This window comes from Lontra canadensis, unplaced genomic scaffold (genome assembly GCF_010015895.1).
Source record: "Lontra canadensis isolate GAN:19392208 unplaced genomic scaffold, GSC_riverotter_1.0 scaffold210, whole genome shotgun sequence".
NCBI lineage: Eukaryota > Metazoa > Chordata > Mammalia > Carnivora > Mustelidae > Lontra > Lontra canadensis.
This window is the reverse complement of record NW_022631204.1, coordinates 586,948-729,209: the sequence shown is the minus strand read 5'-3', so window position 1 is coordinate 729,209 and position 142,262 is coordinate 586,948. Positions and strand designations below refer to the sequence as shown.

General features: G+C 49.3%; 2 protein-coding genes across 7 annotated transcripts; one reads left to right on the top strand and one right to left on the bottom strand.

Annotated features, from left to right (window-relative positions):
* The first annotated feature begins 55,331 nt into the window (after positions 1-55,331).
* On the top strand, positions 55,332-136,360 carry NHSL2 (NHS like 2). Of its 6 annotated transcripts, XM_032848817.1 has the most exons (8): positions 67,803-68,262; positions 123,370-123,525; positions 126,593-126,720; positions 127,026-127,221; positions 128,925-129,056; positions 130,304-132,631; positions 134,328-134,460; positions 135,420-136,360. In XM_032848817.1, exons 1-8 carry the CDS (start codon positions 68,220-68,222, stop codon positions 135,742-135,744), a joined length of 3,441 nt encoding a protein of 1,146 aa, XP_032704708.1. In that variant the 5' UTR covers positions 67,803-68,219; the 3' UTR covers positions 135,745-136,360. The 6 variants fall into 6 exon arrangements, with proteins under 6 accessions (XP_032704711.1, XP_032704709.1, XP_032704710.1 ...); XM_032848818.1 differs by lacking the exons at positions 67,803-68,262; positions 123,370-123,525 and adding an exon at positions 55,365-56,075; XM_032848820.1 differs by lacking the exons at positions 67,803-68,262; positions 134,328-134,460; positions 135,420-136,360 and adding an exon at positions 55,332-56,075 and having other exon boundaries at positions 130,304-132,636.
* RTL5 (retrotransposon Gag like 5) lies at positions 118,420-123,020 on the bottom strand. The gene is made up of 2 exons (XM_032848823.1): positions 119,475-123,020; positions 118,420-119,022 (listed from the first exon to the last, which is right to left on the bottom strand). Exon 1 carries the CDS (start codon positions 122,814-122,816, stop codon positions 121,125-121,127), a length of 1,692 nt encoding a protein of 563 aa, XP_032704714.1. The 5' UTR covers positions 122,817-123,020; the 3' UTR covers positions 118,420-119,022; positions 119,475-121,124.
* Positions 136,361-142,262: the final 5,902 nt, after the last annotated feature.

The following is a 142,262-nucleotide window of genomic DNA, read 5'->3' as shown; positions in this document are numbered from 1 at the left end:
ACACTTAACAACTGAGCCACCCAGGCGCCCCCTGTGTGATTCATTTTAAGGTGATTTTTTTTTTTTTTTTGAGAGCAAGAGTGAGAGAGCGTGAGCGCACATGCACGTGTGAGCGTGGATGGAGGTGGGGGGGGAGGGGCTGAGGGAGAAGGAAAGAGAGGATCTTCCCAGGGCTCCATGCCCCGCACAGAGCCAGAGACAGGGCCAGATTGATCTCACAACCCTGAGATCATGACCTGAGCTGCAATGAAGAGTGGGAAGCTAGACTGACCCAGGCGTCCCTTAAGTTGATTTTTTAGAGGTATGAAACAGGTTGCATTAGTTTCCTGAGACCGCCATAACAAATTCCCACGAACTTAGTAGCTTAAAACAAGACAAATGTATTCTCTCATGGTTGTGGAGCCTAGAAGTCTGAAAGCAAAGCATCAGCAGGGCCATGCCCTCTTTAGAGGCTCTAGGAGGAAATCCTTCCTTGCCTCTTCCAGCTTCTGCCAACAATCCTTGGCTTCCTTATCCTGTGGCCACATCACTCTGACCTCTGCCCCCATCTTCACATCAATGTCTCTGTGTCTCTTTCATAAGGATATTTGCCGTTGGATTAGGGCCCACTTGAACAATCCAAAATAATCTTCTCATCTCAAGATCCTGGACTTCATGACATCTGCAAAGACCCGTTTTCCAGATAACGTAACCTTCACAAGTTCTGGGGATAAGGATGTGGACATAGGTTTTCAGAGGCTACCCTTCAGCCCACTACATGTTTTGCCTACGTGTAGTAGCTCCAGCACCATCTGAAAAGACCATCTTTCTTCCATTGAATCACTTTTGCACCTTTGCTGAGAATGAGTTGAGCATGTTTGTGGAGGTATATTTCTGGGTCTCTACTCTGCTCCGTTGAACTATGTATCTATCCCCCCACCGGGACCATACAGTCTTTGTTATTGTAGCTACATAAGTCTTACAGTTGGGTAGAGCAATGCCTCCCCGTTTTTCTCCTTCTTTTGAAAAATCATTTGGCTGTTCTAGTTCCTTTGATTTTCCATATAAATTTTAGAATAAGCTTGTCTGTGTCTAAAACACCCTCCTGAACTTTTGATAGGCATTTCTCTAAATCTGTATATAAATCTAAGGGAGGATTGACATCTTTACTATGTCAAGTCCTCTAATCCATGAACAACTTGTATTTCTTTTTTTTAAATTTTTAAATTTTTTTATAAACATATAATGTATTAGCCCCAGGGGTACAGGTCTGTGAATCGCCAGGTTTACACACTTCACAGCACTCACCATAGCACATATCTTCCCCAATGTCCATAACCCCACCACCCTCTCCCTAGCCCCCTCCCCTCAGCAACCCTCAGTTTGTTTGTGAGATTGAGAGTCTCTTATCGTTTGTCTCCCTCCCGATCCCATCTTGTTCCATTTATTCTTTTCCTAACCCCCAAAACCCCCCACGTTGCAACATCCTGTATTTCTCAATTTATTTAGATCTTCCTTGAATTTTTTCATGAGCATTTTGTAGTTTCTATAGCATACAAGTCCTGTACGTGTCTTGTTGTATTTGCACTTAAAGTATTTCATTTTGAGAAATTGTAAATGGTATTGTATTTTTAATTTTGGCATCCATTTGTTCATTGCTAGCATATAGAAATACAATTTATTTGTCTCTGCTTATCTTGTATCCTACAACCTCACTGAACTCGCTTATTAGTGCTGGGAATTGTTTTGTAGCTCCTTGGGATTTTCTTCATACACCATCATGTCATCTCCAAATAGGGACAGTTTTATTTCTTCCTTTTTGCTTTGTCTGCCTTTCATTTCCTTTTCTTGCCTGATTATACTGGCTAGATCTTCCAGCACTATGTTGAATTACAGTAGGGAAGGCGGACATCTGTTAGAGAACAAAAACTCAGCTGAGTAAATTTGAAAATCTAATTGGCTTTCTCAGGTGATTCATGAATCTGGCAGTATCTCATCTAGCAGAGGGGAGCTCTGAGGAGTTGTACAAAATGGAAGGTTTTTGTAGGAAGGAACATGGGACAAGAAGTCATTATCAAAAGAAAGGAAAAGATTGTTTGGGCAAGTTCGCTGTACCTTAAGGGGAAGGGCGGGGAGTCTTATTAGGTGGATTACCTTATCTTCCCTTGAGGAATGGAGAACCCATGTGACCGATTATCCCCTTGGTGCAGATCGGAAAATTCCTGACTGACCGGTTAAGACTATGTTTCTAGGGGAGGTGGAATGTACAGTTCAGTTAGATTCTGTATTAAACTCTGGTTTGGTGACTTGGCCTAAGTGCCGCCATTTTGGGCCTGTGGTTTTCTTTTTAGTACATTCTTGCTTTGTTCCTAATCTGAGGAGGAAAGCATTCAGTCTTTCACCATTAAGTTTAGAGTTTTCTGTAAGTTTTTTATAGTCGCTCTTTTTCACATTGAGGATATTCCTTTCTTTTTCTATTTCTGAAAAGCTCTTTTTTTTTAATCATAATGGGTGCTGGGTTTTGTTAAGTGCTTTTTCTGCACTGATATAATTATGTGACTGCTCTTCTTTAGTCTGTTAATATGGTGAAATACACTGACTTATTTTGAGTTATTGAAACTGTCTTGCCTCCCTGGAATGGACCCCACTTCTTCTTACATATTACTGAATGCTATTTGCTAATGTTGTGTTGGGAAGTTTTGCTTCTTTATTCATGAGGGATATTGGCTTATAGTTTTCTTTTTTGTGTGTGACTGTCATCTGGTTTTGGCACCAAGATAATAGTGGTTTCAGAGGCGCCTGGGTGGCTCAGTTGGTTAAGAGTCTGACTCTTGATTTCAGCTCAAGTCACAATCTCAGGATCATGAGATGGAGCCCTGCATTGGGCTCCTCACTGAGCATGGAGCCTGCTTAAGATTCTCTCTCTCCCTCTCCCTCTGCACCTCTCCCTAACCCTGCTCACACTCTCTTGCTCTCAAAAAAAAAAAAGGGTAACAGTAGTTTCATAAAATAATTTGGGAAGCATTTCCTCCTCTCCTATTTTCTGGAAGAGATGGTACAGGACTGGTATTAACATTTGGTAGAATTCTCCAGTGAAACTGGAAGTTTCTTTTTGGAGGAAGTTAAAATTATGAATTCAATTTTCTTAATGGTTATAGGGTTATTCAAATCATCTATTTCCTATTGAGTGAGTTTTGGGAGTTTGTGAAACTAATCAAGGACTTGGTTAGTTTCATCAAAATTCTCAAAGTATATAGAGTTGTTAGTATTTCTTCACTACCCTTTTGATTTCTGAAGGGTCTGCAATGATATTCATTTGGTTCCTGATATTAGTAACTTGTATTTTGTCTCTTTCTTCTTTGTAAGTGTTACTAGAGTTTGTCAATTTCACTGACCTTTTCAAAGACCCAGCTCTTTGTTTCATTGATTTTTCTCTGTTTTCCTGTTTTCAATTTTATTGATTTCTCCTCTTATTTTAATTTCCTGTCTTCTGTTTGCTTTGGCTCTGATTTACTTCTTTATTCCCTAGTTCTTAAGCTAGGAAATTAGATTATTGATTTGAGACCTCTTCTCTCCTAGTATAAGCATTTGGTGCTATAGATTTCCATTGAATGACTACTGCTTTAGTTGCATCCCACAAGTTTTGTGATGATGTACATTCATTTTCATTCAATTCAGTGTATTTTTAAAATTTCCCTTGAGACTTCATCTCTGACCCATGGGTTATTTGGAACTGCACCCTTTAGTTTCTGAGTGTTTAGATATTTTCCTGCAATCCCTCTGTCATTATTGATTTCTAGTTGGATTCCATTGTAGTTAGAGAATACATTCCATTTTCTTTTCATTGTTTAATTTATCGAGGTTTGTTTCACGGCACAGGATGCTGTCTAACTTGGTCTGTACTCATGGGCACTTTTGAAAAGAATGGGTATTATTCTCTTGTTGGATGGTGTGCTCTATAAATGTCACATTGGATCCTGTTGGGTGAGGGTGTTGCTGAGTTCTTCTATATCCTTGTTGATTTTCCACCAGGGAGGTCCAGCTCCCCATTCAGCCTTCTCTAATGTCACCTTGGTGGGGAGGTTTGGGGTGCCTAGCTACAACTTAGTAAGGGTAGAAGTCTATGTTTTCAACCTTTCCTTTGCAGATGGGGTTGGAGATGGGGTCCCATTTTTTTTTTCTGGCTGAAGTAAAGTAGTCATTGCCTAGAATTCTCTGCCGGGCTAGTACCTCCTTTTCTGGTCCTTTGATTAGAGGCACAGGCTTTTTGGTTCGGCTTCGGGTTTTGTTTGTCCCCGTTGGTGCTTCCAAGTTTCCGACTTTCTGAGCTTCAACTCTGGGATATATGAAGCAAAACAGAGATCCAGGGAACATACCCCCATGTCATTCCTGTAGTCGGGAGGTCTCTTACTGGTGTACCTTCTTCCCTCCATCTTTCAGAGTCTTCTGTGTTGTTTTATTTATAATGTCGAGGGGTTTGGGCTATACTTACTTAGTTGTTAGTTTGTAGTTTTACTTAGTGGAAGGAATAAGGAAATGTATATCTACATTGTCTTCCCAAAAGCAGAAGTCCTGACTTAATCTTTTAAACTGTTACATAAGGGATGTCTGGGTGGCTCAGTCGGTTAAGTTGCTGCATTCGGCAGAGGTTATGATCTCAGGGTCCTGGGATCGGTCTTCCTGCTCAGTGGGGAGCCTGCTTCTCCTTCTATCTGTTGCTACCCCTCCTTGTGCTCGCTCTCCCTCACTCTCTCTCTCAAATATAGTCTTTTAAATAAATAAATAATAAAAATAAAAAAATAAGATGTTACATTTGCAGAGTATGACTTTCAGCAGTTTATTTGACTATTTACTTGTTTTATGAGCTAAGATCGTCTCTAAACTTTGATGGCTGGTATTTCCACAAGCAGCCATCCAATAAATATTTGTGTACATGCGCAAGAGTTTCTTTAGGATGGATGCTAAGAAGTGGAGTTGCTGTGTAATAGGGGCTGTGCGTTTTACATACTGGCAGATGCTTCCAGATCCCCTCCAGCGATCCTGCACTCCACCCAGTAGTGTATGAGAGTAGACTTTTGCTCACCTCCGAGCCAGCACTTGATATAATCAAACATTTAATTACCAGTGTGATGGGTGAAAGATGGTATCTGGTAGTTGTTTTCATTTGCTTTTCCTTGATTACTAGAGGTCAAGCATTTTTTCAAATGTCAATTGGCTATTTGTAACTTTCCTTCTGAATTGACTGACCATATATTTTGCCATACTTCTTTTGGGTTGTTTGCCTTTTTTATTGACTTACAGAGTCAATATAGATAGATATAGATCAATATCATGGATATGTATATCAATATATATGTAAGAGAGATTAATTTTTGTGACATATTATGTATGTTGCAAATCATATACTTCTCCCAGTTTATCATTTGTCCTTTGCCTTTATTGATGGTGTCTTTAGTCTAAGAAATGTTTTTTGATGGCAATTCATATTTATCAGCCATGCTTTTATGCCTTTTGAGTTGTGTATGTGTGCTGTTTAAAAGGGATTTCTCTGCACCAGTCACAAATATATGCATCTACATATTTTTATTGTAGTTATAGGTATGTTTTATATTTTATATTTAGTTGTTTGAGCTATCTGAAGTCATGTGTGCATGTGCATGTGCGTGTGTGCGTGTGTTTAGTATGTGGTAGGGATCTAATTTAGGTTTTTTTTCAAATGAAAAGCCAGTTGTTCCAATACTTTGTATTGAATAATCCATCCTTTTGGCACTGGCTTATAAATGCCACTAATATCATTTATTTAACATCTTTACATGTGTGATTTGGGGGCTTTCTATTCTCTTTCACTCTTTCTTTGTCTATTTCTGAGCCAGCCATACCTTACTAATTATGATAGATTTGATACTTTGTATAATAAATTATCCTTCATTGTCATCCCCCCCCACAAATTGTTTGAGATTTTCTTATGCCTGTTCTTTTTCATATGCTTGTCTAAATCAGTGTGTCAGGTTCCACAAAAAAAAAATTCCTGTGGAGATTTGCTTGGGATGGTAATGAGTTCACAGATTAATTTAGGGAGAATTGAAACCTTTTCTTCTTTTTTTCCACTCAACTTTTCCTCCTTCACAAAGAACACTGGGGCCCACGTGTTTGGGGCTAAATAACCCACATATACCCTCCCCCACGTACACACACATTTGTTTCTGTGTATTTGTAAAAGCCTGTACTTCAGATTCCCAGGGTAAATATTGATTAGAAACATGGACATTTTTTTAAGATTTTATTTATTTATTTGACAGATGGAGACACAGCAAGAGAGGGAACACAAGCAGAGGGAGAAGGAGAGGGAGAAACAGGTTTCCTGCTGAGCAGGGATCCCGGTGCGGGCCTCAATCCCAGGACCCTGAGATCATGACCCGAGCTGAAGGCAGAAGCCCAACTGACTGAGCCACCCAAGCGTTCCATTGGGGTCATAGTTCTCCATCCAGGAAAGCCCAGGATGAAAGCAAGTGTGAGTGGTGGAGGATGGGAAGAACCAGGAATTGGGGGTGGCCCCCTATCCCAAGCTGCTGGGATCCAAGCGTCAGGTCCTAAGGAAATATGGAACCACCCATTCCCAGCAGGGTGCTCTCCTTCGCGTCCATCTATATAGGGTTAACGGGGAAGGTGAGCTGAGTTAGTAGATGGGCCTATCGGGCCTAATGTTTCGGACAGACTACAGTGTGGGTATGAAGGCGGTTCTGAGTCCCTTTGGGTCCACTGCTGACATAACACTCCCCAGTTCTGTGGAATTTCTGTCTTGGCGGGGGTGCTGATGCCTAGAAAATTTACCCTCGAGTAAAAATGCCCCATTCTACCACAGCAGAGCCATGCTGCCTGCCCAGTGGTGTGTTCATGGAGTGTCACCAGCCGGCAACAGGCACTCACAGCCGGTTGGAAGGTCTTGATCCTTGGCTTTGGGATGGAGTTGCCCCCTCAGTTGCTCTGGCAAACAGTAGGCCTAGAAGGATATTCAGTAGCATAAGGCAGGCTTGGAGTTTCATTGAAGCCCTCCATACTTCTCCCAGGGATCCTGTAGGGGCTGGTTTAGAGGTTCCTGGGGATGTGCAGATGCTGTCTGGGCAGGGAATTCTCCCCTCCCCATGTTCCATCTGGCTGAGAGGATGGACACTTCCCCAGGACATGTGTAGTCCCCCCTACACACACACACACACACACACACACACACACACACACACACACACGGTCATGGTCTCCAAGGCAGTAGTGGGGCCTAAGCCACCACCCTATGGATTTTGACACCTAACAAGGCCAACAAACAATCGCTCTAGTCAAGAAGGCAAATCAATGGCAATAAATACCTTATGAGAGGTACAGAGTTCCTATGTGGATCTTATTTACCTCGCTTTTTTTTTTTTAAGATTCTGTTTTTAAAAAAAAAAAAAGATTCTGTTTATTGGCCACACCTGGGTGGCTCAGTCAGTTAAGCATCTGCCTTCCGCTCAGGTCATGATCCCAACGGTCCTGGGATCGAGCTCCATGTTGGGCTCCCTGCTTAGTGGGAAGCCTGCTTCTGCCTCTCCCCTCTGTTCATGCTCTCTCTCTCTCTTAAAATCTTTTAAAAATATTCTATTTATTTAATTGAGAGAGGGAGAGAGAGAACAAGCAGGGAGGAGGGGCAGAGGGAAAGAGAGAGAAAGAGAAGCAGACTCCCTGCTCAGTAGGGAGCTGAACGTGGGGCTTGATCCCAGGACCCTGAGATCATGACCTGAGCCAAAGGCAGACCCTAAACCGACTGAGCCACCCAGTCGCCGCTACTTACCTCACTTTTTTTTTAATTTTATTTTTTATAAACATATAATATATTTTTATCTCCAGGGGTACAGGTCTGTGAATCGCCAGGTTTACACACTTCACAGCACTCACCATAGCACATACCCTCCCCAATGTCCATAACCCCACCCCCCTCTCCCAACCCCCCTCTCCCCACCAACCCTCAGTTTGTTTTGTGAGATTAAGAGTCACTTACGGTTTGTCTTACTTACCTCACTTTTAAAATCCAATCTATCATTAACTCTTCTCCCACTCTTGGATCTGTTTCTTCCCCCTCCCCCATTTTCATGCCTCCGATTTAGACCCTACGGAGTGCTACTGGACGACCACACGTCCATTTCTCTGATCTGTTTTCCTTTAGTGCATCTTCCCAGCTCAAAGTTCTGATCATGTCTTCTGCTCCATAGTAAGACATGTTTACAGAGTCAAGCCCAGCCCCCCCCACTTTCTTCCCAACTGCCATTTATACCTTTCCTTTTATTTCCCAAATCATCAGTGTTTCTTATAGTGCTGATTTTGAAGGTCCCCTAAGATGTGGTCCGCCGTTCCCTTTCTGCCTGTGTGTGTTGAGCGGGTGCTTAGGAGGACGCTGCAGTTTGATGCTGTGAGCAGCGCACCTTGAACTCTGGGGAGTTGGGCAACTGGTTCATGTAGTGGCCCCTCTGCTTCTTAGCTTTTTGAAGCTGGCCCTCACCTCGTCTTTCTCTCACCCTCACTTTCCCATTCTGTTAGGGCCCTGTAAGAAAACGACCCCTAGCTGAGATGAGTGGTAAACACTCAGCGAGGGTGGCGGTGAGCGGGGCTTCCGGCTGCGGAAGCGGCCACGACGCGGGGCTGGGGCGGGCTTAGGCCCCGGCTGGCCGAGCAGGTGCTGGCGCCCAGCTGCCGTCGGGGGCCGCCGCGGGCCGCCGCGGGGCTGCTTTCCTTTCGTGCGCAGAGCAGCTCTGCGCGTCTTGGTGCGTCACCGCGCGCGTGCAGAGGCGGCGAGTGGCGTGGGCGCAGCCGGCGCGATGAGTCACGGTCCCTCGGCACCTCCGGAAGGAGAGGCTCCTTGGAAGCGGCCCCGCTCCCGCCCGCGTTCCTCCTCCGCCCCACTGATCGGCCGAGGCGGCCTCGCAACCGGCAGAGGGCGCTGCAATGCAGCCGCTCCGGTGGCCGCACGGGCAGGTGCAGCCTCTGGCTCAGAGGGAAAGGGAATTGGCGGCCCAGGCGGTGAGCTAGGTGGGGAATGTCTCTGCAGCCCCGGCGGTGGCTTTGTTTTTGACACAGATGTGAAATGTACCTGAAAATGATCAGTCCCTGTGCAGAGGGATGGCGCCAATGGGGTGCTACTGGAGAGAGCTTCTTTCTTTTTCTTTTTCTTTTTAAAAAAATTTTTAATAAACATATAATGTATTATTAGTCCCAAGGGTACAGGTCTGTGAATCGTCAGGCTTACACACTTCAGAGCACTCACCATAGCACATACCCTCCCCAATGTCCATAACCCAGCCACCCTCTCCATACCTCCCTCCCCCGCAACCCTCAGTTTGTTTTATGAGATTGAGTCTCTTAGGGTCTGTCTCCCTCCCAGAGGAGAGCCTCTTCTTGCTTTCTGCAAGCTTTGGAGTATAGTCCATGGAAGCGGGCGACTTCCCCCACCTGTCCCCAGAAAGGGTCCCTGATTGGGCTGGTCTCCCCTTCCCAAAATCGTTCTCCATAGGTGTCGCAGCCCTTGATCTTCTCCCCTCGGACCTTTCCCACCAATGATGAGGGAGGTTACAGAGATTTGGGCTGACCATTACGCAGGGCAGGAGAAAGCACTTTGGCTAACAGGGTGCCAGGGTTTCAGTGCCAGACCCATCTCGAGGCTGCTGTGTGACCTTGGCCATGCCATCATTCATAGATTCAGGAAACATTCACAGTGACAACAAGGTACTAAGGATAGGGGAGCTGGAAGAGGCCAAATTTATGAACAGACAGTTACCCTGAGGGCCTCACACATAGGTGATTTGTTAATGTTTGCTGAAGAAATAAGTGATATGACTTCATCATGGCACACTAGGGCAGGAGTTTTTTGTCACTAATGTGTCCCAGGTGTCTACAACAGTGCCAGACACACAGTGGGTGCTGAGTGTTTTGTCAAATGCACAATAGAGAAATGCACGGAGTTTTCTAGGAGTACGGAGGGTGCCTATCCCACAAGAGTATGTGAGGCTTGAATCAAATCTTGAGGAAGAGTAGGTATTAGCTGGGCATGCAGGCCTGGAGGGGAGGGTGATACAGGCAGAGAAAAGAGCCTGTGCCAAGGTACAGAGCCCTCAGTGTCCTCACCTGTCTGCATCTCCCATTCCATCCCATAAGAAGAAAAGGGCAAGGTTGGCCCTGTAGACGCTCAGATTCTTCTAGTTCTAAGAATCTCTGATCCAAGAAATGAATACATTTACCCATGTTAGGGCCTGATCAGTGTTGAGCAGCTTTGCATTCCAGGAGATCTGGGTTTTGACTTTGGTTCAGCCCAACTTCAGAATAAAGGCTTAGCGATCTTAGGCACCTCTTTTCCATCCCATCACTCTCTCTTTCACTTTGGAAATCTCTCTCCGAATCCCATACAATCAATTACACCACAAAAGTCAGCACTTCTTTGTATATTGCCATGATTTTCCTTTGTATTAACTTAGTTGTTGAAATAAAGCCTTTGTTAATTACGGATTTTTAAACTAACACAGGTTAATTGTGGTCAACATAGAGAAGTATCATAGAAAAAAAAGAAAAATCACCCATACTTTCACTACCTGATGTAGTTACTTGAAGATTTGTTATTAAAATCCACATGCATGGGGCACCTGGGTAGCTCAGTAGGTCAAGCATCAGACGCTTGATTTCAGCTCAGGTCACGATCTCGTGGGTCCTGAGATTGAGCCCCACACTGGGCTCCATGCTCAGTGAGGAATCTGCTTGGGGAGTCTGCTCCTCACCCCCCACTTGCACACTCTCTTTGTCTCTCTTTCTTTCTAAAATAAATACATAAATCTTTTTTAAAAATTCCACATGCATGTGAACTTATAAAACCCACTGTCACAGATGGCTTCCCTATGAGTTTTATGTTTCCAACAAAGCATGAGCTGGGGGGCAATCCTCTCTTACCCTCCATTAGTTGTATCTCTGATGGGAAGAGATGTTGGCTGGTCCCCTGAAACTTCAACTCTTTTTTTTTTTTAAGATTTTATTAGGGACGTCTGGGTGGCTCAGTCAGTTAAGCATCTGCCTTGGGCTCTGGTCAAGGTCCCGGGATCCTGGGATTGAGTCCTGCATCTGGGCTTCCTGCTCAGTGGAGAGTCTGCTTGTCCCTCTCCTTCTGCCTCTCCCCCTATTTGTGTGAGGTCTCTCTCTCTCTGATGAATCAAAAAATGGATAAAGTCTTTTTTGAAAATAAAGATTTTATTTATTTGAGAGAGAGAGAGAGAGAAAGAAAACACGAGTGAAGGGGAGAGACAGAGGGAGAGAAACAGACTCCCCCCTGAGCAGGGAGCCTGACTTGGGGTTCGATCCCAGGACCTTGAGATCATGACCTGAGAGCTGAAGGCAGACACTTAACTGACAGAACCACCCAGGTGTCCCAAAACTTCTGTTCTTTAGCCGGCTGTAGACCGTGCGAAGTCCTCAAAGAACATACTGCTGAGAGGACTTTTACTGGGAGGCAGGGCTCTGGACCCAAACCACTATACAGCTTCTTCACCCCATCTAGAGTTGGCCTAGATTATGTGGGAGCCACTAGGCTTTGTTCCAAACCAGAGACAGCACTGAGCAGCTTTTTGGGGGGTGGGGAGCTGGGAGAGAGGCTGCTTAGGAATTTACTTCCCTACCTGCCTGCAGGAGCCCCCACAAGCAAACCCATAACCCTAGCTTGCTCAGACACAGGGTTGAGGGCTGTATCGTGGGTGTTGCATATGTGTTTGGTGAATGAATACATGAAGTTGAGGAGTAAGAAGCCCTGAGTCTGCACTCACACCCCTCCAGCGACTTGCCCATTTCAGCGTCAAAATTAGCTTCTCCGTCACCAGATGGAATTGGTTCCTGGGCCATTTTTTGCCCTGGCTCCATCTCTCCTTTCTCACTGCTTCTGTTCTCATTCAGATACGTCTCCTGTAGCCCCTGCCTTCCCCCCTCTGGTCCCTTTCCCCTCCAGTTTTACTAAGAAGACTCTGCAGCTATGATCTAGGCCTTGGCAACATAGTTCCAGAATCTTCTCCACTCTGACCCTGCTTTTGCTACCTTGGTTCTCTGGTTTCTGGAAACCACATCTGGTTTTCCCAACTCCCCTAGTCCTGTTACAGCCTGGCACTTAATGCCCCCTTTCATCCAAGCTGCTGCCTCTATGACCTGCCCTGCCCTGCCCTTGGACTTGACAGCTCTCACATTCCAGACTGTTGACAGTGCCCCAGGCCTCTGGATAGTCCACAGGGGAAATCTAACATGGAGGCCTCATTCTCTCTTGCTATATTTCTGTGACTTTATATATCCTGCCTTCGTAGGTAACTTCTAAGTTCCTTGAGGGCGGGGTGATCTGTGTCTAGTCCTCTTTATCCCTTGCAACACTGGCATCTTCTTTCATTCATTCACTCATTTCTGAAGGACCGAATGTCCTTTCTGTGCCAGGCGCGGTATCAGGTGTTAGGGAGGCAGAAGGAAGGCAGCTGCAGTCTATTATGTCCTGGGAGATTCCAGGCAACGGGGAAGTCTAGTAACATGAAATTGGCAAACCAGTTGTGGGCCCAGGCCGCTAGAAATACCTGTGAACATGCTGGTGAACAGGCAGGTGCTGCCCAGGCCTGGAACAGCTAAGGAAGAAATTTGGGCTGCCAGATGCTGGAGGACTACCTTTAGGAGCCTGGGGGAGCAGTGGGAGAAGGAGATGGAGCATTGTCTGCTCTTTCCACAGTAAGCGCACAGAAAAGGAAGTAGCCATTATGGTTCTGACAAAAACAGTATTTCCAGTTGTTACCTGAAACAATAGGGTTTGGGGGTGTAATTCTGAGAGGTGGGTGATGTAATGGGAATGGCACTAAACTAAACTTCTTTCTAGAACTCAGATTTTGTGACCTCTTGACCCGAGTCCCAGTGCCAGCTCTCCCTCTTTCGCTGGCTCTCAGACCTTGGCCAGGCCCGTTCCCCTACCGCAGCCTCCAGTTTCTTCCTTTTTGCCTTGGCAGGATGTGGAGCGGGGTGGTGTTCAAGGAACTTGGAGTCTTGCACAGTAAGCTTCCTCCGGGCTGTTGACATTCCTGGCATGCATCAGGAACAGAAACATGGATCAGGAAGGCTGAAGCAGCAGAGCAGACTAAAGTCAGGGAGGTGGGTGCGGAGGGGAAGGAGAGAGGACCCGACAAATTTGCCACATCCACACGGTGCAAGGATAGCTTGGTTCCTTCCCAACCCCGTCCCTGACCCGTGGCAACCACAGTAGGTCAGAGAGGCTGCGGGGTTTCCACATCCCCGTTTAGCTTGTTAGAAGTTTGTGGGCACACTCCAGACTCTTAAGAGGGGAGCCCAGAACCGTGGCAGAGCCAGTGACTACTGTGCCTTGGGCAGATGGAAGAGGGGGCAGCGAGTGAGAGGGAGGCTACAGGGAGAGGCCTTGAAGGACTCTCCCCAAGGAAAGGCAAGTCCCTGAAAAGGAGCTCACTTCTTGGCCTCAAGAGCTGGCCTTGGCAAGTGTTCTAAAGGACACGTTTAAAGATCCCAGGTTTCCAATGAATACAAATGGCGTGGTGTTAGGCAAGGTGTTGGAGTCGTCTTTGCAGAGTTGGGGAACTTCTCTGGGGGTAGGGCTTTGACCCAGGGGGTTGGATCTGTACCCTAATCTATAGAAGCCCATTTGTGGCAAACAATAAGAGCCAACACTGACAAAGCGTCCGTGTGGTCCTGGGCGAGGATCTAAACGATTTGCGCATGCTCATTAACTCAGTGCATGCTCACAGCCACCCCCGTTTCACGTAGGAGACCCGCACAGGGAGGCTACATAGGTTGGCCTAGAGCACACAGCTAATGAGCAGAGGAGCAGGCAGATCTGCCTCCGGAGCAATAAACCACAGTACCATTAGCAGCATCCGTGACTGCCACCTGTGGAATTATAGCTCTTCATATCCCCTTCCGCTGGCTGCCGGCATCTCAGAACATCATTAATGCTCATCACTACCTCAAAACGAAGGTAGTCAACCTCTTGATGCTTCAGTTTCCTCAGCTATAAAAGGAGAATGATAATGGTACCTCCGAAGATGAGAATGGTCCTATGGAAGCAGTGAGGTAACACACGAAGCCCTTGGTGTGAGCCATTGCCATTATTTTCTCCTGAGAGTGTTGTATGGAGGGAGCCCAAGGCTTCTGGAAGAACATTGGGAGAGGCCCACCCTTTGTCCTTCCCCACATCTGTGGACCCGCTCACCCTTGCCCGCATTCCCGGAGGTAACAAGCAGCAGAAACCCTGGAATCTGTGGCTCGCACCCTAGACCATGCATTAAACTCACCTGCAGAACCCTCTGGATGGCAGGCACCCAGTGCCCACACCCACCCCCAGACGAGCAGGATCTGCGTCCAGGGCTGAGGCTCGACTAGGAGCATTTTTTCCAAAGCCCTTCAGGGTAGTCTACTGTGGAAACAGCTCAGAACCATGCCCTCAAAAGGAAATGGGGCTGTGTGCTGCTCTCGGGGGACAGCAAGGAAGGAGGGGGAAACTCGGAGACCACACCCTGCTCTGCAGCTGGGATGAAAACGAACAGAAGCCCAGGCGTGGAGACGAGATGAGCAGCCTCAGGGAAAAAGAGGAGTGGGAGCCTGCAGTAAGAAAGGGCCACCGTGGAGCCACCAGGGCCAGAGCCCGGCTCCAGGCCCTCCCAGGCCAAGGGCCTAGGAAGTTTTTCTGCAGAAGGAAATGGGACATACGGGGGCGAAGGGAAGAGGGGAATGTGCTCACAACCTCTTTCCGTGTCCTCTGATGGTAGAGCCTGACAGGTTGTTAACACCTTGCAAGGAACACGAAAGACAGTCTGTTCCTCCTCCTACACACACACACACACACACACACACACACACACACACAATGGTTCCCCATCCGCCCACTCACATGCTCACACCCAGATTCCACCTCCACCCAACCCAGCAGAAAGTTCCAGCTCTGATCCATGCAAATATCTGGCAGCCAGAGCAGAACAGCATGTGCTGGGGGGGGGGGTCAGATCCCAGATCCCCAAGGGTGCTGTCTTCTGCTTTAATGGGAGACTGCGGCAAGCCCTCAGCTCAGCAGGGGTGTGATAATTATGTTTTCACATGTCAAGAAAGGAAACACAGGCAGAGAGGAGGAAAGTGACTTGCTGTCGGTGACATAGAGAGTAGTGGTAGAGGCAGGACTCCAAGTCCGGTGCTCCTTTTCCCACACTCACCTGCAGACTTCGGCTGCAGCCCCTAATCTGCCAGTCCCGGGGACCTGACCCACTTCCCGCCATGGCCCCGTGTTCCTGACAGGGTCTCTTGAGTCACCCAGTAGAGGTCTTGAGTGGGCTAAGCTGAGGGAATCTCAAGTAAACTCCGGCTCTGAGTCTGAATCAAGAGTGGATGTGTGGGACATTTGGGACTTGGCACTCGTGTTGCCTTCTCCCCACTCCCCAATCTTTTGTTCTGGGATGTATTTTGGCCAGGTGAGGTTTTCCTCTCTGCCCTCCCCGCACCACCCCAAAGTGGAGACTATGTCTTTAAGAAAGGACGAGTCAGAGCCGCGGGGATCAGTTTCAAGCAGCCCTCAGAAGGCGAATCTGGATTGAGTTTAGGAAGAAAAAAGAAGGGGTTAGCTTTGGTCCTGCCTCCTTTCCTTTCTCTCCTTTGCTCGTCCCTCCTCCGGCCTTAGTCTGGAAACTCTGTTAACTTGGCCAGGAGGTTACGGATCCCAGGGCTTTCCCCAGCAGCCTTGTCCTCTCACCTTGTCCCTCCTCCAGCTCCCAAGCACGCGATCTGGAGGACTGCTGGGCAAGTTGCTGGAATGACTAGGTACGTGGTGGGGACATTTTAACCTTCGCCCTGTCAGTGAGGTCTGGGGAGTCCAAGACGGACCTGGTGGGAAATGGGAGGGGGACACCCAGGATATCCAAGAACCTAGATAACCAAGGCAGGGAGAAGATGGATGGGTTTTGGCCATACTCCTCTCGGTGACTCCACTAGGGGCTCTGTGTTCAGGTGTCTGTAGGCTCAGAGAGAGGCTTGGTCCGAGCAGCCTGACCCCCCACCATGCCTGTGAGTTGCCTACTTAACCACTGATGGGTGGGAGTTTGGGACTGGGGAGTGTTGGGTTTCCTAGGAACAGATGCCAGAGGGGTGCTGGGAACCCCATGAGAAAGGCAGATGGGACTGTCCAAACCCAGCCATCTGTCTGTCCATGAACCTCTGGTGGCATGTAACCTTTCAGAGGAGGTCAGTGGGATTCGGTCTGCTCAAGTTGCGTTTGCAGGGGTCAGGAGCCATGCAAGTTCTCCCTGGGCTTGTTTTCAACTTTCTGGGATGCCTACAAGCAAGGCTCCTAATTTTTAAGGACTCAGTTTACACTTCAGAGAAAGGGACCTAATGATACTTAGTTGAAAGCTGGAAACCCAAAGAAGGGGTAGAGAAAGCCATCTGGACAGGTTAGATAGAGATTTCTGTGAGCGCTGGAGTGTTCTCCCCGCATATTTTAGGATTCATCCACGCATTTATTTATATATGTATTCAACACACATCTGTTAAATGCTTATTGGCACCCATCGCTGATGTGGGGAAACCAGCAACACAACATGGCAGCAGATCCTCCCACCTGACCTCCTTTTCCAGGTCTCCATTCCTCCCTTCCCTCGCCCACATCCCAGCCCATTTGAGAGGGGGAAGAGGCGCCAGCTTCTGGAGCACTCAGGTGACCTGATGAGGGCATGATAAATGCTGACGTTGTTGGCAGTAGAGTGGGTACTTCTCACCTGACAACAGTCCCTATTGAAAGAGACTTGGGCCTGAGCCCCAAACATGACCTCAAGCACTGGGAAGGACTTTGAAGGTCAGGAACCAGCAGGGATGCAGAAGGTTAGCCTAGCCCCTCCCAGGCAGGAGGGGACAGGCCAGGCCTATCTTTGGACATTAGGGATAGAGCTGGGGCTCTGGCTGGGCCTTCAGCATCAAGTGTGGTCCAAGCAGTGATTGGCTTTGCCAAGAGCATCTGAGGACTGTTCTTTGAGACTGTCAGTGAGTTGTCATAACTTGGGCCGCAGGCATGCTGGGATGTCAGCCACCTAGGCTGTGGAGGAAGGGGTGGGGTTGGGAATACTGGGTCTTGGGTGATCATTTGGGTGTGGAGGGCTTAGGCATGGCATACGCAGGCTCGCATGTGTGTGTGTGTGTGTGTGTGTGTGTGTATCTGTGTGTGTTATAGAAAGTAGCCCCTATGGAAAAAAAAAAAAACCTGTAAAAAACCAAGTGGGAAATACAACCCCATCCTAGTAGGCTTGGGATTCAGGCCTGGACTCATAACTGGCAGGTTGCACGAGGGCCAATGAAAACAGTGAAGGAACCCTGAGACCAAAGCCAGGACCTGCTCACCCTGCCTGGGAGGGGGCTGAGTGGATGGGTGAGCTTCGAGACTCTAGTGGAGGGGGGTTGAGTGGGACTGCCAGGAGCTACCACCACCCTACTTACAAACAAAGCCTCACACGGTTATCTGTCCACACTGCACCCTGGGAACTTGGGGCTTGAGCTGGGCTTAGCTGAAAGGGGTTTCTGAGCCTGGAGGGGAGATGGGGAATAGACTGTGTGGTTTCTCCAGGCTGTGATGTTGACACTCTGCAAACGTACCCTCGTTCACCCTTCTAATCCCATCGAGGCTGCTCCTGCGTCCCCATGAAGGGCTGGCACAGAGCCAGACCTCCTGTTCCTGCAGGTGCCCTGTCACGTGTCCTGCCCACTTCCTGGATCACAGGCTCTGCCTGCAAGCTCCCATCATTCCTTCCCAGAATAAAGCAGCTGCCCCAAGCAAGTTGTTCCTCTGGGTTGCTGGGGGAGGGGGGTGGGACAGGGAAAGCTCAGTTTAGAGCTTTTTGTGTTAGAAAAGTTAAATGCCAGCCAGGATTCTGGAGATCGAATAGGGAGCTGGGCCTTCCCATCTAGGGTCACTTCATGGAAGAAACTCAGGAAAGGTGGTTTCCTCTCCCTGGTGAGGGTGCATTTTTTGAGAAATGCCTAGCTTCCTCTCCATTTTCTCTACAAGTCTGATCATCTGAGGAGAGCAGGTTTTGTGTACTATATTCTGTTAAAGTGGAGAAAACGTCCCCTGAAATAAAAAGCTGAGGGATTCCAGTCAAAAGATCCAAGCGAATGAGGCTTCTCTGCCCAAGTATGGGAAAATATCCATCCATCTCTCCACTTAATTAGAAAAATGATCTGCCGAGTAGTGAGTCAGGCTGCCCGTCAGCAAACAGCACCATCTCTAGCCACAGAGCCAGGAATAACGTAGGTGAGAGATGACAGCAGCAGTGACAGAGAAAAGACGAAGAGGGATTCGGATGCCTGATGCCAGACGCGTTTGGACCACCTTTGCCCCCTCCCACGTAATAGATAATGCACTGAGCAGAGCCGAGTCATCTCTGACGCAGATTGGTATGGCGGGGGCTCGTCACGCATCTTGATAAGTGGGGTCTCCGCAGGGGGCATCCAGGATCGATCCACAGCTCTTTGCATAGTCCAGGAGTTCATTTTTATTGAGGGAAACATATATACTGTAAATTGCATAAAGCATGCTAGTAAACGTACAGATCAATGGATTTTTTCATGTGTCTACATCTGTGTGTAACCACCACCCAGCTCAAGGTATAGAATGTTTGAGGCACCACAGAAGGCTCACTTTTGCCCCTCCCGCTCGGGGCTTCTTTATTTACATGGACCAAAGTGCTGCCACCCAATGTTTGTCATCAGGGGTGTGCTGGTAAATGTTTAACAACCAGTTCTGGTGTGTGTGTGTGTGTGTGTGTGTGTGTGTGTGTGTGTGTTGGGAGTGGGAGAGGTGCTCCGCTTTGTAGCCTTTGCCAAGTTTTGTGGCATAAATATTCCCACCATGGCTGATTTCAAGCTACAAACGGTTTAACAACTGGCTTGCAAAGTTCTGGCTCTGGTGAGGCAGGACAGGCTGGGGGTTGCAATGGGGCATCAGAGAGAACCGGGTCCACAGTCCACCCAGCCCAGCCCAGCCCAGTGAGTTGCAGATAAGGGTGCGCTCTTGAGTAGTCCCAGGTCCAGCCCCCTTAGTGAGGAGAGAATTGTTCATAGGATGGAAAGTGATCTCTAATTTCTTTTGTCCCTGCACCAGACATCATTTGTGCCCCTACGTCTTGGCAAGCTCTAGGGTCACAAACGCGAGTAAGCCATGGTTCTGTCTCTCAAGGAGTTTCTGTAACATAAGGCTTGGAGGAAGAGGCAGACGTGGAAATACAAACGCAATCGAGGGTTCTAGGGGCTGGGACAGGACAGTACATAGGACTTATTGAGGGCACCAGAGAGGGCTCATTTCTGCCTTGGAATCTAAAATGCATTTCCTTTTCATTACGAAGTTTTAAATTTTTAATTCCAGTATTTACTTTGGGAAGTGCCTGGGGGTTGAAGAAAAGAGCGTCAGGCTCATACTTGCCTGTCTTGGATCCTGATTCCACATCTTCAGTGCTGTGTGATCTTGGGCAGGTCGCTTTACCTCTCTAAGCCTTGGGACCCTCATCTGTACAATGGGGGTAATACTAGTAGTACCTGCCTTCCATAGCTATTTTGAAGATTAAATGAGATAATCCATGCATAGCGTTTAGCACTCATAAGCACTTTCTAATTATTAGCTCCAATCAGGAATTATTAGCTACTAACTCGGACAAACCCAGAACCTAAGTCTGATAGTCTTCGTCATGAAATGAGAATAAGAGGGGCACCTGGGTGGTTCAGTCAGTTAAGTGTCTGCTTCAGCTCAGATCATGATTGGGGGGAGCTGGAATTGAGCCACACATTTGACTCCCTGCACAGTGGGAAGTCTGCTTCTGCCCCTCCCCCTGCTCCTTTTCTCTCACACTCATTCTCTCTCTCTCTAATAAATAAAAAAAAAAATCTTTGAAAAAAAAGAGATGCCAACCTTGTCGGGGTTGTCTTGAGAAGTAAATATGATCACGTATGTGAGCTGACTGGCCCAGAGCACGTTCTCAGCAGATACTGGGTTTCCTCCCTTCCCTGCTTCCCCATATAGTGACTTACGACCTCTCCTGAAAAAGCCCAGCTCAGACATCTTAGGAAATAAATACATCAAATACATAAGCCAACCTGATTACAAAAAAAGAAAAGAAAAGAAAAGAAAAACTCTTTATTTTGAAAGAATTACAGATTCAGAGGAAGTTGAAAAAAAATGTACAAAGGGGTCTGTGATCCTTCACCCAGTGTTCCCCAATGTTGACATCTCAATTAGAGAGTATCAATACCAGGAGATTGATCTTGGTACAACCCACACAGCTGCTTCAGATTTCACCAGTGTTACACGCACTCGGTATGTGAGCGTGTGTATGTGTCATGTGTATGCAATTTTATCACATGTAGATTTGGGTGCCCATCCCCACAGTCGAGATGCAAACTGTTGGCTCACTGCAAAGACCTCCCTGGTGCTATCTCTTGGCATTCACACCCACCCACTACCACTCCCTACCCCCACCCCTGTAGCTAGACCCCAGCAACCAAGAGGCTATTTTTCAAGAGTACGTATTGTTTTTGTTATTTCAATAATGTTATATGGAGGAATTCATATCCTATGTAACCTTTCGGTACTGGCTTTTCTCATTGAGCAGAGTTTTCTTGAGATCCTTGCAAGCTTTTCTTTTAAAGATTTTATTTATTTATTTGAGAGCGAAGGTGAGCGAGAGCAAGGGCACAAGTGGTGGGTGGAGTGGCAGAAGGAGAGGGAGCAGCAGACTCCCCGCTGAGCAGGGAGCCCAACATGGGGCTCGATTTCAGGGCTCTGGGATCATGACCTGAGCCAAAGGCAGATGCTTAACCGACTGAGCCACCCAGGTGCCCCGAGATCCTTGCAAGTTGTTGCATCTATCAGTAGTTTACTCCTCCTTTTTGCTGAATAGTATTCCATGGTATGGATACACTACTAGTTCGTTTAACACTTCATCGGGCTTTTTTTTTTTTTTTGAGATTTTATTTATTTATTTGACAGAGATCACCAGTAGGCAGAGAGGCAGGCAGGGCTGGGGGGAGGAGCAGGCTCCCCACTGAGCAGAGAGCCCGATGCGGGGCTCAATTCCAGGGCTCTGGGATCATCACCTCATCCGAAGGCAGAGGCTTTAACCCACTGAACCACCCAGGTGCCCCGACCCTTTATCTGTTGAAGGACCTCTGGGCTGTTTCCAGTTTGGGGATGTCAAGAGTAAAGCTGCTGTGAACATTTATGTAACGGATTTGTCTGTGAACGTAAGTTTTCATTTGTCTGGGATAAATGCCTGAGAGTGCAATTGCCAAGTTGTATGGTAATCGCATGCTTAATTTTTAAAGAAATTGTCAAACTCTTTTCCAGAGTGGCTATACCATTTCACATTCCCACCAGCAACGCATGAGTGATCCTGTTTCTCAGCAACCTCATCAGCATTTGGTGTCGTCGCTATGGGTTGTTTTTCTTTCTCTTTTCTTTTCTCTTTCTCTACATTTAGCCATTCTGATGGGTGTCGTGATATTGCACTGTGGTTTTAACTTACATTTCCCTAATGGCTACTGATGTCGACCATCTTTTCATGTGCTTATTTGCCAACTGTATATCCTCCTCAGTGAAATGTCTGTCCATGGCCTTTGTTTTCTAACTGGATTGCTCGTTTTTTACTGTTGAATTTTGAAAGCGCTTTATGTATTCTAGTTACTAGTCCTTTGTTGATTATGTGCTTTGCAAATACTTAAACACTCTGCAGTTTGTGTTTTCATGGGCTTTTGCCCAGAAAAACGTTTTAACTTTAATGAAGTTGAGTTTATCAGTTTTTCCTTTTATGGCTTGTCCTTCCAGCAGCAAATCCAAGAACTCTTTGTCTCCCCCTTGGATCTTCTCTAACCCATTTTGAGTTAATTCATTCTTTTGTAAGAATGTGAGGTTTAGGCTGAAGTGTTTTGTTTTTTTATTTGTTTGGGTTTTGTTTTGTTTTATTTGGAGCTTTTTTGTTTTGTTTTGTTTTTTGTTTTGTTTGTTTTGTTTTGTTTTGCCTGTAGCCATCAATTACTTTAGTACCGTTTGTTGAAAGGGCTGTCCTTCCCCCGTTGAATTACTTCTGCACCTTTGTCAAAATCAGTCAGGTGTAGTTTGTGAGTCTATTTCTGGGTTCTCTATTTTGTGCCATTGATTTGTATACTGACCTCATAAATGAATTGGGAGAGTGTTCCCTCGTTTTCTATTTTCTGTAAAAGGCTGTGTAAAATTGGTATTAATTTTTCTTTAAGTGTTTGGTAGAATTCTCTAGTGAAACCACGTTGGCCTGGAGACTTGTTTTTTGGAAGCTTTTCAAACTTTGAATTCAGTTTTTTAAATCATAGGACTATTCAGATGATCCATTTCTTGACGGGCTTTGGTTGTTTGTGGTTTTGAGCTATTGGTCCATTTCTTCTAGGTTGTTGAATTTATGAGTGTAAAGTTGTTCATAATATTTTCTTATTCTCTCTTTTTAGGGTTTCAGGATTTGTACTGATATCCCTGTTTTATTCGTAATATTGGTGATTTGTATCTTCTCTCTTTTTGACCTTTGTTCATCTTGCTCGAGGTTTATCAGTTCTGTTGATTTTTTTTGAGAGCCAGCTTTTTGTTTCATTGATTTTGCTCAGTTGCGTTTTTCATTTTCAGTTTTATTGATTTCTGCTCTTATCTTTATTCTTTCCTTAATCTTCTTGCTTTGGGTCTATTTTTCTCTGCTTCTTTTTCTTGGGGGAAGGAACTTTCTAAGGCCTTTCCCCTTTTCTGATATATGCATTAAGTGCCATATGTTTCCCTCCGAGCACTGTTTTAGATCCCACAAGTTTTGATATGTTGTATTTTAATTTTTATGCAGTTTGGTATATTTTAAATTTTTCTTTGAGACTTCCTTTTTGACCCATGATTGTTTAGAAGTGTATGGTTTAATTTCCATGTGTTTGGAGATGTTCCTGCTGTCTTTTTTTTTTAATTGATTTTTAGTTCGATTCCGTTGTAGTCAGAGAATACACTCAATATGCTTTCAAATATTTTTAACGTATTGAGGTTTGTTTATAGTTGAGGATACAGTTTAGCTTAATGAATGTTCCATGAATGCTTGAGAAAAATATGTTCTCTGCTCTTGCTGGGTTGAGTGTTCTATGTATGTCAGTTAGAGCCTATGGGTTGACTGTGTTGTTGAGTTCTTCTGATTTTCTGTCTAGTAGGTCTCTCATTTATTGCAAGTGGAATATGTAGGTTCCCAGCTGTAACTGTGGATTCACCTATCATAAAGGAACGTGTACAAAAGGGTGAGGCAGGGGCAGCCTGAGGCCCTTTGTTGTCCTGAGTTTTCAAAATTATAAAGTCTTTCAAACATGTAGCAAAGTAGAGAGAAAAATGTCACAATCTTAACATCATGCCACAGATTTGCCTTCAGGTTTTTGCTACGAAACAGCTCATTATGATCTAGCTGTGAGCTCCATCCCATCCTGGCCTAGAAGAAGCCAGAATCTCTGTTTCTAATTCCCATGCATGTATTTATACTTTGACCACATACATATGTGTCCATAAACCATGTATATTATTTTGCATGTTTTTGAATTTTATATAATTGGCATCATGTTGCCCACATATTCTTCTTTTTGCTCTTGAGATTTATCCATGCTGATACACAAGTTGTGATTTATTCATTTTATTGCTGTATACTATTCCACATAATGGCCGGACCACCATTTATTCATCCATTCACCGGTTGTTAGACATTTAGATTTCTTGTCATTTTCCACTTTTTTATGAACAATGCATCTCTGAGATAGCTTTCGAAGCATTCAAGAAAGCCTACAGCTGCGATTTCAGTCCAGTTCCATGGCAGGTGCACTTCCAATCAATAATCCCTGTGTGGTGTCTGTGGGAAATCTCAGGAAGCTTGGTGAACCACAGTCTGGCCCTCTTTGATTAGGTGGGAGCTGGTTGCATCAGGTCAGCTGGGTCCTGTGTGAAGTCATTGTGGGTATTCAGAACCCAGTCAGAAGCGCCACCCCCAAAACATTTTGGACCCACACATGCGTCTTCTGCACCCATTGTCAATCCTTTGGCTTCCTCTCATTAGGATCCTAGTAAAATTCCTCCTGTCGCTGTCACTTTCATGCCCATCTCCCTTCACTGTGCAACATGCTCCATGCCCCTCCCTCTGCCATTCTTCCTTTGTTAGCCTACAGTCTCCTATGGCCCCAGGAAAGGGAAAGAACTCTAATATTTATTGAGCATCTGCTCTGTACAGTAATACAAAGTGGTTTTATTTTTTAATTTTTTAAAAGATTTTATTTATTTATTTGGGAGAGAGAGAGTGAGAGAGAGCAAGAGCATGAGAGGGAAGAAGGTCAGAGGGAGAAACAGACTCTCCACAGAGCTGGGAGCCCGATGCAGGACTTAATCTCGGGACTCCGGGATCATGACCTGAGCTGAAGGCAGTCGCTTAACCGACTGAGCCACCCAGGCACCCAAGGGAAGTGCTTTTAGATGACCCACCCAGCCTTCCAAGCAGTTGTTGCTGTTTCCCTTACATGGATGAGGAAACCACAACCCCAAAGTGGTTTAAGAGAGTACAGCGATCATACCTATGGGCGGGCGTTGTGGGCACTATGGGATGGGGGCTGGGGTGGGACAGCGCTCAGCCGTGCCTGTGAGCAGCCTCTGATGGAGGGACTAGGCTTAGCTCTCTTTGGAGGTTTTGCTGAGCATCCTGGAGTGGGCTTCTTCCTTTTAGGGGATGCACCCTAATCTTCCCTTGAGAGGGTATCTCAAGGAATCAGTGCTGGATAGGAACACAGATCCTACCTACGGAATTCCACGTTTCACTGAACATACCCACTCATGCTCTCACATACACACACGTGCACACATGTGCACACACACACTCACTCTTGCTAACCCAGACTAACAAAGGGCCCAAGCAAACGTATTAACTGACTGCAGCATGTCACTTGGTCCAGAAGCACCTTATTTACCTTCTCATACTTACTCTGTTGAAGTATTATGAGTCCCATTATTTTCTGGTTTACTTTTTTAAAGATTTTATTTATTTATTTGAGAGCAAGCGCATGCATGAGAGAGAGAGAAAGAGAGAGAGAGAAAGAGAGAGAGAGAAAGAGAGAGAGAGAAAGAGAGCATGAGCAGCGGGGAGAGGCAGTTAGAGACGGAGAAGCAGCAGATACCCTGCAGAGTAGGAAGCCCAAAGCAGGGATTGATCCCAGGACCCCAGGACCATGACCTGAGCCGAAGACAGACGCTTAACCGACTGAGCCCCCCAGGTGCCCCTTTTTTTTCTGGTTTAGACACTGAGCCTCTGAGAGTTCAAGTCACTTGCCCAGGGTCCCAGAGCATGGATGTGCTGGAGCCAAAATTCTAAACTAGAGTGATGCCGGGGGGCGGGTAGCATAGCACTCAAACCCCAAATGAAGAGCAAGTGTCCTGCTCCTTGGCCAGACGGACTCAAATCTTTTAGCCCGGGAGCACCTGGAGTGTGCTGGGCTCTGCACCAAGCCCTCGGTGCCATATGAGACTGACTTCACATAGCTGTCACTTCAAGGCAATCGGAACTGCTCTGGTGCCACCCAACTTGCCCCTGGTCCCATCAAGGGACAGTCATTATACTGAGTGAACGTTTTACAACTCTCTTTTTACCTCTTGGGCCAGTCGTCATTTATTTAACAAGACTTTGAGCATTTCCTCTGTGCCAGACCCACACTCGGAGCTGGTGATTCAAGAAGGAAAACCCATTCCCCGCCCTTGAGGGACACACGGTTCAGCAGTGGAAACAGACACGGAGACATATAATTATAAGCCATTGGGCACATGCCAGTGAGGGATCACTGGGCTGGATGCAGCGAGAATCTAGAGGAGGAAATCCCCAGATCTGCTTACATGAGGCTTCTTCATGGGGAAGACAAAGCTTCAGTTGGATCTTAAAGGATGGGTAACCATTTGTAGGTAGGCTGTGGATGGCATAACCCACAGAGCGTAGGATGAAGGTGAACATGGAGGTGTGTTTTAGAAATAGGAAATAGCTGGATGTAGATCAGGGATCTCAATTGAAAATGCTGAGAGGGCCTGGGAAGTTACTATAAGTGAGGGAAACAGGCCACATAGCCTGAAACTCCATAAGGAGATGTGTGGGGTGTGGGAAATGGGACAGTTTGCACCCCATCTACGGGGACAGTGGCTTCTAAGCCATGCCTTTCAGTCTCATCTAGAATTACTGACCCGGCTTGCTATGTTTTCCCATTTTTCAAGATGCCAGAAATTCAGATTTGGTTTCATTATAAAATAGTATCTCTTTAGGGGTGCATGGGCAGCTCAGTTGGCTAAGCATCCGACTCTGGGTTTTGGCTCAGGTCATGATAGCAGGGTCGTGGGACTCAGCCCCGTGTTGGGCTCTGCACTCCAGGTAGAGTCTGCTTGAGATTCTCTCTCCTTCTTCCTCTGCCCTCCCCCCAGCTTGCACATGTTCTCTCTCTCAAATTTATTTATTTATTTATTTGTGGGGGGCACAGGTAGGGGGAGTGGCAGGCTGAAGGAGAAGCAGACTCCCCGCTGAGCAAGGAGCCTGACACGGGACTTGATCCCGGGACCCTGGGATCATGACCTGAGCTGAAGGCAGACCCTTAACTGACCGAGCCACCCAGGCATCCCCCAAATAAATAAATAAATCTTTAAAAATAATAAAATACTGTTATTTTTCAACACTGTGACAATGATTTTAAATTTGTGAGCTACAGCATCCTGGCTCGTCTCCCCGCCACTCCTTTGTGGCCTCTGGCCTCTGGAGTGGCTGTAACCTGAAGAGCGGAGGGAGCAAGAAAGAAACGCCGGGGCCGGATGCCCTGACCTTCCCTTCCACAAGGGGCCCAACTCCTGGGTGATGCAGAAATATATCCACCTGACTTTCAGAATCCTCTTTAAAGCAGAAGCCAGCACAAAGTGGTCCCAGGGCACTGGAGAAGAAAACAGCGGCGGCAAGATTTCATGTCACCTCCCTTCTTCCCTTTCTGGGCTGAAACATTTCCCGTCTGGCTTGTGTGCGCGTCCGATTCTGGCCCTCAGCTCTGGATTCTCAGCAGGCTAGTGGTGGGAATGGGATGAAAAAACAAAAGGAGTACAAGAAGGGCGAGGCGAGGACGGTCTCTCAGAAGCTGCCCACGCACGATGCTGCTTGTCTTCTCTTTGTGCCTCTCCCCTTAGCTCTGGGCTTTTCCCCACGAGGCCTGCCAGCCCTGACAGAAACCAGATCCCAAGTGCTTTCTTTCGGGTAAGAGGGGGTAGACTGGCCTGGGGCGGAGCCTGGCGGACTTCCGAGGCCCTGCTTGGAAGACAGATGCCTTGCAGGCGTCTTGGCTAAAGCCACCCCTCCAGCCCCTGCCCCTGTGCCTTCTGCTCTCTCCTCCAAGCTCTCGGGTCCCCAGTCCCTGTGATTTCAGCAGGAAAACATCTAGAGTGTGTTCAAACCACACGGTCTGGCAGAGCGAGCTGGTCGTTTTAAACAAAAGCCTGAAGCTTCACTGGCTGGGCTCCAAGCCCGTGTGGGGAGGCGGTGGCAGGCAGCCCAGGCTGCTGCTTCCATGGGAGGCTGGGGGCTCCAGGTCCCCCCCAGTAGGGGTCCAGGGGAGGACGGTCACCAGCTGACTTCCTGGCCTCACTGCTTCTCCGTGCCCTCCTCTGCCCCTCACCAACTTCCTGAGAGTGGGTCTCAGTCGCTCTGTTTTCTTTCTGTATGTGAGTCGGTCCTCACTCCCGACAGTTCTTCAGGCCAGTAGGGACCTGGAGTGTGAGGGCCAGGTTGGGGCAGGGTGTCCTGGAGCCGGCAGCGTTAGGAACTGGAGCACAGCTCTTTGAGAGCAGTAGTGGGAGGAGCCGGGTGGGGAGGATTGAAGGGGCCGGATCTTGGGAAGAGGCTGAACCTCCAAGCGGAGCAGTGTCTGACCCAGAAGCCGGTCCCTGAGTGAAAAGGAGATGCTGTGAGAACCCGTGGGGTGAACAGGGAGCCTGGGGCCTAGGTCGAAGGTGTGGACCTTCTGGGAGCCCAGTGCGTCGCAGGTGCTTTATGGAGTGCACGGGTGGATGAATGAAACAGGTGTAGACATGTAATGCAGGCCTGTCGCAGACCCCCACTGGGGGGGCTCCTGGTCAGAACTCTTGGCTTACCCTCTCCGCCCATGCATATACTCTGTTCCAGGCCTGGGCTACGTATGCAGAGTGGGGGGCCTGGGAGAGAGGAGAGCCGGGCTTCTTGCCACCACCGGGGTGCCCACGGTTGACCTGGGGGAGATGGGTGATGCACACACACAACCACAACAGACGTTTCCCTACCGCAGTAGTTCCCGATGCCAACGGACCAAACACCTCCTTATTGCTAGCCAGCGCACTGTCACTTTACTTGCTCTGCTAAAATGAACTTCCTAGGGGCACCTGGGTGGCTTAGGGGGTTAAGCCTCTGCCTTTGGCTCAGGTCATGATCCCGCATCGGGCTTTCTGCTCAGCGGGGAGCCTGCTTCCTCCTCTCTCTCTGCCTGCCTCTCTACCTACTTGTGATCTCTTTCTCTATAAAATAAATAAATAAAATCTTAAAAAAGATAAAATGAACTTCCCAGAAAATATCCCCCTCCTACACACACCCCTACTACTGTCCTACTATGACACCCCAAAGGCCCTCCTGGGGGCCTCTGCACATTTAACCAGGTTACATTTTGTGCATGAATATCAATCATGTCCCAAGTGTTTTAATGATATTAATAGATGCCATTCATTGAGAATGATCTCTGTTACAGGGTAATTGGTACGTGTTATCGTGTTGTCATCCCTGTGCTGACTCAGTGGGGCAGACAGTTACTGGCCTCCATTTTACACCTGAGGGAACTGGGCAATGAGAAGTTTCCTTGGGAAATTGCCCGAAGTCACCCAATAAGTGGCAAGGCTGGGATTTGACTCTAGGCACCCGGGCCTCAAGGCTATCCTCTTTCTGTGCTCCCTCAGAAACAACTTCTTCAACATGCCATGCCCGGTTCAGCATGCTTTCCCCTCTGGCTGTCCCTTTTGTCAGAAGCTGCTAGGTGTCAGACTCCCTGAGGCCCCCTTCTTGACCAGTGTGGTCTCCCTGCCTCTTGGGACACACACAGTCGATGATTTTGACAAAGGTTGACTCCATCTCATCTGGGGCCTGTATTCCCAAGCCCTCATCCTTCCCCACTTCAGGCGAATGGAACCCCAGGTTTTAGGGAGGATCTTTCCTAGAAAGGAGTGAAGATTCTGCAAGCACAAAATAAACCGGCCAGACTGTGAGGAGACCGGGTTAGTCCTGCCCTTGAAGCTGAGTGCACATATTTGCCCTGCCAAGACTTACTGCCCTGATGTCACGCACTCCTTGTGTGGTGACGGGGATACAGAGATGAATGAGGCTGAGGCAGTGTCCACTTAAGGAGCTACCAGGTGAACTGGGAGGGATACAGGGAGTTCTAGGGGAGCATGGCTAATCCTGTGGTCATGGAAGGGAGAGGTATGGAGCTGAGGGGACACAGGTCAATCTTTGGCCCAACAGACTGGCACTCCAGGCAGGGCTTCTGGAACAGTGCGGGAAGCGAGTGCAAATCAAGAGTCGAAATAATTGGAAGCAGGTGTCCGCAGCCTACATGGTCACAATGGAGGACACTGTGGCTTTCTGGGTTCTCACCCACACACTTGGGGCTCATCTGACACAACCAGAGACCAGTCTTTAGGGAAGCCGCATGACTTCAGATTCCTGCTAGTTTGGGAACGCTTCCCCAGGCGAGGGGAAGGGAAGGTGCTGCTCGCAGAACAAGAACTCAAGCTCCCGGCAGCATGAACATCAACCTGCAGCCTTCTCAGGGTGTCCCTCCCACTCACCCCTTGGCATTGTTTGGGGCCCCACGGAACTCGAGGGACTGCATAAAGAGAGTGGCTCGTGGAAATTTCCTAAATAACATGGCCTTGGCTGCAGAACATTCTGGAAGCTCCCACATCAGGTACGGGGCCTTTGGGGTCCAAGCTGCCACTGAGCAGCAGGGCCTGGGACAACTAAGACCCAGCAACCTTCCCAGCTTCTAACACACAATAGGCGCTGAAATTCAAGCACGGCTCTGCCACAGCATGAGAAGCAGCCTGAGTACAGTGTCTAAGGGGTATGGGGAAAACTCAAGGCCAGTCTGGTACAGATGGCACCATCTGGGAAATGCAAGGAGCAGGGTGCACTAGCGGTCCTTGGTGTGCAGTGGGACTCGAGTTGCCCATCCTGCAGGCCTGTGAAGGCCAGGGAGTTTATGCAGAGATCCAGCGTGAAGGGAAGGGAGGGCCTGGCAGGAGCCATACCTGCCAGCTGGCTCCCCCGCAGCCAGCTGAGCCTCAGAACTGGAGGCCATGTCCCTTGTGGGGTAGGGCTGTTGGAGAGACCAAGGACAGTGGCCCCATGCATGATGGACGGTGAGGAAAACCAGCCCCTCCTGGTGGGGTGCAGTGGCAATGGTGGGCGCGGTGGGGGGGAGGGAGGCCCTCATGGCCTCTGGGGCTCAGCTCATGCCCAGTCTCAGATGCACTGCCCAGGGCAGCACACGCTCTTTGCGGTGTCCTCTCAGACCGCTCGCCTAGAGTGCCCTGTCAGGCTGGGTTCCCACAAATTCTAAAGCAGGCCAGGTTGAGCGGGCAGAATGTCTTTGACCATCCTTGCTGATTGAGACAGGCCTCGGACTGGCAGGGATTGACCTGTAAATAGCTTGCTCTTTCCTTGGGGTTTTAAGATGACTGTGTGTGTCCTCTCATAGTGTGTATAGACCACAGTTTGCACGCAGGCAGACCTGGCAAACATGAAAGTCTGCTTTTATTTTGGGGTTTTGTCTTGTTTTGTTTTGTTTTGGGATGGCTGAGAACTTACCAGTGGTAAAGGCCTGAGTGGGAACTCCCCCAGTTTTCTCAAGGCCCCTCCGTGGACAGGTATGAGCACCTAAACAAAGCTGCAGATCCTCCCCTTCCCAAGGTCAGGGAGACAGTTTCACAGCCAAAGCCAATGAAAATCAAGGCTGCCTCCTGGAAACAGAGGGGCTCACTCCCCATTGGTCCTTGGATGTTGCTAAGCGCTTTCATTGGTCCATTTTCCCTAACTCCCTGGCCCTGCATTCCTAACCTTTTAAGGTTTGGAGTTTCTTTGCTCTTAGGCCTGCCCACAGCCCCGTCTGCTAGGTAAAAGACAGCGTCTTCTAGACAACACCAAGCAGGCTATCTTCCTGGAAGAGTACTGAATGGTCCTTGACCCTAAGAAGCCATCCCTAAGATTCTAACAGCAATAGGGCAGCTCCATATACCTAGAAGAGGCTTTGGGCCAGGCCGAATGTTGGAAATGGCCGAAAGCTTGTGCTTCCCAATTCCTACATCTTTAAACAAAGAGAAAAAGACGCCTGTGCCTCCCGAAGGCTGCTGTGAGAAAGAACTAATCAGAGTGATCACGATGCACTTTGCCAATATAAAAGTGGGCTGGTGGTGCTCATTATCACCAAGGAATCTGGCCCATTTCCTCCTCTTCCTGTGGTTACGAATGCAGAAAGCTTATTAAAGTTGAGAGTCTGGTGGCACTGATAAATGGGCTGTGCCATCTGGATTCCGGGTCCCAAATCCTGGGCTGAGGATTATGCTGTCTTCTCTGGGCACGTTCCAAGAACAGACCCTGCAGAAGGCTCTCAGGACCCACCTTTGTCCTGTGTTCCTGCTTCTTAATGTCTTTACAGCGTTGGCAAAGCCCCTCTTGTTGGCTCAGAGCAAAATTCAGATGGAACAAACGAGCTCCCCTGAGTCAGGCCCTGGGTTAGTGTCCCTTGTGCTTCTTTTTTCATCTAAGCACCCCCCGCCACAAACGACGTTACCAATCTGACATTGTTGTTATCATTGTCATCAGATTGTACAGATGGGAAGACTAAGGTTCAGAGAGGTGAAGTGGCTTCTCCAAAGTCACACAGCTGATAACGAGGCGGCGCTGGGATGAAAGTCCCAGGTCTGTTGAAATCAAAATGCAGTGTGACGTACTCCCTTCCCTGTGTTTGAGTCTGTATTTCTCAGTAGGTATTGGCAGGTCCCGCGGGGAGGACAAGGGAGCTCGCCCTTCCGTTTTGCAGAGACTTTGCTGATAAACTGTTCTGCCAAATCCATCAACATCAGAGATGGTTCCCTGTTCCCCTTCTCGGGGCCTTCACGTTTTCACTGGAACAATGGCTCTGGCTAGAAAATGAAGCATTTGGATGGTGGCATTTTAGGCAACAGCCACTGAATGACAGAGGAGACACTTTTGGGTCTTTCTCTTACTCTCTTTCTCTTTGCTCTCAAAGAGGATTCTTTGCCCACATTGAGCCTGGTCCTGACTGCAAGCCTTTTTGGCTCAGTCGGTGTTTCTCCAAATTGGGTTCCACGGAGCTCCATGAGTCGGGATGAGAACCACTAGTGGATGTCTCCCAACCACTCTGAGGCCCAGTGTGCCGGGCAGGGTAAGGAGAAGCTGTGCCTTGAGTCTTGGAACCACCAAGCCCCTGATCCCGGCTCCTGGTGCTGCCAGCCCTCGGGTTGCCCCGTCAGTTCAGAGGAAGAGAACAAGTCTAAATAGGACAGAGAAGACAAGATGGGAAGCCAAGGGTTTCAAGAGGAAAGAGGAGCTGATTCTGCTTTGCAGAAGAATGCATGCTGACAGCTCCAGGGTCCAGCCTGGTGGCGGCCAGAGCCTTCTTCATGGGGCCTCCCTCCTGAAGCCAGCTCTCATCCCAGAGCGGTCCATCCCGGTCTTGGCTGTCCACGCTGGTTCCGTGCCCTTAATACTTCACCTCCTTTAACTGTGCCCTTCACATTCATGATGGTAATCATCATAATCATTGTCATAATCGACAACATTTGGTGAGTGCCTACCCTCTGGCAAGCACGGAGCTAAACGCTATACGTGAATTAACGCACTCAGTCCTCACAACCCGACCAGGTCCATGCTGTTTTCTCCCCACATCGTGCAGATGAGGAAGTGGAGACACAAAGAGACAAAGTGACTCTCCCACCCTTGGATTCAGTGAAAGGTAGTTAGTTAATAGGGTGGGATGAGATCCTGATCAGGGGTGGGCAGGCGTTGCCCTGAGGAAAAAAAAAAATGAAGGGCCTGGCCTCCTGGGGAGAAGAGAGCTCGTGAAAGGCAGAGGCAGGTAACTTTGTTGGTGGGAGGGGCAGAGAGACAGCGGCCATCTGATGGGCACTACCTTCTCAGAATGAGGAGGCTGGATTCTCCTGCTTGACAAGGAGTGACATGATCCTCCCAGGGCCTCGGGGCAGTTTCTAATGTTCTGTCCCTGCTGTTTACAATGCAGATGTTCTGGTGGACCCCACAATTCCCTGGGGATGGAGATGGGGGAGGGCTTTCATTTCTCCTCCAGAATGACTGGAGAAATTCATCAGCATGTCCTTTAGCCAACACCAGGGGGTGCAACAGCTTGTTCCTGGCCTCTAGTTTCTTGGAATTTGCTTGACCTCTGTCAGGAGGATACAGAAGCATGTACCACCCTAACTGAGGCAGTCGACACGTTCCTGAGAATAGAATGGAATCCTTGCACGTAGGATGATATTCAGAATTCACCCTAGGACTGAGTTTTGTGTCTTGACTCAATAGACCTTCCTGCCTGCGGTGCAGGGTAAGGAGGCCTGGCAGGGGCTGCAAAGCACAGATAGCAGCCAAAGATAGTGGCAGTGCCTTCAGCAGGCTGCAGAATAATGGGAGACTATGAAGAACCTGGTTGTCAGGAATGCTAATCTGATGTGTACGGTTGTGTAAGTTGTGCACTGTGCCAGGGTGCCCTGTGAGTGGGGCCTGAAATCCATCCTGAGCTCCAATAACCAAGCCCTATGTGCTGAGGCCACTTTTCCCCATTTCTCCCAGAGGCACTGCAGGTCTCCAAAGTGTCCATCCAGCAGGAGGAGGAGCCTTTCTCAAATTTGTGCAAAGGAGCCCCTCCTGAGCTAGCAGTGCCCGATAGAAGTGAGACCCCTCCGCTCTTGTTTATGCTCTCTGGTGTCTGTTTGGCTTTCACAAACACCATCCCCATAACTGTCCCTAGTCGTGCAGATTTTCAGTTATCCAGGGATGTTTTCTGCCCGAGCCTCCTGCTCTTGACTCCTCCCGGAACTTCGCTTCTCTATAGCTACATCATCCTTTCTTCTCCAGGACACCTCAGTCCCAGTCCCCGGGTTCCTGCCATCGGCAGCAGTGTGAAGGCACTAGGAACACTGCAAGAGCCTGCTTTGGCACATCTGAAATCTGGTCACTTGAGCAATCAAGATGCCAGAGAGCTGGGGGCGCTTGAGGCTCTTCCCTTCCACCCCAAGCCATTCACCATTTCCTTTCGCTCACTCAGCACAGAGTTACTGAGTATCTGCTATATGCCAGACACTCTAGGGGCTGGCGGCACGGCAGGGATCAAGACAGAACCCAACAAATCCTCCTGGAGCTCACGTTCCATTTCTAGTGAGATTGCCTTCCCTTTGATTTCATGTCCTTCTTTGTCACTCTGATGCCCTGAAAGACCTCCTCCTCTGCCGCCGCTGCCACCACCGCCTCCACTCCTGGCCCCTGGCAAAGGCTGGACGTGCCACTCTGGCTCTGGTGCCTTGGACACCCTGCAGGGATGAGCTGTTTCGCATGTGGGGAACATATGTGTCAATTGTGCTCTCCCGAGTGCCTTTGCGTCCGGTCCGGCCAAAACTCGACATCATTGTTCTCCACCTTGGGTCGATTTGGTGTACTATTTATTTATTATTTTCTTGCCTGAAAGCCGGGGAAGCTGGATATGGGCAAGAGTGGCACTGAGCCCAGGCTCTGTGATGTGGCATTTATTGGTAATTGTGGGGTCATTTTTCCTGGGTTCTTCTTCTTTTTTTAAAATTTTATTAATTTATTTGAGAGAGAGAGTGTGTGAGCTGGTGGGGAGAGGCAGAGGGAGAGGGAGAAGCAGACTCCCCCGCTGAGCGGGGAGCTGGACGTGGGATTCGATCCCTGGACCCTGAGATCATGACCCTAGCCGAAGGCAGGTGCTTAACTGAATGAGCCACCCAGGCGTCCCTCTCCTGTTGTTGTTGTTGTTGTTGTTGTTGTTGTTATACCTGTGGTATCCTTCAGTGTGGATCTGTGGGATTCTAATTGCTGGATGTGGTAATGGCCAGGCCTCTCTCTTCCATCCCTCACCTCTCCCTTTCTCCTCTTTTTCTTTCTTTTTTTTAAATATTTTATTTATTTATTTGAGAGAGAGCATGAGCGAAGAGAAGGTCAGAGGGAGAAAGAGACTCCCTGCAGAGCTGGGAGCCCGATGCAGGACTCGATGCCGGGACTCCAGGATCATGACTTGAGCTGGAGGCAGTCGCTTAACCAACTGAGCCACCCAGGCGCCCTCTCCTCTTTTTCTTAAAAAAAAAAAAAAAGTTGTTTTTTTTTTTTTAAGCCAGGATAGTGCAGCAAATGTTCATGTACCCTCCACCCAGAATGAACAAATGTTAACATTTGCTTTGTCTTTGCCTGAGATTTGTGTTACGGCGAAACGATACATTACATGTAATACCATTGAAATCCCTTGATATGCTGTCCTCCCCTGTCCTGTCCTTCATTATTTTGACCGTGATACATATCCAGGCCACATTTATGTGTCTGTACATGGTGTGTAGTATTGGGTTTTGCCCACTTAAAATCTGCCATAAGTGATATTCCATATGAAAGAGCTGTGTACAATTTGTTTTTTATAATTCAGCTTTAATCTTTTTGGTCTCTATTCCTTTTACACATGTAGATGTAGGCTGTTCGTGTTAACTATTATATAATAAGCCATCACGTGAGTGATAAAATCACTTTTTAAAAATCCTCTGCTGATAGAAACAGGTTGTTTCGGGAGCGCCTGTGTGGCTCAGTCAGTGAAATGTCTGCCTTCGGCTCAGGTCGTTGATCCCAGGGTCCTGGGATGGAGCCCTGCATTGGGCTCCCTGCTCAGTGGGGAGCCTCTGCTTCTCCCTCTCCCCACCCTGGCTCATGCTCTCTCTCTCTCTTTGTCTCTCAAATAAATAAATAAATAAAATCTTAGGAAAAAAAGAAACTTAGGTTGTTTCTTTTTTTTTTTTTTTTTACCATTACCAGTTATGCTGCGGGGAACATTCTTGTGCATATTTTCCCTTGTACGTGGAGAAATCTTGTACCTAGAAGTCAGACTGCTGGGTTGAGGGTTATGAGCAGTTGTCACAAAACTGCCCTTTGAGATGGCTACGCCTCTTTACGGTTCCCCCAGGAGTAGATGAGAGACCTTGTTTCCCTAAGTCATCATCAACGTTTTGCACTTTGCCCTCCCCATCCGTCCTTGCTGTGACCACAAGTTGTGTCATGTGGCCACCCCCCACCCAACCCTCCTCTCTTGCTTCTCCCATATCAGTGCCAGCTCCGTCTCAGTGAAGATTTTCTTCTTCATGACATGTTCCTGAAACTATTCCTCCAGCTGGATCTGAAGGCCCTCCACAGCATGGGGTCCAGGCAACCTTGCCAGCATCATCTCCTACCACCTGCTTCGAGCCAAGTTTTCTGCTCGAGGGCCTCCTACCACGCATCCCAATCTGTTACCTTTGGTCATGCTTCCTTTCCGTATGCTTAGCTAGAATGTTCATTTCCACCTTGGAAAATCTCATTGACTCCTCAAAGCTTGCCTCAATGACACCTTTTCTGGAAGCCTTCCCAGATGCCCCCAGGCAAAGCCCCCTATTGGGTTTCTACCACGCTCAATACGGTATTCATCCCAGCAGATTGGAAACAAATCAGACAATGCTTCTTGACTCTCCAGCTTGGAAAGTAGAGTTTGGCCAACATAGACTTTGTTTTCTCTCGTGGCTTAGAATTCCTTCAGCAACTCCAACAAATACGTTATCACATGCCAACTCTGGGCCGGGCACTGAGTGCTGGCTGAGCCCAACCAGGTCCCTGCCTTGGGACAAGGAGTTACATGAATGTGTGTCATCCTCTGAGAAAGCTGGCCCCTCGAGACTCTGAGGCATGCCTGACTGGATGCCCGGTTCCTAGTTTGTGTCCCCAGTGCCCAGCACAGAGTAAGGGTGAGGGCGAGCTTGCTTATTTGAAAAGTCAGGCACTGAAAGGCTTCGAGAACTGTGGGGGTAGAAGCACATTTCAGTCAGGTCACAGAGATGCTTCCAGGCCTTCAAGCCAACTGTCCTGGGCAGTGCGTGAGTGGCCACGTGACTTCTGGGACAAGGTGGGGGTGCGGGGGCAGTCTCAGCTGAGGGAGGTGGGCTTGGCGGGGATGGGAAAGGGAGCTGGCTACTCTGATCCTCCCCCACTTCTTCCTCTCCCAGTCCACCTTCCCCTGTGTCACTTTCCTATTCCTCGGGGAGCACAGGACACTCTCCCCACCTCTCCAACTTAGGCTGGCAGTCCTGGTACTTTCCAAACTTGTCACTTTCTTGTGCATGGAAAAGGAAGGCCCCCTCCAGGTTGCAAATGGAAAAGGCACGCAGGTAGGTGGTGGTGTCCCTAGAGGCACCCATCTCCTTGGGCTTTCACTTCACGCTGCTCTGCTCAGATGGCAGAGCTGGGCACATGTCACTTGTACCCTCCCCCACCCTCCCAACACCTCTGCAAATCCTCCGTTCCTGGGCTGCTAAGCAAAAGGAACATCCCCTTCTTTCCTTCTTTACTTCCTTCCTTCCTTCCTTCCTAGATTTTTAAAATTTATTTATTTTAGAGAGGGAGGTAAGGTGCGCACAGTGGAGGGAGGGGGCAAATGGAGGGAGAGAGAGGGAGAGAATCTCAAGCAGAGTCCTCCCTGAGTATGGAGCCTGATGTGGGGCTCCATCCCAAGACCCCGAGATTGTGACCGGAGCTGAAATCGAGAGTCAGACGCTCAACTGCCTGAGCCATCCAGGAGCCCCAAGGACATTTTCTTTCTTCTTGACACCTGTTGAAGGGGCCACTGTGGTCTGGACCTCCTGTCCTCTGGGGCAGGAGGCCTGATTTCCACTTGTGAAAGGCAGCAGGGATCTGATGTGAGCCTTTCCTGTGGGGAAACATTTCCTGCTATTGCCCAGTCGGATTGGCACCTTGTTTAAACAACCATAACAATGTGTTCCAACTTGGGGAAGGGAAATGTAAAACAATGCCCCTCCATGTTGCAAAGAACATAATGGCCAGAACTGAATGTAAGCCCTGCCTCATTCGGATTTGTGTGCAGCAAACTAGGACTTAGGAACCCTGGCTGTAGTCTAATCAATCACGTCTCCCCGTACACCCCAGGTTCTGGGCTGTTTCTTCGAGTCAAGGGACCCATCCCCTTTCACCGGATTCTTGCAAGAACCTCTGACCAGTTTGCCTGCCTCCATCCTCTCCCCCTCCAGTCTTCTCAGTTCTGGAGATAGGGCCCCCAGTGTCTCCTTACTACTTTTGGCATAGTTTCCCCAAACATGGAACCCCCGCCACTGGCATTAAGTGAAACGCCCTCCAGAGGTATGGATGGAGGTTTCCTTTTATTCGAATGCTTATGTATTTGTTTTTCTGTCTATCAGAGGACACTGAACAGCATGTCAAATCCAAGATTTCACAAAGGTAATGTTAATGAGGAGAAGGCTGAAGTTCAGAATCATAGACTGGGAGAACTGAAAAGGGCCTCGGAGATTATCTCACCCACTTGCATATCTTTGCCTTCACTTCCAATTCTGATACCCACCCTGACTATATCTCTGCCTATCAAACTCCTACTCAACCTTCAAAGCACCTCTCAAAAGCTGCTTCTTTCACAAGTTGCATATTATCTCCCCCCATGGACTGAGAAGGCTTTGTAATAAGCTCCTCATTTGAGGGTCCGCTTCTCCACTCCCATCTCATGCCCAACAGATAATAGGTCTCAAGCAACACTTGATGCTGCAATGTGTCCCCTGCCATACTCCTCTCTCTGCTCTGTATGTGAAGCAGAGTCTTTCTGCTTGTAAATGTCAGTGATAGTTTCCAGTACCATTTTGATAGTTGTTCTAAATTGGTTACTTCTAAATAAGCTTTAGGAGACCCCCCCACCCCCATCTCCCCAATGCAATAAACAAGACATTTTCCAACTCTCTCTTCCTGAGCCACTTCTGCACTTGTCTGAGTTGATCTACATTCTGTGATTCTTAATAGCTTCCCTTTCAGAGAATGACATGTTCTTCTGCTGTCCTCTTTTTTCCAAAGAGAGAGAGAGAGAGAGGGAGTTGGTTTTTCTGATTAGAAAATTGAAACATGTATCTTTCTCCTTATTTGTAAAGAGCTTATTACTTAAAGCTCTTCGTGTGATAAAGTTATTAACCTTTTTTTAAAAATTTTGCCCTGAGCTGCAAATAGCTTTTTATTTCCCACTTTTCTGTTTTGTCTTTGATTTCTGGTTTATTGTGCTTTAGGATGTGCTAACATTTTTTTTAACGACTGCTGTCAAATACGTTGCAGTTCTTCTGTGTGGTTTTTGTTTTTGTTTTTGTTTTTGTTTTTGTTTTCGCTGAGAAAGTCTTCCCACCTTCCAAATCAGATGAATACTCATCTGTATTCTCACCTGGTGTTGAGGGGGACATTCGCTGCTGACCTTGCCCCATTCTACTTCTGGGCTTCTCTCTCTGGGTAACACCACCTTTCTTCCTCAGAGGCCAAAGCAATCAATTAGGCTGAGGCTCTAAAAATGCTAATGAGGGCAGCCCTTCCCCGGCCTCTACTCCAGTCACACTTTCAGCCCCTTTGAGAAGGGGCAGCTTTCTGTGGATCTCTCCCACTGATGATTTTCTAGCTCCTGCTTCATAACCTTCTTAGCCACCAGGGAGGAGAGGGAGGAAAAGAAAAGTGGGAACGAGGTGGAGGGCTACCTTGCTGCCCCTGCATCTCCAGGATATACTTTTCACCTCTCCTCAGCAACTGCATTTTCCATTAGGCCCAACTCTAGAAACTCCCGTTAATGCAAAGTCCCTGGGCATCTAAACGCCCAGGCCTGAGCTGAGTCACGCGGCCAGCAGCTAGAGCCCCCACCCCCAGCAACTGCCAGGCCGGGGCTCCTGTATCTTCCCTGGCAAGCCCCACCCCCATGGTTGCCATGGGAACTCGAGGGCTAAATTGCTTTGCGTGTTTGGAAGCTGAAGACCTCAGCTTTGACGCACGTAAGTAGCCCGGCAATTGGTTGACCTCCAATTAGGTTTTTGTTGTTTTCTCCAGACATCGACTGCTTGTGACTTGCCCATCTCTCCCGAGGATCGCGTCCGCGAGAGAACTGAACATTTATCTCAATTTTTGTAAAATAAAAAATATATATATGTAATATATACATACATAGTATATATGTATATATATAATATATATTATACACACACACACATATATATATACACACACACATATCTTTGTACCTTAATTTATTCTAGAAAGGATTTAGGTGGCTTGCAAAGTTACACCCAGTACTTGGAGAGAGCCTAAATTAGATGTATGAGAGAAAGATGAGGCAAGAGGAGAGCAAGGATTACTGGTGAAGAAGACGTGACTTAAAGTGAATGTCAGGAAGTCTGTTCTTGATAAATGTGAGTCCCAGAATTTGGCTGTAAGCTTTCATGATAAGTAACAGCAAGGGGAGGCATGATAAGTCATGGGATTCACAGATAAAAGTAAATCAATTGTTTATTAAAAGCACAGGTGTTCCAAACCTTGAGACTAAAAAAAATAATTCTGTGCTTTTTTCCTGCCCTGGAGACTCGACATTTCTTGTCTTTTTATTCCTGCCACCCAGCATGCTATCTGAACAAATGGAGGCATATTTTAACCTCTGTAGATGGTCTTTTTTCTTCTTTTCTCACCTTTGCTATTATATTGTGAAATAAGTAATACACATTTTTTTTTTTGTATTGGAAACAGCCCAAATAGGCTTTAAAAAATGTGGTGGCTCTTTGTGTTAAATGAAAAGTGTAAGGTACAAGAGATGTGTATAATCTGAGGCCATTATCTAATTTTTGTATATTATGCACCGAACATTTCTGGCAGGATGCCTAAGAAACTAGCTAAGGGTCAAGGCGACTCCCTTTTCTCTGAATTCTCTTTGTAGTCCCTGAATATTTATGGTGTGTGTGTGTGTGTGTGTGTGTGTGTACATTAATTACTCAAAAATATTTTTAAGTGAGTAATACACATACAGGCAGGAGTGGTTAGAAGGTGGGGAAATGGGAAATTGAGATGCAGACAATTTAGAAAAGAAAGAAATCTGGGCCAGTTTTTTACCACCTGGATCTGACTACTGTTAAGCGTCCCCCGCCTTTTTTTAAAGCGGGCTTTTTCCTGTGTACAACCTTTCTGCGGCCGGTACGGCGATAGGTTTCAAAAGCCTTAAAAAGTATGTATGCCCTTTAACCTGGCCATTCCACTTTTAGACATGCATGCTGAGGAGATGATGAAAGGAGTGCCCATCCAAGGATGCATGCGCGAGGACAGACATCAGAATGTTGGTTATGATGTGGGAAGAACAGGGGCAGGAGGAACCTAGTAAGGGACTGGCTAGGTAAGTCCCGGAGCGTGCCTGCATTAAGCCTCACCAGTATACTATACTCTCTCAGCACCCCATACCTTCTTTCCTTGAAGTCATTATGGTGTAATGATACTTGTTCCTGTACGCTTACCTAACATTCCTCCCCCAAAGCCCCACCCGCCATGAGACTGGCAAGTCCATAAGGATAAGGACTATGTCTATTTTATTTTATTTTGTTTTAAAGATTTATTTTGCAGAGAGAGACACAGCAAGAGAGGGAACATAAGCAGGGGGAGTGGGAGAGGGAGAAGCAGGCTTCCCGCTGAGCAGGGAGCCCGGTGCAGGGCTAGATCCCAGGACCCTAGGATCATGACCTGAGCCAAAGGCAGATGCTTAACGACTGAACCACCCAGGTGCCCCAGTACTATGCCCATTTTAGTCCTTATGGTATCCCAAGTATCTTACAAGGTTGTTTTTTTTTTTAACATTTTATTTATTTATTTGAGAGAGAGAGTGAGCAAGAGACAGAAGCAGAAGGGGAAGGGACAGATGGAGAGGGAGAAGCAGAACCCCGACTCCCCACTCCTGCTCAGCCAACTCAGGGCCCGATCCTGGGACTCTGGAATCATGACCTGAGTCGAAGGCAGATACATAACCAACTGAGCCACCCAGGCGCCTGGAAGCTTCTTGGCATATAACAGACACCCAATAAATATTTGTTGAAGTTGATTGATCAAACACACAGATGAAAAATCAAGGCAATTTTCCTGCCACCCATCTCAAATGGCTCTTAGTCTCCAGACGGGATGGGCCGTCAGTGCTGCCCAGAAATACTTTTACTTTTTTTTTTTAAGATTTTATTTATTTATTTGACAAGTAGACAGGCAGGCAGAAAGAGAGAGGAAGAGAAGCAGGCTCCCTGCCGAGCGGACAGCCCGATGCGGGGCTCGATTCCAGGACCCTGGAATCATGACCTGAGCCGAAGGCAGAGGCTTTAACCCACTGAGCCGCCCAGGCGCCCCTACTTTTACTTTTCTCTAGGCTCTAGGGCAGCTGCTTCACATAGTCCCCGGATCTTCATGCCCTAACTGCATACCATCTACTTCGAGGCAATGATCTCATCTTCCACTTCCCAGGAAAAAAAAAAAAAAATAGGAACCAGCAAGTGGGACCTCCTTCTATGCCCTCCCTACCTTTCGGAACCTTAGTCTGTGACCTTCAGAAACCAGGTGGCCAGTGGTAAACCCAGGCTAGCTCCTATTTGGGTACACTGATAGGAGGCAAAAAGCACATACCCCACCCACTTCTTTCTCTGGAACTCTCTCCAGCAGTCCCCCTTCTTTTCACCATCAGTGCTCTTGAAAGAGTAGACTATTTTCTGCCTCCCATTCACTCTGTCCTTATTTGCACTCAAGGGCACAGTAAAATATACAGGTCTGCACACTACCATCTATCTGTGCAAGGTCCTGCACATTCTTTTTTGGTCTGACATGATTTTTCCTTTTTGTCTTTAATCCCTACTCCCACCCTCTCTCTAGGGGGTTGGTATGTGTCTTGGAAATACAGGTGTCCTTGACAATATATTTATGTGTGCTTTTAATTTACAGAAATGCTGTTGATTCACAGATGATATTCTATTTCTTTTTTCCCCCCTCAACGCTCTGTTTTTGTGCCCATCTATTTGATCACTTCTAGCAACTGCACATACCTATCGCAGTTTACCTCTGTGTTCCTCTAAGACTGGACGTCTTGGTCCCATAGACTCCCTATGACCCCAAAGAATGCTACAGTAAACCTTCCTAAACTTACCCCTATGGGTCTGGGCAGGAATTTCTCTAAACCAGCAGTTCTTTTTTTTTTTTTTTGAGATTTTATTTATTTATTTGAGAGAGAGCGCACATGCAGGGACAGAGGGAGAAGCAGACTCCCCACCGAGCAGGGAGGCCGATGCTGGGCTCCATCCCAGGACTCCAGGATCATGACCTGAGCAGAAGGCAGACGCTTAACAACTGAGCCACCCAGGTGCCCCTCTAAACCAGCAGTTCTTAAAGTATGGTCCACAGAGTCTTTCCAGGGGTGTACAAGGTCAGAGCGATTTTCAGGATAATATGAAGACATTTTTTGTCTTTGTCTTTTTTTTTTAAAGATTTTTATTTATTTATTTGATAGATCACAAGCAGGCAGAGAGGCAGGCAGAGAGAGAGAGGGGAGGAAGCAGGTTCCCCGCTGAGCAGAGAGCCCGACGTGGGGCTCAATCCCAGGACCTGAGTCGAAGGCAGAGGCTTTAACCCACTGAACCACCCAGGTGCCCCTTATATGTCTTTTTCACGAGGTTATGTTTGCACTGGGCAAAACTGCTGGCACCTTAGTGAATAAAATTGGTGGCCCCGCCCGTACTGCTGGTCATTGTCTACCTCACCAGTGCACACTCCGGTGGAGGGAAGGAAGGGGGAGCCAGTTTTACCTAAGAATGGCTTTGATAACTCAGTAAAAAATGCTATTTTTTTAAAAAATGCTATTCTTATTAAATCTTGACTGTTGAATTCAAATCTTTTTAATAATCTGTGAGACGGAACGGGAAAAGCATGCACTTGTGCTGTGGCCGAAGTCTGAGGATTGTCTGGGAGGAAAAAGCACTTGTGCGATTGTTGGAGGTGTGAGCTCAATAGGCCTCTTTTCCTCATGGAACATCCGTTGTATTCGAAAGAAGCACTGATGAACTATGGTATTCAGGCTTGAGTACTTGGCAGGCATTTTCTCAAAAGTGAACGGAGTGAGCCTGTCGCTTCCAGGAAAACAGCTGACAGCGTTTGTTACCAAAGATAAAATTTGAACTTTCTTTCTTTTTTTTTAATATTTTCTTTATCTGAAAGAGAGAGAGAGACTGAGACAGGGAGAAAAGCAGGTTCCCCGCCGAGCAGGGAGCCCGGCACAGGGCTCCATCCCAGGACTCTGGGGTCACGACCTGAGCCAAAGGCAGACACTTAACCACCTGAGCCACTCGGACGCCCCAAAATGTGTACTTTCAAGCGAAAGTCAGAATTTTAGAAAACTTGTTTCTGCCACCCTGAGCTTGATAGCTCCCCAATACGTACAGGCTTTCTCTGCCTGCTCCCTAATTTTGTGTGACCTCTTGGGATTATCGAGTCCCTTTCCCAGAAGATCTTCATGTCAGGGGTGCCAGCTGCCTGCCTGGATTGCTAAGGCCCCATTGATGGGGCCTGTGGCATCTTGGCTCACCGGGTTGCAGGACCTCCTAGGTCTGCATATGAGGGGGCTTCATAATTGTTGAGCAGTGCATCGCAAGGCCTGCCCCTGCAGAGCCGGGCAGAGATACAAACGATCCCGACACGGAGCTGAAGCATCAGCGCTCCCTCCTCTCGCCGTTCTACCCACTCAAGCCCGATTGTCCCCTTCAAGTTGACCCTTGAACAGCCTGAGGGTTAGCGATACCTACCCCTCCACATAGGTTAATGTCCACAGAGAGCTTTTGACTTCCCCCAAAATGTAACTAATAGCGTACTGGTGACCAAAAGGCTTCCTGATAACCTAAAGTTGATTCTCGCGTATTTTGTATGTTGTATGTATTATACGCTGTATCCTTGCAGTAAAGAGAAGAAAATATTATTAAGAAAGCCATAAGGAAGAGGAAAATACGCTGCACCTCTCGACCGTATTTATCAAAAATAATGCGCATGTAAGCGGACCCATGCCGTTTGAGCAAGTGTTGTCAAGGGTCAGCAGGACTCCCCCAAGAACTAATGACTGTTCCATATCTATCTCAGCCCTGACCTCGTGGACAATGTACCCAGAGGCACCGCACACCCACAGTGGCCAGGCTGAGCTCTCTCCTCCCCTCCCGCCTCCTAGGCCTCTCCCAGGGCTCCCTAATTTGGAGACCAGCACTACCCCGTTCTCTCCAGGTCACCTCCTCTACTGTTCCTTGTTCCCCTTCACCCTGTCGCTCACCCTCAACCCTCAACCCTTCTCACCTGCACCCTTGCACAGCCTCTGACTGGTCTTTTCGCCTCTCTCCAATCAGCCTTCCACCTTGTAACCCGATGCTCATCCTCACCTAAAAACTTCCATGGCTCCTTGTTACCTTCAAGATAAAAGCCGTTACCCCTTCTCCTGACACTCAAGGTCCCCGTGGTCTGCTCCCGACTACCTCGTCTTCAGCTTCAGCCTCGCTGTGCTAAATCACTCTCCCCGCCCCCCGACCCCGAACACAGGTACATTCATATCTTTACGCTCTTGCTGTAAATGTCCTCTGCCTGGAATGTCCTCTCTCCAACCCTCATCTTACTGGCAAATGTCGCTTCATTCTTTGATGACTGGCTCGGTACCACCTTGCCTTGATGCCTTGCTTTTCTTCTGGCAGAAGGAATTCGACTCCGGGTGCTGGCAGTTGGCAATTAGTGGATGACCAGGGAATGAAACTGAAATTGCATCAAAGGAAGGCTGGTGTCATTGAGGCAGGACCGGAACTGTTCCCTAAAGGGAATACTCTTAGCAGTAACATTTACTGAGGGTTTACTGGGCACCAGACCTTGCCCTGCCCACTTCTTAAAAAATATTTTATTTATTTATTTGAGGGGTGGGGGGAGAGAAGAGGCGGGGTGGGGCGGGGCGGGGGAGAGGCATCAGACGTGTGGAGCCAGGCGATGAAATGCAAAGACCCGTGTGAAGTCCAGTGCCACTCCATGTAGCTGTGTGTCCTGCATCCCATTCCTTAACCTCTCTGAGCTCCAGTTCCCTAACATGTGAAATGGGGATAACAATAGCTCTCTTGCTAGTCTGGGGTGCAGATGAGCTATGAGGAATACAAAAGAATCTAGCACAGCATTAGGTAGGTACTCAGAGGGGCTCCATCAATATTGAAAGGCTTTCCTTCCTCCCCAGTGCCCAGGGAAAAAAGAACACTGTGCTGAAACTCATATTCGGAGTCAGGGCACCTGTGCTCTGACTCTGGCGTCACTCAGGATGTGCAACCTTTGGCCGGTCACTTTCCCTCTCTGGGCTAGAGTTTCTTCTTGTACTTGTAACACAAGAGAGTTTTGTTTGACAGCATGTGGATGTTTCCATCTTCTTTCCTTCTCCCAGCCACACACACACACACACACACACACACACACACAAAAGTGGCAGGGGGGTGGGCAGGAAGAGCCATGAGAAGAGAACCCGGGGAAAGGGTCAAAGTTATGCCGACCTGGGGTCCTGTGTTTTGTGGAAGTTCAGCAGTTCCGGCAACAGGAAAGATTTCCTGAAGACACAGGCTTTGCTTTGCGCCCTGGTAACCTGGAAAGGGAGCTCAGGGCTCTTCATCAGCATACACAAAACACACACACACACCCTCTCTTTCTGGGAGCTGCCCCCACAGGCTTGGGCCTCTGCAGAGGTAGGCCTTGAGCTGATTCTGGCGCCCAGCTGCCTGTTGCCACGGCAACGTCCCAGCGTGCTTTGCATAGTGACAGGGCTGCGTGGCTTTGCTAGCAAAGTGCTCTGTGAAGGACTTGGTGTCTTTGGCAGGAACAGTTCTGCCTTCTTTTTCACGCGAATAACTTTGGGGGATGTGGGGGATTTGGCAAGTCACTTCCCCTGTCTTGGCCTGTGCCCCTGGGCTTTCCTTGAAGGCACAAGTTGGCAGCCTTCGTTTTGCTATTTCCAAATACACCATCACCGCCCTCCTCCTGCCCACTCCCCCTCCGAAGGAAAGAATGGTTTTTCCCTCACTTAGAGCTCTGGTGAACTGAACGTGTTTAGGAAAACGGGACGAATGGACTGTTTTAATCACTTACATCCCCTTGGCTGATTGCCAGGTCAAACAGTCTTCAATCCCCTTTTCTTTGTTCAGAATGCCCAGTGGTTTTCAGGATTGAAGTCGGAAGACCCTGTATGGTCCCTGTGAATGATTCCCTGGAGCAGGAAACATAATTAGAATCTAAAGTAGAATGGGAAGGAAGCCAGGCAGACTGAAGTGAATCCTGCTTTCATCACTTACGAGCTGTGTGACCTTGGACAAGTTATTTAACCTCACTTGGCCTCAGTTTCCTCAAATGTGCAGTGGGGAAGCTAATAGCGGGCTCACAAGGGCATTATTGTAGGGTCGTTCCAAGGTTGAAATACATCTTAGGCTCGCTGGCTCTCGCTGTTTCCGTTGCCTGATGCTGGTCTGTCGTCTCTTGCCCTGACCAGTACCATAGCCTCCTGACCTCCCCCTTTCTTCTCCAACGCCTCCGGTCCATTATCCACAGAGTAGGCATGGTGGTCTTTGAAAATGTTAAACCAGATCCGATCACTCCCTTGCTTGAAACCGTCTAGTGGTTTTCCATCGCACTTCAAACAAAATTGGCCCCTCTCCCCCTTACCTCCTCCACCCTAGACAGACTGGTCTTCTTTCGGCTTCTCAAAATCATTTCTCCTCCCCTCGTGGACTTGGCACCTCCCCTTCCTTCCTCTGGGCCCTTGTCATCCTCAGTTCTTAGCTCTGGGAGTCCTGCCCTGACCGCTATCCAGACTGAGCTCCCCACCCCCATCCCCATCCCTCACCGTCATTTCACCATGTTGACGTCCCTTGTAGCATTCCCACCAAGCCAGCCATACATCGATTATTTATGCCTTTAGGTATTGTCTCTCTCCTCTGACTGGCTTGTCAACTGCTTCCGTTGTCGAGTGAATGACGAAGGCATGAAGGGTCTGAAAGGTCGTGGAGCACAGCACGTGCTTCTGTCCTCCTTGCATTAGCTAGCCGTAAGACCTGCAGCCCCCTGAAATGGGTGCACGATCCATCAGGGCGCTGGGTGACAATATTAGAATTCCTGACGACATTTGTTGTCATGCATGTCTTTGTGTTTTATCATTTATAGCATCGATGAGCACAAAATTGCATGTATATCATTTATACAGAAGTAGACACCTGTTGGGGTAGAGTCTCAAATATATTTGGAAGCCAACTGGCCAGCTCTTGGCCATAGATGGGTTAAGCTGGGCCAGCATAGAGGTTTCCCTGACTGGAGGATGAATGACTTGGGGGATCCCGGGAGTGGGGGAACCAGCATGCCCCCTCCAGTTTGCTTCCCCCAGCCTACTTCACAAATGTCCCCACCCTTCCTGACCTTTGGAGGTATGTGTATTTCCAACCCTTGGCTACAGTTTCCTTTGAAAGTCTCTTATAGACCCTTCTACTCTGAACCGTGGTGCTTGTCTCTCCCCAGGGGGAAGTATAGAAAGAAAAACTGAGGCCTGGGAGTCCCCTGAAAGCATTCGTGTGTCCTCTGTGACCAGAAGAGCATTTAGAACAGGATGGGTGTTCAAATTATCTGAGAAGAGACTTGTTGACCAATGTCAACGCATAGGACAACCCTTTGAGTGTCTGAGGCGAGAGGACCCTCAAAGGAACAATTAGGTCCATGTGTTTTACTGTCCAGGTGGAAAAGAAATGGGGCTCAGAGAGGCCCAGGGCCTGCCCAAGGTCATGAAGCACCCAGCCCGAACCCTCTCATCCCCTGTGCCGGCCTGGCTGCTTACCTTCTGGGCTGTATGCTTATTTATGATCCAAGTCTTGGCTGGTTCCATCCTCTTGGCCTTGGCCTGCTACTCATCAGCACAGGCTCTCAGAAGGTGCTCTGACTTTCTTAGTGGGACAGGGACCAGAGAAGGAAACTTGCTTCAGATCACAATTCTGGAGCCTACTGCCCTCCTTGAACCCACTTTCTGTATACCTGCACCCCCCCTTCCTTGAATGTCAGTGACATCAACACCCTTCCAGTGGGTCTTTGGGCCCAAAATACAAAGCGTGCAACTCACCTTGAGTGAGGGCCTGCTCTGTGTCAGCTTTTTTTTTAAATAAACTCTATATAGGGAATTAACACACACACACACACACACACACACACACACATGAGCACATATCAAAAAGTCCACAGGGGCACCTGGGTAGCTCAGTCGGTTAAGCTTCTCCCCTCAGCTCAGGTCATGATCCCAGGGTCCTGGGATGGAGTCCCACGTCGAGCTCTCCGCTCAGCAGGGAGTCTGCTTCTCCCTCTCCCTGTGCCCCTCCCCCACCTTGTGCTCACTCACTCTCTCTCTCTCTCTCTCAAGTAAATATATAAAATCTCTTTTTAAAAGAAGTTCACACATCAGTGAATGATAATAAAGTGAACACAACCATGTACCCATGACCCAGGTCAAGAAGGGGAGCCTGACCATAGACCCCCCCCCGACAAGGCAATTCTTGGTCATCTTCGCAGATCTCCTCACCACAGCCCACGAGGAAGGGATAAGTAATTCAATCCACTTTACAGATACCAAATTATTTTTCTTGAACTCATTTAATTCAGCCCCAAATACTCAAGAAATTATGCTAATTTTTTCCTCCAAATATTATTGGAGTCTAGTATGCATTAGAATACATCCATGATTATTAGATTTAAAAAGATGATCTGCATATATGTGAAATTGCCTGTCGTACCACTGTTTCATGTACCACTAGCAAAACATGTGTCATACTTCAGGGATCATCGCGTTGTACTGTGGGAATAAACACAGGGAAACGGTTGTTTACAGCTGGGAAGATCAGAAAAGGCTTGAAGCAGGACTGGGAGGCATAGGCAATGGCCCCACCAGTCTCAAAAAGGTTGTGGCCACAGGGAGTGAGTGTGTTCCTGGCTGCAGGGCTGAGAAAGCTTTATGGAGGAGGAGGCAGGGTCTTGAGGGATGAGTACGGCTTTAAACAATCAGAGATGGAGGTGGGAAGAAAACTATTCCAAGCACATGGAATAGAAGGGAGAGAGCATTTGGGGGGCATGGGAGAGAAGTTGGTACTTAAGGCTTGAGGGGGCCTGGAAAGTGTCTCCAGAGCAGCACGCTGAATGAATGGCCCAGGACCGGCTTCTGGGCCAGGACCTACTGGAGTCAGAGTTGGGGCCGTGTATCCGAATTCACTTCTCCTTCTGGAACTTGTACTCAGAGCTTCCCCATACCAGGACAGGGTGTGTGCTGATCACGGCAGCCAGGCCAGCAGAGTGAGGAAGAGACAGACTTGGAGCCAGCCTCGCGTGCATTCTTGCCCCGACCCTGCCACTTACCAGCACCACCTTCTTCCCTAAGCTCCCTTTTCTCATCCACGGAGTGCAGACCGATCATCGGCCCCTCACACTTGGTGGGGAGAAGTAAGTGAGAGCACGATTCAAGTGACAAACTGGCTCTCTTCCCAGCTCTTGGGTTCCATCGGGGGAAAATCTGGAACCCGCCTCGTTCCCATTCCCCCCACCTCCCATCCTCCAGCCCTGTGTACAGCTGGACACGGTTGATGAGGTGACAACAATGAGCCTTAAACCCCTTCACTTTGGGGAGATGGACCCCAGAGTTGCTGATTTTGGGCCTCAGACTTCTCTGTCCCCTCTTATGGTGTGTCTAAAGGCACTAAGTCAGGTGAGGAGCCTGGTCCTCTTTCCTGGATAGACATGGCTGCTTCTGGCCTGGCTTGGCTTATGCACGAGCCGGAAAGATGCCCTTCCCCTGCCCCCAGAGTCCATTGAAGACACTGCAGGGGACCAAGTCCCCTCCTGAAGCCTTAATGACACACCTCCTGCCCCCCACCTGAGCACAGTGCTCAGCACAAAGGATTGCAGAATTCCTAGCCCCTTTCTGAGGGCGGTGATCTCGTATCAGTAAACCCATTAGAACCGACCACCCGCACCATGCACAGCCCGGATGTCTACCCTGATAAGTCAGAAGGGGTGAGAATATTTTGAAAAGACTCTTGAATTGCTGGCGGTGGGAGGACCAAGCTTCGGAGGGGTTGTTAGGGAGCAAAGGAGAGGTAGGAGGAAGAAGAGGAGGGAAGGTCTGCGTGGGCAGAGTAACGTGGCCCATACTAATGGGTCAGCGAACACTAACCGAGATGTCCTCTGTGCCAGGCCCAGCAGGGCGCATACTCGGGGGCCCCAGCTCTGACACAGCCCTCCAGCAGCTCACAAGCTGCCAAGATCAGAGAAGGTTCCGGAGCCCATAGAAGATTTCTAACAATCCCGGGACTTCTGTGTTTAGGGACAAGTTGAGTGGCTCAGACAGCCCAGGCTGAAGGTGTTCAGAGGGAGTCCTGCAGACTGGGAGTGGACAGGGAGAAGACTTTAATGGAGTGGTGGGGTTAGGGCTGAAGCTGGAGGACCAGGAGGATTTGGGAACAGTAGGGAGAGACAATGAGAAAGGGATGAGAAGCACTTTTTTTTTTTTTTAAGATTTATTTATTTTAGAGAGAGAGAGAGCAGTGGGGAAAAATAGAGGGAAAGGGAATCTTAAGTAGACTCCGCACGGAGCACAGAGCCCAACATGGGGCTTGATCTCACGACCCTGTGATCGACACCTGAGCAGAAACCAAGGGCCCAGTTTAACAGACTTCACCACCCAGGCACCCCGGGGAGCACTTTTTATCAAGTGCTGACTATATGCCTCGTGGCATTTGGCTAACGGAAGTCTCAAGTTAGAGGTTTTCATTCCATTATACAGATGAGGAAAACTGAGGCTGGGGAGGTTAAGAGACTTTGTGAGTCTGCACAGGTGGAAACAGCAGAGTGAGAATTTGAATCCAGATTGCTCTGACTACAGAGCCTTTCCTGGGTTGCTTTACCCATTAGGTGATAAATCTCAAGGGCAAGGTAGAGAATAGAACAAGTAGCCCATGGATTGAATGGGCAGAGAGATTTATTTCAGGAAATAGAGAAGCGGAAGAGGTCAGATGGGGCAAGTTCCGAGTACAGCCTAAAGAGGGTGGACTTGACACTTCATTTATTTTTAAAGATTTCATTTACTTATTTGCTTGTTTATCAGAGAGAGAGAGAGAGAGAGAGAGAGAGTGTGAGCACGAACAAGCAGCAGGAGCAGCAGGAAGAGGGAGAAGCAGACTCCCCACTGAGCAAAGAGCCTGATGTGGGACTCCATCCCAGGACCCTGGGATCATGACCTGAGCCAAAGGCAGATGCTTAACTGACTGAGTCACCCAGGTGCACCTGGGCTTGACGCTTAAGACAGCAGGTCACTGGGGTGGGGTCCAAGCAGTAGAGTGATAGGATTTGGGTTACACTTTGTCAACGCTTGCTCTGGCTACTGTGTAAAGAACAGATTTGAGGGCGTAAGGTGCAGACAGGGAGCCCGGTGAAGAGGGTGTTCAGTGCAGTGGCTCAGGGGAGAGGTATTGGTAGCTGGGAGCACAAAGATTGAGGTAGAGGTGATACTGCAAAGTGCTTGGATGCGAGACAGTTCTGAGGTGTTGAATGTCGGAGACGCCTGAAAACACACCCCATCCAGTTGAGGTGATAAAGAGTTAGACAGTGGGGAAAGTACCAAATATGGAGACAGACAGGGGCTCAAATCCTGTCTACCCCACGTACTAGTTGGGTTCATTTAGTCAAGAAGGAGTAGGGGCACCTGGGTGGCTCAGTTGGTTAAGCGTCTACCTTTGGCTCAAGTCATGATCCCAGGGTCCTGGGATCGAGCCCCACATCAGGCTCCCCACTCAGCGGGTAGCCTGCTTCTCCCTCTCCCACTCCCCCTGTTCATGTAGACTTGCGGGGTGTAGACTCTTTCTGAGAAGCTCAGATGAGAAGAGGAGAGAGAGGAATGATGAGGCGGGGAGAAAGGAGTTCTGTGTCCGTTGTTCTCTTTTGTTGGTTTTTCTCCTGTGGGAGCAACTTGAGCACATGTTGAGGCCCAGTGGAAGAAGCCATTGGGGACCTTGGCCAAGCTGCCTCCCCTCTCTTAGCCTCCATTTAGGTACCTGTAAAGCAGATCAAACTCAGGATATCTACCTCACAGGGCTATGTGAGAAGATCTACAATGACCTTCTAAAAAGTGCTGAGAGGAACGCTTTTGTAGTCCTGGCCAAGCTCAACTTCTTGACCTGGGGAGCCGGTACATGGGTGTGTTCAGATTACGATCATTCACTCATTCCTCAGCCCCACCCTCCATCCCCTTACTCTTCAGACGTTCCAAAACCCACCCCTTCCTGTTTGAGCTTCCTTGGCTGGCCCCTGGGAATATAATCTGGGGTCTCAAGTGCACAACACCATTGAGTTCATATCTGGTTTGACTCCCAGTGTGTCTTTTGCCTTTTAGAACCATCTCCAGATCTCATGGTTCTGTCTCCTCCAGCCTCTCTTCAGGCCATGTTTACAACCTTGAACTGCCAAGACTCACATCGAGGACCTACTGCAAGTAGATAAGGGGGCAGGGACCAGATGTTCCCCAAACCTTACCTTCAGGGTCTTTGCCACGTTCATAAACCTTTCATGATTTTTACTAGGTTCATACATCCAGTTTTCCCAAGATTCTTCCCTCTTGGCCTCTTATACTTGCTCTGGGACCTCTATTTCCCAAGGCCTATCTTTCTGGCCTCTGGGGGATCTCCTTAGAGGCCTCCTGCCACATTCCGCAGTGAGCTGCAAAGCCCAAGCAAAGATCATACCATCCTGTGACTTTTCTGTATGATTGTGTCTCTCCTGCAGGGCTGGGGAGCCTGGAAGGCAGCATCTGCCTCCCTCTGTCGCCTTAGTCTGGCACAAAGGTGAGGCTTAAGTGATGTGTGTGGAATTGTTGAAGAAAACTGAGGAGGCCCTTGGCTGTTGGGGGCCTGGCAGGAGAGGTTCCTAGCGGGGATGGTATTCCAAATATTGAAGAGTGTGCCCTTTCTCTCTCCGGGTCTAGCCAGCTCTTCCTCATCCTTCGTGACCCTGTCCAAGTGTCTCCTCCTCTGGGAGGCGGCTCCTCTAACTCTTCCAGACCAAAGAAGTTTCTCTTGGGTGCTCCTACAACATGTGGATCCTTCCCCTGGTATATCGGTGATCCCGTTGTACTGTTATGCTCTGTGGGTGTGTTGGTCACCCCTCCTAGATGGTGACTTAACTACATCTGGGTCCCCAACACCTAGAAGAACACCTGCCCGGCCAGAGTAGATCCCCGAGAACTATTGAAAGAATGCAATGATCGGGTGGGTGAAGGAACGGATGGACGGACGGTTGGATGGATCCCACTTTAGACCTCTTGCCCCAAAGTCAGAAGGCTCCGCTGTCTGGGGGGCACAGTGCTCCAAGTCTGCCAGGTGGAGGCGCTAGCCAGCTCCATACACACAGTGCTTGGTGGCCATGACTTTGACAGGACAGGCCCCCTGTCTCTGAGCAGGAATCTGATGACATCAGGTTGGACGGTACCCCAACTCCACTAAGTAAGTGAAGTCACTCAAGGCTGTCTAGCTCCGGGGGTTGATTCTAGAAGCCATGGCCCTTTTCTCACCGCCAGGCTGTTAGGGCTGGATTGAGCTGCTGAGCCAGCACAACCTGCCCCATGTCACTTGTCCCACAGGGCTGCAACACTTGCAGTGAGCAGCTGCATGCGTGTGGGGAGGGGGAGGGAGAGGGAGAGAGAGACAGAGAGTGAGGGAATTACAGTGGGACTCATGGAAGGAGCCCTCTTATTGGCTGCCCAGGGTCCCAGTTCTAGGCGCTGAATCTCTGGGCTGCCAACTCAACCCTCCCCCTGGGAAGGCGAAGCAGGCAGGGGAGGGGAGAATGGAGCGAGGCTTCAGGTGTGCCTGACAAGGCGGCAGGTACGCCCGATGGCCACATTGGGCATGCGAGAGGCATCTGGCTGTGTTAGCTCCGAGCCCGCAGCCTGGCAGCCTCGCGCTCTGCCAGAATTTCCCCAGGTCTCCATCAGGACTGGAGCCCGGAGTCCGTTGGCAGCTGTCACTTACAGAACCGGATCCATCCCCCAGTGGAGCAGGGAGCTATATCACTTAGAATTCCTGGGTAGCACATTCCTTCACTGGTCCCTGTCACACTCCCGGATTAGGCTCTGTTATTGGCCCCTCGATCCTGCAAGCTTCTGCAGACGGAGCGAGGAGCGGCAGCAGAAATGACAGCGCTGAGAGCAGAGGCAGCCAGGGACGGTGAGGGCGGACGAGTCGGGTCCCCGCGGGTGCCCGTGCTGGCCCCGGCTGCAGAGGCAGATGAGGTGGGGGCCGCCCTCAGGGCTCGCTAGGGTTCTCCTGGAACCTGGGCTGCTCAACCTGTGTAGAGCACTAAGCAAGGGAGAGGGGGAGGGAAAGAGAGACAGAGGAAGAAGGGAGGAGGGAGGGAGGGAGAGAGAGAGAGAGAGGCTGAGAGAAGCTCCTAGCAGGCTATAGTCCAAGTGAGAGGGTCAGGTCTGGACAATTGTGTGCCAGGGGCACAAGTGGAATTTGGATGAGCCATGTGTGTGAGAAGCGAAGCCGAGGTGATGTAAGCACCTGGGGAGGAGCACAAGCAGAGGAGGAAGAGGAGGAGGAGGAGGAGGAGGGTGGGGGGAGGAGGAGGAGGCAAAGAAGGAGGAGGAGGAGGAGGCGGCGGCAGCCACGGGGCGGCTGCCAGTCCAGAACAGAATGATGGGCAACTCTCACCACAAGCAACCGAGGAGTAAGAGCCAAAGCTGGATGCATTCAGCAACAGGTACTCTCTTCCCTTCCCTCCTTTTCTGGGGCTCCTCCAGCCAGGGCCTCCCCAGCTGCAGCCGCGCGGGGCCCCTGACCCTTGGCATGACTCGAAGGGGCTGGCAGGGGGCGGGGAGAGAGCCTGAGGGAGATGTGGGTGAACTCCCAGCTCCGCTGCTCCCACGCCAGCCCGAATTGCATAAGTCAGAGCTCCCTGAGCTGGTGGGGGCCAGCCTCTTGCCAGCAACCCCATGTAGCCTCTGGAGGGTGGCTGGACCGTCTGGGAAGTGAGCAACGTGCCTTGGACTGAAGTTTATTGCTAGGACTGTGCTTTCTGTCTGGATCCTGTAGGCAGAGACCTGGAACCCTGCATGGCTTATCCTTTAAGAGGCTCCTTTGTTATTCGAACCTTCGCCTCCCCCAGAGTCCCCCCCACCCCCGCCCAACGTCGCACCGTACACCTACACCTCTCCTGGCTCTGCCTCTCATGCTGCATGCACAAAACGATCCAGACAAATCTGTTTCTTGCTGTGTAATGCCCCGCCCCCACCTCCTGCCCCAGCCCGAGGGGAGCTCTCCTCACTGCAGGGGTGAGAGGAGCATGTGCGGGCCTTGAGCTTGGTGCCCTCCTACCCTGGGCGTGCCCTGTGTCGTCACTTGGCCTTCTCCAGACGTGGACTCAAGGGTGTTGGCATAGTTTCTCCCCTCAACAGCCTCTTCCTGGATGCTGACAGTACGGAAATCAGGGAGACAGAATCTGGAGACAACTTTTCCTAGCTTGCCTTCCCCAGCCAAGCAAGAGCAATGTGGATGAAATTTCTCTTGTCCCGTTCACCCCCGCCCCCCCCCAACAGTTTTCCCTTCTGCCTGATCCTTGGTCACTTGGGAAGCACCTTCCGCTGCTGCCTCAGCTCAGGCCACATGCACGAGAGCCAGGGGTCCCCTCCCTCCATCTTGCTAGTGCCCCCCTCGTCTTCCTACTCAGCGCCCCTCCTCCCAGAAGAAGCCCCTGGTTTTCTCAGTACCCATTTGGGAGGCCCACATCTATGCTTCAGGCCAGTGGGAAGGAAAGGAAAGTTTTTGCCAAGTTTAACTCAAGTTTAGCATAAGAAAGCAACACATAGATCAGTGTCTTACCAAAAGCCTGGCACGTTCAGGACCAGAGGGCTGCCTCTGTCTTTTCCGAGGAATTTGGCCGGCCCAGGGGCTACAGGGAGTTGTCCGGGGCCAGCCAGTCCTAGGGGCAGCCCAGGAATGGGGGTCTTGCAGGGTGTCAGGGCGAGGGAAGCTACCAGAAAGCAACCTGGATTGTGCTCCAGGGAGGGTAGCTGCCACTGGGGTCCACCTGTCAGAGCTGAGCCAGATTTGCCCTCCTAGGTGGGCTTAATTTGGGCCCCTGTGGGGCACTGAGCCAACAGCAAAGGTTCTGGGCACTGAAGTTTGTTTGGAATCTTCTGGGGACATACTCTTCCAAGGCCACCTTTGGGTGAATGGCCCCACCATCACCTCATAGTGTCCTGCATCCCTGGCACAGACCTGGAGGCTCAGGCCCCACGGGTTTTAAAAGGAGATACTCGGCCGCCCAGTACAGGAGCTTGAGGAGCACTTTCCACAAATAGGTGGAAACTTGGGACGCTTACTGGCTGCTATTTCATTTCTTAGACATTGTTCTGCATCTTCAAGGCCAGCTCCAATCCAGGGTCATCCTGGAAGCAGTAGCTGCTGGACCAGCTTCTGGAGGCATGAGGAGGTGGCCTCAGGACTCCTTCCTCCCCCGCTTCACCTCCTGGCCCTCGCCTTTCCCCAGCACTGTACTTGCTCGCTCACCATCCCTAGGCAGTCCCCGAAGCCTCGGTGGAACGCTCAGTCCTGCTGAGCCAACAGCCGATTAGCCTCTCGGCCCCAGGCTGCACACTGACTGGTCAAGGAGAGGCGATAGGCACAGGAAACAGCTACACGGTCTAAGGGAGGAGATGAGGCCAACCTACAGGAGGTAGGTCTGTCCTGAGGTCCCCACAGGAGCCTCAGGGAGGAAGAAAGCACCTCTTGCATTGCCGACCCTTAGATGCAAATGTCCTTTCTTCAGAGCTCCCACTCCGGCTTGCATCTGCTCTCCCTCTACTCCCTCTCCCCGCATAAAGGTAAAGCCACACCTGGAGACCACCTCCAGAGGCTTTGCCTCCACATCTCTAGTCCCCCCTCAAACTAACAGTCAGCTGCTCCATGTTCACCTGCATGTCCCACAAGGACTTCACGGTCAGCAAAGCACATCTTGCTCTCCCCTCTGCCCCTGCAGAGAGGCTCCCCTTTCTCTCATCCGTTTTCTTTAGGTGACGTTTTCTTTAGGTGACACCGCTATCTCCCCAGGAACCCAAACTCGAAACTGGAGTCACAGTCTGCTCTCCCCACTTCCTCCCGTCACGATGAAAATTTTCACTCAACCATCTGTCCATCCGTCCATCCATCCATCCATCCATCCGACAAGTATTTATCGTTGAGTCTTCCTCTGAGAACTGGCAGCCCCTCCTCTTATCCCACTGTCAGTGTGAGTCCAGACCTTCGTTACCTCTGGCCTGTTCCAGAACTCGGCTTCCGGCCTCCACCTTTGCCCTTCTCCTGGCCACGCCTAGTGCAGCTGGCCACCAGAGGGATCCAACCTTGCACTCTCAGGCTATGAACCCAAGCCTTGCTAATCTGGGGCAGGTAGGTTAGGGTTGCTCCCAGTGTGTGCCCCACTTGTCCCAGGTCGCCCTGGGGATCATTTGTACATGAGCCAGAGAAAACTTTTTTTTTTTTTACCTTCCAGAGTTCTGTATATATTTTAATGTGTATTGGAAAAAAATATTACTAGCAAATCTAACCCATGGTTTCTCATATATTTTTTATTAGGGCAACATTAAGTGTTTTAAAGTGAGCCTTTTAAAATAGTTAAGTAAATGGTATTACAGGTGGTGCAGGGAAATGGAAAAAGTTGAAAATGTGAGACACAATTGCCTTAGGTTTGGGAAGCAGCGGTTTCTAGGGTAAAGTATATGTTCCTTAACACGCTGTAGAGACTTTCCATGATGAGACCCACCTAGTTCTCCAGCCTTACCGCCTGTTACGTCCTTGTGAACTTGATGATCTACCCACCTTGAATGACTGGTAGTTTTCCAAATACACCATATGCCCATTCGGCACTTGTGCACTCACAAATGCACTTTCTTTTGCCTGGAATGCCTCCTCTAGCCCCCCATCTTCTCTTGGCAATTTCCTATTCATCCTTCAAAGCGCTGACTGGGTGTCTCCTCTTCGCTGAAGCCTTCCCTGATTGATCTCCTTCCTCCATGCAAAATTTATTAATGGAGTTCTTCATTCCATCCTCTGTGCTAATTTGGTACTTTGTATGTAATTTTATCATTGCTGGGCAAAGTCTTTTCAATGGGTTTTTCATCTGGCTTTCTTGTTTTTTTTTTTAATGAAGACTTTCGTTTTTAAGAGCAGTTTAGGTTCACAAAATTGAGGAGAAGGCATAGAGGTTTCCTGTATACCCCCAGCCTCCCCTCTCAGACTGCCTCCCCCATGATCAACATCCCCCTCCAGAGTGGGACATTTGTTACAATTGATAAGCCTACTTACCAATTACATGTCATTATCACCCAAAGTCCGTAGTTCACATTACAGTTCATTCGTGGTGTTGCGTATTCTGTGGGTTTGGACAAGTGTATGATGACATGTACCCATCATTAGAGTTTCACAGAGAGTATTTTCACCACCCTAAATGTCTCCTGTGCTCGAGGTATATTCATCCTTCCCCTACCCACCCCCAACCTCCAGCAACCGCTGGTCTTTTTACTGTCTCCTGGGTTTTGCTTTTCCCACAACGTTGGAATCACACAGTATGTAGCCTTTTCAGATTGGCTTCTTTGTCATTTTTATGGTCGTTGTGACATGCTTATCTCCCCTAGTAAAATGTGGGCTTCTCGAAGGCGACGGCTAAAACTGGTCTACCAAAGGGTGGGAAAGAACTGTTGACCAAACCTTGGAAGGCCTGAGTTCTGATCTCTCTTGCTTGGGAACCAGAAGGGTGATCTTGAGCAATTCATTCCCCTCTGCTACCTTCATCCTTCTTGTATAAAAAGCTATTAATTAGGGGCACCGGGGTGGATCAGTCAGTTAAGTGTCCAACTCTTGTTTTCACCTCAGGTCATGATCTCAGGGTCACGAGATTGAGCCCCACATGGAAGGTTCTCCTCTCCCTCTTGCCCCCTCCCCCCGCTCACACACTCTCTCTCCCTCTCTTTCTTTCTCTCTCAAATAAATAAATCTTTTTTTAAAAGCTATTAATTCTTAAAGGGGATCCTTGACACACACAACCCCCACTCCCCACCCTCCTGCTAGGGGTGGTTGGGAAGATGTGGTGTGAGATAGCTGGAAAAACTTTGAGGAGGTTGAAATCACTTCTCAAGTGAAAGAAGAGTGATTATGATTGCAGATGGGGGAACACCATGAGTCTACCCTGAGAATGGAACCAGTTGTGAGTCCGGCATGTTTGGGGGACCGTGGCCAGACTGAGAGATGCAGCTGCAAAGCAGGTGCAAGTGGGGGGCTGGCACTGGGAAGGTCCTAGAATGTGGGAGGCATAGGTTGCTTTGACACTGGAAAACCTTGTTTGCCAAGCTCATGAGTTGGAATTGACTTCCCACCAACTTTTATGCCCCTTTCTACCCCCTGAGTGAGCTGTAGCCCTCCTGCCCTATGACTCTGGATGGCATATGGGCAGGTATGTGCTACTGCATCCTCACTACCCAGCACGTGCAGAGCTGTGCACATATTAACTGTCTATTCGGATCCCTAGACCACACAGGAGGGCAAAGGAACCAATAGCGCACACCTGTGGTACACATACCAGCACTTTCCGTCCGCAACATTACTTACTTAACCCTTGTAATGACCTCCAGGCAGGAGTGGTGGATGCCATTTTATGGATGAGAAAACTGAGGCTTGGGAGAAGAGCTGCCCCAGGGTCTGACGACCAGGAAGTTGCAAAGCCTAGATTGGAGCCCAGGGCTGTCTGACTGTCAAACTTGTCCCTGTCGTGCCACACCACGGGCCTTTCCGCATCTTTGCAAGTGTGGCAGGAGTTAGTAACCCTGGAGACAGGGTGTGGTGAAAGGAAGGTTCTATGGCTCTGTTACGGTAGGGCGAGCCCATCTCTATAGCAACAGGAGCTGCAATTCTCAGCCCGGTAGAAGGCCCACCATATGTCTAGTTGATGGCACGTTTGTGTTGTGGGAATAATTAAACTCACTGGAGGCTCCGTGTTGGGTCCAGAAACTGGAGCTGAGCCTGAGCTAGCAAGAAAGTGGGGTGTCCTTGAGTGTCAGCCTAACCCGGGTGTTGAGATGGGTTTAGGATACAGAGATAACTGGTATCACACTGCTCTCCGACCCCCACTCCCAACCCAAGCAGCCATCCCTGTGCTGTGGGCAAGGTAACCTGTGCTCCAAGACGAAAAGGAGTCCACTGTTCTCTTCTCTATACTAAACAACATGCAGAAGTCGTCTCATTGCATTTGCGAGGCATTTTCGTAGTTGACCCGGCCCTTTCATATTCATTAACTTCTAGAAGTCTCATAATCCTTGATTTTGGTATATTGGGTGCTTGAGTGGCAGGGATGACTGAGGGGGCCAGGTGGCCCCTATCCCCCTGGGGGCCTTTTTCCTAAAGACCTATTTCCTAACCTGACCTAAGGAGCCCATTGGAAGGTGGAATGGGAGAAGCTGAAACTCCAGGGCACCAAACAAAAGATTTCCTGGTGCTCCTCACCTCCCACAACCGCAAGACATGTTGGAGGTAGAGGCATGAGCCCTGGGGCTTGAGGCTGATCACCACAGTCACACACTTCCTGGGCTGGAACTAGAAGGAAGCACCAAGTGTATAAAAAGTACAATGGCCAACCTAAGGGCAAATAACAGGGAGATGGCTACGTAAATCTGATGCATCCCACCTCACTGAGGTATGCTAGCACCATAAAGAGCTAATTCTGAGGACAGCTGGGCAACATGGACAATGCTTACAATGAGAATCCCATACAGAAGGCACACTATCAAATTGTATCTGTGGCGAGCTTTGCGAACCCTGTAAAAAAAGTATGTCTGCACACGAGCAAGGACTGGAAGGGAATGGTGGAAAAAGCAAACCTCGATTTATTGTGAGTGGCAGGCCGGTTGGTGAATTATTCTTTCCCTCAGATTTCCATTAGTGTTGTTATAATGTCATTTGTGCAAAGAAAAATAAAAACCACTAACATATAGAACAATTGCACTGGCAAATCATCCTGTCAGGCTGAGAAACCAAATCGTGTCGTTTCTCCGAGCCAGCATACGCTCAAAAGGCATCAGGGCAAGAGTAAAGGCCTCTTCTTACAGAAAGAAGCAGCCGCGGGAAATGGGGGAAACATGTGGATTGAGTGTGGGCAGCGCCAGGTTTGAATCCCAGCTCTGAGCCTTACTTTGAGTTCTGGGGGAAGTGACTGCAGCCCTTGTACCCTTGTCTTCTTCAATTGGAATGTAAGGATGCTAATTATATAGCCACTGTGACTCCCTTACAGGGCTGTGGTGCAGAATAAATGATGTAGGGTGTTTCCCAGGGCTTTGTGAGTTGGGAGATGCTGCGCTGTGTAAAGCCTTATCCTGGTATATATGCAAATAACTTGAGACGAAAGCATTAAGCACCATTCGCCACTGTCCCACCTCAGCTGACAGCAAAGCGAGACTGGCCTGTGCGGCTCGGTCTAGTCTTCTCTGGGCGCTGGGTGCCACTGAGATTTGATACTGCGAGTGAGGCTGTCCAGTTTTAGCCAGGGTTAAGGAACACTTGGGAAAATGTGGGCTTTGATCGTCCTCTGAAATGCTTAAACAGGGTGGGGAGCCGATGAGAGTAATTGATAGAGAACATGGCAAAGACTTCTTCAGCTTCTTGGACTCTCGGACACACATGGCCACTTACTAGCCTGTCTGCCTTTCAGGCAAGTGACCTAGGGTCTTGGAGGGCCCGTTACCTCCTTGGTCTGGTGGAATTAGTCCTACCTGCCTCGGCACAATCGTGAGGATGAGATGCAGAGCCGGCGAGGAGTGTGGGTGTGGTGCCTTTCACTCCTTGAAACTGTCAGCATAGAGGGGCTCCTGGGTGGCCCTGTTGGCCAAGCGTCCAACTCTTGGTTTCGGCTCAGGTCATGGTCTCCTGGGTCATGAGATGGAGCCCCACATCGTGCTCCATGCTCAGTGTAGAGTCTGTGTGAGATTTTCTCTCTCCCTCTGCCTCTCCTCTCCTCTTCTCTCCGCTCCTCTTCTCTCTCTCTCTCATCAATCAATCCATCAATCTTTTAAAAAAACCTGTCAGAGTAGAAAGGATCTTTAGGAATCACTTAACCTAGGGCTCCTCAACGAGTGCTGAGAGGGGTGTGGAGGGAGGCTTGGGGGAGCATAGTGTGTATATATTATTTTTGCCTGTCCGTGTTGAAAAATCCTCTGTGGGAAAAAGAGACTTTTTGTCTAGCATGGTGGGGCCCGGGTGTTTCAATAGAGGTGAGGTAGGAGTTTGGAAACCACTCACCTCCCACAAAATTTTCATTTTATAGACCCACAGAAATAAGGTGATGTGCCCAAGGTCACCCAACTACAGAGATTAATGCAGGCCCTAGTCCAGCGGCCGCCCTCCCCCCCCTCCCCCGCCACACCGCTGTCACCACTGCCCAGGAGCGGTCCCCATGCCCTCTGGGATCTCCCCAAGCTACCATGTGCCACCGTGTCCATATGACCATTATCAAGCTGGGAGAAGCCAGACAAGGCTCGGACATTGAGAGGAGGCAAAAAATGATGTTTGAGATAACAAGGGAAGATGGCCCCGGTGGGGGGTCCCGCACACTGACAGGTCAGCTCCACATCACCCCCCCACCCCTGGGGCAGTCCTTCCAAACAATTTGAGCTAATGCAGAGTGCCATCTGCATCCCCGTGGAGTAAATGGTCTTTGATGAAACCTTCATCTCTCTCAATAGCAGATTTTCTATTTAAAAAGTCAATCTCCTGTCAGATTCTCCAAGAGCACAGATGGAGGGTTGTGGGGTCCTGGGAGCGGGATGAGGCTCTCAATCGCTCCCAGTCATCCGGGTGGAGTGTGTTCTTTGAGCCTGCTTTCCGGCATTGGAGACAGTGGCACAGAGCCACCTCTGTGAATTCCTTTTGTAAACTTTATAGACGCTGGGGGTCAGGCAGGTGCTGTGTAGGCCCCTCGGGCTTGCCTCAGAGAAGACGAGCCCTTCTCTTGTGCTCCATGAGGGATTAAAGGCACATCCCAGCTCCAGCATACGGCTCCTTCAAGATATTCGGGCCTGCCCAGCAGCCTGGGGCCTTGCTCCTGCTTCAGGGACCCAACTTCTGGGATTTCTGGCTTCTGTGACTTAGCTCCTCACACTTCTGCCCTGGTTTTTCTCCCCAAACACTGATGCGGAATTCTACCCTCCCCCTTGCCATACTCTTGAGTGCCTCTGCCCCTGCACCATGATTATCTTCCTGGACATCTGCCCCAGCCTTTGGTTCTGTCACCAGCTCCCTCCTGTTGTCTGGGTGCTGTGGGGCCTGGCTTGGGGGATGGGAGAGAGCTGTCTGCTCGGAGTAAAAAGCAAAATTAAAAAGGGAGAGATCTCTTTGGATGGCCACAGAGCCCAAGGTCACAGCACTGGTTTTTAGGATGAAGGCAGCCCCTGTTGCTACCATTGCCGGGCCTCCAGCCACCCCCCACCCCCGACATGAGATCTGCGTGATGGGAACTGACACATGCCAACTGTCTCCCCCCCTGGGGGGGCAATCGTTTGCCTTGACTCCAGCTGAAAGAGTTCAAAAACAAGAGTTGGGGGAACAAAAGACAGATACTGGCCAAGGCTCTAATTTGTAGACTCTTCCCATCCTGAACAAACAACACGGTCCTGATCCCACATGATGGCAGCCCCTGCCACAGCCCCACCAGTCAGCTCCAGCCCAGAACAGGCCAGAGGAGAAGGGGCTGCTGAGGTTGACGACACATTCAGACCTGTGCGAGGTGACCCAGGGATGATAGCCATTGGGAGACCAAGCTGAGGATAAGACAAATGACGTTTCTTGGGAGCCTGGGTGGCTCCGCTTAGGTCATGATCTCAGGGTCCTGGGATCAAGTCCTGTGTCGAGCTCCTTGCTCAGTGGGGAGCCTGCTATTCTCTCTCCCTCTGCCTGTCATTCTCCCTGCTTGTGCTCTCTCTCTCTGTGTCAAATAAATGAGTAAAATCTTTTAAGTAAATAAAATAAAATAAAATAAAATACCAACAACGTTCCTGAAGGGGTGCCCCCTGAGCCTTGGGTGGAGGTCTAGCATGTTCAGGAAGGTGCTAGGAGACACAGGCCAGCTCCAACATAGCTTTTTCCAAATCAGGCAACACCCTGAGTGCTTTGCCAATATTCGGTCATCCGACCCACGTGGCATAGGTACTCTCATTATCTCCTGAAGGGGTTATACAGGTTAGAAACCACAGATTACATAACAAATATACTGATTAGAAATTGAGGCTCTGAGGCGGTTGGTGATTTGCCCAAGGCACGTAGGTGAGACTGAGACTGGAGCCCAGTGAGTGGAGCTTCCAAGTCTGTCTTCCTAGCCGCTGTGCAAAGCTGCCCACATGAGGGAGCTAAGACAGTCAGGCCCCCTTTGCCCTCCACCCACTAGCTGGGCTAAGATTGCACATCAGTGTCTATGACAAATTAGCGGCTATGGTTCTCAACCTGGAGAGACTTGCAAATACTATCAGTGCCCGGGCTTCACACCTGAGAAAGTCTGGCTCGGTCGGCCTGAGATAAAGTCCAGCCTGTGGTGAATGCAGAGGGCAGGGTGAGCAGGAGTTTGGGGGAAGCTCCCCAATTTAGAAACACGCAGCATCTCTCCCATCCTGACAAACAGCTACCTCCCTGCTCGGCCACGCCCTCCAGTTGTGGCCCTATCTCCTTCCTCTTTAACTACAACCAGACTTCCTGAGAGGTGTCTGCACTCCCCTCCCATTTCCCTCCTTAACCTGCTGTGGGTTGGCGTCCAGGAAGCCAGCCTTGCCAAGGTTACCCTTTTGGTGTTGACACAGTGAACATTCCCCGCTTGGGCCTCAGCCTACTGAAATCCTTGAATGCAGACGATGACATCAACTGTCCCGGCTTCTAGAAACTAACCCTCTCCTGACTCCAGTAACACAATGCATTCTCCTTGTCTGGGAGTTTCACCCATCATTTTAGATGGCTTTTTGTAACAAGCTATACAAATATTTTCTGAGGATGGGTCTCAGGCCTGCCCTGCCCTTGAGGAGCTGAGAGTCTTTTTTTTTTTTAAGATTTTTATTTATTTATTTGACAGACAGAGATCACAAGTAGGCAGAGAAGCAGGCAGAGAGAGAGGAAGGGAAGCAGGCTCCCTGCCGAGTGGAGAGCCCAACGTGGGGCTCGATCCCAGGACCCTGAGACCATGACCTGAGCCTAAGGCAGAGGCTTTAACCCACTGAGCCACCCAGGCGCCCCGAGGAGCTGAGAGTCTTAGTAGCAGAGGTGCTCAGCGCCCTGGGGGCAACAAGGTGGTTCCTCCAAGGAGAAGCCCTGACTCCTTCCCTCGAGCTGCTTCTCCCGTCTCTTTGCATCTCTGACAAAAACAAGGAGGAGATCCGAGCTTCGGCTAGGTCTCTTTTCACCCTCTGAGCAAGAACCCAGGATGGCTCCCTTCCGATTAGAAGACAGCTGGTTACTGGGACAAGGTGTGGTTTGTCTGCCTCTGTTCGTTTTGCCAGTTTGGACATGGAGTCCCTTTGTAATGAGCTTCCGGCACAGGTGACTTATTTCCCGGGTCCTGGTCCGTCTAAACACACAGAAACAACTTTGAGCCAGATATATTTTAAGGTTTTGGGGGGTTTCTGTTTTGTTTTTTGAGGAAGAGAAAGAGTGAACATAGCGGGCGAAGGGCAAAGGGAGAAGGGAGACACAGAGCCCCAAGTGGGCTCTCACAACACTGAGATCATGACCCGACCAAAATCGAGAGTTGGACCCTCAACTGACTAAGCCACCCAGGTGCCCCTGAACAAGACAGGTTTTAAATATTTTAAAGCCAACGATTCTCTCATGCCTCGTGCCCTGGGAGCTAGGCTTTGCTAGAATCTGCAATAGGCTGGAAGGGTGGAGGTGGGGGAAGCGGTGAAGAAGGCCAACGGGATTCTCCACCTGATGCCATGGAGAGCAAGGCTGGACACGAATCTCATGATTCTCTGCTGTTGGACGTCGGAAGAGCCTCTTTCCCCCTCTGAGCTTTGGCTTTCTCCCCTGTTCTTGGGATGCTCCATGATTAGCTCCTGTGCCTCTAGTGAGGATGCTGGGAGATGACCTCTCCGTGCCGTGGGCGTGATCCTCGGCCAGAAGAGACACTCACTAAGGGCTGGGGAAACCGAAATGAATGGCATTCAGCTGTGGTACAAGGCTCACTCTGGGCCAAGAGAGAAAGTGTGTGTGTGCAAGAGAAACTTGCAAAAAACAAGGCCTATCTCTGTGCACGTCTCTCCTCTGGGAAGGAAGGGGCCCACACAGTGACAATAGACCACGGGCGCTGACTCAGACAGCCAGTTCCTGCTCACTTCCCCTCGTTGCAGGACAGCGGCTGGGCCAAACGGGAGGTCAGCCCTCTGTGGGGCTCCGACTCGGGCATCTGGCTGAGAACCTTGCCTAGAGAAAGACAAAGACCAGTTCGCAGACAGCACCCATCACTGGTCTGCCGTGACGGGACCCACTGGACCAGTGTGGCCGTGGGTAGACGGTGGGGGCAGAAGGAAGCGGGAAAGTAGAGAGAGGAACCTCACTTGTCGAATCCAGCCTTGCTCTCCCCGGGCTGTGCAGCCCAGGGACCACTTCACAGGCAGCAGAGCATGTGACCATTGGGGCCAAACTGACCCAGCCGGGGTGCAGGGAAACGGGGTTCGGGAAGAGTCCCTGGGTACCACACTGAGGAGCCTGGGGACGGGCTTGGAACAGCGTGGAGCTCCTCGGCCCCCTGCCCGCGGTGCGGGCCCACACACACTTCTCCCTCTCATGACGATTTGCTGGATGCGGCGTCTTGGTCATCCACACCGCTAGGATGGAGAGAGCCGAGTCTGTCACCCTCTTCTGGAGCCGGGGAGGTGAGTCGTTGGGGGAGGAGGGTCGCATGCTTGGCAGAGGGGAAAAGGGAAGGAATGAGGGCCCATGGAGGAGGAGGGGCTTCCTGCACTGGGAGCTGTCCTGAGGCAGCCTGCGCCATCTTGGGGTAAAGTGGGTTCCCTTAGGACTAGAGGTATGCCAGGAGGGGCTGCGCGACCACCTGGCCGAGGTGGTGTAAAAGGAATTCAAATTTGGGTGGCCCTGGAGGAGGAGAGGGTGGATGTGATCACATCCCAACCCTGACCATCTGGGATTCTAAAGGGATATAAGAGCGACCGAGGAGTCTTTAGGGTATGTGTATGTGAGAAATCCTGTATCACTTATTTCTACAAATCGACTTCCTGTACTTTCTGCTCATTTGGGCGGGGGGCGGGGTGTGTGTGTGGAATGCCGTCTTGGTCAGTCTTGGGGCTTGACCCACCTCCTGGACTCCTGCTGAAGTGTGTGTGTGTGTGTGTGTGTGTGCGCGCGCTCAGTACCAAAGCATGGTGGGGGCAGGGAGGGGCTGGAAAGGGATGCCTAGCACTAGTCATCCATTCACCCAGGTTACCAGTGCTTCCTAATCCCAGTACCAGCCAGATCTCCTGGCAGTAGGGCAGACTAGAGTTCAGAGTCCCAAGGCACACCAGCCTCCCCCTCTCTGGCTTGGGTGAAGAGGATAAGCCCAGTTAGGGGAGGTGACGCTGTAGTTGCCTGCCCTTGGCCATGGCCTGGGGGCTCCGGTCACAGCTGCAGAAGTAGGCTGTGGATAAGGAGAGACTTTCTAGCAGCCTCTCCATGCGCTGTCTTGGAAAGGAGTGAGGGGTCTAGGGGTCTTTGGACAGGCTGCATTTCCTGCAGTCACCAGGCAGGCCCTAGGGAAGACAAGGGCAAGCGAGAGCTGGCTTTCCTCTTCTGGGGAGGAGGAGGGGGAAAGAGCCCCGCCACCCCCACCATGGCCCCTGGATGCAGGCCTGGCCCCACCCTGCAGTGTGCTCCCTCCTCCCACCTCCACAGCTACCTCCCTGGCATCCCGTCTCTCTCCCTCCTGCTGGGGTCCCTGCTTCCCCTCCTGCCCCTCTCCAGCCATTGTCCACCCTCTGTGGCCAGAGTGCAACTTTATAAAACGGACCCTGCCACTTCAGGTTCTCCCATGGCTGCCCACTATCCACTGGTGAAAGTGCACATTTCTCTCTCTTCTCTTTTGCTTCCTTGCTACTCTAAAAACAGAGCAGAGATAACATCGTTTCTCGCTAACGCAGCTCTGACATTTCATAAATCTCTGTCCCAGACAACCGGAAAGGGCTATATTTAACCTTCTGTCTTGTAGCTTTTAATGGAGGGACTTGCTTCAGACGCTGCCTTCTAATGCCACAGGAGACCAGAACCTTTTCTTTGTTCTCTGCAGGCCAGAACGGGCCTCTGCCTACAGCTGGGTAATACGGGCTGCTTGGCCCGCCAGCCACCTCAGAACACCCGCCCTCCTCTCTCTCTTTCTCTCTCCAGGTGAAGGAGCTCCCTGTCCTACCCCCTGGAGTGTGCCCCTCACCTTCCTTATCTGCAAATACTTGAAAGTCTCCTTAGGAACCCCATAGATGGAGAAGTGGGACGGCAGGTGAGCACAAGAATAGGACGGAGGACAGGGCCTGGAGGTGTGGGCCAGGCCTGGGGAGAGAGCCAGGAGAGAAGAAGAGGTACTGTCAGGGGTTTTAGTTGTGACCGTAGAGGGGGAGAGGAAGTCCTGCTAAGTAATGTGCCAGGCCCTATACACAAAGCTTTGCGCGTCTTGCCTCATGTGACCCTCACCACAAACCTAGAGAGGCAGGTGCTCTCATTACCCGCGTCGTACTCCATCGAGGACACTGGCGCCTGGAGCAGTTCGGCGTCTTACCCAAAGTCACACATGGCTTGACACCGACAGAACTCTCCGCTCTGCCCTGGGCTGTGGAGCCCAGCCCAGTAGACGAGGTGTTCTAATGGCCCTCGGGGATTACTCCCCACCTCTTCCCTAGTCTGCTCTGCGGACCGCAGCTCCTGGGGCCAGTCACCTTAAACAAGGAGCCATAGCATTCTTTTCCCTCCCTCTGTCCCCTGGACACCCAGGGTCCTGCTGCTGCCGCAGCCCCACCCTTGCCGCTCACTCTCCCACAATGTGGGGAAGGAGGAAGCCTTCACTGGGGCCGACAAAAGGGCAGCTCCATCTAAGGGACGGCCCCAGAGCCAACGAGTGGTAATAGAGTGGTAATGACAGTCCCAATTTGTAGGGCACTTTATTGTTTGCCAACCGCTTTCCTAGTCAGCAGAATTGTAGGGAAGGGAACTCCAAGGTGATCTTACTGGTACACAGTACAGCTTTAAAGGACACTGAATTACAAGGGGAGAAAATTATTCACGGCCCTTCTCTTTCTAGCTTTCTGATTACATCAAAGAGAAGGTCTCAGCGTGGTGCTATTCTTCCATCTTTATAATGCATGCTAATCTTCTTTAGGAACCGAGCTAGAGCAGGCCTCAGGCTCAAAACCACTGACAGGCAGTGATATCTACATAGGAATTAATTACTCCAGTCGGTTTCCACTATATTTACTTTTACAGTGACTTTCTCTTTGGGGCAAGTGAAACTCCTGTGTTGGTGTTTGGCTGCTAGAGACCATTTCCTTTCGTAGAAATTTTCTTAGGCAAAAGACGTTGCTGTCGAGAAAAAGATGAAATGAATCATGAACAGAACTGGTGGTGCCCAGACAGGGCAGAGCTCGTCCAAGTGGTACCTGCATGGCGGAAGCTTGGGCACCACTGGAACGTGCCAGTCAATCAGCACCAAGTTCCTCAGCCTGGCCTCGAAGGCCCTGCACGTCTGCCCCTACTAGTGTCCAGGACGTCGTTGTCCCTTACTCCCTGACCCTCCCCACAAGCCTGCCGGCCTTTGAGCGCCCTGTGCCCTTTGCAGTCTCTCTCCCACATCCCTTGACCGCCCATCAAACACAAACTCATTCTTCAAGTCTCTGTAAATGGTACCTCCTCTAGGAAGCTGTCCTTTAAGCCAAGCACTAGGTTCGTTTCTTCCTCTATTAGAGTGTCTCTCCATGGCTATAATTATTTGATTATAGGTCGATCTCTTCTACCCTACTGATTCCAAATGCATTTTATAAGAAAAACTTAGGCAGGGTGGGAGAGTGGGGTGGAAGAGGGAATACAGATCTGACTCAAAGTGAGGCCTGTGCACAGTGATTAGGCCCTGGGGACAGTCACAGCTCCTGGGATCACTTGGAATTGAGGCTTTCCAGATGCAAAACCAGAGCCTTCATAGGCTAGAAAGCCTGTCTGGGGACTGCTGCTGGGGGACTGCTGCGGGTCCCATGTATTGGGGTGCCTTTGGTATTAACACCTAGGATTTAGGGGCACCTGGGTGGCTCAGTCAGTTAAGGGTCTGCTTTCGGCTCAGGTCATGATCCTGGGGTCCTGGGATTGAGCCCCTTGTCAGGCTCCCTGCTCAGTGGGAAGGTCTGCTTCTCCTTCTCCCTCTGCCCCTCCCCCCACTCATCCCCTCTCTCTCTCTTTCTCTCTCTCTTTCTTTCTATCAAATAAATAAATAAATAAATAAATAAATAAATAAAATCCTTAAAAAAAAAGGCAAACCCACCCACCTAGTATCTAAACGAAGGAGGCAGTACTGGCTCAAGGGAAAAGTTGGGCTGTGACACTGTCCTGATGACAGCCTCAGCTGACCCCACGAGAAGCTCTGGAACTGGACTGGTCCCTTCAGAGTTGTTCTGAGTCAGGGCGAGGAGACCTGGCATTGGATGCAGGCCACCTCCGGGAAGGACCACAGCCTTGGGCAAGTCAGCACTCCTCTGAGGAGACAGCTGGGCAGGGCCCAAAGAGGACTGTCAGCCAGAAGCCCTTGGTCCTGAGGGGACCTGGAGGGCCACCACTGTGTCTACCGCAGGAGCCTTGTCAGCGCCCCTACTCTGAGGTTCAGTGTTGGCAAGGTGGGGAGAAGAGATCAGTGGTTTGGAGGGCAGAGTGTGGTGGCCAAGAGTTGGTGACTGGAAGAGCCTGCTAAACATTTATTAGCAAGAATAAATGGCTGAGGGGCGCCTGGGTGGTGCAGACGGTGAAGCTTTCAGCTCAGGTCATGATCTCAGGGTCACGAGATCGAGCCCTGTGTCGGGCTCCGTGCTCAGTACAGAGTCCGCTTCAGATTCTCTCTCTCCCTCTCCCTCTGACCTTCCCACTTGTACTCTCTCTTTCCCTCACTCTCTCTCTCTCTCTCTCTCTCTCTCAAATAAGTAAATAATTTTTTTAAAAAAGGAATAAATGGCTAAGCATGATGTTTTAAGCACTGTGCTTAGAGGCAGAGAGCCAGAGACAAACAAGTCACAGGGAACTTCTGGTATAACTGGGATAACAGATACATAAAGAGACTCTTCCAGAACATTGTGGTAAGTGCTGTAATGTCGACTACAGACCATGCATCCCCAGCACTTTGTTCTTGCTTCTCTTGGAGGCCCTATCATAGGACCCTTCCAACAACTCTCTAGGGCGTGATTTATTGTCCTCACTCTACACATATGACAACTGAGATCCAGCGATTTACCTTAGATGTTATGGCTGATCAGATTCCTCCGAGCCGGGCCGGCCCCTGAACAGTCAAGCTTCACAGCCCATTCCCTCTCTCCCCTACGCTGAGCAGCCCCTCTCAAAGCCACGTGCAGTCCTTTGCGCTTGGCAAAGTGCTTATTACATGTATTTCGCCTTGTCATAGCCCTATGAGGGAGCAACATTAAGATGTCAGAAAAAAGTAGGCTTTTACCTACTTAACCTGCCTGCTATGCTTTCAGAAATAGATATATTCTGATCGTATTTAAAACAGTGACATTCTTTTTTATTCTGTATTTCTTTTTTTTTCCCTACACATTCTTAACCACCTGTGAAATTCTGCCATTACACTCATCTGTTCTTCCATATCTTGTCTCAAACGTGAGAAAATTATGATAAAGACCCAGTTAGTTCCTTTTGAGCTGTGAAGGGGGGGAGATGGTTTTGTTTGTTTGTTTGTTTGTTTTTAATTTCAGCCTCACTCAAAAAGGCAAAACTTTCTTGATTTGAAACATTAAAAATATGAAACCAAGAAAATCTCTGATTTTATGTGTGATTAATACTCTAGGAGAGGTTTTGACTTGTTTGTTTGGCGGGAGGGATTGTGTAGGCTGAATAACGGGGCATCTAGAGGCAACTAAAAATTACCCTTGAGGAGCTGGGTCTTGAGAAGGGCAGCTGCTCCTTGTTTCCTCTCCACCCTGAGGCCGCACCCTCTTCCCACCTTTGTGTCCACCCTCCTCCTCAAACTCTAGGCCCAGTCTCTTTCTTCTCTTCTTTCCCCACCTAAAAGATTTCCTGTTAACTGTCATTGGTGGCCCCATTTGAGCCTATACCAAAAGAATTCTAGCATCTCTCCCAGTGAGTTCCACTGTGGTCCATCTGTCTCCAGAGTTCTCCTAAAGCAAGGCTTTTCTCTAGAGTTTCCCCAGCAGAAGCTATCACACTGTAGAAACCCAACAATGGCTCTATGTTACAGAGGACAAAAGTCTCCATATGTTCCTAGAGAGAATAAAGATGTCCATGCCCAGTGTGCCTTCGTTTGTCATCACTATCACAGGACTATAATTAAAATTTCCTCTCTCTTTACAACTACCAAAATACCGTGCTGCTCTCATGGATTAAACAAGGGAGCCCTCATTTCTACCCATTTCCTTGACTTCCTCATAGAGAGCTTACAATAAGTGATGGCAGCCAAAGTGGGGTTCAGGGGTCAACTTTATGCTTTAAAGATTAGCAAGATAAATAAATCACCCTTATGAGTGTATAATTTTCAAAGAGTTAAAAACATGGCCCTCATTGAACTATATAATGATCACATTATCAAAGACTGATTTAACTCAGTGATGAGGGAACCAGCATTGTGATAATGCTGATTTTTAGAAAAGATAATGAGACTCTGACAGTTCCTCAAGAAATTAAACACCGAGGGGCGCCTGGGTGGCTCAGTCCATTAAGCATCTGCCTTTGGCTCAGGTCATGATCCCAGGGTGCTGGGATTGATCCCCACATTGGGCTCCTTGCTCAGAGGGAGTCTTCTTTTCCCTCCATCCCTCCATCCCTCACCCTTCTCATTCTTTCTCTCTCCCTTTCAAATAAATAAATAAATAAATAAAATATGTAAAAAATTAGGGCACCTGAGTAGCTCAGGCAGTTAAGCATTTGCCTTCAGCTTGGGTCATGATCCTGGGGTCCTGGGATCGAGCCCCACATCAGGCTCCATGCTCAGCGGGGGTGTCTGCTTCTCCCTCTCCTTTTGTCTCTCCTCCCTGCTCATGCTCTCTCTCTCTCTCTCTCAAATAAATGAAATCTTAAAAAAAAAAGAAGTTAAACATAGAATTATCATATGACCCAGCAATTCCACTTCTAGGTATAGACCCAAAAGAATTGAAAACAAGCCTTGAACAGATGCTTGGATCTGAATGTTCACAGCAGCATTATTCACCATAGTCCAAAAGCTGAAACAACCCAAACGTCCTTCTGGGATGAATAATAAACAAAACATGGTATATCCTGATAATAGAATAGTATTTGACCACAAAAGGGAGTGAAGTTGTAATCCATGTGACAATATGGTTGAGCCTTGAGGACATGCTGCTAAGTGAAAGAAGCCAGACACAGAAGAAGAAATGTATGATTCCACTTAGCAAAACATCTAGAACAGGCAAATTCATAGGAACAGAGAGTAGACTGGAAATTACCAAGGACTAGGAAGAGAGAGGAATGGAAAATTAGTGCTTCGTATTTCCGTTTGGGGTGATGACAAGTTTTGGAAATGGACAGCGGTAAGGGTCGTTAGACAGTGTGAATATAGTTAATGCCACTGAATATGTGTCTAATGATTAAAATGGCTTATTTTATGTTATACCTAGCTTACCACAATAAAAAAAATAGTTAAAAAAAAGACATGAGAGACAAAAAGATGTGAGATACTTTAGAAGAATGCTGGAATAAGATCAAAAAGTTGGATACAAGACTTGGTGTGTCTCTAAGATAGTAAACCTGTGAACTTTGGTGTTGTCTTTCCTACTGGACAGAAATAACTTTCCTTTCTACCAGAAAAAAATCCTTCACAACTTGCCAGCCTTCTCCAAGGTGACTTTTTACTTTACAGAGTGGACCATAGTCAATAGTGAATAGTCAAGCAGCTTCATGGACAATACGTTCATACGTTCTTGAAAGAGTGCTCAGCCCCCTTGACCGCCTTGTTCTCAAGTTTTCTATCATATTTTAACACCTCAGATAATACATGACAAACCACGCTCCCATGTGCACCTCCATGAAAGAACCTTAACTTCACTTGAAATTTGAAGCCCGATGGCATTACTGTCTTGGTGGCATCTTCTGTGTGGCAGCCAGCAAGGGTGGTCCCAGCCCACACATCAGTCCCCAGTCAGTCCATAATGGCATATTACCACCAGACCCATCTTTCAAAGCACGACTTTCATTGTGTTCCTACCACACAGAATTGAAATGACTTCTGGTCTAGCCCGCACTTTGCACACTGGCTCATGGAGGCCTCTGGAATCTAGCGGGATAGAGATTTGGAAAGGAGCTTTCAAATCCCATTGCACTCAGCCCCAGCCAGGGTGGTCTGTCCCAACTCTTTGCTCTGTCTCAGACCTTTGCTCAGACAGATACTCTACCCTTTCATCCCTGGCCCATCTCTTATCCTTTTTTTTTTTTTTTAAAGATCGTATTTATTTTTGACAGAGAGAGACAGTGAGAGAGGGAACACAAGCAGGGGGAGTTGGAGAGGGAGAAGCAGGCTCCCCGCTGAGCAGGGAGCCCGACGCGGGGCTTTATCTCAGGACCCCAGGATCATGACCTGAGCCAAAGGCAGATGCTTAACGACTGAGCCACCCAGGTGCCCCCATCTCTTATCCTAATGGGTCTACGGCGTTTTCCCAAATTGTATTCATCCATATGCCACTGTCATAAATTTTGTTTGCTATCTGCTCTCTATTCTCTTCTCTTCTCTTTTTCTTTTCTTTTCACTATCTACTCTTGGGGCACCTGGGTGGTTCAGTCAGTTGAGCATCCAACTCTTGATTTCAGACCAGGTCATGATCTCAGGATCGTGGGATCAAGCCTCTCCTCAGGCTTGATCTCTGCGCTCAGTGCCGAGTCTGCTTGTCCCTCTCCCTCTGCTCCTCCCCCCTCAAATAAATAAACAAATTGATAAAGAAACAAACAAATAAATAAATCTATGAAAATTAAAAATAATGTACTCTTTAAAAAAAACTTGGGGGCGCCTTGGTGGCTCAGTCTGTTGAGTGTCTCTGCCTTTGGCTCAGGTCACAATCCCAGGGTCCTGGGATCAAGTCCCACATCAAGCTCCTTGCTCAGTGGGGAGCCTGCTTCTCCCCCTTCTGCCTGCAGCTCCCCCTGTTTGTACTCAATCTCTCTCTCTCTCGCTCGCTCTCAAATAAATAAATAACATCTTTTAAAAATATCTACTTGCCCAAAGCTGCAGGTTTGATGTGCTTATTAAAGAAAAAGCTTATTTGTGTACTACCTGAAATCACATTTATTTACTGCTTTATTGCGTTGTAATTGTTTGGTATGTTTGGCCTCACTTGAAGATTGTAAGTTCCTCAAGGACAGGTACCATGGCTTTGGCGTCCCTCCAGCACACAACACTGATCTAAGCCCTTGGCATGTCCCCACCATGTACCCTTTGGTTGACTCAATGTCCCATCTTCTTTGGTAAGCTTCTCATCAGAACACATATGGCATTCCTTTATGTCCCTTCGATGTGCACAGAAACATTGAAAATGTACTCCCAGTCCTCCAGGGACTGATATTCTGGCTGGGGGAACAAAAGCAGGTGTTCGTGTTGAGACAGGTCAACCTAGCTCCCTCTTGGCCACCCTCCACATGTGTGACATTGAATAAGAAGCCTCCCTATCCGTCAGTTTCCTCACGAATGAAATGATGACAATAATGATAGCACCTGCCTTGCCTACCTCCTAAGACGGACCGGAGGCTCCAGTGAAGCACTAGTCATGTAAGTGAGTTGTACACAAAAAAACGATACCCATAGTTTAGTCAAATGACTCCATGAAAATTAGTTCGCAGCACAGGATGGCCAAATAAAGGTCACAGGGCAGTTTCCCAAGCTCCAAATTAGTCCCTGTAGCACTCATTCACTAATGGGCAGAAGGATTCCAGAAAGCTTGCTTGAGATGGGTTGTGAGGCATGAGTGGAAGTTCAGTAGAGCTGGGAGTGGGGAGGAGTGGCCTATTCAGGTATGGAGGATGAGGGAAGCAAACTGAGTAAGGGAAGAAAGATGGAAACCTGCTTGGAGCTGGTGAGGAGGCTAATTGGGCCACACAAAGAGAACTGGGAAGGGGCAGTGGGAGAAATGCAAGGTGTGCCCACCTTGTGGAGGCTACCAGTGCCAGGCTCAGGTGTTGGGCCTTCCAGCTGAGAGAAGTCACTGGGTAGCTCTGGAATGAAAGGGCATGTGAGGAAACCACGCTGTAGAATGCAGATTCCTGGGTGCCTCGGTGGCTCAGTCAGTTAAGCATCTGACTTTGGTTCAAGTCCTGATCCCAGGGTCCTGGGATCGAGTCCTGCATCGGGCTCCTTGCTCAGTGGGGAGTCTGATTCTCACTCTCCCCCTGCTCCTGCTCCTGCTCTCTCTCTCTCTTTCACTCTCAAATGAACTTTTAAAAATCTTGAAAAAAGAAGAATGAAGATTCCTCTAAGATCAGACTTCTTGTCCTCCTCATCATCTATGTACAATTTATGGGTTTTTCTTGTGAAATAAAATTCAGGCTCGTTAGACAAAAAAAATCAAAAGTAAACCAACAAGTATTTAGAGTGAAAAATGAAAGTCCACCTTTTTTTTAAATAGTGTAGTTGCATATTACACAATGTAGGTTTATTTACTTATTTATTTATTTGACAGAGAAATCACAAGTAGACAGAAGTAGGCAGAGAGGCAGGCAGAGAGAGAGAGGAAGGGAAGCAGGCTCCCTGCTGAGCAGAGAGCCCAACTCGGGGCTCCATCCCAGGACCCTGGGATCATGACCTGAGCCGAAGGCAGAGGCTTTAACCAACTGAGCCACCCAGGCGCCCCGAAAGTCCACCTTTAACTCACCCGTCCCCTCTGCTGGCCAATTCCAGTCTCTTACAAGGACTATACCTGTTATCAGCATGTTATGACTCTTTCCAGATCTTTTCTTATTAATATACCTACTTGTGTGTGTGTCTGTGTCTGTGTATATATGTATCCTTTTATATGAATGGGTTTCTACTGTACCTTTCACACAGAGCTTTGATGTTTTATAAATTTAATATGTCAATGGACATCTTTCTATGACCGGATATCTTTTCTTTCGGAAGGCTGTATAGCATGCCTTAGTAAGATTATGCCACCATTTATTTAACCAGTCCCCTATGGATGAAGACTTCTGCAATTAATTGTGCTTTTTCTTTCTACCTTTATGTCTTCAAAGTAACATATGCACATAGCAAGGGAAACTAAACACTATAAAAGAGTACTTAGTGAGAAAAGTAATTCTCCTGCCTATCCCTAACTCTCCACCCAACCTCAATAGCCTCTCTCTCAAGAAGCGTCTGTGGTTACCAGTTTCCTGTGTGTCCTTTTGGAAATTGTCTATGCATATACGTGTGGGAGAGAGTATGCGTGCACACATGTGTGTGTATGTGTGTGTGGAGAGAGGGAGGGAGAGAGCAGAGAAAGAGAGAACATTCCATATAAGCACATATCGTGGCTACATGAGCCTTCTTTTATTTTTACATGATTCTTCTTAATGGCCACGCCGCAATATATCGAACCTATCTTCTGTCGAAAGGGCTTATTGCCAGTACACAGCCATTTCGTGTGCTACTGCCATGTATGTCTTTGTTCATGTATCTTCCTATGCACTGCATCTCCAGTGTAAATTCCTAGAAGTGGCATTGTTGGGTAAAAAGGAATGTGCATTTATTTATTGTTTTAAAGATTTTATTCATTTATCTGACAGAGAGAGAGATCACAAATAGGCAGAGAGGCAGGTGGGGTGGGGGGAGGCTCCCTGCTGAGCAGAGAGCCCAATGCGGGGCTCAATCCCAGGACCCTGAGACCATGACCTGAGCTAAATGCAGAGGCCCAACCCACTGAGCCACCCAGGCGCCCCAGGAATGTGCATTTAGATTTTTGACAGGTAACGCCAAATCGGCCTCCAAAGAAGTTGTTCTTGTTGATCCTCCTACTGGCCATGAATGAAAGTTCCTGCTGCTCCATACCTTCTCTCCCTTTCATGGCACATAATAAAACCTTTCATCCGCACTGGGAAGAGGGGGAAAACCTGAGCTGGTGGTGCAGGAGTGTGGTCAGGGAAGGCAGCGATTGCATGGTTGTCCTCCATGGGTATGTTGAGACTATCTGAACAGCCCAATGGTAGACGTAACTTCACAAACATTGTGTCCCCAGGAACTTGCTGGGGGTACCCGGGAAGGACTCATGATCTGCATCCCCACATAGCACAGGTCCTTGACTGCCAAAGAGGTTCTTTTGTTTCCTGACACCCTCTTCCAGCTTCACCCAGAACCTCTTCTGGATCACCTTGTGTGCATCCCCAGCCAGGACTGGGAAGCCTGGATGGCATTCTGCAGCAAAATACATTTTCACGACTGTCCTCCTGTTCGTATGCACACACCAAAACGATGGGGATGCGGACCTCAAGACCCAGGCTCAGAAGCTCAAGGTCAGGCCTTCTGACACACAGTCCTTTCAGGGTCTGGGTTCCCAGAGTCTGTAGATCAGTTGGCCTCTTCCAGGTTGCAAGAACAAGGATGTGCTTCAGTGTCCTTGGGTGGCAGGGCATGAGTATCAGGAGTCACTGGTAAGTGAAGGAGAGAAAGCCATCTTGCAGCCATTATCCTTCACGACTGATGCCTCAGGAGCACTGGACGAGCCAAGCACAGTGCTGCCACTTCGACCACTCATCTCTCTGCCACTGCCTCTCCTGCCACTTCCTGTGGTCTTGTGTTGCACGCTTCCCATGGCCTCTGCTTTTTGCTATCTCCCTGGGCATCTCCTGGTTTCTGGGCCAGCCCACCGCATGGGCTCCTCCATACATAATGCATCATATTGTCTCCCCCAGGAAAGGACTCTCATGGGCTCAGTTGGTCACTCCGAGGTCTGGAACATCCCTATCAGTCTGGGTCCTCATTGCAGAACATTCAGAGACCACTGGGCACTCTCGGTCCCAGCTGAAGATGGCTACCACTGACTTAGGCACGGGCTCCCTAGTCCATTCAGTCATGACTAAATGCGCAGTGCTGGGCACAGTGTAGACACTCAACATAATATGTATTGAATGAGTGGATAGGAATCCAGAATCAAGGAATCACTCCTGTCCACTTTGTTCACAGGGGGGCTGTAGGTGAGGCAGGCACACAGAGCACTGTAGGAGTCCTTTCTGATCCATTAGGCTAAAGGCCAAATCTGGCAAGTTAATTACCCGGATTTCTGATATACTTGTCTCCAAATATAGAAGGGTAGTGTAGTATATGGAGAAGAATGCAGGGCAGGGCGCCTGGGTGGCTCAGTAGTTAAGCATCTGCCTTCAGCTCAGGTCATTATCCCAGGGACCTGGGATCAAGTCCCAAGTCAGGCTCCCTGCTCAGCGGGGAGTCTGCTTCTCCCTCTCCCTCTGCCCACCCCCCACTGGTGCTCTCTCTCTCTCTCAAATAAATAAATAAAAGCTTTAAGATAAATAAATAAATAATTTTTAAAACTTTAAAAAGTTAAACTTTCTGGCTTTATCCACTAAGCTCCCAGTAAATGAAATTATGCTCGCATTTCTAGAGATACATTTGAATTTCTCATGTCAAATCCTGTCACCTCCAACACTTCCTCTTATTGATGTTCATTACCAAAGGGGGAAAAAAAGCCTTTCCTTTCTTTTCTTCCTGCTCGTCCTTTAGCTTTGAGACAAGGCAAGCCATCTCATCAATTTGGGAACATTCCTTTCAAATACTCACAAATTCGGTCTCGCTCTGTTAGTGCCACACCTGAGTTCTATTTTATTCCCTGGACTATTCCCCTATTTTGATTGGAATTGATTACTGGGAAAGGCACCTCCTCTACAGACATGGGGCTCTGGCCAGGACCCCATGTGGTGGTAGGAAAAGTATCTCTAATACACAGGCAGTTACAAGTCATGTCCCTGGGAAGGGCCTCCTTACACTGCTTTCTTCCCGAGGCTAAGGTATTCTCTAGAGAGTGTGTCCCACAGGTGATTCATCTCTCCACTGATGGGTGTTGAGATTTAGTTCTTAAAATTCATTCTTATGGGGCTTCTGGGTGGCTCAGTCAGTTAAGCATCTGCCTTTGGCTCAGGTCATGATCCCAGGATCCTGGGATCGAGTCCCAAGTCAGGCTCTTTGCTCAATGCAGAGCCTGCTTCTCCCTCTGCCCCTTCCCCCTGCTTTTGCTCTCTCCCACTCTTTCTCTCAAATATATAAATAAAATCTTTACAAATAAAATAAAATTCATTCAACAAATAAGTACACGACAGCCAGGAGGTCTGGCCTGGGGATACAGAGGTCTCCCATTTCCCCTGACTACCAACAGTGTGGCAGTGAGTGTTCTTGTCTCACGTATCTGTGTGTACATGTATGACTATTCCCCTAGTAAAGCTTTATGACAGCACAGGTACTGGATCAAATAGTGTGCCAGTAGTTACTTTGGAAACATACCAGAATATTGCCCTCAAAAAAGGCTTAAAACTTTACATGTCACCTTTTCCCTCGCCCATTGCTCTGCTAGATATGTATCCTAGAGAAACTCATGCAGGTGAACAGTGGCACATAGATCATGAGTATTCACGACAGCCTTGTTGATGAGAGCAGTCAAGTTGAGAAACAGTGGGAGAATAGGATAAAGGACGTTATTGTACATCCAACAGTGAAAGGAAAATGCCTGACCCAGAGCTACCTGTATCTACATGAGTATTTCTCACAGACCTGAAGGTGAGCAAAGAAAGCAAACCACAGGGCAGCTGGGTGGCTCAGTCGGTTAAGCGTCTGCCTTCGGCTCAGGTCACGATCCCAGGGTCCTGGGATCGAGTCCCTCATCGGGCTCCCCACTCAGTGGGAAGTCTGGTTCTCCCTCTGCCCCTCTCCACCCTCTTGCTCTCTCTCTTGTGCATGTTATGCCCAAGTTTTCACGTCCAAGAGACCACCAAAGAGCCAAGCACCGATGCAATCGCACAAGGGTTTATTTGACAAGCTTAAGCTTGGGCCCAAGTATACCCAACACAGCAGAGTAGGGATTTGGACCCCGAACCAGATTACAGTCAGAGTTTTTAAAGGCAGAGTAGGGGTGGACAAAGGGGATTAGGGATGGCATAAGTCTCTAAGGACTTTCTGAAGCAAGTTCTCCAGGACCTTGAGGGGCTAGCTATTGTTGGGAGAGAGGTTATTTATTACCAATAATAAAAATCTTCTCATGAGACCCTTTAGATGTATATCAGTGGGCCTTTTACTTGGGAATGATTCTCGACACTATCTTGGAGGTTTAGAGAGAAAGTTTCCTAAAGGAATTGTTAAAGTAGACTTACAGGATTCTGGTCGGACCTGTCGGGGTAGGGGGTCGGTCAGGCTAGGATTATCCTTAGCAAAACCTCAAGGTGAGGGCAGTTAAGTCCCCAGGGGAGAGCCACTCTGTCTGTTTCAAGGGCTTGTCAGTAGGTGAGGAATTTTAATGATTTTCTTCTGCCTCTGTTTCCCACATCAGCTAAACTTGAGGTGGGATGGCCTTAATTTTCTTGGCCTCCACAGTGCACACACAAAAATAAAGAAATAAAACCGTTAAAAAAAGAAAGCAAACCACAGAAGGATATGTATAGTTCTATAGAATGTATGTGAAATTGAAGAATATGCAAAACAGTACTGTATATTGTATTTTGTTTATGAGCATATACAGAGTGCATTTGAAAGCATGCATGTACATCATAGATATCCGATTCAGGAGGACGGCTACCTCTGTGGGGGAGGGAAACATGACTGAGGTACTCAGTGGGCTTCCACTGAACCTGTAATATTTTATTTCTTTAAATAAAAGTTCTGGGGGGCGCCTGGGTGGCTCAGTCGGTTAAGCACCCGACTCTTGGTTTTGGCTCAGGTCATGATCTTGGGACTGTGAGATTGCACCCCACTTAGGGCTCAAGATTCTCCCTCTCCCTCTGCCCCTCCCTCACCCCCCTGCTCATGCTTGCTCTGTTTCTCTCTGTCAAAAAAAAAAAAGGAAAGAAAAGAAAAGAAACGTTCTGGGACAAATATAGGGAAGTGTGTTTGTTCCTAATACTTTTCTGTGTGCTTGAAATAGTTCATCCTCTAAAAAAAGAAGAAGAAAAGCAGGGCAGAGGTTCCTGCTGCTCCTTTTTACAGATGAGGAAACTGAGGCTCAGACAGGTTCACTGCCCAGCACCTCTTGGAGCCCACCCTTTTGTCCAGGGGCCTCATACAGGTACATCAGAGAGACCTATAACCTCTGTGGGAAGAGACCTTGTACCCCGACTCACTGAGAATCCCCTTCTTTCCCAGACTCCAGTATAAATCCTTGGAATGGATTTATGATTCTTCGCTTCCAGGCCCAAGAGGATGACCAATGAATTTTCTTTCTTGCCACTCTAATGCTGGTGCCTGCCTGGCTGTCTGGGGCTTCTCTGGGTACACTCGAACCAAGTGTGATGAGTGCTTAGGGCAAAGGTCAGATTGAATTCTGATTTGGCAATAGCCTTTACCATGAGCCCACCATTGCAACATAGGTATGGTGAGAAGCAACAGCATTGCAGAGCACTTTCTGGAACCGCTCTGCCTCTGGCCAGAAGCATTACCCCAATGAAGTGACACAATGGGACCATCAGACCTTATCAGCAGCACTTGGCATAAAACAGAAACTAGGAGGGGTAGGAAGGGCTGTCCTCGGTGCTTGACCCTGTTGCCATGGCCCCTGTTGCCATGGTCCCCAAGCACTTTTGCTTATTATTTCTTTCAATCATTTGTGGTATCCATTAGCAAGCAAGATCTAGAGACTCTTTGAGGCAGACCAGGAAGAGAGTGGTTAACAGCAAAAAAAATAAGAGAGAGTAGGGCAGTAATTAAAAAAAAGTGTGGGTGGAAAGAATTTGGTGCATAGAAACAGGAGGCCCAGAAAACAGGTTTTTGTTTTGTTTTGTTTTGCTTTGTTTTTTAAGGAATCTTCTTGAGATGTCATAGACTGAGGTGGCTGGGTGAGAATCAGCTCAGAAGTACCCATTTTGGAGCTGCCATATGTTACAAGAACAGCAACTCCGTGCCCTGGATTTTCCAGAAAAGTCCTAGTTTTGAGTATTTGGTTCTGTTTGTCAGACCGGGAATCCTGCTTTGAGATTCAGAAAATAAGGTCACTGTGGTTATAGGAGCTCTATAAGTCATCCAGGAAAGGCTAATTTAGAATTCACTCTGCCCGAACTAGTTGGCAGGGAATCCCCACAGGGCCTGCCCCTGGGTCCCAAAGACCAGAGCAAAGTGGCCCTTTAAACCAGCCAAGGAAGTTCTAAGTGCCTCTGGACTCCGTGCCCCTCCACACCCCGATAGCCCTCCAGGGAGGGTGTAAGCAAGAAAAGCCTAGGTTTGGACCCCCTTGAGCCCCGAGTTTCAACATGCTTTGCATCAACTCCGTCAACTTGGGCAATGCTCTGAGCCTCAATTTCCTCCTCTGTAAAATGAGAACAATACCCATGAAAGAGGGTTTTTCCGAACATCAAATGAGGTGTTAACCTTTCAAGCCTGTACAGATGTTAGCTGTTACAATTCATTCCCCCATTCAACAAATCAGGGTGCCTGGTCAAGGGATACAGCCCAACCCAAGGCCCACATGAAAGACAGGGTCGAGTTTCTCTTGGTAAAAGTTGAGTCTGGCTGCCCTGTAGAGTGAGAGGTGGGGAGACGGAGCTGGAGGCCCAATGGGGGGCTTCTGCCGGCCCCGGTAGCCTGGACTTGGGGCGGTGGCAGCACTGGCGAAAAGCAGTCAAATTCTGGATCTCTTTTGGAGGCAGAAGAAATGGAACTTGATGATGGACTGACGTTTGGCAGCAAGGAGAAGGCGAGTAGTTTAGCTAATTGTGTGCCTAGGGCTTGGGTCACTGGAGACAGAAAGACAGTCCCAAGGCTGCCAGGGAAACCACGTGGAGGCTGCATTTCTCCTCTCCTCCCCTTCGGTAAAGCAGGGCAACTGAATGGTAATGATTGCGAGGCTTCCATCTGGGTGATCTGCCCAGGGTCCTTAAGTTGTGTTCACTTCAAACTTTGGGGTCAGTGTTTCTGGTTCTGAGAGGCTAGAAGAGAAGAGAGCCCGCAAGGCGATGGGAAGACGGGAAGGGTCAAAGACAAGGCTGGATTTGAGAACACAAGCTAACCATGCTTTAGGGTTTTCAAGGGAATTTCACACCAAATATGTGGGGTCATATTTTGCTAATTCGGGCCCAGAGCCATGTCCTGACTCCCCCAGTCCAGTGCTTTGACTGTTTACCACACTGCCAGATCCTTAATATTTGGAGCGGCGGGAGGGGGAGGGAAGCGCGTCTCTCCATGAAAAAGAAGTTCTAATAGACATTCCAGGCCCTTCTGAATTGCTTCGGTTTGTTCCATTTGCATTGAGAACGATGGGTAAAAGAAAATTTGCTCTTTTCCCACACTACTCGTCCCCAACCCACATCAACAGGGCTTTCATTTCTCCATCCTAGCAGGCCCACCCTCCAGAAGCTATTATCTGCTTGACAATCGGGTGAGACCTCCTGTCTTTTTTTCCTCTCTCAATTAAACTCTAAGGACTGAGGTTCCCATCTGCCTTGGAGCAAACAAATCTTTTGTTCTGTTTCCCAGAAACTGGAGCTCTTTCTTTCCCCCCTTTCTCCCACCTCTATAGTTCTCTTTCTCAAAACACTTGACCCTCTTAGTGATTTTTAACTGGAGATGGCAAATTAAATGGGTTTCCCAAACCTAGATCTAGCCGTCTCTCCGAAGCCTGCTGCTTTCACCCTGCCTCCACCCATTCCTGAACTAGGAAAGAAAAAAAAAAAAAAAAGAAAAGAAAAGAAAAAACCACACGCACGTTTTCTTAAGTTCTTATTTTTCTCTTTGTCAGTTGTCTTACCTTAACAGGAAGGTAGCCAAGTTGCTGGAGAGAAATGGCAGTGTGCAGTCCCACTGGGGCTTCTCTCCCCACGGTGGATAATGACGTCTGTCCCGGAGCATCGTGCATCATGGCACCTTCCTCCCCTATGTGAAGACAGGGGTAGGGGTAGCAGGAGACGCCAACGTCTCCGCTGAAAGCCGAGCCAGGAGCCGATAGGAGTGGAATGGCTCTCCAGTCGCACATTTCTGTGGGATCTGAAGATGACAGGAAGGAGAAGGCGTAGATGGAAGAATGCAGGAAAGGGGGGGGGTGAGGAAGTGGAAGGCGAGAGGGGTGTTTGCGAGCAGGAATAAAACTGTGAAGAGAATAAAAGAAACTCTGAGGTTTTGTTGAAAACCATTCATAGTTTTATACTATCATATAAACTATTAGAATAAACTATTCCAATATGTAAAAAAGAAACCTAAGGAAGGGGGTGCCCAACTGGGTTAGTCGGTGGAGCCTGTGAGTCGATCTCCGGGTGCAGAGGTTACTTAAAATTAAACCCTTAGAAACATAAAATAGGGGTGCCTGGTGGCTCGGTCGATTAAGCATCTGCCTTCGGCTCGAGTCACAATCCCAGGGTCCTGGGATCAAGCCCTGAGTTGGGCTTGAGCCTGCTTCTCCCTCTTCCCCTCCCTCTGCTTGTGCTCTCTCTTGTTCTCTCTCTCCCCATCAAATAAATAAAATCTTTAAAATAAATGAATAAGTAAATAAATAAATAAAATATAGGTAAAGTTTTATTTTGTAAAAAAATATCACATTTGTTGTTAAAACCTCAAATAATACTGGAGGATTTCGAGTGAAAAGTACAAGTTAGCGTCCTTTCCTCTCCCTCTCAAAGCCCTCCTTTTCTCCCCCCAACCCCCGCCCCGGGAAGCCATCTATGGTAACAGTTACTTGTATGTCCGCAGACTTCTTCAGTGCATATATAAACATATGTGTGCTTTCTTTTTTATTTATAGTTTAAATTTCAAGTAGGCTCCGTGCCCAACGTAGGGCTCACCATCCTGAGATCAAGAGTTGTATGCTCTGCTGACTGAGCCAGCCAGGCACCCCTTGTATGCTTTCTATATGCACAAATGAGATCATACTGTACATGCCGGCCATGCCCTGTTCTTGTTGTTTTTTTTTTTTCTTACACTTAACAATAACACTCTGAAATTTTCCCAGTTCTGCTCATAGAGATCTACTTCATTCTTCATAATGGCTGCATGGCATCCCATTGGATGGATACCCTGTGGTGTGTGAAACCCATCTTCTGTTGATGGACATTAAAGTGAAATTGAAAGTCCAGCACAATACTATCCAATAGAAATGGAAGGTGGACCACAAATTTGAGCCACCTACGAAATTTAGAATTTTCTAGTAATAGCCGCATTCCTCCCCCCACTGATTCAAAATGCCACCTTTATTCTACATTACACATGTGCAATACACCTATATTATACATTTAGAAATGCCCATATATTGGACACCTGGGTGACTCCGTCCATTAAGCCTCTGCCTTCAGCTCAGGTCATGATCCCAGGGTCCTGGGATCCAGTCCCGCATCGGGCTCCCTGCTCAGCAAGAAGCCCGCTTCTCCCTCTGCCTGCAGCTCCTCCTGCTTGTGCTCTCTCTCTCAATCTCTCTCTCTCTGACAAAAAGAAATGCCCCTATATACATGAATTTGTTTTGGACGATTTTATTTCATTTACTGATTTGCCAGTTTTGACACCAGTATCCTGCACTTCCAGCAATAACATGTAAGAAGTAAAAAGAGAGTGATGAAAGTATTTTTAATGACATCTTACATTTCACCCAGTATATCAAAAATATTATTTTAACATGAAATCACTATTAAAAATTATCAATGAAGCATTTTTACATTTTTTTGTTTCATATTGTCTTTTTTTCCCCGAACATTTTATTTATTTATTTGAGAGAGAAAGAGAGAGAGCCCGAGCAGAGGGGAGAGGGAGAGGGAGAAGCACACTCCCTGCTCTCCTGGGATCATGACCTGAGCTAAAGGCAGACTGAGCCACCCAGATGTCCCTAAGTCTTTATTTATTTTTATTTATTTGTTTTTTAAGTGGGCTGCATGCCCAGTGTGGAGCCCAATGCAGGGCTTGTGCTCGTGACCCTGAGATCGAGATCTGAGCTGATACCAAGAGTCCAATGCTTAACCAACTGAGCCACCCAGGCACCCCTCATATTAAGTCTCTAAAATCCGGCGTTTGTTCTATACTTACAGTGCATTTCACTTCAGACTAGCCAATTTCAAGTGCTTAAGAGCCACATGTGGCTGGTGGCTACTGTACTGGATGGCAGAGGTCTGGTAGGCAGAGGTCCAAAGCGTCCCCACGTTTGCGGTGGGTGGGAATGGATTAGAAGGGCAAAGGCTGAGGACGGAAACCTCAACTTCACCACTCAGGGCAGCTCATGGGGCCTCTTGGGGCTGTGGTGTGTGGACCCCGGTTCCACAAGAACACAGCTGAGGTGAGCAGGAAAGGGCCTACTCCTGCAGCCATTGTGGGCTCTAGCTCTGTGGGCCACTGAGATAAGGAAAGGGCCCTGAGTGCTCAGGGGGTGATTTTCTGGAGGCTGTCCAAGATTACCCTCCTTTTCTTGGCCTCCAGAGATGTCTCTGTTCACAGCTTCTCTTCGTACTTCTCACTGTACTCAAGTCCCAATGCCCCATTTCCTTTTTTTTCAAAAACAAAGCCGTGTGGCAATGGCTGTCTGAGGAAAGCCTGGTGCTGGGGTCGGGGAGGGTGTGGTGGGAGGAACCCACATCGCGGCTTACTCAACTTCGAGGTCTCAACCCATGGCCCCACAGCTGCCGCGGTCTCTGGCAACAGTGGTGGCAGCCATGGCTGCACAGCCCAGATCGGGGAATGGTGAGCATGGGCACGATCACGGAGCACGAGGGGATCCGTGGCGGGCTGTGAGTGAACTTGGGGCTGACACTCGGCTGGGTGCTGGCAGTGTGGGAGGAGGCAGGTCGCTAGAGAGGGCTAGGGACCAGTTTGGGCCTGGCCTGAACATTTGCACTCCGCAGCGGGCCTGAGGGCTCGCTCGCCCTTGCCTTGGCGAGAAGCTGAGGAATGTGATTATCCCCTGAAGGGCAGCATGCTGTCCCTAGGCAAAGGTGGTGGCCACATGCCCACTGCCTGACCGATTTCCAAACCTGCCCTACCCCAGTCTATCCCTCGTCCACTGGCCGGCTGCCAGAACCGAACCCATGGCAGTGGGCTGGGCCAAGGGCTCAGAGTGGACTCAGGTGTGGAAGAAAGGAATCTCCTCCTATGGCAGCTTGGGAGGGAGCCCCTCTTTACCAGCCCACCCCCCGGTTTCTCTTTGGTGGTATTGGTGGAGGGGGGCGTGCACCAACATTCCTCTTTCATTCCTACTCCTGCCTCCTCCAGCCCTGTGGCCTAGAAACTCTTCACAGTATCAGAGTCCTGAGACACACAGGAGAACCCGGCTGCTTTCTGGCTGGGTGCAGGAGCTGGGGCCTCCCAGCAAGTCGAGCCTGGGCCAGGGGAAAAGGACAAGGAAGACAGAGCCGCTTCACAGCAAATGAAAATCCCATATGCATGTCAGGGACTCACCCTAGCTTCCACTGTTCTATCCCCCTCCCCCAGCTGGCCAAAGGGTGGGACCCCTGCTGACTAGGACTCTTCCCCGAATGCTGGTAGCTCAGCACCCTATACAGTTCCCTTAGATGGATGGATGGATGGATGGGTGGGTGGATGGACGGATGGACAGATAAGGCAGATAGGTGGATGGGTAGATGAATGGATTAACATGCTCTAAATACCGTCTTTGCTGTACCATGTACTCCCAGTGTTCTAAAACTCAAATTTTTCACATCATCACATCACATCTAGTCTAAGCACCTAATCACTAACCAAGAAAAGGTGAGGAGTATAACCAGTCAGAAGGTTCCTGAGCATAGGCTGGGGGAATGGTTTCACAGCCTTGCCTCTCCTCATGTTACCGCTATTAGGATCTTCTGGGCTGACTCAACCTACCCTGAGAATCGAGAGCATGGGGGTTGGTTTCAGGTCTCAGCCCCGCTATTGCCTATCCATGTTGGTTCACCTCTCCGAGATTTAGTACTTTGTTCTGTAAAATGCAGCTAAAAATACCATCTGGGATTGTGGGAAGGAATCAATGGGAGAAAAAAAAAACATATCAGCACACTAGTAATAGAATTTCCATCTTGTGAAGGGAAGTGAGAAATGGGGTTGGGGAAAGAATAGGATAATTTGGAATAGAAGTGATAGAGATCTTTGAGTTTTAGTTTAAATACCTTTATGTATTTTAACTTTTTGCAATATGCATATTTTTTTCATTACTCATTTACACTTAAAACAATATGTTTTGTTGCCAAAATTTAAAATCTGCTGTATAGTCTTATCATTGTCATGTTTTATCAATTGCTTATTTTCTGACCTGTACTGGAAACTTGTGCTCACATTGAAGTTTAGTTTAAATGCCAAAAAATAAAGTATCAGGTTGAACACTTTGAAATTGCCCTGAAACACTTGAATATCAGCAGTTTTGTATGGTTCAACCTAATACATAAAGTGCCTTATGAAGTGTGAAACACTGTAATAAGGAACCTTCTCTTAGTCTTCGTTATTCATAAAAGATGTGATTTGAAAGTCAGAATATTATTTTAGCAAGAAGTGACTAATCCCTTTCATCAGAATACGGGTCAGACTAATGGAGGCAGCCACTGCTCCACAAACCACAGATACAGGCATTTCCTGGAGCAGTTTGGCCTGGGAAATGGGGACCGGTTATTTTTAGGAGGCTAGACTGGCTCTTGGAAAGCAAAGGAGGGGAGGAGCAGGAAGACTCGTGGCAGCTCCTCCCCGGAAATGATTTACCCACAAGAGCACGGTGGGAACTGGTACCTTCTCCTAACCTGGGTGGGAGTGCCCACTGCCCCGCTCAAGTTCTAAGGCAGAAATGGCCTAGGATGAGCCTTCCTTCCCACCGACAGAGCCAGGGACTGGGAGGAAACTAAAAGCAGCTGCCCATCGGCCTTCGTCTCCCCAGTGGCAGCTGTAAGCCCAGCTCCTCTTGATCCAGCAAAGATCCAGGCCTGCAAAGCTCCAATTTGTGGCTAATCGCCACAGTGGCCATGGTGGGGGGTTACAGGGTGAGGACATCTCCCACTGTCTTGTATATCTGATGGTCAATCCCAGCCCTAGCTTACAAGTCACTGAGATTTCAGGCCAGTGACTGACTCTTGACTCTTGACTCTTGTGAGGAGTCAAGAGAAATGCCCATCGATGGACCGAAAGACCACTAAAGCACCAAGCGAACATTTATAGAACACCTGTCCAGTGTTTCCTGGCGAGGGCGTGATGGCCATTTTGCGCAGGATTTCTTTGCATTTTGTGCAATTGTCCTTTGTACAAGACCGTCCCACACGCTGCAGGACATTCAGCAGCAAGATAAAGGTAGGGTGCGCCCCGTAAGCTTGAGAGCTGAGTCTGTCCCCCTGCCGGGGCTCCGGAACTATGGGTTGGCTTGATGGCTGGGAGCTACCCCATGAGCCTGGTGCCTGGGTGATCCTGGCTGGGCCAGTGGACTCATGTGATGTTGCTTGGACAGGGCCTGGGACCCGAGGAAAGAAAAGCCAGGGTAGGGGCACCTGAGTGGTTCAGTTAAGCATCTGCCTTCAGCTCGGGTCGTGATCCTGGTGTTCTGGGATTGAGCCCTGTGTCGGGTTCCCTGCTCAGCAGGGAGTCTCTTCTCCCTCTGCCCCTCACCTCACTCATGCTCTCTCTCTCTCAAATAAATAAATAAAATCTTTAAAAGAAAGAAAAGCCAGGGAAAACATCCCCCAAGAGCCACCCAGCTGGGGTTTCTGCCCCTGGTGGGCAGGGGCAGGACCCCAAGTCTTGGCCAGCCTCGGCCAGAGAATCCACCCAGAGAGTGGGGCCAACTCAGCAGCCCAGTGCCCGAGTGTCAGTTTCCCGGTGTCCACCAGGATGCCTGACATGTTCAGGGAAGTGCAGGTCTCCCAACTTGAGCTGCAACGGAGGCTCCCCCTAGCACAAAGGGATTTGACCATTTGTGTACTTGGATGAGGAAAAAAAAAGACAACTGTATCTTCGCAAGGCTCTATTTGCACCTTTGCTTCCATTATGAAGTCAGGCAGCACCCCCACAGTAGTATCAGCAGTACCTGTGACTCTGTTTCCAGTAGGAGCCACAGAGATTTTGATATTTACCATTACCATTGGTTACCAATGCTGCAGACATCTTGAAGTACTGTTACACTCGTGTCTACTTCAAAATATGGCACTTCCTGGACCCACCACTAGATCATGTTCCTTTATGTGCTAATAATGAAACATGTATTCCAGTGTTATAAATCTTAAAACAATTCTTTTATTGTTACATTAGTCACCATAAAATACATCATTAGTTTTTGATGCAGTGTTCCAAGATTCATTGTAAAACATAGATGTTTTTTAAAAGATTTTATTTATTTATTTGAGAGTGAGAGAGAGCATGATTGGTGGGGGGACACAGGGAGATGGTGGAGAAGACTCCCCACTGAGCAGAGAGCCCAACGCAGGGCTCGATCCCAGGACTCTGGGATCATGACCCAAGCCAAAGGCAGATGCTTACACAGTGGAGACACCCAGGCACTCCCATGCTAAAGGTTTTTAAGCAGGAAGCTGTCCAAATGATGCTGAGGTTTCCAGCCTGGGATTCTAGAGAGGGTGGCAGCGTTAATAGAGAAATCAAGAGGAAGGGTTGATTAGGGTAGGGGGAGAGGGTTCTGCTTTAAACATATTAAAATAAGGGCTGAAGAAATGGACACCCAGGTGAAATTGGCTCTGGGAAATGCAAGAGGGCAGACTGGGAGAGTTGCCATAGCAACAGAAAAGATGTGGGGCTTATTCTTTGGAGTAATTGCAGTCATCGGTCATCGAGGGAGAAAGGGCAGCGAGAGAAAAGAAGCCAAGGCAAGGGGCAGTCCTAGGCCGACTTCCCCAGGAAGCAGAATCTGAGACATAGCTTTGCACGTAGGTTTGTTGGGGACAGCACCCGTGAGGGAGTGAGGGAAGCAGGGCTGGTCAACAGCAGGAGCTGAACTGAAATCCACTGGACCTGGACACCTTGGCTGATCCCATGGGGAGCTTGGAGTTGGGCTGGTCCTTCGGATGGCTCCAACTGAGTCTGGGCAGCTGGGCCTTTCTCTTCCCAACACTCTTCCCCTCCCCAATCTATTGGCGAGTCTGTGGATGTCCAGGCCAGGGGTGTTATCCTGGAGGGGACCCAACTGTGAGCCATCAGTCCACACCTCTGGCAGCTGGGGAAACGAGTGCCTTGGTCCCGATAGGGGTGTTGGGCAACTCAAGGTCTCCCGTCCCGCCCTTGCAGAAAGTACAACTGGCTCCCCCCTCTCCCCCACCACCACCACTGTGCAGGCCCCCGCTGGTTACGGGGTTCCAGGGACAGGGAGCCAGGACCTAAAAGGAATTTGAGTCCTCCATATTTTCCCATGTGGGTCTCAGCTGGGCAGGTGCGGGGGAGGGAGAGGTTGGAGGGAGCTGAGCCACTGCGGTCCTCTGCAATGTTTTTAAGAGATCACCACACTCAGCAAACCTAACACTACAGAAACGTTTTCTGTGGTCTCTGAGTCCCTCCCTTCTTCCCGGGGTGACCCACATCTCAAAAGAGGTGGATGTCACTACGACCGAGGTGGGAGCCCTGCTTACAGGGCCTGCGGGCTCCCCAGGAAACGATAGTGTGAGAGCTGCCTTTGAAAGGAGGTTGGGGCTTCCTTTTGAAAGAGGGCGATCTGAAAACTTGACTTTTGATTTTGACTTTCATGTCCTTACACCAAAAAAGCAAACGAAAGAGGCTCCTGCACTGACCAGGCTTAAACTTTGAAACTGAGAGAAGCTGTAGGAAACTTGAACCTAGGAAAAGTCCTTCCTTTCTTTTTCCCTTCTTTCCACAAAAATATAACAGGTTCTGAGTGTGCAAAATGATCGGTCAAAAAGACCAAGTGTGGCCTGAAGGCCAGCTGTTGCGGTTTTCTGTTCCAAATTGTTTTTTAAAATAATTTAGGTTAGTTGTCAATTCACTTGCTAAAAAAGAACAAAAAACCTTAAGATCTGACCAAAACAGATATGTTGGCTAATACTGAGGAGTGCTGCCCCCTTGTGGGGCCGGCATGGGGCTCCCCAGTTCCCCTTGGGCCCCAATTCGGCCTGCTTCTCTCCTTAGCCTGGGCTCTGTCAGGTCAGCACTTGTGTTCACAAGGGCTAGACTCCGCAAAGCTGCATGCTGGGGCTGTGACGGTGGCCGATGTTATGGCTCTACCTACAAGGCTGTCTCCTCTGCCCTCCGCGCTCACCACCTAGTGGGGGACTTGGACCCGCCAACCGAGACCTTGCAGACCCATGTGTACCAAGGGACAGAAGAGACAAGAGTCCCATTGGGCCTTGGCGGAAGGAGCCCCAGACGTGGTCGAGACAAGCTGGGAAACGTACCGAGATTCTAGAAGGGCAGATGGGCTTCCGCTGGGTGAAAGAGGGCAGGGGTGCGGGGGAAGAGGCGTGTCCGCACAAAGGAACAGTAGGGGCCAAAGAATGGCGCTTGCAAAGGCGATGAGGGACATGTTCCAGCTAACACTGAGGAGTGCTGCCCCCTGGCGGACAGGGGTGGAGGGCAGCTTGAGGAGGACTCTTCAGCCGGGCGGAGGAACTGGCCCCTTCCCCTAGAGGTTCTGTGAGGCAGTGGCACGAGCTGATCTGACCTGCGTGACTACACGATGACTCTGGTGGCCGCGTGGAGAGCAAGATCTGAGGCAGCGACGGCAGGCAGGAGGTTTTCGCAGCTGTTTAGGTGAGAGGTCACGGCGCTTTGACTTGGGGAGCTGCCAGCGTGTGCGGGGGAAGGGACGGATTCAAGAGGGATTTAGGAGGTCAGATTGATGGGTGGGGCGGGGGTGTGTGAACACAGCCCAGGTGGTCAACATCACAGGCAGTGAAGGAGAGTAGTCAGGTCCTAACCCTGGCCCTGGCCCAAACCGTAAACCCTCCAACAGCTTTCCGTCGTGCTGAGGATCAGATTCCTGGCGGTGACCTGCGAGAGCCTGAAGTCATCTGGCTCCTGCCCTCCTCTCTGACATTTTTCTTACTACACTCCCCCTCCCTCATTCTTTCCCACTGCAGGGCCTTAGCACTTGCTGCTTCCCAGGCCAGGCATGCTCTCCCACCATGCTTTGCGTTATTGCAGTCTCCTCTGCTTCAGTGTGAAGTCCGTGAAGGCAGGGACTGTGTCTGTCGCGGTCACCATGGTATCGCTCAATGTTTGTGCGCCCAGTGCAAAGAAAGGACCCAATAAGTATTTCTTGAATGAACGAACTAATTATTTTGGCACCTATCGTGCATCAGGTTCTTTGCAAATATTAATTCATTGACCCTTCAATACATCCTAGTGATTTCGATGTGATTATTAGCCCCATTTTGTAGATGAGGAAAATGAGGCACAGAGAGATAAAGTGACTTGCCAGAGGCCACGAGGCTTAGGAAGAGAGGGTTGGGATTTGACTTCCGATTTATGCTGGCTCCCCTACAAACACATTGGTCCAAAGTGTGCATTCAAATAGGATCTTTTCTTTTTTTGGAGAGAGAGAGAGAGAGAGAGAAGGAGCATACATGCATGTGAGCAGAGGACAGGGGCAGACAGAGAGAGACTCTCAAGCAGGCCCTCTCCACCCTGACCCAGGGCTTGATCTCAAGACCCTGAGATCATGACCTGAGTTGAGATCAAGAGTTGGATGCTTAACTGACTAAGCCACCTAGGCGCCCCCTCAAACAGGATATTAATCAAGAAAGTCTAGAGTGCAGGGCACCTGGGTGGCTCAGTGAGTTAAAGCTTCTGCCTTCGGCTCAGGTCATGATCCCAGGGTCCTGGGATCGAGCCCCGCATTGGGCTCTCTGCTCAGCGGGGAGCCTGCTTCCCTTTCTCTCTCTCTGCCTACTTGTGATCTCTGTCAAATGAATAAATAAAATATTTTTTTAAAAAAGAAGGTCTAGAGTGCTATCCTTTCACATACACTTTCACATGGCTGACTTGGGCTTCCTCAGGAAGGAATTGAAAGCATTCTGGTAGCTTCTCGGCTGGGGTCAGCTACGCAGCTCATCCCACTTTTTCATTCTTATTTCTTAAAAACCCCACAGATTTAGAGAAGTACCTCAGAAAGTGAAGCAGAGTTTACCTCAGTGAGAAAGTCATCCCACCCCAGTGGGAGCTACAGCAGAAACCCGCAGGACTGAGCATCCCCTGGAGGATTCTGGGAACAGAGAAGAAAAATGCCTCCCTCTGGTCCCACTCTTTTTTCTCTCCCAACTTCTTGCTCTGCAGAGTATGGCCTGAGAAGCAGCAGCAACAGCAGCACCTGGAAGGCAGTTAGGAACACAGAATCACAGCACCCACCCTCTCCCCACTCACTGATTCGAACCTGCATTTTAACAAGATCTCCAGGGGGTTCAGATGCACAAAGTCTGAGAAGTGCTGGCCTAGCGGGCAGCCTCTGAGCCTGATGTGGCTCTCACCAGACTGGAGCTCCCTGGGGGTACTCGCAGTGGCGACTCAGTCAGTAATCACTGAATGACTACATCTGTGAAGGAGTCTAGTCACATACAGCCAGCTTAGGCACAGATAGAATCATTTACTAGGGGCACCTGCGTGGCTCAGTCAGTTAAGTGTCTGCCTTCGGCTCAGGTCATGATCTCAGGGTCCCGGGATGGAGCCCCCCTTCGGGCTCCCTGATCAATGGGGAGTCTGCTTCTCCCTCTAACCCCTCCCCCTCACTCCTGTTCTCTCTCTGTGTCTCTCTCAAATAAATAAATAAAATCTTTAAAAAGGGAGAGAAAAGGAATCATTTACTAGGCACGTTGGGCAGCCCTGCCCCCTCCTGTCACCCACTCCTGCAAGCCACCCAACGCAGAGGTCCAGCCCTGGGACTCCCTCCTGGCCTGTGGTCCCATGAGGGATGCCCAGAGACAGGAAGTTTATCCAGATAGGCCTTAAAATTTGGATAGGATGTTGAACGGGCTTGTCCCTTCCTTGTTCCCTCAATCTTTTCCCCCCTAAGGAGGAACTTCTGAGGTGCCCATGCTCTGTTGCTCATCTCCCTGAGGGGATGGCTTCCTCAGCACACATTGGCCTCCCCAGCCCCCGTGTCACTTCTCAAATGGCCCCCTGGAAGTTGAAGTCCCTTCCAAGGTGGAGAAGGTGCTGCCAGGTGCTGGCTACCAAGCCCTCGCTGAGTGTGGAACCAAAATAAACCCCTGTTGGTATGGAAACGGGTCGAATTATTTTAAGAAAAAAATTGCTCCTTCATTAAGTCTCGTTGTTATGGCAACCGGGATTAGGAAAGTAACTTGGCCAAGGAGGTTATGTGCAATGTTTTGGGACTGAGAGCTTTCAGAATAGTGGAAAACAATTTGGGAGCTCATTCCCGGCCCCCGCCCACCCCCGGCCACCACTCCCCTTGGCTCTGCCCAGATAAGACTGAGCCCATTCCTCCTGGTGGGTTTGTGCTGCGTGGCTGGGGGCCACTGGCGGGGGAGCTGCCTGTGGTGATCCAGACCAAGGTCATTACTGATATGTGGGAAAGGATCCGAGCCGGGAAGAGGACGTCCTGACCAGAGATCCAGCCCTGTCTGAGTGTGCACTCGGGCCTCCCATTTAGCTGCAGGAGGAGTGCCCCAACTTCCCTGCACTAGGGGGGAGGTGGGAGAGTTGAAGACAAATTCCAGTAGCTACTCCTGATTGGGTCTTCACTGTGGGCCAGTTACTGCGCCAAGTTCTCGACACGCTCACATTCAGTCCTCAAAACGACCCGGCCAGGTGCTATTAGCTCCATTTTATAAATAGGGAGACTGAGTCTTAGGTCAGTGGCGTGACTCGCCCAAGGTAACACGGTAAGTACAGACCTGGGATTGGAATCATAGGCTCTACTTGTGTTCTCTGCCAAAAAGTCAAGGGGCTGTTAAGGTGAAACATGGACCCAAGCCATTATCTTCTGCCCTCCTTCAGGCATTCATTTATAATTCATGTCACCAAAAGTCCTTTACTGAGTACCTACTCTGTGCAGGGTCCTGAGGAGAGTATGGACATATTACACTTGCTTTTTGCTTTTTTTTTTCCTCCCTTTTTTTTGAGTGCAGGGACCATACGCTGTTTTAATCTGATTGTCTGGTGGCAATATAAATCATTGATTTCATAAACAGTTTTTCTAGTGTTATTGAGAAATAATTGACATACGTCACCATGTAAGTTTAAGGCGTACATATGGCGTGCCTATATGGATTGATTTACATATATTATGTCATGATCACTACAGTAAGTTCAGCGACATCTGTTTTCTCATATCCGTAACAAGGAAAAGAAAGAAGAAAAGAAGAAGGGGGACACATTTCTTCCTTGTGATGAGCGCTCTTGGGATTTACTCTTAGCGGCCTTCCTCCGGCCACGCTCACCACGTGCTGCGTTCCGTCCCTCGTGCTTCTTTGTCTTGTACCTGGAAGTCTGTGCCTTTTCACCACCTCCCTTCAACTTCCCCCCTCTCCCCCCACCTCTGGTCACCACCAGTCTGATCTCTGCTTCTGCGAGTTTGGTTTTGTTTTTGTTGTGAGAGTCCACATAGGAGTGAAATCAGATGGTCTGTGCCTCTCTCGTCTTTCTCGGTCTGACTTCCGTCACGGAGCATAATGCCCTCGAGCTCCATCCATGTTGTCGCAAAATGGCAGGATTTCCTCGTTTGTTTTTACGGCCGAATCGCGGTCCGTCGTGGATGCATCTCCCAGCTTCTTCGCCCACCCACCCACTGATGGACCCCGAGGGCGTTCCCGTGTCTTGGCTATCGCGGATAACGCTGCTATGAACATGGGGGTGCAGATCTTTTCGAGTTAGTATTTTTGTTTCCTTTGGATATATTCCCAGAAGTGGAATTGATGGATCATATGGTAGTTCTTTTTTTAATTTTTTGAGGCTCTTCCACAATTGCTTTTTGCCTTCAAGAAGCCCAAGGAAGAGTGGGGGAGAAGCCTTGCAATAAGGTGGGTATGGACTCAGGCAAGGCTTCTGGCAGCGGGGGAGGCATAAGTGCCCCTAGACAGAAGGAGTAATGAATCTGCCACTCCTCAGGGGAACCCTGTTCTCCTTTCCAGATTCCCTCTTCCTCTCAGATATTCTGAAGGGCTCCTCAAACTCAGGAAACACTGGCCTTTGGAGGGGGCAGCAGAGAGGTTGGAGGGCTTAAAACGACAGAGGGGAGGGGCAGTGACGCCTGGGGGATTCCATCGTTAAGCGTCTGCCTTCAGCTCAGGTCATGATCTCAGGGTGCTGAGATGGAGTCCCACATCGGCCTTCCTGCTCAGCTGGAAGCCTGCTTCTCCCTCTGCCTGCTGTTCCCCCTGCTTGTGCTCACTCACTTTCTCTGACAAATAAATAAATAAAATCTTAAAAAAAAAAAAAACAGAGGGGAAGGGCAGAAGTGGTGGATATTCCAAGAGTTAGGAAGGGAGAGCAGTCAGGGGCCCAGCCTCCGTCTAGTTTTTCCTTCCTACCCTCGTAATCTGGGAAATGCTTCGTGAACCCTGGAAGCTGCAGTTTAGAAGGCTGCTGTGAGTGTCTTGGTCCTACTGGAAAAAGTAGGCTATAATCCGCTATGTCCGGCCCATTGTGTGCTGAGCTTTTCTTAATGCATAGCAAAATCTGTTGCTTTTGAAATTGCCAGTTAGTATTAAATAAATAGCACTGGAGCCCTTTGCCCTCTTTTAAATCTAGACTCCAAGAGGCTATTGTTGTGAGATTATTGCCACCCTGTTGGGTGCTAGTTTGCTTTGTGTCATGCAGAGAGTGCCAGAAGCTGAGGCCTCTCGCTGAATAACAAGGGCCTATTAAGGAGCCCCTCACCCACCTGGAGACAGAGCAACCCAGGACCCAACAGGGTGCACCCTGGCCCCAGCATGCTCCTGTCAGTTCTCACCACGGAGCACAAATGGGGAGACGCCTGGGTGGTTCAGTCGGTGAAATGTCGGCCTTTGGCTCAGGCCATGATGCCACGGTCTTAGGATCGAGTCCCATATCGGGCTGTCTGCTCAGTGAGGACCCTGCTTCTCCCTCTGCCTGCCACTCCCCCTGCTTGTGCTCTCTCTGACAAATAAATAAATAAAATCTTTTAAAATTTTTTTTAAAAAGAGCACAAATAGGGTCCAGTCCATCCACACTCAGGAGACCCAGTGAGGAAGCAACCCCCCCCTTCACCACACCAGATGCAGTGTTGAGGAAGGGAGTAAAATTTGCTGTCACTTGAACATCTCCACCCCTGTGTAATCTACACTGTAAGGTAGATGCTATTTTTTTCCATCTTATGGAAGATTTAAAAAAAAAAAAACAAACAAACTGAGGCTCCCAGAAGGGTAGTGACATGCCCATCCATGGTCCCACAGCTGGAAAGTGACAGAGCTGAGATTAAGAACCACAGAAGTTCTCAACCTTCACACCTTCCTGGGCGGGAAGAACCATCCAGAGAACTGCAGTATGACTCTGTTGACTGCCTTAACACTCCAAGCACTGTTTATAGTCAGCCTACTGCTTGCAGTCCCACTGCCCCCTGAAATCACTGGGGATACCAGATTAAGAAATCCCATCTGTTTCCTCAGGCTAGACTAAGAAATTAACTGTTAGATCTAAATTTCGGTGGAGGGCTATTGTTTACTAGCTGCATGGCCTGGACAATTTACGGAGCCTCTCGTCTCCTTTTTTTTTTTTTTTTTAAGACATTTTTTAAATTGGGGCACCTGGGTGGCTCACTTGGTTAAGCAACGGCCTTTGGCCCAGGTCATGATACCGGAGTCCCTGGGGATCGAGTCCCACATCTGGCTCCCAGCTCTGTGGGGAGTTTGCTTTTCCCTCTGACCTTCTCCCCTCTCATGCTCTTTCTCACCGTCTCTCTCTCACATAAATAAAGTCTTTTTTTAAAAAACCTTTTTTTTTTTTTTAATTTGAGAGAGGGGCACCTGGGTGGCTCAGTCGTTAAGCGTCTGCCTTCAGCTCAGGTCATGATCCTCGGGTCCTGGGATTGAGCCCCATTTAGGGCTCCCTGCTGACAGGAAGCCTGCTTCCCCCCTCCCACTTCCCCAGCTTGTGTTCCGTCTCTCGTGGTCTCTATCTCTGTCAAATAAATAAATAAATCTTCTAAATATATAAATAAACTTGAGAGAGAGAGATAGCAAGAAAGAGCACGAACCGGGAGGAGAGGGAGAAGCAAGATCCCCGCGAGCAGGGAGTTCAACACGGGGCTCGATCCCAGGACCCCGGGATGATGACCTGAACCAACGCAGACACTTAACTAAGAAAGAAATTAAAGTCTCAGTCTCCTTTTTAAGATAAACGTTTGTTCTAGGAATTAGAGATTATGTATGTACAGGGCTTACCTAAATGCCTGACATATAATAGGGAATCAGTACCGGGTTTTTAAGAGGGAGCCAGAGGCCAGATCTTGGTAAGGACTTTGCATTTTAGTCTGGTATGATGATAAGCAATGGGGGGGATATGCTGGGGAGCAATACTTTTTTTAAAGATTTTATTTATTTATTTATTTATTTATTTATTTATTTATTTATTTATTTGAAAGAGATCACAAGTAGGCAGAGAGGCAGGCAGAGAGAGAGGAAGGGAAGCAGGCTCCCTGCTGAGCAGAGAGCCCAATGTGGGGCTCGATCCCAGGACCCTGAGATCATGACCTGAGCCGAAGGCAGAGGCTTTAACCCACTGAGCCACCCAGGCACCCCTGGGGAGCAATATTTTAAAAAAATATTCTTTTTGTCAAGTAACAGCTTTATCGAGATAGAATTTACGTGCTGTACACTTCAGCCATTTAAAAGCTTACAATTCATTTATTCTTGGTATATTCCCAGGTATGTGCAACCATCACCACTATCTGATTCCAGAACATGTATACATTATCCTCTCAACCCCCAGCCACTGGTAACTACTCATCTACTTCCCATCTCTATGGACTTGCCTACTTTGGACATGTCATATCAAAGGAATCCTGTAATGTGTACACTTTTCTGACTGGCTTCTTTCCCTCAGCATAATGGGTTCAACATTCGTCCATGTTCCAAGATGTAACAGAGCTTCATTCTTTTTTATTGTCCGGTGACGTTCCATTGTGTGTGTACACCACCTTCTGTTGATGTGTTCGTTCATCCATTGATGGACATGTAGGTCATCTCCCTATTGGGACTGTCATGCATAATACTGCTATAAGCATTCATATACAAGCTCCTGTGTGGACAAAGGTTTTCCATTTTCTTGGGTACAGACACCACAAGTGGGATTGCCGAGTCACTGTAGTCACTCTCCGTTGAGTCATTCGAGGAACTGCAGCCTGCTTTCCACGGTGGCCGAACCGTTTTACATTCCCTCCAGCAGTGTATGAGGGTTGCAATTACTTCACATCCTCACCGACACATGTCATTATGTGATTCTAGCCATCCTAGCTGGGTGTGACGTGGGATCTCCTTGTGGTTTCGGTTTGCATTTCCCTGGTGCTTAGCGATGGCGAACATCTTTTTATGTGTTTATGGATTATTTGCATATGTTCTTTGGAGTAATGTTTATTCATATCTTTTGCCTGTTTCTTTTAATTGGGTCGTCTTTTTCTTTTTAAAAAAATTTTTTTTTAATTTGTTTGAGAGAAAGAGCATAAGCAGGAGGAGGGGCAGAGGGAGAAGCAGACTTCGCACTGAGTGTGGAGCCTGAGTCGGGGTTCGATCTCATGACCCTGAGATCAGGACCTGAGCTGAAACCAAGAGTCGGACACTTAACCAACAGAGCCACCCAGGTGCCCCTTTTCTTACATTTCTTTCATGCAGATCCCATTTCCTGTTATTCCCCTGGTCTGAACCTGGTTGGGCAACTCAGACATCTGGAAAGACAGGCTCGGGGCCAAGTCAGAAGGTGATCCGGATGGCCTGGGATGGCTGGGGAGGAGCCCCTGTCACACTTACTCAGCATGGGACCTGAGAAAAATGTCTTTTTCAGGGCCTCAGTTTCTACGTATATATTATCTGAGGGGATTGGACTAGGGTCTGTGACTGCCCACAGTTTTCTGAGCCTTCACTTCCCCATTCTCAGACAGTAACTTAACATGACTGGCAGAAACTATTTATTGTGGGAGTGAGAGAGAGAAAGTTTAAGCAAACCACAAAGCGATACTACAAGATGACCCCATATTTGTTTGGCACAGGAGAATTTCTGGAAAGATATATCCAAGGTAGCAGCCATGCTTGTCTCTGATATGTCGGATTATATGTTGTTTTCCTCTTTCCGTTTGTATGTTCTGATTTTTCACTGTGATAAACTTATTTTGCTTTTGTAACAAGAACAAAAAGGCCTATGAGAAAGAAATTAAAGTTGACTTTCTTTAAAAAGATCTTATTTATTTATTTGTTGGAGAGAGAGGAAAAGAGAGCTTGTGCACATGAGCGGGGGTAGGGGAGTGTGGGGGGAGGAGCAGGGAGCCCAATGAGGGGCTTGATCCCAGGACCCCAGGATCATGACCCGAGCCACAGGCAGATGCTTAACCGACTGAGCCACCCAGCTGCCCCGACTTTTGTTTTTGTTTTTGTTTTTTTGAAGAGAGAGTTTGCCTGGTAGCCATGAGCAAGGAAGGGGAGCGGGAAAGGTAGCAGCCCGCCACATCTCTGTCAGAGCCGATGGGAAGATGCATTAGTGCACCTTCCGCACCACAGAGCGCCCTCCCTGCCAAGGGAGGTTGGGTGTCCTGGAAAGCAGACTCTGGGATGGAGATGAGTACACAGGGAGGTGAGGAGGGAGTGTCTGGGGATCACTAGCTGTGGCAAGTGGGTAAAGAAGCAGGATCGTGCAGGGCGGATGCAGAACCTTGAACCTAGGTCCTGACCAAGGCTTCATTCAGTCTGAGTGGGGCTCTCTGGTGCTGGGACAGCCCCTCTCAGTCATTCTTAGCTGGGGTGAAGGAGCCACCCAGGAAGGAGGTGTGACAGGGGGCAAGGCAATCCCCAAGGAGGTCTCAGAGTACATCGCTGCCTTAAGGCCACGGCGCCAACCCTTAGCAGAGTAAGTCGTTTTCTCTGTGGTAGGATCTGGGTGGTCCCTTGCAGCCCCACTAGAAGGGAACCGCCTGGAAGAGTTGACCTCCACGAAGGACAAGGTTATCGGCAGATATTAGGGGGATTTTTCAAAGAGGAAAACGTTTCTCACTCAGAGGCCCGGCTCCCTCCATCATTTGGAGCTCCGAGCTCTGGTCCTGATCTGTCTCCTTCGGCAGTGACCTTTGAGGCCCATAGATGGGCCGGCCTCTGGTTTAGATGTTTCCTAGGATCCAAAACATTGCTCCGGGCTTTGTCTACTAGGATCCTTTCATTGCTCTGGAATGCTGAGAGGGTGGGCGTATTATCGGCCTCGTTTTATCGATAAGGAAACCCAGATTCAGAGAGAAGATAAAGCTGCGTTGAGATGAGGCAGAGTCTCAGAGCCCGCTCTGTCCAAACCTAGGTCCCCTTTCCCTGGTAACACAGCCCCCTGGACTTCCAAGTGGTTTATTCCATGGTCAAATGGACCAGTCTTGTTCCTTATTAACGCTGGACCAGATGGTTCCCCACGCCCACCCACCAGTCTTCAGAGGACCCACTCGCACTGCTGCAAACCGCTGAGTGGAATTGGACTTCCTAGGTTCCACACAAAGGGCCCTGACTCTCCTGGAAAGCTGCTCTCTTTGGAGAGGAGCAGAACTTTCTTGCACCGGGGACAGGCCTGAGCCTCCCCAGTCTGGGGGACCTGTGGAGGCAGGGGGCTACCTGGCCGAGCTGATCGAATTAACCTGTGAGATCCGTGGGCTGCAGGCACCAGGCGCAAGAATTCAGCAGTGGGCTGCACAGCCTGACTGATTTATCAATCCTTTGAAGGGCTGATGTTGCATTTAGCTAATCAAGTCTGACATTGGCAGGAATGGGCCCTTTTTTTCAGGCAACCCTTTTGGGACATGGTACTCCTTGGTGGTTGCCCAGCCGGTGCAGAGGGAAGGGCGAGGGACGGAGAAGAGGAGCCCCATGGCAAGTGACGGCGCCCTTCCTTACCCCTCTAAGGACTGGTTTGGGGGTGGGGTCCAGGGATTTCTAATCTGTGGGCTGCTGCCGGCAGGCGGTGCCGTGCTGGGTAGCCATTCTCAGACGTGATCCTCAGAACCCTCAGCAGCTTGGGAATTTGTGAGAAATGCCAACTCTGGGACTCTATCCCAGATCTACTCGATTAGAAAGAAACTCCGGGAGCAGGGCCCAGCAGTCTGTGTTGTAATAAGCCCTCCAGGGAATTCTGAGGCTCACTGAATTTTCAGACCCGCTGTGGAGGAGTCATGAGCACAGACTCCTGGCACCAGCCTCCTGGGTTACTGACTGCATGACTTTCAACAAAGCCATCTAACCTCTCCATGTCTCAGTTGCTCACTCTTATGTTAGATGAGGGAAATAATAGGACCTGCCATATAGGGTTGTTGTGAGGATTAAATTTGCAAAATGCCTAGAGCAATGCCCAGGACAACTGTTATTATTGGAAATAATGGAGCCTGGGACTTCCGTCTGCTCCCTTAATGTGACGGTAATTCTAAGTAAAATACTAGATCGTAAAATTCCTGTGATTTTATAAGTAAAAAAAAAAATAGTACAAAACTGTATCTTTCCTGAAATTGTTCTTATCTAAAAATATGTGTGTATGTGGACAAGGTAAAATCATAGGTGATTTCTTTCTTTAATCACCGACTTTTGAAATGTGGCTGACTAGGATATATCTTTGGAATCAAAACTTTCGATACATTCATATTAAACACCCACATTAAAAACCATTCATTTGGGATGCCTGGATGGCTCAGTCAGTTAGGCGGCTTTCTTTGGCTCAGGTCATGATCCCGGGGCCCTGGGATTGAGTCTCACATAGGGCTCCCTGCTCAGCGGGGAGCCTGCTTCTCCCTCTCCCTCTGTCCCTCCCCCTGCTGTGCTTTCTCTCTCTCTCTCTCTCTCAAATAAATAAAATCTTTTAAAAAAATACCCCAAAACTTAAAAACCATGTAATTGAAAAACACTCCTAGAGGACGCAAGATACAGGACAGCCATACCTGGGTCCCCATCTCTACCCAGGGACAAGAGGGCAGTTCTGGGCTCATCAGGTCAAGTCGGAGCAGAGCACAAGGTCCCTCAGGGTTAGAAGGGAAGAGATGTGAGCCAAAGTCTGGTCCAACTGAGGAACCTCAACAACAATACTAAGGATTAGGGTGCCTGGGTGGCTCAGCTGGTTAAGCGTCTGACTTCTGCTCGGGTCGTGATCTCGGGGTCCTGGGATCAAGCCCCATGTCGGGCTCTTGCTCAGTGGGGGGTCTGCTTCTCCCTCTGCCCCCTCCCTGCTCATGCTCTCTCACTCGCTCTATCTCTCTCAAATAATAAAATCTTAACCAAAAAAAGTACCAAGGATGTTTGGCCCCAGGGAGGATGCTGAGAGTTGGGCATGAGGACTGGGCAATGGACTCATCCTCAGGAAGGGAGAAAGAGGCCAGCTGAGAACCAGCATGGTCCTGGAAGCTGTGAGACAGCTATGGAAAAGTCTCAACATTCGATGAGAACTTCAATGGGATCTTCATCTCTAAAAGAACTGAGTACAGCTAGCCAGCAGGGTCCGTATCTCCATCTTGCCACCTGCATATCTCTAGGTATCAGAGGACTCCTTATTGGGCTGTAAAATCCTGCCATAGGTCCAGGAGAGCTGGCTACAAGATCACAATCCAGGTCAGGTTATTGGGGAGAGTGTGTGGTAAGGCTAAAGCTCCAACCAGGTATGCCACTCTCACCCCATTTTCCTCTTTTACTTTTTATTTATTTGTTAAAAGATTTTATTTATTTATTTGACACAGAGAGAGGGAACACAAGCAGGGGGAGTGGGAGAAGGAGAAGCAGGCTTCCCGCTGAGCAGGGAGTTAGATGCGGGACTCGATCCCAGGACCCTGGGATCATGACCTGAGCCAAAGGCAGCTGCTTAACCGACTGAGCCCCCAAGGCGCCCCTCATTTTCCTCTTTTAAACTAGAACAAAGACACTCCAGGAAGAGTCTACTAAGATCTGACTATGGTGCTTGTCTCTACAGAGCGTTTCCTTGCAGCCCGGGAAACCGTTTCCTTTTCAATGGTAGCCCACCTACTGATACATGGTCACTGTGGAATATTCTATGATGCACTAGAATTTCTGCAGTGTATCAAAAAGGTTCCCTGATCTCATGTCGCGGCCTTTGTTTTGGTGCTTGAGTATGATACCATGGTATGTTTCTGACTTTCCAAATTTCTTTTCTGTATTGATCTTTATTTTTTTAAATTCTGTTTATTTATTAGAGAGAGAGAGAGAAGCATGAGCAGGGGAAGGAGAGCATGAGCAGAGGGAGAGGGAGAAGCAGACTCCTGTGGTGAGCAGGAACCCCGACACGGGGCTCGATCCTAGGACCCTGAGATCATGACCTGAGCCAAAGGCAGATGCTTAACCAACTGAGCCACCCGGGCTGTAATGAGCTTTATTGAGACCTCGTGCATGCATATACCATAGTATCAACCCACTTAAAATGTACAGTTCCATGGGTTTTAGTATATGTAAAGAGTTGTGTGGCTATCACTACAATTTTAGAATATTTTCAGCATCCCAGAAAGAAATGCTGTACCCCATTTCCCCCCAACCCCTTCCCCAGCCCTAGGTAACCACTGATCCCTTCTCTCTCTCTCTTTCTCTCTCTCTCTCTCTCTGGATTTGCTTATCTTAGACCTTGCTTATCTTAGACCTGTCATATAAATGGAATCATCCACTATGGGGCATAGTGTGATTGGCTTCTTTCACGTGACCTGTTTTCAAGGTTCATCCTTGTTGTAGCATGCATCAGTCCCTCATTCCTATTTATGGCTGGATAACCTTCCATGGTATGGCTACACCATATAATGTCATCTTGTCGATTTCTCCATTCAGTAGTTGAGGCACATTTAGGTCGCTTCCACTTTTTGGCCATTGTAAACAATGCAGCTGTGACCATTTGGGTACACGTTTTTGCATGGATGTGTGTTTTCATTTCTCTTGGGTATATGCCTAGGAGTGGAAGTGCTGGGTCTTGGGACAATTCCATATTCAAATACATCGGGGAACTGACATTTTCCAAAGCAGCCACACCATGTCACATCCCCACCAGCAATGTGAGAGAGTACCAGTGTCTCCACGTCCTCATCAACATCAGTCTGACTCTTTGATTCTAGCCATCACAGTGGGCGTGAAGTGGGATCGCATTGTGCTTCTTGTTTTCATTTTCTGAATGACTGCCAGTGTTGATTATCTTTTTATTTGTTTGTGGGCCATTTGTATATCTTCTTCGGAGAAACCTCCTTTGCCCATTTTTTTTGAATTGGATTCTTTGTCTTTTTATTACTGCTTTGTAAGCTGTGTTTATATGCTCTAGATACAAGTCTCTCTGTCATTCTGTAGGTTGTCCTTTCGTGTTTTTCGTGGTGTTGTTTGTAAAAAAAACTTGTTAAATCTTGATAAGTTCCAATTTATCTATTATTTTCTTTTGTTGCTTGTGCTATTAGTGTCATATCGATGAAATCATTGCCTAATTTGGGGTCTCAAAGATTTACATGTATATTTCCTTCTAAGTTTTATAATTTTAGCTGTCATGTATAAGTCTTTGATCCATTTTGAGTTTAATTTTGTATGAGTGTGAATAAACTTCAACTTCATTCTTTTGTGTGGGGAAATCCAGTTGTCCCAGCACCACTCGTTGAAAGACAGTTCTTTCTTCTTTGAATGGACTTGATACCCTTGTCAAAAACCAATTGGCAATAGATGTGTAAGTTTATTTCTGGACTCTCAATTGTGTTTCATTGATCTATATGTCTATCCTTATGCTATTAACACACCAGTTGGATTACTGTAGTTTGTATAACTTTATTTATTTATTTATTTTTAAAGATTTTATTTATTTATTCGACAGAGAGAGAGAGAGATCACAAGTAGGCAGAGAGGCAGGCAGAGAGAGAGGGAAGCAGGCTCCCTGCTGAGCAGAGAGCCTGATGCGGGGCTTGATCCCAGGACCCTGAGATCATGACCTGAACCAAAGGCAGAGGCTTAACCCACTGAGCCACCCAGGTGCTCCTGTATAACTTTATTTAAAGATTTTATTTATTTATTTGACAGACAGAGATCACAAGTAGGCAGAGAGGCAGGCAGAAAGAGAGTGGGAGAAGCAGGCTCCCCACAGAGCAGAGAGCCCTAAGTGGGGCTTGATCCCAGGACCCTGGGATTATGACCTGAGCCGAAGGCAGAGGCTTTAACCTACTGAGCCACCCAGGCACCCCAAGTTCCATCTGTATAACATTTTGAAATCAGGAAGTCTGGGAGTCCTCCAACTTTGTTCTTTTTCAAGATTATTTTGGCCATCCTGGGCCCCTTGAATTTCATATAAATTTTGGTATCAGCTTATCGATTTCTACAAAGCATCTAGCTGGGCTTCTGATAGGGATTTCATTGACTCTGTGGATCATTTGGGGGAGTATTGCCATCTTAACAATATTAAGTATTTCCACCCATGAAAATGGGATATCTTTCCACTTGTTTCAGTCTTCCTTAATCTCTTTCAACATGTTTTGTAAGTTTTCAGTGTATGAGTCTTGTGCCACTTTTGTTTAATTTATTCTAAGTGTTTTATTCTTTTGATGATATCTTAAATTATTTTCCTAACTTATTTCAGATTGTTTATTTCAAATGTATAACAATAAAAATTTTTATATTGTGGGATGGCTGTGTGACACAGTTGCTTTTAAGTGTCTGACTCTTGGCTTTAGCTCAGGCTGTGATCTAAGTATGGTGAGATCAAGCCCTGCATGGGGAATCCATGCTCAGCAGGAGTCTGCTTGTGACTCTCCCTCTCCCTCTCTCTCTGCCCCACCCCCCTGTGCTCGCTCTCTCTCTCTCAAAAAAATAAATAAAATCATAAAAAATTTTATATTGACTTCATATCCTGTAACCTTGTCGAACGCAGTTATTAACTCTGTCTTCTAGCAGATTCTTTAGGATTTCTATATGTAAGATCATGTCATCTGTGCAGATAATTTACTTCTTTCTTTGCAATCTTTCCAATGCCTTCTAATTCTTTTTCTTATCAAGTTGCTCTAGCTATAACCTCCAGTACCATATTGAGTAGAAGTGGTGAGAGTGGTCACCCTTGTCTTATTTCTGATTTTGGAGGGGAAGAGCTTCTAGGGTTTCACCATTATGATACTATTGTGGGTTTTTCATAGATGCTTTTTGTCAGTTTGAGGAAGTTCCTTTCTATTACTAATGTGTTGAGTGTTTTGGGGGTTTTTCATTTTTATCATAAAAGGGTGTTGGATTTTGTCAACTCCCTTTTCTCTGTCTATTGAAGTAATTATGTTTCTGTTTTTTATTGTACTAATATGCTGTATTTCATCAATTGATTTTCAGATGTTACAAGTTTGCTTTCCTGGGGTAAATCATGTTGGCCATGGTTTATGATCTTCTTTATCTATTGCTGGATTTGGTTTGCTAGTGTTTTGTTGAAGAATTTTGTGGTCATATTTATAAGAGATATTGGTCTGTAGTTTTCATTTCCTGTGATGTTTTTGTCCAGTTTGGGTATCAGGGTAACATTGACCTCATAATTAGTTGAGAAGTGTTAGACTATGAATGAGTTTGTGAAGAATTGATGTTAATTCTTCTTTCAGTGTTTGGTAGAATTCACAAAAGAAGTCATATGTATCTGAACTTTTCTTTGAAGGTAGTTTTTTTTTAGATTTTATTTATTTATTGAGAGAGAGAGAGAGTGAGCAGGGGAAGAGCAGAGAGAGGGAGGGAGAGAGAGTCACAAGTAGACTCCACGCTGAGTATGGAGCCCTACAGGGTCCACGATCTCACGACCCTGGGATTGCAACCTGAGCTGAAATCAAGAGTCAGAGGCTTAACCGACTGAACTACCCAGGTACCCTTCTTTGTGGGTAGTTTGTTTTTTTTTTTAAGATCTTGTTTATTTGAGAGAGAGAGTATGAGAGAGAGATCATGAGCAGTGGGGAAGGGCAGAGGGAGAAGCAGACTCATTACTGAGCAGGGACCCTGGGATCATGACCTGAGCTGAAGGCAGCTACTTAACTGACTGAGCCACTGAAGGAACATTTTGTGGGTAGTTTTGATTACTAATTCAAGCTCTTTACTTATCATAGATTTATTGGAGTTTCTATTTATTCTTCAGGCATTTTCAATAGTTGTCGTCTTTCTAGAAATGTATGCATTTCATCTAAGTTACATAATTTGTCGTACAGTTGTTCATATTCTTTAAAATCCTTTAGATTTCCAGTTTGACTGTAATGTCCCCTCTGTCATTTCCGATTTTAGTAGCTGAGGTCTTCTTTCCTTTATTCTTAGTCAATCTGGCTACCCAAACATCTTTTGTATCTTCATTTGGTCCTCGGTCTCCTTCTGCCTTGACCAACTGAAGAACATACACATATTTCTTTTATAGTAAATTTAAGTCTTCTTCACATTCCAGTATATGGAGCTCTCAGCCTGCCCCCTGTCCCCAAAGCATACTGTTCTGTTCCCTTGAATAACTGAGGTAGATTCATTTTTTTAAAAGGTAGATTCATTCTAAACTGGCTTCTCTATTAGCCAATGGCTGTAGTTCATAAGGCTATCATAATTTGACCCTCTCACTTTGGAAAATGAGCTGCAGCCTTTTAATGCACATGGCCATTGACCAAGTGTTGCTCATTTCTGAGTACATATCAGGGCCCAGGGAAGAGAAGAAGGCAGCAGACCCTGGCCAGCGGGGACCCCCAAGCAAGGTACTGTGAGTAGGCTTGGGGCCTGGTTTTTCTGACCAGTGCCCTCGTCGAGTCTTGAATGGGAATAGAAGCAAGTTAAAAAGGCAGAAGCCTACTGCTGTTCTGACCATTTGTCTACTTGGCCACAGTGCCCAGGACTGTGCTGCTGTGGTTGGCGTGGACTCAGCTGACAGGTGGCAAAATCAGGAAGTCAGGAAAAAAAAAAAGCATTTGGTATTTTGGGAAAGTGTCGATTCTGACTGTGGATCTGGGATTCACGGCACAGTTAGTTGTCTTTCCCCTTCTTCTCTGTGAGCCCTAAAGCCTGGCCGGGATGGTAGGGCAGAAGAATCCATGAGCTCAGAAAATGTCTTGGAGCTTATTAAATAGCCACTGAAAGATTATTTCGAGACTAATGAGATATCTGTGTGTGCAATGGGTCCAAATCATAAAATGGAACAAAACCCACCAAGATTTCACTGGTAAGGAAGTGGCCACAGATCAAGTCTTCGGGATGCGTGTGTGGTGAGCTTTAAACTCAAACCAAGTGTGACAGCCTTGGCCCCACCCTGGGCTGCTGATTCAGGACCAAGAGGAAGAGGGAGCTGCCAGACTTCATGATTTCTGTAAACACTTCTTGAAAGAGAAACCACACATTGTCTTTCTGCCAGCCCGCAGCTTCTCCTCACGGCTGACAGTCCAGGCATTGTTTTTTCTCTGACATCCGAGGGCAGGGCTCCTTAACTTGAGCTCCGTGCCCCTCAAAGGGCCGCGTGGAGAGAATTTAGGGGACATCTATGAACTTGGATGGGAAAACTATTTGATCTTTTTTTCCCCACTAAGCTCGAACGGAAATTTAGCATTTCCTCAAATTTGGAGTGTGGGCAACAAGCCATAATAGTATTAGCAGTATCTGTTACTTTAGCGCCGATAGAAATCACAAACATCATGTCACATTACAGTTGTATCTCCAAAAAAAGTGATATATGCTCGTCATCTCTTTGAAACTTCTACCTCTAGCCATGCCACTAACTCTTGTGATTTGATGCCTTATTAAAGCAGTGGTATAGCTCAACCACAATTTCTTAAAAACATTTTAGAACTGTTTCAGTATGATTGGTTTCCTTTGTAATTCCATGTATTTTATTTTATGCACCTGAACACATTATCCTGAGAAGCGGCTTCACCAAACTGCTGAGAGGGATCTTCGACTTGAAAGAGATTAAGGCCCCTGCCCTGGATCTTGGCGCTCTCCTGCTCTGCTGGCCTCGTATTACTGGAGGGCTCACAGCACTTGCATGCTAGTGCTATGGCATTGTGCAAGTTAAACTATCCATGCCATTTCTTTTTTTTTTTTAATTATTATTTATTTATTTGAGAGAGAGAGTGCACGAGTGCATGAGCAGGGAAGGGGGTCAGTGGGAGAGGGAGAAGCAGGCTTCCCGCCGAGCTGAGCGGGGAGCCCAACGCTGGGCTCGATCCTAGGCACCAACCCCAGGCCCCTGGCATGATGATCTGAGCTGAAGGCAGACGCTTGACCGACTGAGCCACCCAGGCGCCCCCATTTCCAAACCATTTCTTAACCCGCCAAATGGGGACTAAGAACAATACCTACTTTATATGGTTGTTGTAATCATTCAGTGAGATAAAAATGGAAAGCACTTAGTGCCCAAGAAGTAATAAGTGCTAATAAGTATTAGCAATTTTTATTGTTGTTGGTTCATATCAATTATTTTGCCAGTGTATACTATTAGTATCTCTAATTTCAGAAAATGGAAATGGGGCTTAGAGAGGTGAAATAACCAACCCAAGGGTATCCAACAAGGAAGTGGCAGAGCCTGGGTTCAAAGGCAGATCTGTGTGATCCTCAAGGCCAGTGGAGGCTCCTCTCCACCACACCACTGAGAGGGAGCGAGATGGGGGCCACCAGTAGGTGGTCAGTTGGGAATGAACAACAAGCTTTGCAAACACTTGCTTTCTCTTATTCAACTCGTTCCAACTGTCCACACCTCCAGCTTGATTGGGATGTGGGGGAACACAGTGCTTGCCTACCCTCAGCCCTCAGCCAGAACTTAGGAGACCAGTACTCCTTCCAAAGTCTACCGCCAAGGTAGGCCCCACTTGCAAGGGGGATGAGTGCATGTTCTCACACTAAACAGCAAGCAGCCTCGCAGCAACAAATCTACTTGGGATCGTGAACCAGCCTCCACTCCCAGCTGGAACTTGAGCTTCACAGAAGGGTCGGGGGCAGGGAGGCAAGGGAAGGCTCAGAAGGGCAAGAGTTTGTCTGGGAAGTGAAGGCAGCTTTGTGGCAGAAGTGGGCTTTGAGCTGAGAAGATAGCCAGTTGGAGTGGGGCCAGGAGTGCTGATGAATTCTTAAGGCAGAATATAGGGCATGCAAAGGCCCGGAGGCATGAAAGGGCATGGTACATAAGGAAAGAAGGGAGTGTAACTCAGGATGTCTGGGGTTTGAACTGAATGTAAGAGGGAAGAATGATGGCATGGGTAGTTTATGACCAAGCAATGAAGAGTGCCAGAATCAGGTGTCAAGTCTTCTAATAGAGGAAGGAGAGCCCTTGAAAAGTTTTTGAATAGGAGCAACAGGATCAGATTTGTGTGTTCAAAGAACCATGCCCACCCCCCCACCCCGAAGTGTATGGGAAGGTGGATTGATTAGAAGGGGGTAGAGACTACTAGAAGTTGGTGAGACTGGCTGGGAGGCTACCTCAGTAGTCCAGGTGAGAGATGAAGAGAGGCTGCACTGTGGGGGAGAAGTCTGGAACTTTTGGACATTCTCTATGGTTCTTGTGTCCATGGTTAAGTGGTGAGAAACAGGTAGAACTGCAATTGCTGGGGGGCACTTGCCCTCCTCAAGTTTGGTTTGTGTGTTTGTTGGGGGGGGGGTCTCATGAAACAGGGCTTCCTTAGAACAGAGGACAAGTGCCATGAATTCACACTCTGACACCTTCCCCTTGAGCTTCTTTCTCCTGTTAACAGCCCACAGCAAGAGCAAAATAAAAAGTCGGGACCCTACTTTCTGGCACCCCTGTCTCAGGGGAGTCGCTGAGGTGAGGGCCCCCGCTTTGGGTGACAGGCAGGAAGGGGAGAGAGGATGTCAGGAGCGAGTCAGAGCCCGCCCTCTGTCAAAGGAAATACCCACCCTCCCGGAGCTTTTCAGCAGAGTGTTTTCTTCCAAGTAGGTCCCACTGTTACCATGGCAACTGAGATCCCTGGGCTTTGTGTTTCTGTGTCTATTGAGTCCCTGGGGAGAAGTGGCCTGCTGAGCTTTCTCTCCTCTCCTCAGGATACAGGAAGTGCTAGCCAGAGGTGGAGCCTCCCAGCCCCATTTGGGGGTAATCTCTTGCTTCCTTAACGCCTGTCATACCCGGGGAGAGGCCAAGGCTCCACACAGAGTCAGTTCTGGTGGTCAAGGTTAAAGGCTTAGGCTCCAGCGAACCAGATTTCTCAAGGCTGGAATTGTGCTTCCATCCTACAGCACATCTCTTTCAAATGTGCTGTCTGAGGTCACCTGAGTGACTCAGTGGGTTGAGCGTCTGGTTTCGGCTCAGGTCATGATCCCAGGGTCCTGGGATCGAGCCCCGCATCGGGGGCTCTCTGCTCTCCCCTTTCTCCTGTTTGTGCGCTCCTTCTCTCTCTCTCAAATAAATAAATAAAATCTTTAAAAAAAATACAATCTCCAGAAGGGGCGAGCTCACACCAGACCATGGCATACGCTGGGGGACTGTTGCACAAATATTTCGTGATCACTTACTATGGGCTAGTATGGGATGTCCAGGCTGGTTTCTGCTCCAGGGAGCTCTAAGAGAAGGCTCAAAACCAAACTGGCCATTAAATGTTGCCTGGGATAGCTGTCCCCAAGGCTCTTTTCTGCAGGAGGCTAGGCATTAACATTACATTAACATTGCCTAGGGAGCTTTTTAGAAATAGAAATTCCTAGAGATTCTGATTCCATCATTGTGGGCATGAGTGGAGGGTAGAGGTGAAGAGTTCTGGGTATCCAGCCGCTGGAGCTCACAGTCCAAGTCAAATGAGTGACCTTGAGCTGCCATTTCCTCACAGAACGAATGATGGAACAGTGGGGCCTGCTTTACAGGCAGCAAGATGCTCTCTGCCTTCTTCCACCCCTTGGCAACAGGGTTTTTAAAAATTTTAATCCAGAAGCCCATTTATTCACTCAAGCTATGCATCAAGCTGGGTTTGAGATCCTACTGTGTACCCAGACTTGTGCTGGGCACAAGGAACCCCTCAGTCACTAGACAGATGAGGAAGCTGTGGCCTGAACAGGAATGGGATTCATGCAAGCTCCCAAAATGAGTCCGTGGCAGGGCCGATAAGGAATCCTGGGCTCTTTCCCCTACACTCACAGGGCTTGTGGCTGCAGGGGTATGGAGCAAGTCTCCCCCTATTCTTATTTCCCCCCACCTGCTCTGATGGGCCACGACACGATCTGGGCTCACCTATCCTTACTTGTGATGGCATGAGAAACTCTGGGGGTGCTAGAGACCTTATCTGGCCCCCTGAGGCAGAATGGGCAGCCCCAGGGCTGACTGAGGCAGCCCACGGTGCCACAGCCCTGTCTCTCCCCCAGAAGGGGCAGTCAGCCACACACTCGCACATACTTATCGCCTCATACTCAGCACCTTACTCTGCAGAACTTTCCCTGCTGGGCAGAGCTCGCCATGCGGCTGGTTCTCACAGAGCCCCCCTAGAGACAGTGCCGCTGATGCATAGATCTGGCTGCTTTGGCAAAGACCCAATGTCCAGTCAGGTTGAGACCTGAGCTGCTCAGCGGGCTTCCTTGGAATCAGCATGGCCTTATTAGAGGTGAGAGGGTATGGCTTTGGGAGTCACAGAAGCCCGAGTCCCCGCATGGAACCTAATATCACTGAGATTCAGATCCTTCAGCTCTCGAAGACACATTAACCTGCTGTACTGGCTTGTGGGAATGAAATGAGATTTGTTACATGCTGGTTCCCCGCTCCCTCCATGCCTTCCTCTGTCTTAAAGGGGCAAAGCAGATGTGCTTCTGAAACAGGGCTTTGTTTCTCACTGTGCTCTGTAAGCAGGGGAGGCCCTGGGACCGAGGGAGTGGAGGCAAAGAGCTCTGCCTAATGGGCGGCTGTGGAGCTGTGGGAAGGCCACTAGCCCTTATAAGCCTTGGGCCTGTGACTGCTCCCCTCTAAGCCTTTGTTCCCTCATCTGTAGGAGGAAGAGACAGCGGTGGCGGATGTAAGGTGCCCGGTGTTAACCCTGGTACCTGGGAGGGGGCTTAGTAAACATTCCCACCCGCTGTCCCAGGGCTGGGGGTGGGGGAATTCCAATTCATAGCTGGGAAACCTTAGCAAATCCAAGAAGGGGATTCAGCTTCTTCTGACCCCAGAGTCTTGGAGGAGCAGTGAAATCTTGCTGGGAGGGAGGGTCTGTGTGTGAACTGCTCTGGGGAGCGGATTCAAGAATCGGCAGCCGCCAGCTTGGTTATGTCCGGTAGCACCACCTAGTGCCCCAAAGTGGAAGGGCCCTCCCGCGTCACCGGCCCTGGCCTCCCACCCTCCCTTCAATGTCGCTTGCGCGCGCGCGCGCGCGCGTGTGTGTGTGTGTGTGTGTGTGTGTGTGTGTGTGCATGTGCGTGTGTGTGTTGGCGGCCAGGAGAGGTGCCATTACAGGATGATAGGACCAGGGGGGAACTAATGCTATTTTTCAAGATAACTAGTCTTTTTACCTCCCTCTCTCCCAACAACTGCCATCCCCAAGTGCGTAGGACTCTCTGCAGGTCCCTGGGGGCTGGCTGGGCCTTAGCTTCCTCATCTGAAGACTGCAAGGCTTCGGGCTAGGGTTGATTCAGGCAAGGTGCCTGGGAAATGATCTCTGATGCCTACTGAGTGCCCGCCTATGTCTGTTTGCTCAATGATCCAGAGAGACACGGTCTTTACACACCCTTTATATTTTTATTGAGGAGAAAGCTTTAGCATACAGAACAATTTCTTATCTTCACAACACAGTAATGCAACAATAACACAATAACGATAACACATTTGTTTCAAATGGGTTTCCTCCCGAGTCTCTGGGAATCCTTGGGCTGCCTTTGTACCCCTGCATGCATTCCCCCCCCACCCCCCACCCCCCACCCCCCCTTCTTTCAACCCAAGAAAGCACCCAAAGCCCATAGTTCCTCTTACAGCTCTTGTGGCTGTTACGTCACAACAAATATTAAAGATCTAGGAAAGGTGGGGGAAGAGGGTCAAAGGGAAGCCCAAGCCCCCCTGCCACCAAAGGGCCAGAAACCAGCTCACTGCTCATCCGCTCTTTCCCTGGCTGAGTCTACAAGGGCTCAGGGTGAGAGGCACCACGGGAACAGCAGGGCCTATGCCGAAGGGTCCCTGGAGGTAGGGGTGCAAGGCACCTGTCCTTTGCACTTCTCCAGCAGGGATGCAGGCAGCAGGCCCAGCGCATTGACCGTCAGCAAACAGGATCCACAGCCTTGAAGGATAGCCGTTCCCGTTCTGGAACTCTCTCCTGAGGAAATAGCTGAAAAACAGACAAAATTTTCTTTACATGGTTGTTGACTCCTATACTGGCAGGAGTGGAGAAAACCAGGCAATTAAAATGTCCAACAAATTAGGAGACTGCTTAAATAAATTATTCAGTATGCATGACTGCATAGGTGGCAGCCATTTTAAATCCTGCTGATTAAGAGCTTACAGCATGATCTCAGCTTTGAAAAGACAGAGGGAGAACATGCTAGAAAGGCATCAAAGTGTTAACAGCACTTGCGTTCGTGTGGCCAGATTCTGAATGCCTGGGGGTGTTCGGTCCTTAACAGTTTTCTCTATTTTCCAAAATTTCAGTTATGATTATCTGTTACTTTTCTCCTTGGAGGAGGGGGGAGCCTTTTTAAAAGGCAGCAACAGGTTCTAGGAACCTGGCTCCCCGTATTCCCCAGGCTGCCAAGGGTGTTATAAGCAAAAAGGGCTTCTTACCTCCTACTGACGAATAGAGACCTCACCAGAAACCAGCCAGAGGACTGGGTTTCTCTGTGACTCCTCTTCCTCCAGCTCCTTCCGCTTGTCTCCAGGCTCAAACTCTTAAGGCTGGGCTGAGGTTCTATGTCAGACTCCAGTGAGGAACAGAGGCATAATTTACTCTGTTTTCTTCCCTCCGGCCACAGACACTGTGGCTGCACTTGCCCAGCTGCCAGGCACTGTGCACGAAGCTCAGTGCTAAGGGCAGTTCAGGCCAGCAGTGGATCTGGCTGGCATTCTGGGCCCAGAGTGACATAGTATATATTTTTCACTGCTGAAGCAGTGTTTTCTGGACCCAAGAGAAGCAGCAGGATTCTTGGGAGGGGGGCTGGGTTTGTACCCAGAAGTCCCAGGAGTTACTAGGAGGCAGTCACCCTCTTAAGCCTCATTGTCTACTCGAAGCCCGGCACCCGGCCATGGCTTGGCCCCCATGTGAGAAACAGGAGGACGTCCCAGCTGCAAGGCTGGAGACAGAACCTTCCTCTCTCCTCTCAGAACCAAGGAATCCTTAAAGTCGAAGTTAAAGAGCAGGCCTCAGGCCCTCTCTCTCTTTGGCAGTCCAGGAAAGAAAGGCCAGTTGGGCCTCCTCTGGTACCTCAAGGATGGCGAGTCTCCTGCAAAGACCTTTGGCTGGGGGCTGCAGTCCAAGGCCTGGCCGGGGAAGGAGACCACCGTCCCTAAGGAAAGAGTCACTCCTTACAATGTCAAGCTGAGTTGTTGCTGCTGCTTCATCCTCCTCCTCCCTTCCTCCTCTCCCCCCTCCTCCCCCACCCCTCCTCCACCCTTTGGGCAACATGGAGAGAAGGGTTAGAGCCTGTAACCTTGGGCTCTGTCTCCTGGGGATGCCTGGGAAGGCAGTGTGGTAAGAGGAGAGGGTCCCAGACTTGGTGAGCGGGTCCAAGGGCCCTGATACAGGAGTCTGTAGGGAGGAGGAACCAGCTTGCTGGGTCAGTCAAGAGCAGATCTCGGCCATGTTGTCCATTTGACATGTGGCTTTGTGCACGCTCACTGGGCTGGATGTAGGGTTCTCTTCAGGGCCCTTCTGCTGGACGGGGGACTTGAAGCCAGCGTCGGCTTTTCATACATCTCTTGATACCATCCTGCTCTCCTTCAATTATATCTAAGTGGCCTCAGTGGCTTTAGGAGTTCGGTATGGCCTGTCCTTTAGCTCATGGGGGCAGTTCAGTGAGGCATTGGGTGAAGTCCTGGTGAGCCAGTCCAAGGATAAAACCGTAGAACACAGGGTGAATAAACGCAGGAGAAGTGAGGGTTAGGAACAACTAGAGGGGGATTACAAGAAGGTGACCAGTTCTTTTATGGGAACAGGCCCAGAACCCTGCTCTCTAGCTTGTTGCAAGACTGAGCAGAGTGTGCTCCAAGAGGACAGCTATTGCTGACTCCTTCTTTCTCAGGTGGCCTTGCTTGGACACGGGTCCCTCTCTGGTCATGGCTGCAAGACGATCTGGAGTTCTGCAGGTCTTCTGCGGGCTCTGTAGGTCTGGAACTCCCTCAAGTACTGGTCAGCAAATAGGGCAGGTGTGGCAGCGATAGCAGGGGCAGGGGACGCTGTCGAAGGGTGTGTTCTGCGCGGCGAGCTCGCCCCAGCGCTCACACGCGAATTCGGCCACGTGCGGCCCGGTGGCCCCCCTGTCGCGGAGTGAGGCGGAACAGCACGGGCGGGCGTCTTCGAATTTGGCGTTGCCCCAGGCGACCTGCGCGGCGAATCAGTGGGGGCGAGCTGTAGAACGGCGAATTAGTGCCCGGAAGGCCCTCCAGAAGCGGGACGCGATTCTGGTTCCTCCTCCGGCTGGGCTGAATGATGGGAGGCGATGCGTCTAGGAAATTCTCATGGTAGTAGCCAGTGGTCTGAGATGAAGCGTGGGCGACAGTCGGCTCCATCTCCATCATCTCATCCAGGTCATCGTCTTGGGTCTCATCCTCGGACTCCGGTTCCGGCTCCTGGTCCCCATCCTGGTCGGCGTCAGGGTCTGGCTGCGGGACCGGGCACACAAAATCGCCCTTATTCTCTTCATCCTTGACTGTCTCCACGTCCACCTCCTCGTCCACGTCCACCTCCTCGTCCTCGTCGTCCTCCTCCTCTTCCTTCTCTTCCAGTTTCTTCCTCATCTCCTCCATCTGCTTCTTCCGCATCTCTTCCTGCTTCTTCCTCCTCTCCTCCTCCTCCCTTGTCTCCTCCTGAACAGCTCTCACGCGCCTCCGCTGCTCCCTGTCGTAAAGCCTGCGCTTGCGTGTCTCTTCATCTTCGTCACTGTGGAAATCTTCATCATCGGTGTCTGCGTTGGGGTCCGCAGCGAAAGGGAAGAAGATGTTGCGGACCCCGGGGAGTGGGATTGGCTTGGGCACGCGCACTTTTCTTTCTATTTCCACGCATTCGAGAATCAGCTCGTCCAGGTCGGCCATTTCAGTTGACCATAAGAGCTCCTTGCGGAAGAATTCCGACAGGCCTTTAAGGAATTGGTTTTGAAGGCGGCGGTCATCCCAAGACAAGAACTGGGCCAGGAACTGAAAAGCATCTGCATAGCTGCCTAGGGTACAGTGCCCCTGCTTAAGCTTGCGGATGGCCTTTTTAGCCACGCTCGGGGGGATGGGGCCGCAGAATTCCTTGCGGATCTCATCCAGGAAGCGTGGGAAGTTGGCACGCAGGGGGCTTCCCTCCCGGGTGACAGAGATGGCCCAGTTCTTGGCTTGGCCAGCGAAAAAGGTGATCAGAAAGGCCACCCGCTCAGTGCCCCCGGGGAAATGATCCTCGTGGTCTGCTATGAAGGTCTCTAGCTTCATCAGGAACTCGGCCAGGTAGACCGGGTCTCCCGAGAAGGGCTCTAACTCCGGCCGCACCAGCGGCAGCAGAGGAGGCTGCGCGGGCTGCTCCTTGGCTGGGGGCGGGGGCAGCGCCGGCGGGGGCGGAATGGCCCGCGGGGGAGGGTCGACGGGCGCGTCGGAGGTACCGCAATCTTGGATCACGCTAATCAACAGCTCGTCCGAGGCGTACTCGGGCTCTGCGCGAGGGGGAGGCCAGCACAGGAAAGGCAGATCCCCCTCGGGAACTGCGTCGATCTCGCTGAGCGGGAAGTCAAAGTTCTCCTCGGCAAGGACGGGCACCACCGGCACTGGCCAGCGGATGTAGCTCGACACATTGCCCCGCAAGGAATTAACCTCGGCTAGGGCTCTGCCGAGCTGAAGGCCCAAATTGGCATTCTCCCCGCGAAGGGCATTTAATTCTTCTCGCAGGGCCACGTTCGCCATGCGCAGGCTGTTTAGATTTCCTGCGGCCTCGGACATTAGGAGTAGCTCAGGGGCCCTGGGTCTGAGGGCGGGGGCGCGGGTGGGGGTGGGGAGCTGGAGGCCGCGACGGGAGGCTGAAATGCCGCGGTGGGGCGCGTGCGGGGGGAGGGGACCGAAGTGTCGCGGCGGGGCGCGGGAGAGGCCGAGCCACACCCACTGGGGCGAGCACGGAGGGCGGGCGCTCCGGCCGGAGGGCCCAGGGGCTCACTCAGCCCGGGGCGCTTTACCTCGTCCGGGTGATCAGAGAGGGCGGGCGGCGGCGGGAGCCGGGAGGCGCCGAGGACGCGGGCGGCAGGCGGCAGGCGGCGGCGGGGCGGGCGGAGGCTGGCGGAGCGGGAGGGAGTGGACTGCGGCAGGATCTGTCGAGGAAAAATCTTGCGGTTGGCGAGTCCCCGCCTTTTAAGCGCAGCCTTGCACCGCCCCCCCGCCCCCGGCAGGGCGGGGCTTAGGGAACCGCGGGCGCCCACTGGCCACCGCGCGCCGCCCTCCCCCCGTCCCCCCACCTCTCCGCCCCCCGCCTGCGCCTCTCACTGACTCTCTCCTTCCCTAGCTGCAGCTAACTCGGGTCGGGAAAATGCGACAGCGACTGCCCACTCGAGGTCGTCATGGCGACAGCCAGTGAACGTGTTCCTCTCCTCGGGCAGGCCCCCGAGTGTAGAGGAGCTGCTTCGAGAGGCGCAGCTCAATCTCCAGAGCCTGTTGCAAGGTACTGAGAGGGAGGGGGGCTGCGGCCGGAGCCCACAGGCGAGATGCGCAGCGCTGGAGGGAGGCGAAGAAGAAAGAGGACAGGGACCAGCAAGAGGAAAAAAGAGAGAGAGAGAGAGAGAACAGTTTAAGCCCCACTGAAAAACAAAAAACCACACACATCTCCCCATCTTTTTACCTTCCAGACTAAATGATTCGAGAGGCCTCAATTTCTCGGGCTGTTTACTCGCCACCACCACCCCACTCCACCCCCACCCCTTTATTTTTCGGTTCAGGAGGCCACGAGGGAGAAAAGGGCAGAGGCAGAAGCAGGGCAGTGGTCAAGCCACTTACAAAGGGAGCCAGGGGAGAAATTCACAGGGTGGGCTCACAGACCTTCTAGACCCTCTCTTGCCATGTTGCCCAGGCCTTTGAAATCCTGGCACCCAAGGACAATGGAGGCATCTGCAGGGTCTCTCCCCCTCGGGGCTTCACCCATTCTGCTCTTGCCACAACCTATCCATTTGTCTCCTGGGGAGCAACTGCCTCATGAGAGTAAGCCCGACTTTCAGTTGGTTGAGCTTGAGCGACCAACTGTTGATCTCAGAGCAGGTCTTGATCTCAGAATTGTGGGTTCAGTCCCTGCGTTGGGCTCCATGTTGGGCGTGAAGCCTACTTTAAAAAAAAAAAAAGCAAAAAAGAAGTAAGCCCGAGACACAGCACCCAGAGTCTCCTCATCCCCAATTTGCAGCCCAGTGTCTTTGGAGTATACAGTGGAGCATGCTGTACAAAAAGCTGGGTCCACACGACCTGGACAAAAGGCCCAGTCATGGTGCCTGAGCAGTCAGACTGCATGCACTGGGCAGAGTGAGAAAATCCAATCTCTGAAATCAGACAGAGCTAGAATCTCATTCCCATCCCTCACCTAACTAGCTGTGGGACATTATGCAGATTACCTAAAGCTTCCGATGAATCAGTCATCTTTAAAGTGAGATTCCAGCTTCCCGTGTGGCACACAGTTTTGTGAGAATTAAAAATGGTATGTAACTTGCTCAGTAAGAGTATCTTGCTGCTGGAGAGACCCCGATAAGATGCACTGTCAACTCCCAATACGTGTCCTTTGGAACACAGGCTTAGCTGGGCACCGTATTAAAGTTAACACAAAAGAGAAAACAGTGCAGTCGCTGATAGGACCTTACAATACAAAAACCATACACATTGAATGGAGGGATTAAGCCAATGTAAGTCGCAAAGAGATTAAAACTCGGTGCTGTGAAAGAGACAACTGGGGTGTTACAGTACCTGGACGGAGGTTACAAGGGCCGTGCATATGTCAAAATTCACTGAGCTGTGCACTGAAGTTGTTTGTACACCTTACTATAGGTAAGTTATATCTCCATGAAGTAATGAATACGAATAAAATCTCAGTGGTAGTCACAAACTCCATAGCCTACTCTAGGCACTCGCTGAACCACTGAGGCCTCTCTTCCAGACCCAGAAGCCCTTCCTCCATGTCTTCCTACTTCCAGTCCTTACACTTTCTTCACAGTTCTCTTCTTGCCTCATTCAAAACGCTTTAACACTAGTTCTACACTTTGCTCATTCCCTTCACCAGTGTTCCTGTGAGCCACCTTGGGCTATCCAGCTCCAGAGGACTTATATAGTTCTGAACTGCTTTTTATATCATTTGTTCATTCATTAACTCATTCACCTACTGGTACTGGGCTTATTGTCCGTCCACCTAACCCGACCAACCAAGCTTCTCGACAGAAAGAATCACATCTCTTAGTACCCTCGCGTTTCCAGAAGCACCCGCACAGAGCTGGATTCCCCAAGAGGTACTCAGTAGGCATTTGTTGAGTGAACGTTAAGTGCGAAAAGAAGTCTTGTCAGCTCTCGTTTACCCATACCAACGAAGGTTTATGGAGAGTAGAAAATGGTAGCTGGACCACCCAACTGGACTCTAGCCCAAACCCTCGCCTCCCTTGCCAGGGCAGTGGTAACCTTAGAGAAGCAAGATTCCAAAGGACACCACGAGCCTTGTGTTCAGATAAGAGAGGAGCTGCCATGCAGAAAAGGAGTCAGTGTGTTCTATGTTGCCAACATGGGCAGATTTGGGACCAGTGGGTGGAGGAAACATGGAGGGAGGCAGATTTCACCTCGAGATAAGGAAGAGCTTTCCTGCCACGGCCCCAACTGTCCTTGGATGGAATGAGCTGCCTTGGGAGGACGGCAGCTCCCCTTCTCTGCGGGTCTGTGTGGAGGCTGAAGAAGCATCTAGAAGGGCTGCTGAGGAGGAACTCTGAGCCCAGAATGGGGTGTTGAACCAGAGGACTTTTGAGGCCCCTCAGCCTCCAAGTTTCTATGAGTCTTAAAGTCTTTGTTCAGATGAGCAGAGAGCCCCGCCCCCGTTGGTTCTTTGCTCTCTCATGTTCCTCATCTACTCATCGAACTCATCACTTCAGTGAAGGCCATTCAAACCTTGTGCATCCCTCTTATTCGCTGGCGATGCCCCTCAACTTCTCCTTCCTTCTCTGCCACTACCTCTGCCTTCCCTCTCCCTCACCTTAGCTCCCCTGGACCTGACAACCACCCACAGTGGGACGAAGGTGCAGGGAACCAGGCCCTCGGAAGCTCAGCTGAGAGTTCTTGAGACCCAAGGGAGCACTGCATGTTGGACTTCCCAGTGCAGATTTCTTCATGCTTCCGACAGGTCCTTTCCCTGGTAGGCCTGCAGAAAACCTGAGGAGCCGCAGGGCTTCAGAGAGAGGATAAAGGACCAAGAGGTGTCTGCACCCTGAGCCTCTCCTCCAAGTCAAGCACCTAAGGTGGGGACCGTCAAGACACAGGCTTGGTCTCAGAACCAGCGCAACTCGACTCTACCGACTTTTCTCCTCGGCCCTTGTAGTCCTGGGGAGTAGGCATTTTTCCATTTCCGAAGCCAGAGGCTCGGACACCGGGCCAAACCACAAAGAAACAAGGCAAGTCAGGCCGGGCAGCTAGAGCAGGAGCCCCAGCTTGCGGTCCTCTCCCAGCCCAGTGCTTGGCTGTGGCCCCCTAGAGTGTGTATCCACTGTGCTATTTTTCAGAAGAATATGAGGAACAGTACTCGGAGGCCAGACTTCTGGGGCAGACCTTCCGCTCTGCTGATGAGGCCCCTGAGCCCACTCCTAGCCCAAGGCCTCAGGCGGGCAGGCGTCTGGAGTTTGTATCGATGGTGAGTTGCCTCTTCCCCCACCTGTGAAAGCCAGCAGGGCAGAGCTCTCTCTGCGCTCATTGATGGGGGACCTCGAGCCGTGTACCTTACCCACCGGAAGCTGCTGCTCACCTCTCCTCACCAGCACAGCTACCCTGAGACCCTGCCGAGAGGGGCCCAACCCAGCAGGTGTTTGGCCTGGCAGCCCGTCCACACTTCCCTGCTTCCCAGACGAAGCCTCTGACCACCCTGTCTAGACAGCCATCCCATGGGCATGGCTCATCTCGTCTGGAGCACACCCTTCCCATCACCTTCTTTCCCAACAGCCTACAAAATGGCAGCTGAGCGAGGATGAGACCACCACCCAGGGTGTGAGGGCCTCTGAGGCCTCCCTGAGCCTGTTGACCACAGCCGACAAGCAAGCTGCCTGGAATAGCCCCTCCCCTCTGCCCATCCTAGAGGAAAAGCGGTGGCTTCAGCCTTGCTCCACGCACTCTGACATTGTGCCCATCAACATCTCCGGTAGAGTCGATCAGCACCACCTCCGTTTGCTTCCCTCCATGCCAACTACGGACCATCCTCTCCAAATGCACTGGGGACTGGGGGAGGGAGCGAGACTTTTCTCTGCTGCTGGCTCACCCTGAACTGTCAAGGTCATGGCTCTCGCGGGGAGAGGGGGGCAATGGAGGCATGCAGGCGAGGGGTCTCTGGCTGCTCTTTCTTCACTCTCTCCTGGCACTGCCACACTAACCGAGCCCATTTGATAGCAAATTCCTCTTAACAGAAAACGCTAGGACTCTGTGAACGCGTGTGCTCTTCGGAATGTCCATGGTAACTTCAAGTTTGTGAGTTAGGTTTGGTTTGGCAAGAGAGAATTTGTGCCGGAGGCAAGGTTTGTAGCACACAGATAGGAGTCGGAGTGGAAGTGGGAGGTTTGTGGTGCTGGCATTCAAAGGGAGGCTCCCACCCGGGCCACAGAGCCAGGGCCTCGGGGAACGTTCAGTAGCCACTCGGTCTGCCAGGGAGGTGGGCGTCTTCACCTTGTGCAACAAGTGTTTGAGAAGGGAAGTAATGGAAAGAGACCAAGGCAAATGCGGCTCAGCTGGCTGTGGCTTTGGGAGCCCAGGGCACCCTAGACCATGCCCATTATTAACTCATGTTCCACATTCCACCAGCTGTACGTGGAAGAGGAGGAGGGTCAGTCATGTCAGAAGGAGCTAGGGCCAGTGACCTGATGACGGGAAACCCTCCTAACTTGAAGGGACCAGAGGCCCCCTGGAAGCCAGCACTGGTCCGTGGTATGCTGGAGAAAGCTGCTGAAGGCCATGAGGGCAGGTCTGGCCCTGTGTGGTAGCACTCCCTGAATATGGGGTCATCGGGCACCCCCAGCATCCTCTTGGCAGGCAAATCAGAGGCAGAGCCCAGAGACTAGGGAGATGTGCCAAGGGGAGTGAAGGCCTGGAAGAGAGACTCATGAAGGGAAGGCGGGCACTTTGTCTCTCAACTTCCACCTCACTCTCAATGAGCCTGGCCCTGAGTTTTGCCCGCAGAGCCGCTTGCTGGGGGCAGGGCGGGCAGTGGGTACAAATGCAGCCATGGGGCTGAGAGGGCGGGGTCTGGTGAGCCCGCTGCTGCTGCCGCAGCGGAATGAGGGACAGCACGGGGGGCAGGGGGCGAGGAGCAGTGTGCCTCACCCCACCCCTGCCCCAGCAATTCCCCTGGAGAAAAGACTGACCCCGGGTTTCAGGAGAAATAGATCTCAATCACTACACAGGAGTGAACACTGATAAGATGTGATCAGGTGACTGGAGGACAGCCTATCGGGCAGCTTCCTGGCTGGTGGGGGGGCGAGTGGGGCAGCTTTTTGGAGGCCCTGTCCTTACTGGCCCATACAAAGGCTTTCTTTGAGAAACGATTACAATCAAGCAACATCTAGTCTCAACCTGTCTCTCTACACCTGTGGTTCTCACCCCGGGCTGTACATCTAAATGATCAGTCGCCCGGGAAGTTCCAGAAAAATGCTCCTGCCGGGGCCCTACAGCCAGAGATTTAAGTGTCCTTGATGAGGTTGAGGTCCGAGGGTTTCAAAAGCTGCTCAGTTGGTGCTCTGCTCATGCTCTCTGTTCATGCTACCGCCATCACCCCTCCTGTGTGCCTCAGACCGATTTCCACTGCGCTGTAAACAGAAACCAGGATGCACCCAAGTGTCTTTATTTTGGCTACAGGGAAGCAGTTTGATAAACATGCAAGTTTGCGACACTCGTTGTTTAACACAGAGACAGCCGTGAACCCCAAATCCACCCTGAGGCGGAGGCGGACCATTATTGGATTCTCTAACTTTTCCCAGCGAGACCAAGGTGACCCCATCACAGCTGATGCCCCAGACCTTTCCCCTTTTCCCTTCCACCAGCCCTGCCACCCAGGAGTAATTCAGCGTGTGTGTGTGTGTGTGTGTGTGTGTGTGTGTGTGTGTGTGTGTGAGGGGTGGGGGGTTGGGGGGCTTTGGATGTCCTAAAAAAAAAGCAGATGTTGTAATTAAGGATAACCAAGGGCCCTTTGTCAAGGGCATCAACTGAATATGGAAAACAGGCCTCCCAGACTGGTAAATTCATTAATTTATTGCCTCCCATTCTACATGGAATAGAGGCACATGTGTCAGGTTTAGGCAGATGGATCAAGGCAGGAACCACTGCAAAAAGCATTCTCTTAACAGAGCATTACTGCCACTAAATGGAAGGCAGCCAAGGGGTGCAGACCAGAGAGATATGGATGCGAGTCCCGGCCTCTCCACTTAATAAAACCATGAGGCCTTGTCCAATCTTCAAAACCCCTCTGAGCCTCAGCGCCTTCGTCTGTACAGTAATACCAAGCTGGCGGAGCCGTCACGCGGATTAGAGCTGTTACATGTAATCGGCCTGCCATGTGCCTGCTACATGGTGGGTGTCGAGCAAATGGTGGCTGCTCTTATACATTTATTATAGTCATAGGAGCGGCAATGATGTGACAGTAATGATTGTTGTAGATGAGAACATCTTTGGGGACTTTGGACATCGCAGTGGTTTCCCTGCATCTGTGGTCACCCTAACTCTTTTGTGTAGGGGTAAAGCTAGAAAGTGCCAGGTGCCAAAAATGCAACCAGGCTCTGAACTTGCCAGCTGTGGCCTACTCCAGGTTCATTGCCAGGGCTGCAAGTCCCACACACTGTCCTTTGGCAATTCCACAGCCCCTACTCTCGTCTCAGGAGAGAGTGAGCACTGAGATCTGGGACGGTTCGTGAGCCTGGGCCGAAAGCTTCAGGGGGTGGGGGAAAGCCCCAGGTAGCCCCACATGCCATTTGAGCTCCCAAAAGGAATAATTAAAGCCAGCAAGGCCTTGGCAGGCTCCTGGATAATTCAAGGGCAGGCACCCCGTGACTCACTGTGTGGTGATGGGCAAGGACCCAACTTCCCCAGCATCCTCATCTAGGGAGAGGAAGAACCAAGGAATCCCGACCAAGCTGTTGGCAGATGCTTCTTGGCAAAGCTTTGGTGCTCCTGTCTCGAGAGGACGACCTCGAGGGGGATCCCCGGCGGCAGGACTCACTCTCTGTGTTTACCTTCTCCAGGTCACAGCAGCAGGCTGGCAGGCAGCGTGGCCCGCGCCACCACCTCGGACATCAGGCCCAGTCATTCCGCCCCAGAAGGTGTGCATGGAAGAGTTGCAGTTGGCCAGGAAGCTCAGTTCCCAAATCTCACCTCCCCAATACTAAGGAGTCCTTCTAGTGAGCCAGAAGAACCTCTCCAGGTGTGCAGTGCCACAAACTGCCCTGGCATGGAGAGCGTGGGAATGGTGTACAGCGTCCCCAGTTCTTGCAACGGGCCAACAGAATCGACGTTCTCTGCTTCCTGGAAGGGAGATACTCTTACCTACATGACTCCAAGCACCGCCAGCCAGAGCAGTCGAGTCGGCGAACACGGAATAAATCCTTCCTCAGGCAATGCTTGGGTCTCTCTGCACTCGCTGCCCCCTCCGGTTCCTAAGGAGGCCGCTGCCCTCTTGGTCACTCGTGATAACCCGGCAGGATGCAGCGGGTCGGCTGCCTACTCCGAGCACCCTTCTCGACGATGGCAAGCGTCCGAGCGACCCTCCAAGATAGGCCTTCTCACTAGTGGTACCTCGAGGCTGGAGACGGGCCCACCGGGGGCCAGCAGGTTCCGGGAGCGGTCGCTGTCTGTGCCCACAGACTCGGGCACTGTGGAGGCGACCTACGAGGAGGAGCAGAAGGCCAGCGAGGCCTGTGCCCTGCCTTGTGCCAGTACGAGTTCTGAGGGCAGTAACAGTGCCGACAACATCGCCTCCCTCAGCGCCCAGCAGGAGGCCCAGCACAGAAGGCAGAGATCCAAGAGTATCTCGCTCAGGAAGGCCAAGAAGAAGCCTTCCCCACCCATGCGCAGCGTCTCGCTGGTCAAAGATGAGCTGGCCCTCTTGCCAGAAGGTGGGTCAGCACTGCCCAAGGACCAGAGGCCCAGGAGCCTCTGCCTGTCCTTGGAACACCAAGGACGTCACTCGTCCCACCCCGATGCTCAGGGTCACCCAGCTGCGCCAACTTTCAAAGATCCGGAAGGTCCACAATTCTCCCACCACTGGTATCTCACTGACTGGAAGTCTGGTGACACCTACCAGTCCTTGTCTAGCTCCAGCACTGCCACTGGCACCACAGTCATCGAGTGCAGCCAAGTTCAGGGCAGCTCAGAGTCTCTCGCCTCCCCTTCCACGTCCAGAGCCACGACACCATCTCAGCTCTCCATCGAGGTAGAGGCCAGGGAAGTATCCTCCCCTGGAAGGCCCACTGGGCTGATGTCACCCTCCAGTGGCTACTCCAGCCAGTCAGAGACCCCGACGCCCACTGTGTCCCTGTCATTGACCCTGGGCCACCTGCCACCTCTGAGTGGCGGCGTCCGGGTGCGTCCGGTGGTCCCTGAGAGGAAGTCGTCGCTCCCCCCAACCTCGCCGATGGAGAAAATGTCCAAGTCACGGCTGTCGTTTGACCTGCCGCTCACCTCTTCGACCAACCTGGATCTGTCTGGGATGAACATCTCCATTCGAGGCAAAACCAAGGTGAGCCGGCATCACTCAGATACCAATTTTGGGGCCAAGCTGGCCCAGAAGACGAGCCCCAACCAGCCCGTTATGCCCATGGTCACTCAGTCGGACCTCCGTTCCGTGCGTCTGAGGTCTGTCAGCAAGTCTGAGCCGGAAGATGACATGGAGAGCCCTGACTATGCTGAGGACCCAGCCGCGGAAGTCTTCACCTTGCCCGAGAGGAAGATGAAACCTCCCATAGCCGAGAAGCCCCCCGTGGCCCGAAGGCCTCCGAGCTTGGTCCACAAGCCACCATCCGTCCCCGAGGAGTGCCCACTCATCTCGCCAACCTTGGCTATGACTCCCAAGAGCTCAGCTCAACCCACGCGGCCACTCCCTCCAGACATCTACACGGTGGTGCGGAAACCAAAGCCCTCCAGCTTCCCCGAGGGCAGAAGCCCCAGGGAGACGCCAGCACCCTCCTCTCTCGCTCTCACACCTTTTGCCAGTTCCTCTGGTGCTTTCTTCTCAGGAACACAGCAACCTCCCCAGGGCATGATGGAGGACGGGGGCCCCAAGGGGAGAGCCCTGCCTGAAAGAATCAGCCTCCAGAGCCAGGAGGAAGTGGAGAGAAAGAAAGGCAAGATCCCACCTCCCGTTCCCAAAAAGCCCAGCGTGCTGTACCTGCCTCTCACCTCACCCACAGCTCATATGGAGGCATACGGGGCCGAGCTGAGGCTGCCTCTCAGCCCCATCATCACCCTGCAGGAAGAGGCCAAGGATCCCCCCACCAGTGACCACCTGCAGTCCCCTGGTACGAGGACGACTTCACCACTGCTGGCTGAAGGTGAAAGGGAGGCCAGTCCTCTAGGTTAGTAAACTGCTGGCTTTTCCTTTCAATCCCAGGCAAGATGAGAGTGAGCACAGAGTGCCAAAGACAGAAGCAAATGTCCCTGCCCCCAGTAATGATCCTGAGTCCCGGACAAGTGGGTCAGTAGGAGGCATCTCTTGAGGGTTAGAGTTCTTCCAAAGAGACCTCACTAGCCCTTGGGATCAGGAGTGACCCAGGAAGGGGTGGATCTCCAAGGCCCAGTTTGGGCCAGTCCACCCTGGAACCCCCAGGACTGAGAGAATACAATCAAACTAGGTCTTCGCACCCTAGGACCTTAGGAATCCATCTGCCTGGTCAGGCGCACATCCCCCGCCCTGGGAACTCTCTCTCTGCCTCACTGGACAGCACTTTTCGCTAGCCACACTCATTTCAGTTTCACGCACAGGACTCAGTACGCTCCCAGACTGCGATCCGGTGCCACTGCCGACTCGCAGGCCTCTGAAAACAATGGCATAGGTTTCCAGCGGCACCGTTTCTTAGTGCTTTCTAAAGGAAAGGGAGCTCACTTGCTTGGATTCTTTGAGGCTGGCGCTTCCCAGGACAATAAGACTAGGCTAGATAATCTTTCTCATCCTTTTCTGGGGTCGTTGTTTCATGTCCCCTTTTTGTTTCAGTTGTGGTCAAATACACATGACTTGAAATTTACCATCTTCACCACGTTTTAAGCATTCTCGATGTTGGGCCACCATGACCGCCCTCCCTCTCCAGAGCGCTCTTCATCTTGCAACACTGAAGTCTGTACGCACTAAACAATAACTCACCACTCTTCCCTCCCCCTAGCCCCTGGCAACCATTCTTCTACTTTCTGTCTCTATGAATCTGACTCTCTCTAGGGAGCTCATGTAAGTGGAATCACATCGCACTGGTCTTTTGTGGACTGCCTATTTCACTTAATAGATTGTCTTCCACACCCATCCGTGTTTCTCATCCTTTTTTTGAACCCTTAATACCAAACATCAAAATCTTATCACCTTCCTGGGGCGCCTGGGTGGCTCGTCAGTTAGGCGTCCAACTCTTGGTTTCTGTTCGGGTCATGATCCTGAGAGGTCGGGGTGCTGGGATCAAGCCCCACATTGCATCATCGGGCTCCTTGCTCAGCGCAGAGTCTGCTTGTCCCCCTCTATCTGCCTCTGTTCCTACCCCCATGCTTGCTCGCTCTCTCAGATAAATAAGTAAAATTAAAAAAAAAAAATCTTACGACCTTTTGTAATTGATTTGGGCTTTCAGCACAAGTTAAATCACACAGACTAGAACAGGCAAACAAGTCAAAGCCACAGGTAATTTTAGATTATGCTTTGTCAAACTCCACAGGCTCCTCTGAGATTCAGCTCGGTCCTACTCCCACCTACTGCTTGAATCATTGCTTTAGATTACTCTCAGCTTCTTGATTTTTGAAAAATGATGCATTCAAAGCAAGAGAATGCTCAGGGAACCTGTTGTAATGGAAAAGGCATGAGAAAACAAGGACCCATGCTGATCTTCACCGGTCAGGCCACCTTGGCCAAACACTAACCTCTGGAACATCATGTTCCTCAGCGAAATGGAGACATTGAGGGTCTCTGCCCAACAGCCCTTTTGGAGTTGCTTTAAACATCGAATGAGATTCATATGAGAATGTGCTTTGTCCTAACTCTTGTGGTCTAAGTATTTAATTCCTTCTGGTTCTTATGCCTAGGGAGCTCTGTGGAACCGAGCACTGTAGAAAAAAGTGTCATTAGTGATAAAACAGCCGAATGGATCGCCGAAGATGACGATGACGTGTTTGTGGCTTCACGCACAACGGAAGATTTGTTTACTGTGATACACAGGTAGAGACCCATTTTCTTAATTCTTATTGGAAATGCCTACCCTGTTGAGACCTCTAAGCAGCCATGAGCACTGAAAGCTGGAGACTAAGTTCAGATACCCACATGTGGCAATGGCGGTCTGAGGCCTCACAGATGCAATTTGCTGACATCTTTGGGTGAAGTGGAGGAGGGGCCTGGGAAGGGAGGACCAGGTGCCGAGTGAGAGGCCTCTCGTCTCCTAGCAACAGCACGGCCTATTGTGGCTCCATCTGCTCTCTCGCAGCTCTGTCTACAGACAGAGACATTTAACCCTTCACAGCCTTCGTTGTACCAAACAAATCTTAGCAAGAAGTGCTGTGGGGATGGGGTGGCTGGGTGATGGACACTGGGGAGGGTATGTGCTGTGATGAGCGCTGTGAATTGTGTAAGATGGATGAATCCCAGACCTGTACCCCTGAAGCAAATAATACATTCTGTGTCAATAAAAAATAATTTAAAAGGAGAAGTGCAGTGGGGCACCGAGCCGGGTATCAGAGCAGGAACGGAGGTGAAGGGGGACCGGATGGGGACCCTCTGTTCTTGGACAAGGGCAAAGAGCAGGGGCTTGGTGGTGAGAAAAACTAGAAAGATCCCAGTTCCCAGAGGTGCAGGAGCATCAGTTCCCTCAGGCTGTCTTGAGTCAGAGTCACTGAGCAAATAGCCTTGACTCCTTAAATTCTTCCTCGGTCCCAGAACCCTGCAGGCCCTCCAGCTGTGGGCACTGAAAGGAGGGTACAGCCAGGGAGCCAGACAGGGGACTCTGAGGACTTGGCAGTGAGAGAGAGAGAGGGAGAGAGGGAGAAAGCTGGTCAGTGCAACAACTCACGAGGCTGCTGTGTAGAAGCTTCCAGATCATGTCACTGGCCTTTGTGAAGTTATATGAGGCATTAGGAAACATCTGCCACGTTGAATTCGCTCAAAGCAAACTTTTTCTTATTTAGGTCCAAAAGAAAGCTGCTTGGCTGGAAAGAGCCTGGGGAGACCTTTGCAGGCGGCAGCAGACCAAGCTCCCATTCACCAGGGAAGAATCCAGCTGATTCTCCAGTCAGTGAGTCAGCTGCCTCTGCGGGGTCAAGCGGCAGTGCTAACCTGGATGCTGGCAGAAATGACGAATTCAAGGCCTTGCTACAGAAAAAGGGGAGCAAGGCAACCCCAAAGTCCCGGCCCTCAGCAGCCGAACTGCTGAAGACCACTAACCCACTGGCTCGGAGAATTATTGCACAATTTTCAAAAGACTACGAAACCACCGATAACCCCAGTACCTAAGGCCAGGGTTCAGCAAACAGGGTTTAGTCACTAAACTTGAGTAGACGAAGGGGAAGAGAAAGGGTTTTAGAAAGGAGTCATGGAAATAACAGAAGAGCCTACATGTCTTTTCCATCCATTCACCCTCTGGACCGCAGGAGAGAGGCCACTAGACCTAGAGCTAAAATCATCAGGCACTTTAATCACCTTCGGACGTTTTGCATTTTCACACTTAATAATCTTGCCGTTACTGACTACCAATTTTCTCCTTCTTTCCCCCCAGTGCTGTGCCCTGAGGAGAAATTCTGAGGCACAAGAGCACCTGCGCCATCTTTTCGGTCACTGACCGAGCTGCTCCGTCCCTGACTTCTGTCACCGAGGAGCACAGTGTGAGGGCCGACCGGCGCTGCCAAAGCTGGGGGTCGTGGGGTGCCGTTGCCAATGATTCACTTTTTGGGCAAGGCCTTGCTGGCCCCGTGTAGAGAAGCAGAAAGACTCTGAGGCCTCTTCAACCACAGTCTAGCTCACTGCACCCCGCCCCCCAGAGAGGTTTGGGAGTGTACACTTATTTCGGCATGGGGTTGATTGGCTGGCTTTTGTCACGCAAAATATGAACGTGACTCTGTCTTGAAATTCATGCCTTTTTCAGTTTGATTGTCTATGCGGAGAACAGGGTGACGAGTTTCGATGAACCTGTAGCCCCTCCCCCCACCCCTTTAGCTAGGAAAAGACAGGACTGAGTTGCTTTGGGTGAACCAAGTTCAGCCACCAAAAGAGGCAGCCATGCGTTCTCTCAGATCCAGCCAAGGCGACTCGCGCGTGCGCCTTGAGATTCTTCAAGTGTCTGTCAACAAGGATAGCTAGGATCAGTGCCCAGCTTATGCTGCATTCTAAGAACCCTCGTTTCATTTGCATATAACCTTCATTACAGGAAGTAATTAGCTGAAGGAACAGCGTCATCAAAGTCTCAAGGAGGAGAGAAAGTAAGTGTAACTTGTCCACCTCCATTCAGTTTAGACTGTGGTGTGTGGTTGCTTTTGTTCTGGTTAAAGGAAGTCTTACTCTGTTCCAAAACTAAGAATGTATGGACTAAAAAGGATATATCCCAAACCTAAAAGGCTGCCTTGCAAGTTGCTGTGGCCCATAACGCCAAAAAAAGGGCTATCATTTTTTTTTTTTTGCCATTTATGTTCCACCATGTGACCAACTTTCAATTAACTATGCTGTGGGGGAGTAGAGGGGTTGGAGGAAATAGGATGCTGACAGAGCCCCAGAACAATCCCTGTGACACCCCCCCCCAACACACACACAAGCTTATAGGCACTTGTCAGTTGAATTTTCTAAACAGGGCAAGGGGAGTGATTCATTTGATTTTCATACGTCTGGTTGCTGGGAGTTTGGGGGAAAAAAACAGACAACGCATTAAACAAAAACTGGCTGACCATTAATGGAGGGTTAATTGTCCATGTTCCCAAGAAGGGAAAAGCAAAGTCAAATGAAATTGTAGCCTGGTTCCTGGACCCCTTCCTCCTTCACCACCGCCATCCCCCCCCAACCCTCAAACGGATTCATTGGCCAACCTCCTGGAGGATGCAGAAACTGCCCCAGAGACAAACAGTTCTTGATTTCAATAGGCCGCCTCGCTCACCAATGAGAAGCAAGCTCTTAGCTCCACTGCCCACACTCTAGCAGACTGAGCAGCTGAAAATCTACACTGAGAGCTGAGGAGACTTGGGCCTCTCGCTTAGAAGCCTTAGGCCTAGGCCCTGGTTGGTACAGTTCTGAATTCTAGACTTCTGAGTACAGGGCAGGCTCACCAACTTCTTCACAATCTGCACTTGCCCTTGGTTTAGGCAGAGGCTGCTTAAAATAATAAGCAGTGAGTACCCAGTTGCTTTCAAAAGCATCCCAACTATTTGGTTTGAAGGTCCTGATCAAATTTCAGAGGGGTTGCCTGACATAAAATTCCTGGCCTGAATTTATATACGGATGCCACGCTTGGTCTGCCCCAGCCTCAGAATTCCAAAAGACGGAAACATTTTCCTCTGTAGGGAAATGAAGGGGTGTTTGTGCCTTGGTCTAACAAAAGTGAAATGCTGCCAGGGCCTTCTCCTTGGGAACCACTTTGAACGGCTGAACTCAAGCCGAATACGAGACTCACATAGTATAGGATTTGTTACATCTGCTGGTTTTTCTGGAAGCTTCTCATTTGTTGCTTCTAAGCGGGTTTTGCCTCTCCCCTCACCTTGCTATTCCTGATGGTTTTCCCAAAACGTTCTGAAGCTGAATGCCCAGACGCCTTTATGTTTTAACACTGCCTTGAGTCTTGCTTTCCTCTGCAGCAGTCTGTATACCTGTATATGGGATTCTTAGAACGTCTTCTGCATCATTATTATGGCCCTCAAATGCCCAGTGGTGTTTTCATTAGCACAGGAGGATTTGGGGTAGTGATGGTATGGCTAGAGGGAACACCAAGGACTAGAAATATTCCTTTAATATTTTGCAGCAGGGAACCTAATCCCAAACAAACCACCAAACTGTAGACTTCATTAGTCAGTGAGGACCATAACACCATCTTTCCTGCTCTTAACAGTCAGCCTGTCTCACGCCCGTGATTATCGTAACACCAACTCGCTCTCTCCCACCGAGGCCCATAGCCCAGTGTTCGCTGCCTTGTACATCTACTCTGCTAAGACTGGAGAAGACAGGCTGAAAGCCCCTCCAGGCAGGCTTTCAGAGAACCTCTTCCTGCCACTGTTACTTGTGTAGATAATAACGATAACAAGTGAAGTGAAGTTGACTCCAGGAGGTCAGCTTCCAATTCAAGTTGTTTCCATCCTTCTTGCTTGCTCTGATTCCAGCCAATAGCAGCAGGAGGCTCTGCTGACTGACCTCAGTCTAGCCACGAGTAGAGGGAGTCATCCCCAGGATTGGTTAGTGGGTAGCTAGGAGTGCTTTTCTCTAGGTGGGCATTCATTACATGTTTGTGGTTCAAATGTTGAGGGGAGATAGCAAGCCATTCTTGGTACAACAGGAAGTCTTGGTGGTGCCTCCTCTCCTTTGCCTGCCTTATCTCTTGCCTGGGCCCCGCCCCCCCCCCCCGGTCCAAACTTGTCCCTCAGTCCCAACTCCCATGACCGGCATCCCTAGCCTATAGCGTACGCTTTGAGGAGGCGGGACCACAGGCAGCAAAAGAGTTTGCGTTAGCCTTATGACCATAAGTCGACCAGTTAGTCAGAAGGCATTACCTCGAACGTGCAAAGATGGAGGAGATTCTACAAGGCTTACAAATTGCATTTCACCGGATATCCATCTTAATTAACTCTCTAGACGACACAGATCAGCTCGCAATCCCGCTGTACCTATCTGTCTGCGCAGATGTGCCCATGCACCTGCCCTCTTCCTCACAAACCATCCCTGAGAAAAGATGAATTCATGGCTAGGGCTCTCTCGTCCTCACCAGGGCAGCCTTCCATCCTCACCAAGTGTGTCAATGCAGTAGCAAGCTTTCACTTTAACTGGATCTGCCAGGGCCAGGACCAGAGTGACGTGAATAAGGCGCTCACTCTCGGGAGCTGCGCAAATGCCTTACCCTCGTCCCAGCCCTGCACTTTGCACTCTATAAATATCGGTTTATCTTCTATCCGTGCACAAGTGTGGTTCCATCAACGACTCCCTATCTGCCGTTGTACCAAATATTTTATTACCATCTCTTTTTCCATTGCTCTCAACATTTGTATGCCTGTATGTCAAAGAGCCTTCACTATGATCAGAAAACATGGTTGATTTCCAAGCAACCTGCTCTGAGTGGCAAGTTAGCCCTCATTTCGGTAGGGATGCAGACAGGGGCTGCCCTTCAGCAAGACGGTGAATGAGTTGGAGGCCTGCCACTGGGACGCTCTCTGTCCTCTTTCTGGTCCATGTTCCCCAGACCTTGGTTCCCAGCACCAACTCTCCTGAGTGCCTCCTCGTTTGTTCTCCTCACTCAGAAAACCATGCTCTCAGGAAAGGGATGAAGTCCTTTACTATGACATTGTAAGGCTTAATGCTACCTTTTTTGAGGGTCACTTGCATTGTAACAGGGGAAAAGCCTTAAGCCAAAGGAATTGAAGTTCTACTTGTAGAATGTTAGGCACCAATTAGTTGCCAAAGTGTATTTTTCACCACGGAAAGGCCGAATTACCTGACAGCTAACTCCAGAATACAGAAAATACCTTAGTCTCCTGGAATTATTTCATTACATTGCCGGTGGTTGGGTATAGAGTCCTGATCCCCAGAGCTGTCCTCTTGGACAAGGGACGAAGGGACCACATCTACCAAGAGGCTCTCGGAAATGGCTCCTGAAAGCCATGGAGAAGGCTGAGATTCTTCATATTGTACAGTGACATTTTGACACAAATAGAAGTCATATGAATCATTTTAGTGAAAGAACACAAGGAGTTAGAGTTTGTGAGACTGTGTCCTGCTCGTGAAAGGTGAAACTGTCCAGTCAATGTCTGATCGATGTCGGTCGCCCAGTGTTGGTGGTGATTATTAGACTTCCTGGAGGTACAATGTTACTGAAATCAAGCCTCTGCTTCCCCTACCCTTATTTATGTTTTGTGCTATCACTTCCGCTTGGTGTGAGAAAGACCAGATCTCTGCCAGGGCATGCAGTCCCTCCAAAGCCTTTGCCTGTGTTTCAGCCATAAGTCACAAAGATATTAGCGATTTAAGAGGACAAGAGAGTGGGAAAGGGGTACAAACAGCTGCCTTCGTCAAAGGACAACAAGAATTATAATTTAAACGTGAAATGAAGTCCTAGAATATTCTGAAACAGACTTACGTAGGAATACAGTAGTAAATGGTTAGAGACAAATATTTGAGGCGCTTTTAATAAGTGTAGCAAAAATACATTTGCATAAGTAATGGGTTGTGTGAAATGCGTGTATATGTTTGTTCAGCAGAGCCCAAAACCGAGCGTGATCTCGGAACTAGCAGCAGCAGCAGCCCTGGGATGTGTGTCTGTGTGTGTGTGTGTTCGCGCGCGCGTTGTGTTTATTCCAGTGATGTTACTTCTTCACGCCCCTGAATCCCTAGCGCTCCGACTGTCCAGATGGTTCCAGCCTTTCCTGTCGTTTCTGCTGTCATTAGAGTGATCCGTATCTGGCCAAGTGATGTACATTGTCGTGTTGGTCTGGTGTACATTTATTTGGTGTTAAGAAATGATCAGACTGAATCAACTACTTGCTTACCCTGCAAAGCCTTTGATTTGACTTAGCTGGGACATCTGGCCTGTTTGGGGTTTAATTTTTTTTTTTGTAATTCACGAATAGGAAAAAGGAAGAAGTGTTCTATTTGTTTGGTATTGCCGATCCTTAAACACCCATCTTCACCGTGGTGGCTGTTCTCGACGATGGCTCTGATTTTAAGATTTTTGCCTACGTAGTGGAATTTGATATCAAAAGATCCACCAACAAAATCTGAACTGGAACAACCAGTTAACCCCTCTCAGCTTCTCCTTCAAGCCAAGCTTTATAGGAACTTATTCCCTACATGGTGTTCAGCTTTTTATTTTTTAACGTCCAATTTTATAAGATGTTATGCATGCGGACGCAGCAATTGTGCTCATTGTATAAGTCGCCCCAAACTCATTTTCAACTCCGTATGTATGGCGATGAAGAAATATCAATCTGTGTGTTCTTACCTCTCCCGATCAACTGTAAATGACAAATCTTTTCATTAATTTTTAAATGAGATATATTTACTCTGGCTAGTAGTTAAATTTTTCTTCTTTTTATTATATTTCAGTGCTACTGTTTTCTACTGATTCCAAAGCTTACCTTGGGGAATATTTCTTATTTCTAAGTTGCTGTGTTGTTCTTATTTCTAAATTTATCTGTAATCCTGGAATGTTAGAACTGAAAGGGACCAACCTCTCATTTTACACATGAGGCCCAGAAAGGTCAAATAACTTACACAAGGTCATGTATACAGTAGCAGGGTCTGGCCTCAATCCCAGGTCTCCTGCCTCTGGGGCCAGTGTGTTTGCATTTAAAGCACTGCATTTAGAGATAACCCACAACTGGCTTCTACTTTTACAACATATGAATTTCCCGGATAGTTCAGTGAACTAATTATCTGTGCTTTAATGGAAAATGCTCAAGATTTCTTTAGTTGAATCTGAAGACAAATCTCATTTTCAATTTAGGAACATTCATTTCCCCTCCAAATTCAGTATATATTCCCTACTTTGTATATGTTTTCCCTAAGAGATGTTTGAAAATGAATTGTTGTAGATCAAATTCCACTTTTTGGTAAAAAAGTCTCTTATGTGGGGGAATCTTCTGGTGACTTCTTTTGAAAAACAAAGAGTCCAATGTCCCCTAATGTCTCTACTTCTTTTTAGTGTGAACTTTTGTAATTGGTATTTACTTAAAGTAGGGAAAACCAACATAGGCTTTCCTAGAATCTACTTTATCCTTCCCTTCTTAAACTTTATGAGGTACTTTCAGGCTGTTAGATGCTCATGAGGTCTTTAGTTGTGTTCTAGAAACTTC

Coding starts and splice junctions, on each gene's coding strand:
- NHSL2 (XM_032848817.1), top strand. CDS start 68,220: ATGGAGAGAGCCGAGTCTGTCACCCTCTTCTGGAGCCGGGGAG. Junction 129,057..130,303: donor CTTTTCCCAGCGAGACCAAG/GTGACCCCATCA, acceptor TACCTTCTCCAG/GTCACAGCAGCAGGCTGGCA. Junction 132,632..134,327: donor AAGGGAGGCCAGTCCTCTAG/GTTAGTAAACTG, acceptor TCTTATGCCTAG/GGAGCTCTGTGGAACCGAGC.
- RTL5 (XM_032848823.1), bottom strand. CDS start 122,816: ATGTCCGAGGCCGCAGGAAATCTAAACAGCCTGCGCATGGCGAACGTG.